General features: G+C 40.9%; 1 protein-coding gene across 1 annotated transcript; it reads left to right on the top strand.

Annotated features, from left to right (window-relative positions):
- The first annotated feature begins 48,078 nt into the window (after nucleotides 1-48,078).
- On the top strand, nucleotides 48,079-118,392 carry LOC135437465 (tetratricopeptide repeat protein 21B-like). Its single transcript, XM_064695393.1, has 2 exons — nucleotides 48,079-48,313; nucleotides 117,286-118,392. Exons 1-2 carry the CDS (start codon nucleotides 48,203-48,205, stop codon nucleotides 118,342-118,344), a joined length of 1,170 nt encoding a protein of 389 aa, XP_064551463.1. The 5' UTR covers nucleotides 48,079-48,202; the 3' UTR covers nucleotides 118,345-118,392.
- The last annotated feature ends 25,787 nt before the right edge of the window (nucleotides 118,393-144,179 follow it).

Raw genomic sequence — 144,179 nt, 5'->3', positions numbered from 1 at the left:
GCGAATGAGAGCTGCTAAGTATCACTAACCAAATAACATATAGACTGGACAAACCGTACATTTGGTGGTGACAATCGTTTTATTTGCAGCTGATCCAAAGTCGCCTTCGTTTTTTTTCGGGTTCGAGACATGCCCGCATGGTCTAACAGCAAGGGAGAAAGAATACATATGACCTGTGACGTAGAACGGCAACGCTGTCTTTTTACTCGCTCACTCTACATGAAACTGTTTTGGCTTACTCTCATCCATATGATTTGTGCGATAGAACGGCATCGCTGTTTTTTATCTCGCTCCCACTCAGTGCTCTTGAAATTTGTCTATGTACCGTTTAAATGTTTGTGTGTGTATGTGTCCTCACAGGCAAAAATTCCCACAAATTCAATTTTTGTCAAAAGTCGGTGGCATTTCTTCCCTTTTGAGGGGACGAGTAATATGAAATAATGAAAGGGTTTGCCACGTCGATGCGAAATTCTTTCATCTTAGCTCGTTCTTGTTGGAAAGGGTACCTAAGCGTTGGCATGTGTGCATTTAATAGTTTTTGGACTTGCTATTCACGCATACTTGCATATTTTGTATATGAATAGAAGCAATTATGCGCATGTGTGCCTGTTGGTCCCTGCCTGCCTGTCCGATGCAAATATGACAATATTTTGGGATTTCTGAATATCGAGCTCTACACACTGTGAGGCGGCCACTAAAGTAGCCACACCACAGTTCATAATTATAGTTCTGTTGTATTAGTTACAAGAATAGTTAAGGCAAGATGCCTAAGTATTGAAGTTAAGGGCAAGAAGCCCAATTTAAGTTAAGTTTGAATTTACCCGCCGGCCGCCGCAGCAACAGTGTGTTGTCGATCGGTTGCTTAACACCGTCTCCGAGAGCGCAACTTCAATTCGGCGGCGAAGAGCGAAAGCTCCGAGGCGAAGTTGCGAAAGCTCGCGGCGAAGTTAAGCGGCCGAGGCAAGCGCATGTCTGGCTGGCGAGCGTGCCGGCACTTTTGGAGCGACGAACAGTGTGAGTAAACGTGCATCGCGACTGAAAAAAACACAGAGTGTATAGCAGAGCGCTAGGGCTCTAAGCAGCGCGGCAAGGCCTTAAGTTAGCTTACAGAATAGGATAGCATTAAATAAATAAGTGAATAAAAGTGCATACATTGTGATTAATGAAGGAAATTTGCTAATTCTCTTATTCTCCACTAACCCTATCTGTTCTAACATCGTAATTAGCCGATGTTCACCCTAACTTAAAGTGGGAGCATGTGGCGCGGGACTATGGCCCGGGAGTGGGTATTCCGGGTTAGCTGTTAGGGAGTCTAGTCGGTACAAGGCCACGGCCCGCTAGTGTAGTTGGTACGAGGCCACGGCCCGATAGTGCAGTTGGTGCGAGGCCTCGGCCCGCTAGTGTAGTTGGTACGAGGCCACGGCCCGATAGTGCAGTTGGTGCGAGGCCACGGCCCGATAGTGTAGGTGGTGTAGAGGTTGAGCTAAGTATGGTTCGGTCGAAATACCCACTTCCCCTCCCCCTTAAACCCTCTTTCCCGGCGAATTTATAAATGTCTTGTAACTCTCAGGACCTGGTAAGACTGAGAGTCGTACCCCGGCCAGTAGCTTCATTACAAGTGGCGCCCGAGCAGGGACGTAGAGGCGTTTAGGGGGCGTGGCATGTCGACGGATTAAAGCCCCGCAAGCGTGCCCAAATAGGTATGTAAAAAAAAAAAGAGGTTGCATACCCTAGAGTGTAGGTTCCCTAGACGAGGATAAGAGAATAATAATATCGTATATGGGCGAAGTATAAAACTAGGGTATTAGGTAGTTGAGTATACCCTAGCGAACATTTTTATACCCTGTGTTAGGCAAAGGCAGAAAAATGAACACCTGCAACATTTTAGCGTTGTCGAACAAGCAACAAACAAATCAAATAAACGCGGTTTAAAAGTGAAAAGAACCTCAAGAGGATTATTTACTTTTTTTTATTATTTCTATTTTTTTGTGAAGAGGCCGAAGATAATTTAAATAAATAAATAAGTTAAATAAATAAAAATACAAATAAATAAATAAAAATGAAGTTAAATAAATTAAAATATAAATAATTAAATGAAAATAGAAACAATTAAAAAAAAGTGAGTAAATAAACATAAATGAAATGAATAAACAATTATAAATAGAGGAAATCAATAAGGTAAAGACCAAAGCGAGAAATGACATAAACTTAAAAGAACATTATGTGCATTTTGTGGGTTTTTTTTTTCCTCCATCTTGAGATTTCTTATTTTCTCTCGCTTTTTCTGTAATCGGGTTCTTTCCTTTAATGACCTTTTTTTTATTGTTTGTTCTGTGGAAGTGGTCCAAATAAGATAAAGGGAGAACGGATTAAGAAAAAAAAAATGGATTTGAACTAATAAGAAACAAACAAAAGTGGATGAACGAGATCGGCATAAAAGTGACAAGGACGCCAACTTAACAGAGAACAAATAAAGAGACGGACGGAACCCCTGAAGCAGGAAGAGCGGGAAACAGCGACGCCGACTACCGAGAAAGGTAGATAATATAAGATGGAGGCAGGTGAGTGCCAAAACCCGGGGGTAGGCGTACTTTGACTTCACGGCGGCGCAAAGAGGAGCTAGTGGCGATCGCCCAGGAGTTTGGGCTGGAAAAGGAGGGGCGCGTGGAGGAGCTGCGTAAGCGGCTGTCCACCTACGTTCAGGATGGCGGCCATTCATCTGAGATTCGGCTTGCCGAGCTAGAATCTCAGTACGCTAAAACTCTTGAGCCGCCATCCTGGGCGTACGGGCGTTTGCAGGCGCCCACCCCGATCTTATCCGTCTCGGGTATGGAGGAGGCTCCTGCTCTCGGGAAAAACGAAGACCGCCGAGCAACCGCGGTCAACGCAGAGGTCTGCTGCCGAACCGGGTAGTGGTCCCTACCATACTAGAGCGTACCCCAATCGGAGGCGAGGCCACTTCCTAATATTCTGAAAAAAGTTCGGAAGTGGGGCATGAGGCATTATGGCCGCTCCGACCCCCTTGGGTTCTTAGAGGAGCTCGAGGAGCGCGACATAACCTATGGCAGTGCCCTCGACCGAATGCCCAGGGCAATGAGCGGGGTGTTCTGCGACAGGACTGCTCGTTGGTTTTTGAGCAGTGGGCTATGGGATGTGCCGTGGTCTGTGTTTAGGAGGAGTTTCCTTGAGTTTTTCCTGCCTCCACGTTACTTCGAAAGGCTTGAGGATGAAATCCGGTCCCGTAGGCAGCGCGTAGGCGAAGAGTTCAAGGAGTACTTGATAGAGCTGAGGGCTCTTATGCATCACGCCAGATACGAGCCGGCGCAAGAGCTGCACCGGGTATACGAAAACGCCGCTCCCGAATACAGGCTTTATGTGCGACGGCAGGATTTCTCTACCTTATCCCAGCTAACTAAGCTGGCTGTGGAGTACGAGACAGTCGTGAGGCAGAGGGCGGAAAGCAAATCAATGAGTCAGGGGGTCTTGAGTTCGAATAGTGCAGAACGGGCGAGGGCAGCACAGTCCCCGGGGGGACATCTCAACCCCCTCCGGTCTACCCCAGCGGACCCGGAGCAACCGTTGTGGACAAGAGGGTCCCCGCCCCACCCGCCGTAGCCCATGCAGAGGTGGCCCATCAGATGATGAGCCAAGAGGCCGGGATCTGGTATGATCCGCGGCGAGCATGTGTAGGTGCCGTCAAGAGGGGCACTTTGCTAGGAAATGTCCCAATGCTGCGACATTGTTGGGTATGTGGAGGCCGGGGCAGAAGTAGCCAGGAGTGTTGTCGCCGCGCGGAGGCGGGAAACGGGCAACTGCTCGCCCGGGCCACGATCGGGTCGACGCCGATACATGCGGGACGCAGAAGTAGGACACCCACTGAAGGTGAAAGGTGGCCGGATCGTCGCTACGGTAGAGATTGCCGGGCAAACGATGCCTGCTACCATCGATACAGGGGCCACTCGCAGCTTTATGAGTGAAGATTGCGTACGCTAGTGGGTGATTCGGGAGAGAGTGGAGGACATACAGCCACGCTTTCGTCTGGCAGATGGGTCCTGGGTCCAACCTAGAGGTAGGGAAGGCCTTGAGATTAGACGTCGGCCTAGCGGAAAAGACGATCAGCATGGTGATGCTCATCATGCCCTCAATGTTAGACCACGTCATCCTAGGTGTGGATTTCCTGAGTGCAATGGGAACTACCATCTGCTGCGGCCAGGCGGAACTGATCCTAGAGACAGTGACGGCACCGGTCGTGGGGCCAGGAACGAGCGAGGAGCCGAGTGAAGGCCTCCCAGGTCGTGAGAGGGGAGCACCTGCTCGGCAGCAGAAAGAGGACTTGCCCGGCAACCGACGGAAGGGGTCATGAAAAAAGAAGTGAGGTCCGGCTCAGATCGAGAGCCTGAAGAGCCTAAGAGGCGGCGCATAGGGTTGCAAAGGCAGATCTACGCTGGTTACGGGAGCGGCACGGCGGAAACGTGCCAGGGAAGGGATAGAGTAGGAGCAATGGCCAGAATCCACACGGACACAGGGGGCCAGGAGCGACTGCCAGGGTCGACCGATCATGGAGCTCTATGTGGAGTCGGAGTGGTGCCTGGAGGGGGCGAGACGCAGGGTGAGAACAGCATCGAGGAGGTGGAGTGGCCAGCGGAACTGAGGGAGTTCCTGGAGTCAGAACTGGCACTCTTCGAGGGGCTGCAGGGAGTCTCGCACATCGCAGAGCACAAGATTCGGCTAAAGGACGACAAGCCGTTGAAGCAGAGATATTATCCAAAGAATCCGGCCATGCAGAGGGTGATTGATGAGCAAGTGGATGAGCTGATCCAGGCGAACGCCATCGAGCCTTCGCGTAGTCCGCACAGCGCCCCAATCGTCTTAGTCAAGAAGAAGACTGGCGAGTGGCGCATGTGCATCGACTACCGACAACTCAATGCACATTCCATTCCGGATGCTTATCCTGTAGCACGAATTAATCACATCCTGGAACGGCTGCACCACGCCCGGTTCATTTCCACTTTGGATTTAAAGCACGGGTACTGACAGATACCAATGGCCGCCGATAGTCGGAAATGTACGGCGTTCACGGTCCCTGGAAGAGGTCTTTTCCAATGGCGGGTGATGCCATTTGGCTTACATTAGGCGTGTGCGACATTTCAGCGAGCCTTGGACACGGTAATAGGCCCGGAGATGGAGCCTCATGCGTTCGCCTACCTAGACGACATCGTGGTAATAGGAGCACAGAAAGATCAGCATGTAGAGAATTTGAGGGAGGTATTCCGCCGGTTAAGGGCGGCCAATCTCAGGCTAAATAGAAAGAAGTGCAGCTTCTTCAGGGAGAGGTTAGTCTACCTAGGACATGTCATTTGCGGGGAAGGAATACTTACCGATCCAGAGAAAGTGGAAGCGATACGGAACCTGAGGGCCCCGACAAATTGTAAGGAACTGCGGCAGTGTCTCGGGATGGCGTCATGGTACTGGCGCTTCGTTCCTCACTTCGCGACTCAAGTACAGCCGCTCACAGCGCTCTTAAGGGTAGAAGGGTACCGGTTCGACGTGATAACAGACCATCTAGCACTCAAGTGGCTCAACTCGATCGAGAGCCCATCAGGAAGAATCGCGCGATGGGCATTGGAACTGCAACAGTTCCAATTTGACATCCATTATCGTCGAGGGAAGCTCAACGTCGTGGCCGATGCACTATCAAGGCATCCTCTACAGACCTGTCAGCAAGCAGTGGTGGCCGAGGCCCATTGCAAATGGGTCGCGAGTATGCGTACCAGGATCACCGAAGAGCCAGCCAAGCTCCCGGATTACACTGAAGAAATCGGACAGTTATATTGGCATTTGGGCCACCGGACGGACGACGAGGACTACATCCCCTGGAAACTATGTGTGGCCAGTAGTCAACGCTAGAGGGTACTGCGGGAATGCCATGATGCTCCCACGGCCGGGCAAGGTGTGAGGTGTGAGGAAAACTGTGTCGAGGCAAGCCCAGCGGTACTACTAGCCGGGTATGTTCCGTGACGCCGCCAAGTACGTGAGATGCTGCGAAAACTGCCAGAAGTTCAAGAGCGAGCAACTCAAACCGGCTGGTCGAATGCTGACGAGGCAGGTGGCAGAGCCGATGGCGGTACTCTGCGCGGATTTTGTCGGATCCCTTCCAAGGTCAAGGCATGGCAACACGATGCTACTAGTGTTCCATCGATTGAATGGGTGGAATTGATCCCTCTCAGGAGAGCCACAGCGGCACACCTGCAGACCGCATTCCGAGAGAGGATTCTAAGTAGATTCGGGCTACCCAGGAAGTTCGTGTGCGACAACGGGGTACAGTTTACGAGCCGGAGCTTCAAGTCGTTTTTGGGGTCCCTGGGTGTAGAGGTCCAGTATACCGCCCTGTACTGTCCATAAGAGAATCCCACTGAGAGGACCAACCGGACTGTAAAGACCATGATAGCGCAAGTTATCGAGGGCCATCAAAGTTCATGGGACGATTTTTTGCCCAAGATTTCGCTAGCGGTCAACACAAGCGTGGCGGACTCAACAGGATTCAGGCCAGCTTTTCTGATGCAGGGTAGGGAACCTCCGTTACCCGCAGCTCTGTACGATCAGGTAACTCCGGGGTTCGCAACTAGTGTGTTCGACCCTAGGACCAAGGCGGATATGTTAAAAGAAATCTCTTATATCGTCCACAGCAATCTCCTGCGCGCATCAAAGGACCAGTGTAGGCACTACAACTTTCGGAGACGAGAGTGGCGGCCTTTGTTGGACTCAATGGTCCTGTTGAGGCAGCACCAACTATCCAACGCCGCTGAAGGCTTCGCCGCGAAGCTGGCACCCAAGTTTGACGGCCCCTATAAGGTCGTCAAATTCATGTCCCCCAATATTGTGCGCTTGGTGAAACCAGGCGAACATAAGAAGAGGGTGGCCTACATCTCGCAGCTGAAACCATTCCACCAAAAGACGACTGATGATGAAGGGGAAGACCCAGGGCACATGGATGCCCACGAGTAGGCGAAGGGTAAGAACGACACCCGTCGCCCAACGCCGTCACCCATTGTACTAAAGTTTAGATTAGATTAACACTACCAGCGTAAATCAGAATAGGCTTAGTAAAATGTGAGCCGCACTGAGAGGATAGGGCATTAACAAATAAGTAACGAATAAGTTAACAAATAAGTTGAATTTACAGATGGAACCCGAAATCATCACAATCTCATCGGACGAAGACGCCAGCAGCGGAGACACTGAGCCTTTCCCCGGGCCTGGACCGGAGGCCGCCCGCGTGACCCCCGTCAGGCGGAGACGAAGCGGACGGCAAGAGGAGCCGCGTCACCAGTTCCGTCACACCGTGTGCTCGGAAGGGTAGGCCCTAGCGTAAAACGCCGACGCAACCGCCACCGCCACAGAGGGCCACCCGGAGTAAGCGCCGCCGGAGCGGGAGCCAACGCCGACGTCGGCCACGAAGAAGTTTCGTCCGGAGACCGAGACGTCTGGAGGTTCGCAGGTGCGCGTGCCGCGTTCGAACCGCGAGCGCCAGGAGGGTCCTTCCCAGCTCGGGAGGGACAACCGCAGTTGTGAGGCCATGGCCGCTCCTCGAGGAGGACATCCGGAGCCCTGGCTGGGACCAATTATAGTCTGCCAGATGGTCGTGGAAGAACGGCGATTCGGCGACGAGGACGCGACGAACTCACTCGTGCCCATGGCACGCGCTGAGACGCCCGACTCAACCTCTCGAGAAGAATTGGAGAATGCGTGGTTCGGCAACGAGGACGCGATGCCGGCACTCGTGCCCATAACACGCGCCGAGACGCCCGGCACTACCTCTCGAAGAGAGTTTGAGGACGCGTGGTTCGGCCAGGAAAGCGAGACACCGCTCCTAAAGGCATCTTTTGTCACTCGCCAGAGGGGCAGGGGTGAAGTGTGGTCCGAGAGCGAGAACACGATGGCAACGCCTTCGTCACCCAAGCCCTGTAGTACGACCTAGGATCCATCCCCAACGGTTCCGAAGACTCCCACAGAGAGCGAGTTGTGGGAGGACATTGTGGACCTCTTTGACGGTATCGACGGATGGGATACCAGCCTAGATTCTGTACTCGAAGAGGAACCTGACACCAATGCGGAGACGGTTGCCCGCAGTGCCGATCTTAAGGTCACGTCAGGGAGCCCCGCCAAGGAACCCGTGTCCGATTCCACCCCCTTGGGCTGGAAGGTGTTTCCCCGCGGAACACCGTTGTCTTCAGGCGTAGTAGAGCTAATCGCGACAGAGGCGCGAATCCGCCGGTTCCGATGCCGACGCACCCGTTTCCACCTGTCCGACGGGAAGGAAGACTACAGCGTTACGTTGAACGCAAGAGGCGACGTTACCGTCACTTCCTCAAAGTGAGGGGGGGTGTGAGGCGGCTATTGAGGTCAGCCACCCCACAGTTTTCCACGGCAAGGAGCCGTCGTCCTGAAGGCCAAATCATGGCAAGGAGCCGCTGGCGGGACAACTTATAAATTTTCTTTAGTTTATAAGTATTAATTGTATTAGTTTAAGATCATAGCGAAGTAAGAGGCAAGGAGCCATTAATATTATAATGATCCAATATCATAGAGTAAAGAGGCAAGAAGCCATCAATATTATAAGTGATTCGATATTATAGAGTAAAGAGGCAAGGAGCCGTTAATGTTATAATTAATTTAATTGAACAAGAATGAGTTTGAATTTAACTGCCGGCCGCCTCAGCAACCGTGCGTTGTCGATCGGTTGCCCAGCACCGTCTTCGAGAGCGCAACTTCAATTCGGCGGCGAAGAGCGAAAGCTCCGAGGCGAAGTGGCGAAAGCTCGCGGCGAAGTTGAGCGGCCGAGGCAAGCGCATGGCTCGCTGGCGAGCGTGCAGGCACTTTGTAAGGAACATTAAGGGTGACTAGAGGTGCGTCGCGAGCAAAAAAATCACAGAGTGCATAGCGGAGCGCTAGGGCTCCAAAACAGTGCGGCAGGGGCTTAGTTCATGAGGTACCATAGGATAATGTTAAACAATAAATGAATAAAAGTGCATATGCCGTGATTATCGAAAGAAAACTTGCTAGATCTTTATTCTCCGGTAACCCGGTTTGTTCTAACATCGTAATTAGCCGATGTTCAACCTAACCTAGAGCAGGAGCATGTGGTACGGGACTGTAGCCCAGGAGTGGGCATTACTGGTAAGCGTTTAGGTAGCGGAGTTGGCCCGATAGTGCCGTTGGTACGAGGCCACGGCCCGACAGTGTAATTGGTGCGAGGCCACGGCCCGCTAGTGTAGTTGGTGCGAGGCCACGGCCCGAAGGAATAGCTGGTGCGAGGCCACGGCCCGATAGTGTAGGCATGTAGAAGTAGAGCTAGGCATGGTTTAATCAAAATAACCGCTTCCCCTCCCCCTTAAACCATCTTTCCAAGCGAATTTATAAATATCTTGTAACTCGCTGGACTTGGTAAGACTGAGAGTCGTACCCCGGCCAGTAACTTCTTTACAGATTATTTATTTATTTTTTTCTTTTTTTTTTTTAGTAAAGTGGCCGAAAATAATAATAATAAATAAATAAATAGAAAAAATTAATGGAAATAAAAATAAATAAATGAAAATAAAAACAAATAAAAATTAAATAAATAAAAAAAAAATAAAATAAATAAAAATAAATGAAATAAATAAACAATAATAAATAGAGGAAAGCAATAAGGCAAAGACCAAAGTGAGGAATGACCCAAACTTAGAAGAACATTAAGTGCATTTTGTTGGTTTTTTTTTATTGTTTGTTTTGTGGAAGTGGTCAAAATAAGATTAAGAGAAAACGGTTTAAGGAAAAAAAAAAGAAGGGGAATGAACTTATAAGAAACAAACAAAAGTGGGTAAGCAATAGTAAACAAGATAAAAAGTGATAAAGACACCAACTTAAAGTAGAATAAAGAGGCCGACGGCACCCCGGAAGCAGGAAGGGCGAGAAACAGCGACGCCGACTTCCGAGAAAGGTAGATAATATAAGAAAACACAAGTCAAGATGGCGGCAGGTGAGTGCGAAAACCCGGGGGTAGGCGTACGTTGGATTCACCAGCGGCCACGTCAAAAGTCGTAGACCCACCTTAAGAGGCTCCTGCTTTCGGTAGAAACGAAGACCGCCGAGCAACCGAGGTCAACGCAGAGGTAGGGCGGTCTGCTACCGAACCGGGTAGTGGTCCCTACCATACTAGACCGTACCCTCAATCGGAGGCGAGGCCACTTCCTAATATTCTGAAAAAAGATCGGAAGTGGGGCATGAGGTATGATGGCCGCTCCGACCCCCTTGGGTTCTTAGAGGACCTCGAGGTGCGCGACATCACCTATGGCAGTGCCCTCGACCGAATGCCCAGGGCAATGAGCGGGGTGTTATGCGACAGGGCTGCTCGTTGGTTCTTGAGCAGTGGGCTAAGGGATGTGCTGTGGTCTGTGTTTAGGAGGGCTTTCCTAGTGTTTTTCCTACCTCCACGTTACTTCGAAAGGGTCGAGGACGAAATCCGGTCCCGTAGGCAGCGCGTAGGCGAAGAGTTCAAGGAGTACTTGATAGAGCTGAGGGCTCTCATGCATCACGCCAGATACGAGGCGGCGCAAGAGCTGCACCGGGTATATGAAAACGCCGCTCCCGAATAGAGGCTTTATGTGCGACGGCAGGATTTCTCTACCCTATCCCAGCTAACTCAGTTGGCTGTGGAGTACGAGACAGTCGTGAGGCAGAGGGCAGAATACTCGGGAAGCCAATCAATGAGTCAGGGGGTCTTGAGTTTGAATAGTGCAGAATGGGCGAGGGTGGCACAGTCCCCGGGTGGATATCTGTGTCATCGTCTTTCAGATTGTCTGTCAAATGGGTCCACCCTAGAGGTAGGGAAGGCCTTGAGATTAGACGTCGGCCTAGCGGGAAAGACGATCAGCATGGTGATGCTCATCATGCCCTCAATGTTAGACCACGTCATCCTAGGTATGGATTTCCTGAGTGGAATGGGAACTACCATCCGCTGCGGCCAGGCGGAACTGATCCTAGAGACAGTGACGGCACCGGTCGTGGGGCCAGGAACGAGCGAGGAGCCGAGTGAAGGCCTCCCAGATCATGGAAATTGAGCACTTGCTCGGCAACCGACGGAAGGCGTCATGAAAAAGGATCGAGAGCCTGAAGAGCCCAAGAGGCGGCGCGTAGAGTTGCAAAGCCAGATCTACGCTGGTTACGGGAGCGGCACGGCGGAAACGTGCCAGGGAAGGGATAGAGTAGGAGCAATGGCCAGAATCCACACGGACACAGGGGGCCAGGAGCGACTGCCAGGGTCGAGCGATCATGGAGCTCTATGTGGAGTCGAAGTGGTGCCTGGAGGGGGTGAGACGCAGGGTGAGAACAGCATCGAAGAGGCGGAGTGGCCAGCGGATCTAGATCCGGAACTGAGGGAGTTCCTGGAGTCAGAACTGGCACTCTTCGAGGGGCTGCAGGGAGTCCCGCACATCGCGGAGCACAAGATCCGGGTAAGGAACGACAAGCCGTTGAAGCAAAGATATTATCCGAAGAATCCGGCCATGCAGAGGGATGGCCGGGCGAACGCCATCGAGCCTTCGCGTAGTCCGCACAGCGCCCCAATCGTCTTCGTCAAGAAGAAGACTGGCGAGTGGCGCATGTGCATCGACTACCGACAACTCAATGCACATTCCATTCCGGATGCTTATCCTGTGCCACGAATTAATCACATCCTGGAACGGCTGCACCACGCCCGGTTCATTTCCACTTTGGATTTAAAGGACGAGTACTGGCAGATACCAATGGCAGCCGATAGTCGAGAATGTACGGCGTTCACGGTCCCTGGAAGAGGTCAATTCCAATGGCGGGTGATGCCATTTGGCTTACATTCGGCGTGTCACATTTCAGCGAGCTTTGGATACGGTAATAGCCCCGGAGATGGAGCCTCATGCGTTCGCCTACCTAGACGACATCGTGGTAATAAGAGCACCGAAAGAACAGCATGTAGAGAATTTGAGGGAAGTATTCCGCCGGTTAAGGGCGGCCAATCTCAGGCTAAATAGAAAGAAGTGCAGCTTCTTCAGGGAGAGGTTGGTCTACCTAGGACATGTCATTTGCGGGGAAGGAATACTTACCGATCCAGAGAAAGTGGAGGCGATACGGAACCTGAGGGCCCCGACAAATTGTAAGGAACTGCGGCAGTGTCTCGGGATGGCGTCATGGTACAGGCGCTTCGTTCCTCACTTCGCGACTCAAGTACAGCCGCTCACAGCGCTCTTAAGGGTAGAAGGGTACCGGTTCGACGTGATAACAGACCATCTAGCACTCAAGTGGCTCAACTCGATCGAGAGCCCATCAGGAAGAATCGCGCGATGGGCATTGGAACTGCAACAGTTCCAATTTGACGTCCATCATCGTCGAGGGAAGCTCAACGTCGTGGCCGATGCACTATCAAGGCATCCTCTACAGACCTGTCAGCAAGCAGTGGTGGCCGAGGCCCATTGCAAATGGGTCGCGAGTATGCGTACCAGGATCACCTAAGAGCCAGCCAAGCTCCCGGATTACACTGAAGAAATCGGACAGTTATATAGGCATTTGGGCCACCGGACGGACGACGAGGACTACATCCCCTGGAAACTATGCGTGGCCAGTAGTCAACGCCAGAGGGTACTGCGGGAATGCCATGATGCTCCCACGGCCGGGCATCAAGGCGTGAGGAAAACTGTGTCGAGACAAGACTGTGTCGGATCACTTCCACGGTCGAGGCATGGCAACACGATGCTACTAGTGTCCCATGACGCTTTCTCGAAGTGGGTGGAATTGGTCCCTCTCAGGAGGGCCACAGCGGCACACCTGCAGACCGCATTCCGATAGAGGATTCTAAGTAGGTTCGGGGAACCCAGGAAGTTCGTGTGCGGCAACGGGGTACAGTTTACGAGCCGGAGTTTCAAGTCGTTTTTGGGGTCCCTGGGTGTAGAGGTCCAGTATACCGCCACATACTGTCCACAAGAGAATCCCACTGAGAGGACCAACCAGACCGTAAAGACCATGATAGCGCAATTTATCGAGGGCCATTAGAGTTCATGGAACGAGCTTTTGGCCGAGACATCGCTAGCAATCAACGCAAGCGTGGCGGACTCATCAAAATTTAGTCCCGCTTTTCTGATGCAGGGTAGGGAGCCGCGGTTATCCGCCGCCCTGTACGATCAGCAATCTCCAGCGCGCATCAAAGGATCAGGGCAGGCACTACAACCTGCGAAGACGAGAGTAGGCCACCACTCGTTGGACTCGATGGTTCTATTGAGGCAGCACCAACTATCCAACGCCGCTGAGGGTCTCGCTGCGAAATTGACCCCCAAATTCGATGGCCCCTATCGGGTCACCAAGTTCATGTCGTCCAACATTGTGCGCCTAGTAAGGCCAGGCGAACGGAAGAAGGGGGTGGCCAATATCGCGCAGCTGAAACCGTTTCACCAAGAGATGACCGAAGACGGAGAGGTACCAGACCCGATTAACGTGAAAGAGGAGCACGCGCAGAAGAATTAGTTAAGGATAAGTTAAGAATAGATAGTAGATTTCATAGATTGTTAGCTGCACTGCTAGGGCAGCGAAAAACAAAAGCAACGGATAAGCAACAAGTTAGTTGAGGAACCCAGAAGTCGTCGCCATAAATGCCGCCGGGGAAGCGAAGGTATCGTCGTCGAAGTAAAGGGGGGGTGTGAGGCGGCCACTAAAGTAGCCACCCCACAGTTCATAATTATAGTTATAGTATATAAGCATTGTATTAGTTATAAGAATAGTTAAGGCAAGATGCCGAAGTATTGAAGTTTGTAAAGGGCAAGAAACTTAATTTAAGTTAAGTTTGAATTTACCCGCCGGCCGCCGCAGCAACCGTGCGTTGTCGCTCGGTTGCTTAACACCGTCTCCGAGAGCGCAACTTCAATTCAGCGGCGAAGAGCGAAAGCTCTGAGGCGAAGTTGCGAAAGCTCGCGGCAAATGTACGGTTTGTCCAGTCTATATTTTGTAATTAATGTAATCTATTAATTGTGGTTATATAATAAATTTAAAAAATAATAATTTATATAAAAATTGATATATTAATTAATATATGCTTTATATTATTAATAGAATTTGAAGATTAATTTTAAAAATTCGGCTTTAACCAGGTCAAATTATTTCATTAAGTTTTAATAATCAAATTTTAAATAATTAATTGGCATATTAGTATCTTACTGCACTTCAATGAACCTGACGTTTTAAAATATCTTTTAAATATATATTTAAAAATTCGTTTGAAGTCAACCGGACGGTAAGCAACAAAATATCACACATCCGAAATATCCCAATCCTAACTCGATTGCAACAGATCATCATATAAAAGTAAGTAGGTTTAAATGTTTCCACAAATATCTCAAACATTCATTATGCTCGCCGTCGCCTTGGGTCGCTGTTACACTTTGCATGTTAACCTGCGTGACATCTGCAAAAAATCAAATTGCAATTGAGAAAACTATCTGTTTTCGTAGATTAGCTGATTGATACTTACGGGTATCCCAGCGCAGAAGTGCATCATCTGATCGTGGAGGTTGCTATCATTTTAATCGAGATTTCTGGACATGTAAGTAATGTATGTCTGCCTTCGTCTCGATGCCTCCGGTTGCGGATAAGCGTAAGATGCTGGAGATGGTTAGTTTCTTCTGTGGTCCTGTCCAATAGGGTGGAACTGGATGGATACGAAGATTATGTTGAGAGGGTGACTGCCCTCCTATATTATTGGCCTTGTGGCTCAACAATGTAAAATTATAAGTATTACGGCTTGGCCGGAGTTATGCGAACGAGCCAAGTGCTCTTTATTAGAATCAATACATAACTGAATTATTACAAACAAAGAACCTAAGCTATACCAAAAAACGGTCGCTCCACCTACAAAGTCGCTGCTGCTTATTCAGCAAATACGTTATAAGGGCCCGATCACTGCATTGCGACATATGAGATGTTTACTTGAATCGAGGGCAGCTCCGCAAGTTGCTCACTACGTTCATGCCGTTGGTGGTTTAGGAGTGCGAGGGTAGCTTGGTGGATAAATGCGAGGGACTCTCCTTAACTTAAATATTCTCCCTCGGTGGGATTGCTTGGGGATATCCAACAGGGGATATCCTAAACAAAGCGCACGCATATATGTATGCACTTTTTTCATAATTTTTCTTTGAAAACTTAAAAAATTTTGTGAAGCCATTGATTGAATTTAATAGAGATGCTATTCGAGCTTTCTAGGAAACTAACCGAAATGATTTTTCATCTAATAAAATACTTACATCGTCATATGTGCCGTCCAGATCAATGTTTGCTCTGCCACAATGGGGATTGTAGATTCTTGCAATGGCTGTAAAAGCATGGTGGAATCTATCCATGTGGTTTGGATAGTGCGCTTTAAAACCGTAGGTTGCTAGGTATCCTGTTAAATGTTTTTTTATCGCCCATATTTCGGAATTTTATCCTTTATGTCCCTCCATTTTCTTTTAATATTTTGCGTATACGCTTTTGTAGTTGGGTCAACAGAGTTCATCGAATGATTCATTGTCAGGTACTCAAAACCTCCGTCGCTTAGACAGCGGTATGAAGACCAACATTCCGAAATGATGGTTGTGCCATCCGCGATATTTTCTTTTATAACACGAAGCAGCGTGGTTTTGGTGCGATTTTCGACAGGAACGATGTACAGCCTTTTGGTATCCCTCCGCCCACAATTATTTTTTCTTTTTGAAATAAGACTTTCGTCGTTTTCTTCGACCTTGCCCTCTCCTCCAAGCTTTCCAAGGCTTAACTCTGCAGCCTAATCCTGCGCGAAGTATGCGCAAATAATTGCGCCAATTGACTATTGTTTGATATGACATTGAGAATTCATTTTTTAAAAATGCAGTTATGGATTCAACTCCTGTGAGTTCGTAATATACAATAAGGCAAATTTTCCTGATAGTTAGACGCGATCCTGCGAAAGAGGTGTTCGCCCGCACACTTTCTAATATATGTAATTTTCTTGTTGTTTTTTTTTTCAAAAGTGTGCGTCAACCTGCAACGAAAAAAAAGTCGCCCTTTAATGGGACACACTTGTAGGGCTCGCCACAGGACAGTTCTTGCATTTTAAAATAAGTTCGTGGTCTCTTAACCAGGACATTAATTTTTCCTGATCATTTTTTAATTCTAAAAATGCAATTGCAGAAATTTTACATTCGTTGCATTTGTCCACTTTTCATTACCAAAATGTATTTTCCAGCTAGTAACATGCACTCGCGAATAGATTTCGATTAAAGAAACCTCAAATGTGCATACGCACACAAGCATACATACGTTTCTAAGAACTCGTAAGAGATGCAAAGCACAATCATATTGTGCTAGTGTAAATACTCATACATACGCAAGTTAGTCCGAAAGCAAGATCATTTCCAATTGGTGTATCCCATGTATGCATACATTCAAACCTTATTTGCAAAATAATGCACAAGTGTATGCGTACAAACTCTGTATGTGGGATATTAGGGAAAAGTGTGATCATATGTGCACGCATACATATTTGCGTGCGCATTGTTTAGGCACGCGCACGTAATTATTATTATAATTTTACAAGAATACAAATTTAGCTTGTTTCTTACATTATTTTCAACAATTAGATAAAGTGTCTGTTGGATATCCCCAAGCAATCCCAACGAGGGTGAAAATTCGATTTTTTTAATGATTCATCATCGATAGCAGCTCTCATTCGCTCATCTCAAAGAATTGACGATAGCTCAAAAATTATCGGAAATTCATCGTGAATCAGTATCGTTGCTGCACGACACTTGACAATCGTGCTACCACCGAGCTATCGGCATTTCTTAATTGCTTATATTTAATAAAATAAGCTATAAAGTTAAGTTCCGCCGCCGTAAATGGAATCTTGAGAAGAGACTACGTGGAATAGATACCATCCCCGACTTGTTTGTACATTCCTTATGTGTGGAGGCAACGCTGAAGCATCGCCGCCAATTGTGAACGGCTCTCATTCGTGACTTCCTTTGAGCATCTTCAGTCATTTGCTTTTGCGTTATGATTTTTATTTGTTTGGAGTCTTTTTGTTGTTGTTGCCGTTGTCGTTGTGTTGTTTCATTTTCCAAATTTTGATTTTTATACCCTGAACCCATTGAAAATGGGTAAAAAGGTATAATGTATATGTGCAAATGTATGTAACAGGCAGAAGGAAGCATCTCCGATCCCATAAAGTATATATATTCTTGATCAGCATCAATAGCTGAGTTGATTGATAGCACGGTCCGTCTGTCTGTCCGTCTGTCCGTCCGTCTGTCCGTATGTGTGAACGCAAGGATCTTAAAACCTATAAGAGCTAGAGACTTAAAATTGTAGCTTTAGGTCGTCCTAGTCCTTGCGCAGATCGTTTGTTTCCGACATTCGATAACTTGCCCCGTTACCAAGTAATCGATAAAAATCGATACTGAAATCCGGGTTTTTGAGCAATTTTGGTAAATAATAAGAGCTAGAGTCACCAAACTTGACATTTAGCTTCTAGAATAGTATCAAGTATCTTTCATTTTATAGCTATCGCCACCTCCCCGCTACCATCACAAAGCTATAAATCATCTAAGTAAACCAACTTGTATTGTATACCTTAATAAGCCACAATTTAAATGCAATTGTCATTTTGAGAATACACGAATATTTAATAGTATAATAAGATCTACTATTGAAAATTGCATCAAGATCTGTTAAGAAATACTTAAGGTTTCGTAGATTTACTGAATCTGGGATTATATATCCTTTAGTGGGTCACACAGAACTGTTTTTGTATTTAAAATACACTTGGACCTGGAACTCAATTGTTGTTTACCGGATTTGTATAAATAAATTAGGACCGTTATACAGATACATCAGCCACGCTCTTTGAAAATCTCGGATACGATTATCCTAAGGTGATTTCACTTGCTTACTACAGTTAAAATCAGCTGCGTCAACTAAATAGTCGCGTATTTAAAAAAGGAACGCACCCCCGAAGTACTTATAACAGATATATTCTGTTTGAATTCTAAAATATGACTCAATTATTAGAATGCGGCTGTCGTTTATCAAACCTTGGTTGAAAGCATTTCGGCAGCTTAAATAAAAACTCTTAGCATAAGCTCTCTCTGATCATAAGGTCTCGATGGGTTTGCGTTTTAATATTTGGACATATCGCCTTAACCTGCATTTGAGCTGTGTTAGCTAATTTTCTGACTGTGGAAAGATATCAGGCGAATGTTTATGTTTGGATTGCCAGAATTGTTAAACTTATTTATTTATTAATGGTTTTATTATTAATGGTTATTTAATACATAAAATAATGAAAATTAAATGCTAAAAGCCTCATTAGAATACACAATTTTCTAATAGCATTACCGACACGATGGTGGTGTTTGCTTTGCCCGTCCGGCCAGCTATGCCCCTTTTCACAGCTAATTTTTTCCGTGATGTTATTAGACCATACAGCTAAGATAGAAGGTGTTAGCCGAGAAAATTGTGCTCTTAAGTAAAAATTTAAAAAATCGTAATTTACTTTATTATTTAAGAAAATATAATAAGTTTCGAAATATAAGTTGTTAATAAAGTAAAGAAATGTATACTCGATTAAAGAGTGCTAAGTAGATAGGATTAAAAGATTGTGATTCGATATCGCCGACCCGGTGGGGGAAATTTATAGCCTGTCTGGCAAGCTGGGAATGGTCAGTGATTTTCCGAAGGTATCGTTGAAAGCCACGATTTTACTAGAGGGCGAGAAATTTCGGTGGAGAAATCGGAATTAAAACTAGTATCATTTTTACATTGTACATGAAAAGAATTTGTTGCTGACGTAGGTAGGAATAAGTGGCGATTGTTCCTGGTAGGACAAACTACTGCAGTCAGCTTGCATTTGAGAAAGGAAAGTATCATGAACCAAGGAAGTAAATTTAAGTAGGTTGGTCATAGTTTACCGATTCCTTACGAATCCATGTTGAACAGGGGAGACAACTGATTTGCAGAAATGCTGCGAAGTCCAAGTGATTATTTTTTTTATAAATTTAGGGATAGTGGACAGTTTTGCAATGCCCCTGTAATTTTTTATATCAGACTTTCCACCTTTTTTTCTTGGTGAGGAATGATATAAGATTCCTTCCAAAGTGATTAAAAGACAGACAGGGATAGAGTAAAAAGCTTTTGCAATGGACGAAGCAGCGAAGCACTATACTCTTTGGGTAGACAACTGGCAGGCCCAGGAAAGTAAGAAGACTAATGGCAGAAGGAGAGGAACGGGAAATAATAGGAGCCAGTATAGAATTAGAGGAAGTAATATTGTAAGGGTAAATATTATTATTAGGACAGACGGAAGATTAATTTGATTGGAAAAAATAAGTTATTATAATTATTATAATTAACTATAAAACTGCCGAGGATTTTTTGCAAATTGCCTTTTGCAAAGAGTAAGATAATTCTCATAGCACTGAGAATTCAGAAAAAAGAAGTTTGACTTGGCTTTGGAATATTCAGCCAAGTCAATACTCGAACCAGACTTAATCAACTTTTTAAAATATTAAGACTTAATATTGTTTAGGTTTGATAGTCTTGGAGTGAATACGAGCAGCTAAAGTATGGTTCAGGGTATTATAATAAAAAATTAATAGAAATACTCATAGCAACCTAGTCATATAAGAATGACCAGAAGGATGATATACATCCTCAGGAAGAAATAATGGAAGGGACCTGGACACATTAGCAATAAGGTAATTGTTGACAAATACAAGATCTAGTGTTTTATTCAATAGAATAGAAACAATCTATAAACTCTTGCTGTGCCGAGAGTATTAGATAATTTTCGGCAATCTTAGCGTCAGTAGGCGTAGTAGAACAGAAAGATTCTGACTGGCTTTCACGGCAATTAATGCCCAAAATGAAATCGTTCGAAAAAGCTTCAAAATCAGATATGGTTGAATTTAACCATGTAAGGCTTTTTTTGTTTAAACTCGTGAACAAACATGTGAGGAGCCCAAAATATTAGATCACAAATGATTGGGAACGAATCATGGGAGGCATTAAATCTAGTTATTGACACGCCAGCAGAAAATTTGCTAGTTATATATCACAATTGGTGTCGGACGAAAGCCGTGACACAAAACTTGCTTCCGAGATCAACTCCAGTCAAAATAAGAGCTAATGGGGCTTAGATAAAATTGGAGTTGGTGGGGCTAAAGAGACACCATGATTGTTTTTAACAATCTGGGCTAGATTGTGCTCATGTCTACCTTTGCGGCCAGAAGATGACGGTGCTGATGCAGTTTCTCCGACTAGGGCAGGTCCTAAAATAGGGTCTACTGGAAATACACCTTTGGATACCACAAGGGTAATATTCGGACAATCGCTTGAACCAGGCGATAATGACAGCATTGAGGATAAATCAAAGTTGCTAGGCACGGATAAAAGAAGCGTAAGTGATTGGAAAGATGGAGAGGGCAAATGCAAAAATTGGAAGTCTAACCGGCGATTGGGTGGAGACTCAAATTTATATTTGTAAGCAACTCAAAACTCGATTCACAGTTACTCGAGAGCTGCTTAGCCACATTGTTAAGTTTAAAAACTGGATTTCTCAAAGAATTATACACTCTGGAAAAGTTAAACTGATTGTCGTTGCATACTGAGCACGACCAACGCAAGCTGCCGCAACCCTTCTTGGGAACGACAGCGATCTTGTCGCAATCACGCCCAGTGAGACCTGCACATTGAGCATGCATCATATTCTCACACAGCCAGCAAAAAACAAATAACGGCTGTGCGGAATCTTCAGCCTGCTTGAACGTGCAAGGTTTCTTCGAGCACGACATATTTTCTACCAGCGTTAAAAATTATGCAGAAGTTGCGAGTGCGCAGAGCGAAACGAAATACGGTGCATGCAAACGCTCAAAAAAAATTATAACACACACAAATTATTGTTTGGAGCAAAAGTCAATATCAAATATTTGTTAGAGCACGATGCGCAAGCAGAAAAGTGCACGAACACATGCACAAACAAGTGTATGCACAGGGGAACACCCGGAACTGATTCCGCGTTCAATAAATGCAATAAATAATAGACATACGCTGCACTACAGATAGAACGATGAACAAGTTATAACAACTTTTTAAATAAAGCACAAAAATGCTGAATTTAGAAATAAAAAGCAGAATGGAAACGAAAAAAAAAAGTAAAAAACGTCAAACACTTTCAATTTAGAACTGTCTCTGTATATTATACACCTCAATCATTTTAATTTTGATCAACTAAATATGCCTTTCATGAACCGTTTAGGATCCTCTGTGATGATTATAACAAGCATTATAGCGTATTCTGATCGGAGTTTCTCTTCCTCTAATAAAGAATAATCATATAGATAGCCATAGTTTGTATTCGACTTATACTTCGCTACTCGTGTCGTACGATAAACGACTGCCACCGTCGGTTTGCTGGCGGGAGGTGGGATAGAACACATTGCATAGGGATTTGCGCGAAAATGTCAAATAAGTGGTTCAATTATATTGCACTGGCTTCTCAGCTAGGGTACACAAAAGGGTAATGCAGACTCAGACTAATGGTTCTGCACTTTTATTTTTGGAATACGTTTAAATTAGTTGCATGGTACATACATCTTACTCTTTAGTAACTTAGTACCTTCGTCAAAGAATTCTAATCATTAAAGTTATTTTGAATGTTAAACAATAATTGCGTTTTGGCCTGCAAACACGTGCAGCAGCAAGAGCAAATTCCAAAAATTTCTGTGAACACGTACACACACACATTCATGCGCGTCTGCTTTGAATTCCATCAACATCATTGCAATTGCGATTGTATTGTTTTCTGTGCTGCAATTTTCTTTCGTTTTTTTCTCATTGAGACTTAATTATTGGTGTGGCTATTGAGTAGAGGCGGCAGCAACTAATGCAGTAAGTGGCGAGTTCAAACCCTGTCAAGGTAATTTTTGATTTTTTAGCGAGCGTGTAGAGCGAGCTGCATTTGGGGTTGGAAATAAAGGGTTCAGGGTAACCCCTAGTCGGGAGCTCCCGACTAGAACCTCATACTTGTTACTGTTTAATTACTGCTCACTTGAAGAACACTTCCTGGTCTTTGCCCAATTTAGCTTAATTCGCAGGTTTATCCCATAATTGTAGGGATCTATATTCTTGAGCCATTAAAGGACACTATGTTCTATTGTTTATCATTATTACATTAGTTTTTATTCACTTCATACTTATTATTTAATGATACGTTTTTATTACGATACTTAACGAGATCGCAAGCACGCATCTTCACTTCAGAAGCTCGAAACCTACTCTATTCTCTATTATAGTATGCTTCTGTTACCATCCCTGTTGTTACATAACAAGCGTCTAACATTTGTCGGCGGCTACAGGCATTAATTGATATCTCTCTCAGTCTGAGTTTCAAGCCCTAGTTTTAAGTATGCATTCATATTAATTTTTTTTTTTTTGTGAGATCATTTAAGGTGCAGTTCATTTTTATACCCTGAACCCATTGAAAATGGATAAAAAGGGTATAATGTATTTGTGCAAATGTATGTAACAGGCAGAAGGAAGCATCTCCGACCCCATAAAGTATATAAATTCTTGATCAGCATCAACAGCCGAGTCGATTTAGCAATGTCCGTCTGTCTGTCCGTCCGTCCGTCCGCCTGTCCGTCCATCTGTCTGTATGTATGAACGCAAGGATCTCAGAACCTATAAGAGCTAGGTCCTCCTAGTCCATGCGCAGATCAAGTCTCCGGTAAAACTCGATATGGAAATCCTGTTTTTTGAACAATTTTGGTAAATAATAAGAGCTAGAGTGACCAAACTTGACATGTAGCTTCTAGAATAGTATATATATATCAAGTATCTTTCATTTTATAGCTTTCGCCACCTCCCCGCTACCACCACAAAACTATAAATCATGTTAGTAAACCCCTTGTATTGCCTACCTAAATAAGCCACAATATAAATGCAATTGTCATTTTGAGAACACACGAATTTTTTATAGTGCAATAAGATCTAATACTGAAAGAGAAATGTCGGGAAGACTCCGCCACAGGGGGATTTATATCTTTGGGAAGAGGGAAGGGAACCGCCGGGCTTACTCCGCTGCAGTTAGGTTAGGGTAGGTCAGAGTGATGTGTGCTGCTGGGATCACTCCACCTCAGAATAAAAAGCATATGCCGCCAACTTGTACAAAACAATGTGAACACCGACCAACTTCGTGTATTATAATTCGCACTTTATTTTTATTCGACTTTCCTTGCTGCACCGACACTTCTTATTTTTTCTAACCTCTCGTTTCCCCTAAGTCTTGTCGCCCGTCGTCGCACGCGCACGTCTCGTACTTACTTTCGCTGAATTCCAAGTGATCTTGCTAATCAGCTTCAGCAGCTCACGACCCTTTTTCGCCCTTTTTTCATACTGCGGCGAAAATTCTCTCTCTCTACAATTCGCTCTCTTCTACTCCTAATGACGTTAACAGTCAGAGTTGCAAGTGATTAGATTTCATTTGCAATCGGCCTCTCTTAATTTAATGCACGTACTCTTAAATGATAATTAATTTATATTCAGATTTTGTTATACTCCATTATTTGCTCTTAGCCTATGATTATTATGTGTTTCTATTTTATAATGTTGGTGTGTCTATTGTGACTCCGCGTCTCACCTCGTCACCTTGCGGCCGTCGGTGATGGTCACTCTAAAGAAGTGGTTGCCGTCCTTTACGCAGAATCGGTTCCGGCGTATCCGGGGAAGCCAACCCTCCATTTCGGCTCGGTCGCGTACATTTGGCGGTAGCTTAGCGTCCGCGGTGCGGACCGTCCAACCTGAAGGTGGGAAAACATCCTTCGGGATCACCGGTCGCCACTCGTCCACGTCGCTTTCGGATGACGCTAAGACATCCTTGAGGCCGGGCTCCCACCCCTCGACCCCCTCGAATGCGTCTTCCAGCGCCTCCTAAGACAGGTGAGGCTGGGGAGATGGGTCACGCCTCAAATCCGGGCTGACCCCTGCAATGGTGGTGGCTGGTCCCGCATGTCGCATGTCCAGGGCGGCGAGTCACGCCACTCCGGGTCGTCGGCTTTTAGGGATGGTGACGGCGACGAGTCGCGACACTCCGGGTCATCGGCTTTTGGGGATGGTGACGGCGACGAGTCTCCCAAATCGTAAAACTCATGTCGCTGTTCCGCTCCCACTTAAGTTAGAAACTAAGGTCGCGTTCCATTTTTACCTGTGGAGATACAAACTATTATAAGCCATCTACTTAACTCCTATACCATTCCGTTCCCCTTCCCCTAGTATCGACTTCGGCCTACATTACTTCAATACGTTCCTATGGTGAAGCTCACAACGACTCTTCTTATAAATAGTTAAACATAGGGGTTGTTACAAATTGTTCTTAATCTATTCTTCAATTAGGCGCTCGTCTCTCGGCCCTCCATCTTCGCTGGGGTCTTCTTGGCCTGGTCCGTGGTATATCTTTAGTTGGGCAACGAAGAATTTGACGACCCGGTAGGGGCCGTCAAACTTTGGCGCTAACTTCGCCGCGAATCCGTCGGCGGCCTTCGATAGCTGATGCTGCCATAGCCACACCTTGCTCATTGATCTTTGGTCGCCATTCTCTTCGACGCAGGTTGTTGTGCCTCCCCTGGTCCTGGAAAGGTCGCTGCAGGCTGTGACGAACGATGTTGAACACCTCTCTCAACCGACCAGACCCCCTAGCGTTTGCTGAGCAGTGGCGAATCCGGGCGTAACCTCGTCGTATAAGGGAGCGGGTAGACGAGCTTCGCGTCCTTGCATCAAGAAGGCGTTCACCGCCAACGCTATTTCGGGCAGCATGTCGTCCCACGAGCTCTGATGTTCTTCGATGAACTGAGCGACATTGTCTTGACCGACCGGTTCGTTCGCTCGGTGGGGTTTTCCTGAGGGCAATACGGTGCCGTGTATTGCATCTCGACAGGGGGAAAGCCTTAAATGTCCGACTTGTGAACTGCACTCCGTTGTCGCATACAATTTTCCGAAGGACTCCGAATCGACAGAGTATCCGTTCTCGGAACGCCGTCTGCAAGTGTTCCGCCGTCGCTCTCCTTAAAGGGACCAGTTCCACCCACTTGCTGAACGCATCGTGAGGGATAATTGTAGGGATCTATATTCTTGAGCCATTAAAGGACACTATGTTCTATTGTTTATCATTATTACATTAGTTTTTATTCACTTCATTCTTATTATTTAATGATACGTTTTTATTACGATACTTAACGAGATCGCAAGCACGCATCTTCACTTCAGAAGCTCGAAACCTACTCTATTCTCTATTATAGTATGCTTCTGTTACCATCCCTGTTGTTACATAACAAGCGTCTAACATTTGTCGGCGGCTACAGGCATTAATTGATATCTCTATCAGTCTGAGTTTCAAGCCCTAGTTTTAAGTATGCATTCATATTAATTTTTTTTTTTTGTGAGATCATTTAAGGTGCAGTTCATTTTTATACCCTGAACCCATTGAAAATGGATAAAAAGGGTATAATGTATTTGTGCAAATGTATGTAACAGGCAGAAGGAAGCATCTCCGACCCCATAAAGTATATAAATTCTTGATCAGCATCAACAGCCGAGTCGATTTAGCAATGTCCGTCTGTCTGTCCGTCCGCCCGTCCGCCTGTCTGTCCATCTGTCTGTATGTATGAGCACAAGGATCTCAGAACCTATAAGAGCTAGGTCCTCCTAGTCCATGCGCAGATCAAGTTTTTTTCCGATATCGAGTACTTGCCCCGTCTCCAGTAAAACTCGATATGGAAATCCTGTTTTTTGAAAAATTTTGGTAAATAATAAGAGCTAGAGTGACCAAACTTGACATGTAGCTTCTAGTATCAAGTATCTTTCATTTTATAGCTTTCGCCACCTCCCCGCTACCACCACAAAACTATAAATCATGTTAGTAAACCCCTTGTATTGCCTACCTAAATAAGCCACAATATAAATGCAATTGTCATTTTGAGAACACACGAATTTTTTATAGTGCAATAAGATCTAATACTGAAAGAGAAATGTCGGGAAGACTCCGCCACAGAGGGATTTATATCTTTGGGAGGAGGGAAGGGAACCGCCGGGGTCACTCCGCTGCAGTTAGGTTAGGGTAGGTCAGCGCGATGGGTGCTGCTAGGATCACTCCGCCGCAGAATAAAATGCCTGCAAATCACACACAATCGCTATACGGCCTATGCCGCCAACTTGTACAAAACAATGTGAACACCGAATAATTTCGTGTATTATAATTCACACTTTATTTTCATTCGACTTTCCCTGATGCACCGTCACTTCTTATTTTTTCCTAACTTCGCGGCTACCTCGCGTTTCCCCTAAGTCTTGTCGTCCGTCGTCGCACGCGCACGTCTCGTACTTACTTTCGCTGAATTCCAAGTGATCTTGCTAATCAGCTTTAGCAGCTCACGACCCTTTTTCGCCATTTTTTCATACTGCGGCGAAAATTCTCTCTCTACAATTCGCTCTCTTCTACTCCTAACGACGTTAACAGTCAGAGTTGCAAGTGATTCGATTTCATTTGCAATCGGCCTCTCTTAATTTAATGCACGCACTCTTAAGTCATAAGTAATTTTATTCAGATTTTGTTATACTCCATTAGTTGCTTTTAGCCTATGATTATTATGCGTTTCTATTTTATAATGTTGGTGGGTCTATTGTGACTCCGCGTCACACCCCCCTCTTTCGTGACGGCGTGTGATCGTCACCTTGCGGCCGTCGGTGATTGTCACTCTAAAGAACTAGTTGCCGTCCTTTACGCAGAATCGGCTACGGCGTATCCGGGGAAGCCAACCCTCCATTTCGACGACGACTCCGTCGCGTACATTGGGCGGTAGCTTACCCTCCGCGGTGCGGACCGTCCAACCTGAAGGTGGGCAAACATCCTTCGGGATCACCGGTCGCTACTCGTATAAGTCGCTTTCGGATGACGCTAAGACATCCTCGGTCCGGGCTCCCTCCCCTCGACCCCCTAGAATGCGTCTTCCAGCACTTCTCAGAACAAGTGAGGCTGGGGAGATGGGTATCGCCGCAAATCTTGGATGACCCTGGCGAGTCCCGCCACTCCAAGTTGCATGTCCTGGGTATAAGTGGCGGCGGCGAGTCGCACCACTCTGGATCGTCGGCTTTGGGGGGTGGTTCCACGGGTCGTCACTCTTGTCGCTGTTCCGTTCCCACTCAAGTTCGAAACTAAGGTAGCGTTCCATTTTTACCTGCGGAAATACGAATTATTATAAGCAATCTACTTAACTCCTCAACCATTCCGTTACCCTCCCCCTAATATCGACTTCGGCCTACATTACTCTAATACGTTCCTATGGTGCAGCTCACAATGATTTTTCTGATAAATAGTTAAACATAGGGCTTGTTACAAATTGTTCTTAATCTATTTTTCATTCAGCTGCTCGTCTCTCGGCCCTCCATCTTCGCTGGGGTCTTCTTGGCCTGGTCCGTGGTATATCTTTATCGGTAGGGCAACGTTGGCTACTCGCCTCTTCCGCTCGCCGTCACGCGCCAAGCGCACGATATTGGGCGAGACGAATTTTACGACCCGGTAGGGACCGTCAAACTTCGCCGCTAATTTCGCCGCAAATCCGTCGGCGGCCTTGGATAGCTGATGCTGACGTAGCCACACCTGCTCATTGATCTTTGGTCGCCATTCTCTACGACGCAAGTTGTAGTGCCTCCCCTGGTCCTGGGAAGCCCGCTGCAGGTTGTGACGAACGATGTTGAACCCCTCTTTCAACCGACCGGCCTTTTCCCCTGGCGTTTGCTGAACGGTGGCGGATACGGGCGTAACCTCGTCGTATAAGGCAGCGGAGAGACGAGGTTCGCGACCTTGCACCAAGAAGGCGGGTGAAAATCCGGTTGAGTCAGCCACGCTAGTGTTCACCGCCAACGCTATTTCGGGTAGCATCTCGTCCAGCGAGCTCGGATGTTCTTCGATGAACTGAGCGATCATTGTCTTGACCGTCCGGTTCGTTCGCTCGGTGGGGTTTTCCTGAGGGCAATACGGTGCCGTGTATTGCATCTCTACACCGATCGACATCAGGAAGGCCTTAAATGTCCGACTTGAAAACTGCACTCTGTTGTCGCCTACAAACTTCCGAGGGACTCCGAATCGACAGAGTATCCGTTCTCGGAACGCCCTCTGCAAGTGTTCCGCCGTTGCTCTCCTTAAGGGGACCAAATCCACCCACTTGCTGAACGCATCGTGAAATACCAGCAACATCGTGTTCCCATGCTTCGAGCGTGGTAGGGGGCCCACGAAGTCAGCGCATAGGATGGACCACGGTTCCGTCACCTGGCGCGTCAGCATTCGTCCTGCCGGTCTCACCTGTTCCACTTTGAATTTTTGGCACACCTCGCAGCACCTCACATGTCGTGCGGCGTCTTGGAACATTCCTGGCCAGTAGTACCTCTGCGCTAGTCGAGTTATCGTCTACCTCACACCTTGATGACCCGCCGTCGGGGCATTGTGGGACTCCTGCAAGACTCTCTGCCTCTGATTGCCGACGACACATAATTTCCACGGTACGAAGTCCTCGTCGTCGGCTCGGTGTCCTAGGTGGCGGTAGATTTAGGCGTTTTCGACAGCGTAGTCCGGGTACTTCTCTGGCTCCTTAGTGAGTTTTCCCAGCATGCGTTCGGTCCATCCGCAGGGGTGCTGCTCCTCCAGGGCCTGACAAAATGTCTCCAGTGGCTGTCTGGATAGTGCGTCGGCTACTACTTTCAACTTCCCTCGCAGATACTGCACGTCGAACTGGAACTGCTGTAATTCTAAGGCCCATCGAGCGATTCTTCCAGATCTCTCTCTATTGAATTGAGCCATTTGAGTGGCATGTGGTCTGTAATGACGTCGAACCTTTAACCCACCAAATAGCACCTCAACTTGCGGATAGACCAAACTATAGCCAGACATTCTTTCTCCGTGGCTGAATAGTTGATCTTCGCCGTTAGGAGCTTCCTACTGGCGTATGCAATGACTCGCTCCTCCCCGTCGATGGTTTGTGTAAGGACGGTGCCGAGGCCGTGATCGCTCGCGTCCGTTTGCAGCACGAATTTCTGACTGAAATCCGGGCAGGCGAGGATTGGCGCGGTTGTGAGCCGCTCCTTGAGTTGCTCCAATGCATCCTGTTGCTCTACGCCCCACGATCATGCCTTCCCCTTCTTCAAGAGAGTGGTCATCGGCTGCACCACCGACGCAAAATTAGAAACGAAGCGTCGATACCACGAGGCCATCCCCAGGCACTGTCGCAACTCCTTACAATTCGATGGGGCTGTCAGTCGTTGAATTGCGAGCACCTTTGAGGGGTCCGTGCGGATTCCTTCACCACTCACCACGTGCCCCAAATACACCAGCTCCTTCCGGAAGAATCGACATTTTTCTGTATTTAGTCTCAGGTTCGCTTCCCTCAGTCTTCGGAACACCTCTTCCAGATTAGCCACGTGCTGCTCATTGGTCGCACCTATGACGATGATGTCATCCAGATAGGCGAAGGCGTGGGGCTCCATTTTCGGCTCTATCACTGAATCCAATGCCCTCTGGAACGTGGCGCACGCGGAGTCCAGACCGAAGGACATCACCTCCCGCTGGTATAGCCCCCGGCCAGGGTCCGTAAACGCGATATACTGCCTGCTACCTTCTTCCATGGGTATCTGCCAATATCCTTGCTTCAGCTCCAGCGTCGATATGTAGCGCGCGTGCCGTAGGCGCTCTAAAATGTGATTTATCCGGGGTACAGGGTATGCGTCCGGGATCCAATGTGCATTCGCCATTCCCCTGTCTTCTTTTTAACCAGCACGATCGGCGCACTGTACGGGCTTCGCGACTGCTCGATGGCTCCCGTCCGGAGCAATTCCTCTAATTGCTTGTCGATGACTTGCTGCATCGCCGGGTTCCTTGGGTAGTACCTCTGCCAGATGGGCTCGTTGTCCTTCATTTCAATACGAATCGCGCCAACTCCGCCTCCAGAAGCACCTGTAGGCTGGGCTCTATGTCTGCTGGCCAGATGTCCTCGTTACTAGGACTGTCCTCTCCAGACCCTTCACCACTACTAGCCTCGTGACTAGTTCTCGCTGCCTAGTTTTCCCCCGCGACTAGCTCACCTGCTAGCACATCTCCGTCTGAAGTGTGAGGTTGATCCTCTTTCCCGTTGGATCCAGCCACCCTTCCCAGCTTCGCGCTTTTAGATGCTGATTCACGCATAGGCCCCGAATCCCCGCCTCTACTGACCTCCACCGTCACCTGCCCGTTCTCCCTAACCCTTGTGAAGTCATCCTAACGCTGTTTCCAATCCATTACCGGTACTCCAGACGCCCCGGGCTTTCTGACCACGCCTCTAACGGCACCCTGAACACCTTGCCGTCCGACCGCACCTTCACTGGCGCCCTGGACACTCTCTTATCGTCCGACCGCGCCTTAACTGGCAGCCTAGACACACCCTGATTGCTCTACCGCGCCTCCGGGATTCTCTCCGCAGGACGGACTGCTGCCCCCTGCCTAATCCCTAACCTTGCCGCCGGTATCAGCTCCGAAAGGCAACCTGTCGCCCCTTGCCTGATTCCCAGTCTGATTCTCAACGTCCTCCGCCACCTTCGCCGCGCAGGCCCCACTGATGAAGGACCGGGTAGCACCGGCGACCCCCCTAGACTCGCAAGATCTTTACTGGTTCCGGGCTCCGTTGATATCGCTGCCCATCCGCTCCCGGCCCTGATGGTGCCGCTGCCCGTTTCCTTGAGACAGTCGTCTACAGCATTCATGGCTGCTCACCCCTCTGGTTCCACATTCCATACAAAAGACCCGCCCTAGGTCGCTCAACCCGAACTCGCGAGTGATTGCCCTCAGCTCCTCCTTTCGTCGCAAGTGGACTCAGCGCAAGCCCTTCCCAGGATTCTGACACCCGTATCCATCCTTTCGTACGTAACCTCTTATCTTTGTTGATCTTGTGACAGAGTTCCGAGTTTCATTTTCTTATTTGGGTTGTACTTCTTTCTCCGTAAGCTAACCGGTCCTTATTGCTCGCCTGGTTCCAATTATTTTATTATTTATTATTTTTTTTTTTTATTTTGATTTTATTTCAATTATTTTTATTTTTAATTTCTTTTATTTGTAATTATTTATTTTGATTTTATTTAAATTATTTATTTTGATTTTATTTCAATTATTTTTATTTTTTATTATTTTATTTTCATTTCATTTCAATTATTTTTATTTTTGATTATTTTATTTTTATTTTTTTAATTATTTTTGTTTTAACTATCTTTTTTTTATTAATTTTATTTTTTTTTTTAATTTTATTTTTATTATTTTATTATACGAGCGCGTAGCGCGAGCTGCATTTAGTGTTGGAAGAAGAGAGTTCAGGGTATCCCCTAGTCGGGAGCTCTCGACTAGAACCTCTTACTTTTTTTTAATTAGTTTTATTTTTATTATTATACCCTTGCAGAGGTAATTATAATTTTGTCGTGAAATGTGTAACGCATAAAAGGAGACATCTCCGACCCCATAAAGTATATATATTCTTGATCAGTATCAACAGCCGAGTTGATATAGCCATGTCCGTCTGTCCGTCTGTCCGGCTGTCCGTCTGTCTGTCTGTCTGTTTCTATGCAAACTAGTCTCTCAGTTTTAAAGCTATCTTTATGAAACTTTGCAGAAGTCCCTCTTTGAAAAATATTTTTGTTTAGCAAGATGTCTTGATCAAACTCGGCATTTAGTTTTACTATGCTCCTCATGTATATGCAAAATCCTATTAAGATCGGACCTCTATATCACATAGCTGCCATAGGAACGATCGGTAAAATATTAAGTTGTTGTATAAAAATTTTTTTTGTTTTTAAATATATCTTGACCAAACTCGACATTAATCAGTTTTACTATGGCCCTTATATATCAGCAAAATCCTATCAACATCGGAACACTATATCATATAGCTGCCATAGCAACAATCGGTCGAAAATTCAGTTGTTGTATGGAAATCTTTTTGTTTTTCAAGATATTTTGACCAAACTCGGTATTTACTAGTTTTACTATACTCCCTCCACTTATGCAAAATCCTTTTTACATCGGACTACTTTATCATATAGCTGCCATAGGATCGATCGGTCGAAAATTAAGTTGTATCTAAACCTTTTTTGTTTTTCAAGATATCTTATCCATACTCGGCATTAACAATTTTCTCTGTGCTTATGAAAAGGTTGGGTCTGCAAGGGTATTAAATCTTCGGCGTGCCGAAGATAGCACTTCATTCTCGTTATACCGTTGCAGAGGGTATTATAATTTTGTCGTGAAATGTGTGACGCATAGATGGAGACATCTCCGACCCCATAAAGTATATATATTCTTGATCAGTATCAACAGCCGAGTTGATATCTGTTGCACGTAGTTCATATGTCAAAACCAGCTGGATCGGACCACTATATTATATAGCTGCCATAGGAACCATCGGTCGAAAAGTAGGTTCTTCTATGAAAAACATTTTTGTTTATAAAGATATCTTGATCAAATTCGGCATTAATTAGTTGTACCATGCTCCTCATATATATGCAAAATCCTATTAATATCGGACCACTATATTACATAACTGCCATGGGAACGATCGGCATTTATTATTTTTACTATGCTCCCCATAAAATACAAAATCCTATTAGGATCGGACCACTATATCATATAGCTGCCATAGGAACGATCGGTCGATATTAAGTTGTTATATGGAAAAATTATTTGTTTTTCAAGATATCTTGACCAAACTCGGCATTTATTAGTTTTACTATGCTCCCCATATATTTGCAAAATCCTATTAAGATCGGACCACTATATCATATAGCTGCCATAGGAACGGTCGGTCGAAAATTAAGTTATTGTATGAAACATTTTTTTGTTTATAAAGATATCTTGATATCTTTTGCTATGCTCCTCATATATATGCAAAATGCTATTAAGATCGGACAACTATAACATATAGCTGCCATAGGAACGATTGGTAGAAATTAAGTTATATGGAAAATTTTTTGTTTTTCAAGACATCTTAACCATACTCGGATAATTAACTGTCATTAAATATTTTCCCTGTGCTTCTTAGATACGGGCAAAGCACTATGAGCATTATGAAAAGGTTGGGTCTGCAAGGGTATTAAATTTTCGGCGTGCTGAAGATAGCCCTTCCTTCCCGTTTTTAATTGATTTTATTTCGTACCGAGCCTCAAAACAAAAGTCAGTTTGCTCTTAAGTTGAACACCCTAAAAAGTGACGCTGCGTACTAGTCTCACTCTATTGTACCTTTTCACTGCTCTCGTGTACTCTGTCACCATGGTACCATGTTCACTCTCATTGGCCTCTCTCACTTTGTCCCTTTTTTTTGAACACCAAAAAGAAACCCAAAAAAACTTTAGCGCACTTGTCTCGTCCCCGTTCAGTTGCGTTTCTACTTGATCACTTTTTTTATTTAAAAAAAAAAATTCCACTTATCATAAGGCAACGCTCAACGCTGCGCTCACTTACAGCGCAATATCGACGCGTACGCGCTCTGCCAACTCCCCAACGCGTGTGAGCGTGTATTAGTGTGTGAGCGAACACTCTAGCGCGCGAACGAATTCACTCGCTCAACGAAAAGTTTTATGCCCGTCCGTTAGTTTTCAGTGTCTCTTCTTTGCTATTTTCTCCCATGCCGTCACTTGCCTGCCTGCACGTGTGCGTTTGCTGCTGACACCCCAGTGGGACTTTTGATGTTCCCTTTTCTAGGCCGCGGGCAGCCAACTTCTCAGCTAACACTGCCTTTTTGACCCTGAATCCACTCTGGTGGCACTTACGGGGGCTTCTAGGCCACGTTAATGCCACGCCCCTTTACGCCTAGGGTTCCTGCTCGGGCGCCACTTGTAAAGTAGTAACTTGGCCGGGATGGTAAAATTCAATCTTACCAGGTTTACTCTACAAGAAATTTGTAGTTTGCCGAGGCGTAAAGCTGAAAAGAAGGGCTTAGAGAACTGTAGGGAAGACTTTGCCACAGAGGGATTTATATCTTTGGGAAGAGGGAACGGAACCGCCTGGCTCACTCCGCTGCAATTAGGTTAGGGTAGGTCAGCGTAATGGGTGCTGCTGGGATCACTCCGCCGCATAATAAAAAGCATACAAAACACACACAATCGCTACACGGCCTGTGCAGCAAACTTGTACAAAACAATGTGAACACCGACCAACTTCGTGTATTAGAATTCGCACTTTAACTTTATTCGACTTTCCCTGCTGCACCGTCACTTCTTATTTTATTCCTATCCTCGCGGCTACCTCGCGTTTCCCCTAAGTCTTGTCGTCCGTCGTCGCACGCGCACGTCTCGTACTTACTTTCGCTGAATTCCAAGTGATCTTGCTAATCAGCTTCAGCAGCTCACGACCCTTTTTCGCCCTTTTTTCATACTGCGGCGAAAATTCTCTCTCTCTAAAATTCGCTCTCTTCTACTCCTAACGACGTTAACAGTCAGAGTTGCAAGTGATTAGATTTCACTTGCAATCGGCCTCTCTTAATTTAATGCACGTACTCTTAAATGATAATTAATTTATATTCAGCCTATGATTATTATGTGTTTCTATTCTATAATGTTGGTGTGTCTATTGTGACTCCGCGTCACAACACACATTCATGTGCGTCTTATTTGAATTAATTCCACAGCATTGCTTGCGATTGTATCGTTTTTTGCGCTGCTACTTTAATTCGTTTTTTTCTCATTAAGACTTAATTATTGCTTTGGCTGTTGAGTAGAGGCGGCGGAAAGTAGCGCAGTCTGATACGAGTTCGAACCCTGCCGAGAAAACTATTTTTTTTTTTGGCTGGTGTGGCTGTTGCTTAGAACCACTTACTTGTTTTTAATGCATTTTCATTTATATTTGACAAGAATATTTAATTGATATCGAGTACAGTGAAATTAGTGGTAAATGTATGCACTGGAGGCAATCGTATATTTCGTGTATCAGACAGCAATGGAAAGGATTTTCAAAATTAACGTTTGAGTTGTGAATTATCGAACTAGAGTTTGCGACCGGAATTTTAACGAATCCTTTTTATTAAGAAAGATTAAAGAAGGTGCAATGCCCATACATGTTAATTAATATATTAACATACATTTATTTTACCCTCATGTGATTTAAGTTTGTCGCCAAGTTGGATATAAGTATTTACATTTGCTACATTTCCAGCAACTGCCAACCTAGCAGCAGGTTTTCTAACGTAATGCGTATTCACATACATAAGTAGAAGTGTTTGCGAATTACACTAGGGTTGAATACATATGTGTTATCGTTTTGTACAATGAAGATTTCATTCGACGACGAGAGAGGGGAGTAACTGAACTACGGCTTTTTGCGCACGATCTTCGAGCAACTCGAATATTCGTATGCGGACACTAAGTTGATTTTTGATCTACCCCAAGACTCTCCATGGTACGTGATCGTCGCTGATAGTCTGTGCAGTAGCTCCGCAAATTTTATGCCACGTGTAAGTTAATGAGTGAGCAACAAATGTAATTGTTTCATTGTGACAGAATGTGTGTTTTGTGACATCTGTTTCTGGGTTTCGTTTTTTATTTCTTTTTCATGTTGATTATGTGCTTATAGTCGGCCATTGCAAAAACACGAGTACGTGAAGTGTCTACCGGATTGCTTTTTTGCCTTCTTTCCCAACAAGCTGATTAACTTCTCAGATTATAGGGAAATTAAAAGAGATCTAGACAGTGACGAAGAGTGGGATACCCAGATGCAAAGTCAAAACAAAATAAAGGGCCCCGCTAGAGCGCTGTTAACATCGCACAACACGGTGTTAAGCTATGACGTTATAATAGCCAGGTTGCGCTGCACCTGTGCGGACAAAACATCGCTTCGGCTTCTGCGACAGGAGCTAGAAATAGTCCGGCATGGTGAAGCTTCCCTTTCTGAATACTATGGCGAGGTAGAACGAAAGTAGACCCTCGTCACAAATAAAATGTTCATGACATATGAGACATACAAAGCAACGATGCTCAGTGATTCTTGTGTCCGGCCTAAAGAAGCCGTTGAGATCGCAGCCAAAAGACTTACCATCTGCACTGGCAGATGCAAGCATGGAAAGGAGCGCTTTTGAGAGGAAAAAGCTCACAATCACAACAACAAAAACAAAAATCGCGAAAGGCAGGCAACTGAGTGGTTAGATAAAAACCCTCACTATGTTAGGAGACAGACCAAACAGCAACAATACAATCCTGGTTAGAACCAGAATAACCAGACAACGCACCACCAGTCGACAGAGCCTATGGACGTCGACCTTTACTCGTCAAGGTTCAGGCAGCAGACAAGGTTCAGGAAACACCGTACCGCTAGTGCACAGGCCGTAAGTAGGCAGGGCCAGAAAAGGCAAAGTTTGGCCGAACGAATGTCAGGCCAGAGACGCCAACCAAACAGTGCATCAAGCCGTTGCTTATCAAGACAACAGTATAATAGCGCCGCTGCAGCAGCGGTAACCGAGATTCAGAACGACTTGGAACCCCAATGTGACAATGACCTACTAAATTTTCAGGGAACGCTCCCGGCTACCGTTTATTGAACGACAGCTGGCTAGGAGAAAACTGAAAATTTTAATCGACACTGGGGCGGCCAAGAATTACATAAGACATAACGCCCGTCGATTCCCCTTTCTCAGTTAGTTCCATACCTGGTTCTGACAAAATCCACCAGATATGTGTCATGATCCTTTTTGGAACGTTGTCTTCATTTGACAGCATTATAGGATTCGACTTCCTAGCGCAGGTTGGAGCGACATCCAAGAGTAACCGGAGCCAAAAACACTGTTCGAGCTGAGGTCATTGTTAGGCTTAGCCAGTTACTACAGATGTTTCGTCAAAGATTTTGCTGCAGTTTTAACAAAGAACAAATCTGCTAAAAGGTGAAAACAACTGTAGAGAAAAAACTCAAGCACGTCAGTGCTGGTTTGGAATCATTTCAGAATGTTCTTTATTCGGAACTCTGTCTGCTTAAAAACCTAAGATATAGGTATTATTAAATGTATTGCTCTGTCGCAGCGGAGTATAATTAAAAGAGAGTGGGTGGTATGTGCATGCATTAGTGAGTACATATATGGTACTCTTGGGACATAAGCAAAGCGTGGGATATGCGCCGTCAGCTAAACGGCATGCTACAGTACTAGCGGTCGGCGCTGCGTAATAAGAGCCTGAGTCAATAAACTCAAGTGGCTTTGCGCTTTTGGCTTTATGTTTGTTATTGTGTGCAACAAAGTGTCGCATACTTATGTATTTAAATACAGGGTGTTACTTAATACATATACACAGTACACCTCCCCTTTTAGAAGAACAACGTAGTATAATGTAGATGTTCAATTAACTTATATATATATATAGTTTTGTATTGACAAACTTCATGTGGTGAATGATGACTAGGTTGATGTAGAAAAATAAAATGTTTTTTTGTTATATTCAAATTTTCCGTCCGTCTGTCCGTCTCTCTGTTTCTATGTGAACAAGTCTCTCAGTTTTAAAGCTATCGTTATGAAACTTTGCAGAAGTCCCTCTTTCTGTTGCACGCAGTTCATATGTCAAAGCCAGCTGGATCGGACCACTATATCATATAGCTGGCATAGGAACGATCGGTCGAAAAGTAAGTTCTTGTATGAAAAACATTTTTGTTTATAAAGATATCTTGATCAAACTCGGGATTTATTAGTTGTACCATGCTCCTCATATATGCAAAATCCTACAAAATCCTAGCTACATAGGAACGATCGGTCGAAAATTAAGTTGTTGTATGGAAAATTTTTTTGTTTTTCAAGATATCTTGACCAATCTCGGGATTTATTAGTTTTACTAAGCTTCCCATATATATGCAAAATACTATTAAGATCGGACAACTATATCATATAGCTGCCATAGGAACGATCGGTCGAAATTAAGTTATATGGAAAACTTTTTTTTTTTCAAGACATCTCAACCATACTTGGTTAATTAACTGTCATTACCTATTTTCCCTGTGCTTCTTAGATACGGGCAAAGCACTATGAGCATTATGAAAAGGTTGGGTCTGCAAGGGTATTAAATCTTCGGCGGGCCGAAGATAGCCGTTCCTTTTCGTTTTTTTATATTTTTGTAATTATATATTGATAGTTACTTTGTGGCTGATCAGGCCTAAAAATTTAATATATTCTATGCTCGAGCTAAACTAAGTTTTAAATAATTTTAACCTGTTCTTATTTACTACTTGGGGTTTCATTTTCCTACATCTATTTTTATGTTGTTTCTATCTTCTATATTATTATTATTATTTTATTATAACTTTATAAGGACCTAAATATTTACTTTCTAACCTATGAGCTGTATCGTTCTTTAGTAGAACTAAATTTCCTATCTCTAGTTCTATGTCATTTATTTTTTTATCGTATTCTATCTTTCGTTTTTCTTTTTCTAAATCTACTAGAGCGTTTGCTCTTTTACTAGCATGTTCTTACCTAAACTTAAATTCTTTTGCGTAGTCGTCTATGTTATATATAGGGTCTATTTTAGTTTGGTTATTAAATTCTAAGAACTGTCTTGGTAATCTACCATAAACAAGTTCGTATGGACAGTATTCATGTACTGTCGATGGTGTAGTGTTGAAACAATATGTGATATAATTCAACCATGTCTCCCAATCGTCTTTGTCAATCGAAATATATGAACGAATAAATGCGTTAAATGTTCGATAACTTTTTTCTACTGTTCCTAATGTCTGGTGATGATGTGCTGTTGATTGTATATTACTTATATTCATATACTTGCACAAGTCATTTTTTAGCGAATTTTTGTGTTCAGTACCCATGTCCGTTATGAACGTCTTCATAAGACAGTACTTTAGTACAAAAGATTCAAATATTGCTTTACCTACTGTTTTTGCACTTTTATCTTTTACTGGTATTGTAACAAGATATTTAGTGAGATCGCATATTACAGTAATTACGTACTCGCTGCCAATCTCTGTTCGAGGTAATGGACCGATAGTGTCTATTAAAACAGTGTCAAATGCAGTATTTAGAGTATTCGTTAATATCATTGGGGCTTTAGTATGTGTTGTGGTTTTTGCTAATTGGCATTTCACACAAGTTTTCACATACTTTGTAATGGTGTTAATCATTTGGGGCTAGTAAAAGTTTTTCTTAATTTTTGATGATATTTCGACAGTATTGCTTTTATTTGACTTTCGTCATTTTTGTCTATTTGTGTCACTTTTGCTAGTAGCACTACTTTTAATATATTTAAATATTTATTGCCCATATTTTAAAATTGATTTAATGATACAAATTCGAAAAATTGTTCATTTGGTGACAACTGTAAGTTAACAATTTTATGTATTCCGGCTTCTGAATTAAAACTTTGAAAAAATTGACCCAAGTCGAATTTTCCATTGGAGTACAAATCATGAACTGAAAATTGTGAAAATTTTAGTTTCACAAATTTCTTTACGTCGTTATTACTAACGACATTGGGTTCTTTTAGATTTTTTTGATCTTTTTGCAATTTTATTGTGTCATCGGCGCAGATCCTGTCTTTGTGATGATCTTGTTTGAACCATTTATATTTTCCTATTCATGTCAATTATTGTCTCTATGCTTATGCGGGATAATGCATCCGCTACATGGTTATCTCTGTAGTAGCTCTGTAGTTGATTTATTGCTTTCTCCCTGTGTGAAAGCTCGGGATGCGTATGCAATTGGCAATTGCACACCGTTCTACTCTTGGGATAGTACAGCACCATATGCATGTTTACTTGCATTTGTAGCTATGCAAAATTCTTTGCTGAAGTCAGGGTATTGCAATAATGTTGGTTTCATTTATTCCTTTTTTAAATATTTAAATGCATCATCGCATTCTTTTGTCCATTCGAATTGGACATTCCTTCTGCAAAATCTGGTCTAATGATTAGATGTCACTTGCAATCGGCCTCTCTTAATTTAATGCACGTACTCTTAAATGATAATTAATTTATATTCAGTTTTTGTTATACTCCATTATTTGCTCTTAGCCTATGATTATTATGTGTTTCTATTCTATAATGTTGGTGTGTCTATTGTGACTCCGCGTCACAACACACATTCATGTGCGTCTTATTTGAATTAATTCCACAGCATTGCTTGCGATTGTATCGTTTTTTGCGCTGCTACTTTAATTCGTTTTTTTCTCATTAAGACTTAATTATTGCTTTGGCTGTTGAGTAGAGGCGGCGGAAAGTAGCGCAGTCTGATACGAGTTCGAACCCTGCCGAGAAAACTATTTTTTTTTTTGGCTGGTGTGGCTGTTGCTTAGAACCACTTACTTGTTTTTAATGCATTTTCATTTATATTTGACAAGAATATTTAATTGATATCGAGTACAGTGAAATTAGTGGTAAATGTATGCACTGGAGGCAATCGTATATTTCGTGTATCAGACAGCAATGGAAAGGATTTTCAAAATTAACGTTTGAGTTGTGAATTATCGAACTAGAGTTTGCGACCGGAATTTTAACGAATCCTTTTTATTAAGAAAGATTAAAGAAGGTGCAATGCCCATACATGTTAATTAATATATTAACATACATTTATTTTACCCTCATGTGATTTAAGTTTGTCGCCAAGTTGGATATAAGTATTTACATTTGCTACATTTCCAGCAACTGCCAACCTAGCAGCAGGTTTTCTAACGTAATGCGTATTCACATACATAAGTAGAAGTGTTTGCGAATTACACTAGGGTTGAATACATATGTGTTATCGTTTTGTACAATGAAGATTTCATTCGACGACGAGAGAGGGGAGTAACTGAACTACGGCTTTTTGCGCACGATCTTCGAGCAACTCGAATATTCGTATGCGGACACTAAGTTGATTTTTGATCTACCCCAAGACTCTCCATGGTACGTGATCGTCGCTGATAGTCTGTGCAGTAGCTCCGCAAATTTTATGCCACGTGTAAGTTAATGAGTGAGCAACAAATGTAATTGTTTCATTGTGACAGAATGTGTGTTTTGTGACATCTGTTTCTGGGTTTCGTTTTTTATTTCTTTTTCATGTTGATATTGTAGTCTGTCCCAGAATTTAGTGAAACCCAAGACGACAACGTTTCGTGGAGGCAGTCTACTACAGACGCCTATGAGTTGTTCAAGCCGCACGCAGGCAGCTGCGCCCATTATCAGGCTGTAACAATAATTAGAAATAAAGTAAAGGGCCCCGCTAGAGCGCTGTCAACGTCGCACAACACGGTGTTGAACTATGACGCTATAATAGCCAGGTTGGACTGCACCTAAGCGGACAAAACATCGCTTCGCCTTTTGCGATATGAGCTAGAAATGGTCCGGCAACGTGAAGCCTTACTTTCTCAATACTATGACGAGGTCGAACGGAAGTTGACCATGACATATGAGACATACAAGGCAACGATGCTCAATGACGAAGTCAGAACAGATGCACTGCGTTTGTGTCCGGCGAAAAGAAGCCGTTCAGATCAGTTATGTTTCTATCATCGGTCGAGTAAAAACCCTCACTATGTTAGGAAACAGACCAAAAAACACAATCCTGGCCAGAACCAGAACAACCATACAACGCAGCACCAGTCGACAGAGCCTATGGACGTCGACCCTTCCTCGTCAACGTTCAGACAGCAGACCAGGTTCAGGAAAGACCAATCAGCTAGGCCGTAAATGGGCAGGGCCAGAAAAGGCAAAGTTCGTCCGAACGAATGTCAGGCCAGAGGCGCCAACGGGTGCACAAAACAGTGCATTAAGCTGTTAGTGATCAAGACCAACAATGTAATAGCGCCGATGCAGCAGTAGTAACCGAGATTCAGGACAAAATGCGACAATGAACTAATAAATTTTTAAGGGAACGCTCCAGGCTACCTTTGATTGAAGGACAGCTGGCTGGGGAAAAACTAAAAATTTTAATCGACACTGGGGCTGCCAAGAACTACATAAGACCCATAAAGGGGTTGAAGAATGTAAGGCCAGTCAATCCCCCTTTCTCAGTTAGTTCCATGTATGATTTTGACAAAATGCAACAAAAATGATCCATAAACGTTTTTGGAACCACTGCTACCTTTTTCTTACTAGACTCGTTAACTCCAATTGACGGCATTATAGGATTCGACTTACTAGCGCAGGTTGGAGCGACCCTAGATGCCGAGAGTGGTGCAATAAAGTATGGAACTGAATCCGAAAAGCTGGAGCAGCACTCTTGCAACAATCATCGTAGTACCAGTATCATTTAGAGAGGAATTTAGGAATATGATCATCAACAGGGCAAAGGTTTTTCGACATCTAACGAGGCATTGCCGTTTAATACTTCGGTTGTTGCACAAATTCAAACGATTGATAGCATCCCGGTATATTCCAAATTAGACCCGCACACCATGGGAGTAGCCGATTTCGTCGAAAAAGAAATCAATGATTTAGTACGAAATGACATCATCAGGCCCTCAAAGTCACCTTATAACAATCCGACCTGGGTTGTTGACAGAAAAGGACACGACGAAAACTGTAATAGAAATAAACTCCTCGTCATTGATTTTAGCAAGTTAAATGAGCGAACGGTCCCCGATAAATACCCGATACCAAACATTCCCATGATATTGCCAATCTGGGTAAGGCTAAATATTTCACAACGCTTGATCTAAGATCTGGATATCACAAAATTTATTTGGCCGAGCAGGAAAGAAAAAAACATCTTTCTCCGTAAATGGTGGAAAGTATGAATTCTGTCGATTACCGTTCGGATTAAAAAATTTGGGAAGCATTTTTCAAAGAGCGATCGACGACGTCCTGCGTGAACAAATTTGCGAAACATGCTATCTTTACGTCGATGACGTCATAATGAAAACGAGAAAGAGCACGTAGGTCATATAGACTGGGTTTTAAAAAGTCTCTGTGGGGCTAACATAAAAGTCGCCAAAGAGAAGACACATTTTTTAAAGGAGAGCGTTGAGTACCTTGGCTTCATAGTAGCCAGGGGCGATGCAAAAACTGCCCCTGAAAAGGTAAAAACCGTCCAAGAGTACTCGGAAACATTGTTCGAGCTGAGGTAATTTTTAGGCTTAGCCAGTTACTACAGCTGTTTTGTCAAAGATTTCGTTGCAGTTGCAAGGCCAATAACAAATTTGCTAAAAGCCAAAGACTATCATCGAGTTTGATGATGTGCAATGGGACGCATTCGAAAGGCTTAGAAATATTTTAGCTTCAGAAGACGTCATACTCAGTTATCCTGATTTGCGAAAACCATTCGATCTAACGACGAATGCTTCTGTATATGGTGTCGGTGCGGTACTGTCACAAGAAGGTAAGCCCATCACAATGACATCAAGAACTCTAAAAGGTAACGAAACGCATTTCGCAACAAAGGAAAGAAAACTTTTGGCCATATTATGGGCGTTGGGTAATCATCAGCCACTCAGCTTCGCTGTGTCGGATAGAAACCCAAACGACAAGATAAAAAGATGGAAAGCGTATATAGATGAACACAATGCAAACATTTTTTAAAAGCCAGGCAAAGAAAACCATGTAGCGGATGGGCTTTCGCGGCAAAACGTAAATGCTTTGCAAAATGAAATAGAATCCGATGTAGCCATTCATAATGAGCTATCACCTATACGATGGAAACCACAGACAAGCCGCTTAAATAATTCTAGAGAAGTCACAATTTCCGGTTAAACGGACATTTGTACTATTTCGAGAAAAAGTGCGGCACACCATCTATTTCTCAAACGATGACGAGGTCCTCCAGGTAATAAAAAAGGTGGTGCAACCAAGCCTCAAAAACGCGATTCAGTGCGGGCTGCACACCTTAGCACTCCTACAGAACGAACAAGTTATAGCTTTTCTGTTAACATAATTTTGGCACTGCAAAAATCTAGTGACAGATGTCACTAACAGAACCGAATGAAGAGAAATAGGAATAGCTGAACATAACCGCGCCCATAGATCGGCCCAAGAGAATGTAAAACAAATCCTTGGCGATGACTATTTCCGAAAAATATCAAAACTCTTAACGGAGGTAATTGCAAACTGTAAAGTCTGCACTCGCGCTAAATATGTGAGACATCCCAAAAAACAGGAACTAGGTATAACACCGATACCATTATATGCGGGAGAAATGCTCCATATTGACAAGTTTTCCAAGCTGGCTAGAACACATCCGATCATCTCAAGAACAATAGCAGATATCAAGGTCCCAATTATTCAACTTGTGAATAATTTCCCCAAAATCAGAACAATTCATTGCGACATCGAAGCCGCATTCAATTCAGAAACTATGATGTCGTCAATGCGCCGCCGCTGCATAGCACATCCAATGGGCAGGTGGAACGCTTCCCCAGCACGCTCCCAGAGATCGCTAGATGCCTCAAGATGGAAAAAAAATTTGACGGCACCATAGAACTAATAATGCACGCGAATATTAAATACAACCGGACGATTCGGGTTAAGAGTCAAAAGTGACAATAAGAAAAAACATAGTTAGTGCCCAGCAGACCCAACTAGAGAGAAACAATCCAAATCTCACCAAATAAGGTTTTCGCAGTAGAAAAAAAAGTATTTGCAAAATCAAATAGAGGGCTAGGGATCAAGCTAGCCCCTTTATTTACAGAGACCTGGGAACGGCTGTTTTTACTGAAGGGAGTGTGGTCCATAAGGACAACCTTAGGTAGCGTTAGTCTTCTTACTCCAAATAGGTTTCTTACTCCCAAAATATTTTTTAATTAGTTTTTTCCTGTAGGGTTATCGGCTTGATTATTGTCCTTCTAGCAGGAGCAAATGCTCGGATCACTGACTATGCTCACTCCAGGTACATACCGATAGTTGAAGGCGATGTACTAGTATGGGTGCAGAGAGGCTACGTTAGACATAGTAGTATTCTAACGGAGTTCGCCGCAATAAGAAACGAAACAGGCAAACTGTCCGAGACTTTTCCGCAATCCCACAAGCGTAAATTACTAGACGTGGATTTATACCATGTAATGAGCCGGTTGTCCGTCTTAAGGGTGCATCACAGAATCGCCAGGAGTTTAGATTTTCTAAGTACGGCACTGAAGTTTGTAGCCGGCACACCAGATGCCGCAGATTTAGATATGATTAAAGTTGATGATTATCCAAAAATTAAGTCCGTCTGTAGAAAAGTTACCATTTTGCCTGTGTTACATAGACACGAAGATCTTCAACTACAGGACGACATCGTAGGCGAGTGCAACAGCGAAATACTGGCAGTCACCAACTGTGATGCAACCACCTACGCATCAATCTGCAAATTGTCTCATCACGACACTTTCGCACGCGGCCTACATTCTGGGTGGACGGCACACTGTCGCACTCAGCCGAGCCACTTGAAACCAATCACTGTTATAGATGATGGTATCATAGTGGTAAATAAGAATCCCGCAAGGGTCAGTACAGATGAAGGGCCAGAAATATCAATAAACCAGTCTTATCTGATAACATTCGACCGTTCGGCCATGGTCAATAGCGTCAAGTACATCAACCAGCGCGAGGCCTTAAGTAAGATGCCGGGTATTGTGGCTTCCCGTTTACGCAACATAATAAACCACGAGCCGAACCTTAGTTTGCCACTTCTGCACAGGATGAATTTTGAAAACCCTAATACCATCCGAGGTTTGCGAGAAAGAATGGACGCCGTGGGATCGCCCAAGGCGTGGTGCGCTGCGGGACTTGGACTCAGCCTTGTGCTTAGTGCCTTCATCTTCTTCGTTCAACGGAGAAAGCGAGCTTCGAAGGAGATTCAGAAGGTCGTCGAGAGCTTTAAGATGGACGACGACGCCCATGTTTCAAAAGGGGGAGTAGTTAACGAATGCCCCTCGCGCGCAACAGTTTGACACTTTATTGTCAACCAGAACATTTACCAACAGTTGCGAGCATGATGCTGACACAACGGATTCTTGGTGGCCAGTGCTCTGACCGAAATGTACAGCGTCGGTAAACTGAGCCCTTGCCTGTGTCGCAAGAACAGCGTTATCGTTTGTGCTTAGTCGGCTTGCCGACTGCTGTTGCAAAAGCTACATTCTAATTATTGTTATGCACCAGCCGCTGTGGCTTCTAGTTCTTAAGTTCAAGTCTGTTCACACATTCAAAAAGAGCACTGCTTCTGAAATACATTATTCCTACATATATTATGAAAAAATATCAACCACAGCGACGTTGTGCATTGAGCGAGATACGGCTTGGTACTGATCATTCGGCTCTCGAGGCTCGGCGTTCGGCAGCCACTCTCAGCAGTGTTTCTCCCTCTGTGGCCATAACAAAATGGTCGCGAGCACTCATGGGGCTCACTCGCATTAGGAATTCTTGTCAGTAAGATCACAGTAAGATCTTAACAGTCAATAACAACATATAAATACTACTTGATGTATCTATGCATGCATAATTCACATATGCAAATATATGTTAGTAGTGGTACGCCATTGGATTAGACAAGGTTTTCTCTTTAGCATACACTGTGCAAAAATATAAGTCAACCTATTTGAAGTGGGCTATTGCATGACGATCGCCAAGCGTACGTACAAAGCTTATCAGCTTAGTTTACTTTAAAAACAAGTAAGAGGTTCTAGTCGGGAGCTCCCGGCTAGGGGATACCCTGAACCCTCTTATTCCAACACCAAATGTAGCTCGCGCTATGCGCTCGCTTGCTTAAGTCGTAATAAAGATAATACAAAAAAAAAAAGGTTCCCTTGGCAGGGTTCAAACTCGCAACTGACCGCAATACTTGCCGCCGCCTCTACTCAAGAGCCAAATCAAAAACAATACAATCGCAATTGCATTGCTGTTGATAGAAAGCAAAGCAGACGCGCATGAATGTGTGTGTGTTCATGAATACACAAATTCTTGGAATTTGTGCTAGCTGCTGCTAAAACGTGTGCACATAACTTTTGTGTTTCTTAACCGATCTTAATGAAGTTTTCGACAGTACACCTTATTGTAGAATAGAATATAGAATATTTGTGTATTCTCAAAAAGTAAATTGCATATAAATTGTGGCTTAAATTGATTGGCAATACTAGTTGGATTATTAACTTGATTTATAGCTTTCTGGTGGTAGCGGGGATGTGGCGTTAGGTATAAAATAAAAGATACTTGATATATATATATACTATTCTTGAAGCTACATGTCAAGATTGGTGACTCTAGCTCTTATTATTTACCGAAATTGCTCAAAAAACAGAATTTCGCTATCGATTTTTATCGATTACTTGGAAACGGGGAAAGTTATCGAATATCGGAAACAAACTTGACCTGCGCGGGCACTAGGAGGACCTACATACCAAATTTCAGTCTTTAGCTCTTATAGGTTCTGAGACCCTTGCGTTCATACATACGGACAGATATGCTGACATGGCTAGATCGACTCGGGAATTAATGCTTTTCAAAAATTTATGTATATACTTTATGGGGTCGGAAATGCTTCCTTCTGCCTGTTACATACATTTGCACAAATACATTTTGACCCATTTTTAATGGGTTCAGGGTATAATTAAACTATTCAGATCACTGCCGCCCAGGCTTACTGGAGGCAGGCGGAAATCTGTAAGAGTGTAGTTTTCACGTCAGTTACTTATAGCACTTCCTATCGATAGTAATACTGATCAGAGAGCAACCATTAAACATAATATGCATTCCTTTGTGCTCCGCCAAAACTGACTTTCATACCTATCCAATAAATTTGGGAAAGTCAATCATGCACTAACTGAGGTCAGTCCACATCTATGCTAATGAACCAAAACTTTGTGTGGATGTGTGATGTTTTAGCTTTTAATTTGCCGACCATTAAACAATTAGAATACTGCTCGCATATTACTTGTCCACCAAATTCCCGACTTTGAAAAGCTTAAAATTGAACGGTCCCACCTTAAGCCCTCTTATTAAACCCTTGAGATGAGAAAGGCCGGGTAATACCGGCTAATAATAAATAAAGTGTTAATATATTCAATTAATAGAGTAAACATTTATTTCAGGATATGTATTTTAATTGCCCAACAGTCAATTAAATTGAATAGCAGCGAACTAGCATTCAATCTTTTTGAGGATTGCATTAAATACACTCCAAATGATCTTGAGATTTTAGTCACTCTGGCAGAGCTCCAAATGGAATCAAAGAAAATGGACATGTGTCGTAACACTTGCCAGCAGATACTTAAAATTGATGGCAGCAACGAGTCAGCCTCAGTGTTGATGGCAGACTTGTCCTTTAGAAAGGTATGTAACCAAATTAAAAATATGGTTTGTTTACAATAATTGCAAGCCATTTAAATGCATAGAGTTTAAGAAACTGATGATTTAAAATATTCATATAATGTGAATGTGAATATTAAAATTTCTATTAGAAGTTATTTAAAACGACAGCCTCCTATCCCTGTACGTCATACATATATACATACATACAAAAATATAATATGAATAGTGCTGCATGCGGTAATATTTTTTTAAATCTTTATATTCACAATAAAGAATTCAATTCGATGCACAAATAAAACTATAATTTGTATTACAGCGATGTGCTCCTTTCAATACAATCTTGAGAACTACTTAAAGCGAAAGAAACTTGTTAGCATGAAGCCTCGGTCTTTTGCCAATGGCGTATGTAATATGATATAGAGTTTTTCTTAGTAGGCAAATTGTTCTGCAGCTGGTGATAGGGCTCGCCGGACCAACCATGCTTATGCTACGATGACAAAAATTAATGTTTATTTGATGGGCTTGCTGGATCAATTATAAATGTATTCTCTGCGCCATGCTCACATTGAGTAACCCTCGTGAGCGGGTACAAAGAGCAATTATATTTTGTAGCAGCTGAATTTGCTTTCGAGAACACCCTCGTTAATTTTGCCTATTTGTAGTCATAATTTTGTAAAATCTATTCTGGAGTTTAGATTTATTTTTGTCTACAATATAGATGACAATGAATATTATAAATATTGCTAACACCACTAACCAAAGAACATATAGATGGGACGTGCCGTACAAGAAATGTGGGCACTAAAAAACTGATTTGGCTTACTCTCTTCCATATGATTTGTGAGATAGAACGGCATCGCTGGTTATTTTTATCTCGCTCGCACTTACTCTCAGTGCTCTCAATGCCCTCTTTATGTCTAGATACCGTTCAGTATGAAGCCGCATCTCGCTCAGCGCACAACGCCGCTGCGGCTGATGCTATTTCTTAATATACATATAAAAGTTAGTTTTAAATCCTTACAGCCCAAATATGCGTATGCATGTGCAGAGTTTGCCTCGCTCCCACTTATTGCTTTGCGCGCTTGTGTGCGTCTCTTTCTCTCTGCATAGCTTCTCAAAAACCCCGAGATCTACGAACATACATATGTTTGTGTTGTGTAGATGTGCGCACAAGTAGATCACGGCGTTTGTCGCGAGCCAGAGATATTTTTTTCAATTGTGTGCCCTTTGTGCCTGTGGTAGCAAACGGCACACACATTCAAATGCTCTATCATATATTTATTGGTCCGGTCAGGCATAATGAGAAGAATCTGATCTATTTTCATTAAATAAAAACTTAAATGACCTAAATGAAATACTTATATTTTATATTCTAATTTTTTTGTTTACTGGGGGACCTATTTTGCTTAAAATAAAAAAATAACTAAGTCGTATTTCTGCAAGGGTAAATCGTCGTCGGCTTGTCGAAGAATTCTAAGAAAAGACCAAAAATTGAACAGTTTCAAATTTTGCGACTTGCTACCTGTGCATAATATTATAAAAGGGTTTAGCCTGTTCATATGCAAAATTGCTGTTTTCCATGCTTGTTGTTGGTAAGAGTACCTGAACGTAGTATGATAACTTTTTGGGCCGGCTAAGCATGAACACTTACACATTTTTCTATATGGATGGAAGCATTTGTGCGTTTGTGTGTCTGTTGGTTGCCTGCCTGTTCGATGCAAATTTGTAGATTTGAAGTTTTAGGCATTTCTGAACCAACAGACACACAAACGCACAAGCATGGAAAACAGCAATTTTGCATATGAACAGGCTAAACCCTTTTATAATATTATGCACAGGTAGCAAGTCGCAAAATTTGAAACTGTTCAATGTTTGGTCTTTTCTTAGAATTCTTCGACAAGCCGACGACGATTTACCCTTGCAGAAATACGACTTAGTTATTTTTTTATTTTAAGCAAAATAGGTCCCCCAGTAAACAAAAAAATTAGAATATAAAATATAAGTATTTCATTTAGGTCATTTAAGTTTTTATTTAATGAAAATAGATCAGATTCTTCTCATTATGCCTGACCGGACCAATAAATATATGATAGAGCATTTGAATGTGTGTGCCGTTTGCTACCACAGGCACAAAGGGCACACAATTGAAAAAAATATCTCTGGCTCGCGACAAACGCCGTGATCTACTTGTGCGCACATCTACACAACACAGACATATGTATGTTCGTAGATCTCGGGGTTTTTGAGAAGCTATGCATTAATTAATATCTAGTCGACAATCGTATATTTTTATACCCTGAACCCATTGAAAATCTCTATATATAAAACTGTTTGTCCTGACTGACTGACTGACTGACTGACTGACTGACTGACTGACTGACTGACTGACTGATTGGTGATCAACGCACAGCCCAAACCCTAAGAGCTAGGAAGCTGAAATTTTCACTGTAGCTACCTTATGTGATGTAGGTGCACGTTAAGACGGGGTTTCGGGAAATTCCACTCGCAAGTGTGGAAAAATCGCGAAAAACGTTTATATGTAACTTTTTTGTTTACCATCGGATTGGCCTCAAACTTATTTTCAAAGATCTTTGTTCAAATTCATTTGAGGGGTGTTTCACACTTTTAGGAAAATCCATTCCTCCTTGGTGGAAATGGAGGTCAAAGATTTGGTGGGTGACGTTTCGCGCTCAAATTCATTTCCAGTGATCTATATGAAAAATCATTTGAGACGTGTTTCTCACTTTTCGCAGAATTCAAACTTCTTCGGGGGGAATGCGATTTAAAGATTTTTTGGGCGGCGTTTTTAGTTGTGTCCGATTTGCTTCAAACTTATTTTTAAAGCTCTTTATAAGAACTTAATAAACACGTATTTCAGCGATTTGGAAAATTCCACCCGCAACAGTGGTAAATTGGCGGAAAACGGTTGTATGAAAGTTTTTTGTTTACCATCCGATCGGCCCCAAATTCATATTTAAAGATCTATTTTTAAATTCATTAAAGGGGTGTTTCACACTTTTTGAAAAATGCATTCCTCCTTGGTGGAAATAGAGGTCAAAGATTTGGTGGGTGACGTTTCGCACTCAAATTCATTTCCAGAGATCTATTAGAAAAATCATTTGATACGTGTTTCACACTTTTCGCAGAATTCAATCTTCTTCGGGGGGAATGCGATTTAAAGATTTTTTGGGCGGCGTTTTAAGTTGTGTCCGATTTGCTTCAAACTTATTTTTAAAGCTCTTTATAAGAACTTAATAAGTACGTATTTCAGCGATTTGGAAAATTCCACCCGCAACAGTGGTAAACTGGCGGAAAACGGTTGTATAAAAGTTTCTTGTTTACCATCCGATCGGCCCCAAACTTATTTTCAAAGATCTTTGTTTAAATCTTTGTTTAATTTAAGGGGTGTTTCACACTTTTCGAAAAATCCGGTCCTCCTTGGTGCAAATGGGGGTCGAAGATTTGGTGGATGACGTTTTGTGTTCAAATTTATTTCCAAAGATCTATACGAAAAATCATTTGAGACGTGTTTCACACTTTTTGCAAAATCTAAACTCCTTCGGTGGAAAATGCATTTCAAAGATTTTTTGGTGAATTTTAAGAGTTTTCCGATTTGCATAAAAGTTGTTTGATTCCCGTCCGATCAGTTTTAAAATCATTTTCAAAGCTTTTTTGATTTTATAACATACGTGCCACGGGCAAGGCCGGGTTATACCCGCCAGTAGGTAATAAGGGCATTATGTACTTGTGCAAATGTATGTAACAGGAAGAAGGAAGTATCTCCGACCCTATTAAGTATATATATTCTTGATCAGCATCACAAGTCGAGTCGATCAAGCCATGTCCGTCTGTCTGTCCGTCCTTCCGTTCGTCTGTCCTTGTGTATAAACAAGGATCTCAGAACCTATAAGAGCTAGAGACTGAAATTTTAGATGTTGCTCCTCTTAGTGCCCGCGCAGAACGAGTTTGTTTCCGTTATTCGATGACTTGCCCCGTTTCCAAGTAATCGATAAAAATCGATATCGAAATTCTGTTTTTTGAGCAAGTCTCTTATGTTTTAGGATCTAGAGTCAGCATTTTACATGTAGCTTCTTGAATAGTACGTAAGTTAACGAGTGCCCCTCGAACATTGCAGTTTAGTATTGTATAAACCACCCATGCATTAGCTTACTGTGGCGCGCATTGTGCTGATACAGCGATTGCTTCAGTTCAGCGCCCTGATGAATCGCAACGCTTAGCGGCGGTAACCTGATACCTTGCATGTGTCGCAAGAGCAGCGTTATTACTTATGCTGAGTCGGCCTGCCGGCTGTAGCTTTGTAGGTTAAGAATATTTGTGTCTCTTGCTTAGTTTATTCATTTTATTCCTGAGCCACAAGGCCAGCACTTTACAATGAGCAATCGAAATTTTATATCCATTGAGAGCCCTTCACTGGGAACCTAACAAGAAGGAAGTTTTAGACACCCTTAACTGGAGCATCGCGGACAAGAATTCTTAATTGGCGCCCAACAAGCCCAACCCTTTTGCCTACCGAATTTTATATAGAAAAAAATTTTAGATTTTAAAAATGAAATATAAACAAATCTCGAATTGAATTTGCCAGCGGCGAGTGCGTCGTAAACATTATTTAATTTTATTAGCTGAATTAATAATAATACAATTAAGACATTTCGCTGTTTACGCCGGTTGTGTTTACTCGGCTATAGTATTAGGAAATAAACACAAAGTTTATGCCTTATGCCGATTATTTAATATCGGCCATAACACAACAAACACGTATGTAAAATGTCAGATTTTTTTTGACTTTATGTTTGCGTTAATGCTGATGATTTGGTCAGGTATTTACAGAGAAGTAAAGGTAGAGTACGATAGTGACGACGAATGGGATATCGAACCAGGAAACACTACCGCGACGCGAGACATTACAACAGATATGGACGCTATCTAGATGCAACCTTTAGTAGGTGGCGCTATCTACCAAGCATTGGTCCAACTGGTGGCAAGGCTAAGGGAAGAGTTTAATACCCAGATCAATGCTATGAAAGATCAAATGAACAGCCTGCGTCTACAAACGCCGTCGGTAGAAGTTTATCAAAGAATATTGGTAGACCCAATTATAACGTGCGAAGTTCCGCTGGACATAATAAAATCAGTCCCTGAATTCAGATAGTCGGCTACCAATGCATACAAGCTTTTTAATCTGTACGAAAGCAGTAGCGCCTATTACCAAGCCGTGACCATCGTTAGCCACAAGATCACGGGGGCTGCTAGAGCCTTGTTGGTATAACATGACATGGTACACAGTACTACCAGAAGGTGAACAGACGTACGCTATGCCTAAACTGTGTTTAAGTAAGCGGCATGTATCGAGGAGTTGCGATAGCCAACGCTGTGCTTTATGCAACAAATTTCATCATGAATAGCTTCATCGTAATGTATCGGATAGCGTAGGTGACGGTGTGCAGTTCTTTACATAGTGCACTATTAACGAAGTCATCTGTAAGTCTCCTAGCGACCTCCGCGGTTTTGATGAAAGGTAACGATGGAAATTATCATAATTGTAGATGTTATTAGACTCTGGTAGTCGAATCAATTTTCTTACTTTTCAAATGTATTAAAAACATAAAGTCTTGTGTAAGTTTGTGTAAGGCTTAGCGCGGAGCAAGAGCGCAATAACGCTTTGTTACTCGCTCTGGGAGCGAATTCGTCTCGCTACGCCGCCGTAGCTAAATTTAGGCTTAAGAAGCTGATGTAATTGTGAGTTATCGAATAATAACTAACCGATCAGCACGCAGCGCATAAAATTCTCGTCTTTTAAAGCCACCAGTTTTTATTTAAATTTATATAAACTTATTAAAATTTTAATTAGTTTCGAGCTTGAATCTAAAAATGCGTGAATCAAGTATGCGACTTAGTGGGACCGGCAATGCAATATTTCAGATTATTGGTGAGGTGAATGCCACTTTCAAACCTAGAGTGACAAGGCTTGCAGCCACGGACAATTTTTGTGTGTTTACCGAAATTACGAAGTATTATCCGACAAGTTCCCTTCTAGGTTAGAATTGATAACCACCCAAAGGAGTAACACTTGGGGATCCGACATTTGACTCTTCTCCAAGAATGATTTTGCTATTGGGAATTTCTTTATTCTTCAAGCTGATTATTGCTGGTCAAATAAAACTAGGACAAAAATTGCCTTCCCTACAGAAATCGCTATTAAACTGGGTAGTAGTTGGCGAGCTTACGCACTAGCGTGTCTCTGCTAGCCAAGAAGAGGTTTAAAAATGTGCTGAGCTCTAACGAGCTGAAAGAGTTAGAGCAATGGTTTTGAAGATGCGAGGAAATACCGCAGCCTGTTGAGAAATTCACTGAAGAGGAAAAAAAATGCGAAAACAGCTTTGTTTGTAATGTTACATAATCTGAAGATGGCCATTTAACTGTAGCACTTCCATTTGAAAGTCCTAAGAAAGTTCTAGGTGATACTTACTAGATTGCCCTTAGATTGCCCTTATTAGATTTTAAAATTTAGAAAAGAAGTTGATTCGCAATCCTTTTCTACTGAAACAACATTCCGAATTTATTGAAGAATACACAAATCTGGGCTATTTGGAAAGAGTAGAGGCCGCACGGGTAAAGGACGTTTTGTACTATATGCCCCATCATCATGTGCTCAAGCCGATAAGTCTGGCGACAAAAGTGCGCGTCGTATTTGACGCTTTTGGCAAGTCCAGTAACGGCGTCACACTAAACGATACCAAGCTTGTGTGGCCAACCTTGCAACCCATCTTTATGAGACGATGACTAGATTTCGCTATTATAGGTTCGCCTATAATAGGCGATAATTTCATGGACGGAAAAAATAATTGAAAACGCCCTAATAAGAAAGAAGAATCTATGACGCCAACAATCAACTTATGTAGAAAAACAACACCGATTGTCCTGCGGTTGGTTAACGACGGAAGATCAAGAAGAAGAAGCCTGCTGGAGTAGGATGGCAACCGAAGATTGGGGTATCAATTTAAACCTCGTAAGGCAAAAAGCAGAAATTGCTTCTGAACAGATTTAATAAGATCTTGGCCATTGTTAAACTGCGAAGACCAGATGCAAGATTAGTCTTCAAGGATAGGGCGAAAAATAGATATGTATAGGAGTTTGGTTATGAAAGCGTCTTTAAACTTTTTAGACCAAAGTTAAATGAATCGAAGTACACCTTTGTCCTCATTAATGATGTTATCTATATGACGATTGAAGCAGAGTTTAGAATCAAAAAGAACGCCTAGCACCTTAACTGTTTGTATACGTTGCAATGGAGTATTGTCGATTGTAAAATTGACAAGATAAGGTGTTAAACATACACTTCGAACAATTAAGATGCAATTTATTAGTCAAACACCAAAGTTGCATAGCGTTCAAATCATCTTGAGACGAGAATGCTATACGGGATTAGTGTACGAAAGAATAAGTTTCACATCGTCCGCATACATAGGTACACGGTCATGTGAAATAACCGAGGAGAGATCATTTATAAAATTAACAACCTTGAGGAACACCAGAAGTAACGTGAACCTGTTTTGAGGTAGTCAGCCTCAGAATTACTTATTGGGTCCTTTAAAGAGTAAAAGATCATGGTGCACAGAGTCAAACGCCTTACTAAAATTAGTGTAAAAGACACTAGTCTCCATTTTAGAAAGGAAAGCATCATTTACCAAGGAAGTTAATTCAAGCAGGTTGGTCGTTGTTGACCGTTTCTTTAGGAATCCGCGTTGAACAGGGGCAGATATGCTGCAAATTAATTATTCAAATAGCTTAGGAATAGCAGACAGATTTGCAATGCCCCTGTAGTTTTTTGTATCAGACTTTCCACCTTTCTTGTGGAGAGAAATGATATGAGATTCTTTTCAAAGAGAAGGAAACCAGAAGAAAACAGGTCCAGGAGAGTAGGACGGTTTAAATGGAGAGAGGAATGGGAAATAAAGGAGCAAGAATAAAGTCATACTATGCTGAGGGTAAGATACTTTTCGGCAGTGAATAATGACCAAGAGATGTTCGTGTAATTGAAACTACCCAACACTATAAATAGGTCATTATTACGCATAAGTGTAGAAACTTCTTTAATATATGTTTCATATAAACTTAAAATTAAGTAGAAGGAGGAACATAGGAGCATGTAATATAAATATGGCGTGATGGAAAAGTCACCAAACTGAAAAAATCTCAGCGTCAGTAGGCGTACTAAAACAGAAAAGTTCTGACTGGAGAGTGGCTTTAACGGCAATTAATACCACACCACCCCGACTCGGCCGATCATTTCTATGCTAAGTACAATTATTCGAAAAAACCTCAAAATCAGATATGGTTGAATTTAACCATGTTTCTGAAAATGCGATTATATCCGAATCAAAGGAAGTGCTGGCCATGAAAAGATTTTTAAGTTTTGAAATGAAACCGCTAACATTCTGATAATGAATAGAGACTTGGTCAGAAGAAGAAGTTAGTTTTTTGGGGCAGAAATGGTACCCTGTATTGAAGGGACTGGAAGGGTGACAGGCTGGTTACGCATTTTTGGCTTGAACTCGTGAACAATCATGTGTGGAGGCCAAAATTTGGGATCACAAATGATTAGGCACATATCATGTGAAACATTTATTTTGAATGATGATATTTCACGAGAAGTGGAGAAATTAAATTTGGTAATTGACACGCTAGCAGAAGATTTGCTAGCAATATAGGCTGCCAATGACTCAGAGGTGGTGTCAGACGAAAGTCGAAACACAAAAACTTGCTTACGAGGGGCAACAACAGTTACCGTAGGAGCTGATGGGGCTGCAGGGAGAACAGGAATTGGTGGGGCCAAAGAGGCACCATGATTGTTTTTAACAATCTGGGCAAGATTGCGCGCAGGTATACTTTTGCGGCCAGGAGCTGAGGGGGCTGAGGCAGTTTGGCTAACTGGGACAGGTTCAGGTACGGGGTCTAATGGGACTATTATAGGGGATAAAAATGGGGTAATATTTGGGCAGTCGCACGGAGAAGGCGATAATGACAACTTTGGAGATAAATCCAAGTTGCTAGGCAGGGTGAACAGAGGCATAGGTGTCTGGACAGACGGAGAGGGCAACTGCAAAAATTGAGGCTCCAACCGGCGATTGGTTGGAGACTCGAATTTGTATTTGCTAAGCAACTCACAACTCGAATCAAAACTACTCGAGAGCTGCTTAGCCACGTTATTTAGTTTTAAGAATTGATTTCTCACAGAATTATACATTCTGGAGAAATCAATTTGCTTGTCGATGCATTGTGGGCACGACCAACGCAAGCCGCCACAGCCCTTCTTGGCAATTGCAGCGATCTTGTCGCAATCACGCCCAGTGAGACCTGCACATTTAGCATGCATTATATTCTCACATAGCCAGCAATTAACAAATTGTGGCAATGCAGAATCATCAGCCTGCTTCAACGTGCAAGGTTTCTTACAGCACGACATAATAACTACCAGAGATAAGCAGAAGTTGCGAGAGCGCAGACCATAACGAAACACGGTGCACAAAAATAGAGCAAGTAAAAGCTCAAAAAATAACTATTTGTACACAAACAAATTGTTTGGAGCGAAAAGCAACAGCAAAAATTTGCGAGAGCGCGATGCACAAGCAGAAATATGCAGCAGCGAACACACGCACAAACAAGTGTATGCACAGGGAAGCACCAAAGCAAAAGAAGCAAAACAGGCAATAACAACAATACGTAACTGACGCCGCGTTTAATAAATGCAATAATTAACAGACTTACGCTGCACAACAGATAACACTTTCCACAAGTTATAAAAGCTTTTTAAACAAAGCACCAATTTTTAGCAAAAAATAAAGCAAAATTTGGAAATAAAAAGCAGGATTTAAGCGCAAAAATATATAAAAATCATGGAGCACAAGTAAAAATCGTAATTCACTCTCAACTGAAAACTCTCTCGTCACCAACTCCCCGCTAGCACCGTAAAGCTATAAATCAAGTAAATAAACCAATTTACATATGCTGCCAACCAATAGAAGCCACAATTTAAATGCAATTGTGAAAATACACGAATATTTTAAAGTACAATAAGATCTACTGATGAAATTAATATCAAGATCGGGTAAGGAACACACAAGAAAATGTGTTTGGGCTGACCGCGTGTTATCGGCAGCTAGCGCAAATTGCAAGAACTTCTATAAACACACATTCATGAGCGTCTTCTTTGAATTCTATCAACAGCATTGCAATTGCGATTGTATTGTTTTCTGTGCTGCTATTTTAATTTGTTTTTTTTTTCTCATTAAGACTTAATTGTTGGAGTGGCTGTTGGGTAGAGGTGGCGGCAGGCAGTGCGGTCTGCTGCGAGTTCAAGAGCTACCGAGGGAATTTTTTTTCTGTTTTGGCTGGTGTGGCTGTTGAGTAGAGGCGGCGGCAAGTAATGCAGTTAGTTGCGAGTTCGAACCCTGCCAAGGAAAAGTTTTTTTTTTTTAATTAATTTGTATTACTACTTAAGCAAACGAGCGCGTACTTGTTTTGCTTAAACTCGTGAACAGTCATGTGAGGAGGCCAAAACGATTGGGAACAAATCATGTGAAACATAAATTTTAAATGATACTTTTTCACGAGGAGTGGAGAAATTTAATTTGGTTATTGACACACTGGCGGTAGATTTACTAGCAATATAGATTGCAAATGACTCACAAGTGGTGTCAGACGAAAGTCGAGACACAAAAAGTTGCCTACGACGGGCAAAAACAGTCAAAGTTGGAACAGGTAGGGCTGAAGCTGAAACAGGAGTTGGTGGGGCCAAAGAGGCAACAAGATTGCTTTTAACAATCTGGCCTAGATTTCGCGCAGGTCTACCTTTGCGGCCAGAAGCTGACGGTTCTGAAGCAGTTTCGCTGGCTGGGGCAGGTTGACCACACACCCAGCAATTAACGAATTCCTTGCTCCGTTTAGAGTTGCAAGGATCACTTTTAATGGCGAGACATATGGCAAAGGCTCTCACTTGAATTCATCTAAAGGTTACGCAGGCACGATATTTTACTGACTCAACAATTTTACTCAGCTGGTTGTCATCGCATGCAAGCCGATGGAAATCATTCGTAGCCAACCGGTTGGCTGAAATTGAAGTGTTAAGAAGTATACAGGATTGGTATAAAGTAGAGTCAAAATTAAACCAGGCAGATAGTGTACCCAGGGGATTGTATCCAACGTTCTTAATCAATCTAACCTTATAGTGGGTGGTCCCTGATTTTTTCAGGCATCCAATAGATGACATAGCAATACCTGTTGTACGTTTTCACTTGCAGTCAGTTTCCTTGGGACGAGGGAGACTTACGATGTTATCGGGGAATGTATATTGACGAACGAGTTTAGCTACGTTTATAGGTGGCGTAGAGCTAGAAACCGTCAAATTACAGGACATCATTAGTCTGATCTACCTGCAGACGAAATGGCTGGAGGCCCTCGCTATATTATTTACAATTTGCAAAATTTAAAACTGCGTGAGGAATTCATTAGGATAAAAGATAAAATAGTTTTTTTGTCTAAAAAAATTTAATACTTGAAACCCTTCATTCAAGAAGAGTAAAGAATTTCGATTAAAGGTGGGCGATTGCTAAAGGCTGATCTGCCAACTGACACAAAGCATCCTATTTAATACCAATAGACCGTATAGTCGTAAATGCACTAAATAATTACACTCATCGAACCAATTAACATGCCGGGGCTCAATCATTATGCGCCTTCTTGCGGCAGAAATATTGTATCATCAACTGCAGAAAATTGGCTCACAATACGGTACAATGTTGCATTATCTGCTTTCGGCGTCCACATTGGGCAATCAGGTAATGGGACTGCTACCAGAAGGCCAGGTGCGGGGTAGTAACCGAGGAGAGATCATTTATAAAAAGAGTGAAGAGTAAAGGTCCAAGATGACTACCTTGAGGAACACCAGAAGTAACGTGAACCTGTTTTGAGGTAGTCAGCCTCAGAACTACTTATTGGATCCTTTAAAGAGTATAAGATCATGGTGCACAGAGTCAATCGCCTTACTAAAATTAGTGTAAAAGACACTAGTTTGCATTTTAGAAAGGAAAGCACCATATACCAAGGAAGTTAATTCAAGCAGGTTGACCATTGTTGACCGTTTCTTTGAGAATCCGTGTTGAACAGGGGCAGAAATGCTGCAAATTCAAAGTGATTATTTATTCAAATAGTTTAGGAATAGCGGACAGATTTGCAATGCCCCTGTAGTTTTTTATATCAGACTTTACACCTTTCTTGTGGAGAGGAATTATATGAGATTCTTTTCAAAGAGAGGGAAAACAGAAGATTCAAGGGATAGGACTACACTCATTGAGTAAACAACTAGGAATATTTTCTGGCCCAGGAGAGTAAGAAGATTCAAAAGGAGAGAGGAATGGGAAATAAAGAAGCAAGAATAATGTCATGCTATGCTGAGGGTAAGATACTTTTCGGCAGTGAATAATGACCAAGAGATGTTCGGTTAATTGAAACTACCCAACACTATAAATAGGTCATTATTACGCATAAGTGTAGAAACTTCTTTAATACAAGTAATATGTTTCATATAAACTTAAACATCAGAAGAAGTAGGAACATAGGAGCATGTAATATAAATGTGGCGTGATGGAAAAGTCACCTCAACTGAGAAAATCTTAGCGTCAGTAGGCGTAGTAAAACAAAAAGGTGTTGACTGGAGAGTGGCTTTAACGGCAATTAGTACCACACTACCTCGAGTCGACCGATCATTTTTATGCACAATGAAATTGTTCGAAAAAAAACTTCAAAATCAAATATGGTTAAATTTAACTGAAAATTCAATTATATCCAAATCAAAAGAAGTTCTAGCCATACACAAAATTTTAAGCTTAGAAATGAGACCTGTGACGTTTTAATACTGAAGAGAAACTAGGTCGGAAGACGAAGTGAGTTTTTTGGGGGCAGTGACGGTACCTTGTATCGAGGGGACAGGACAGGTGACAGGAAAAGGCTGTGTTCGCTTTTTATCAACGACACGTGCAGGCTGCTGGCCAAGTGCGCAAACAGCATGGCACTCAACTATGAGGTAAGAGCAGTTACGCAGGTGGAAGCAGTGATGAATTCGAGGCCGCTGTATCCTATATCATCGGAACCGATGATAGAAGCACTAACTCCTGCCATTTTTTGGTTGGACGCCCACTCAATGCGCTAGTGGATCCGTTTGACTAAGCGCTAGTGGATCCGTTTGACTAAGCACTGGTCAAACTATCGCTGACCGACCATTGGAAGACGATTCTCGTAGTACACAATATGTTTTGACGCAGCTGGAAAACTGAGTACCTCACTTTGTTGCAGGAACGTTCAAAATGGAGGACAACTGCGAGTAACGTACAGATCGGAAGCTTATCTGCCCTTTGCCACTGGAGTCAACAATAGATGGTGTCCTGGAAGGAGCTTACAAGGCGGGGATCTAGTATTAAGTAACAATAACAGCGCTATTAAGTACATTCCTTAAACTCCACAAGTTAATGTATATAGTATGTAATAACGATGTCAACGCTATTTAGTATTTTTGCTTACCTTCCTTAAAATGTTAATTGAATTGAGTGACTATCGATATTGTCAATCGATTTATTGTACATTGAACTGTAATCAGTTTTTCTGATGAGTAAAAGAGTTGAAGTGGAGCTGATGTGCATTTTTGCTGGGAAAAGTATCGTCCGAATTAAAATTTTTAAGGCTCGTGGAGGACTTTAGCTGAAAAACAGATAATGTTCTAGATTTCAATTCACTGTTTTCTTTTTGCTCGAGCCATATTGCTTCCTTTGTTTTAATGTAAAATGCTAATTGTGGAAACGAAGTAAGATTATTTAAAAAAAAAAAAAATGAGTTATCGCAGGGTTGGCACCGAGACTCGAGTCGCGGCGCGTATTTGGCAGGGATTTCTGGCGTCGAAGGAAACAACTATTTCTTTTGGTTCGTTGTACGCTGTACGATTCGATTCAATTCGATGCGTACGATACGATACGATATGATATGCTGAAATCTATATTATCTTTCCATTATTTAACAACCTATATTTTATAAGTTTAGGAGACTTAGATTCGTGCTTCTGTTCTCTTTGACTTCTGCTCAGCTGCAAGCACGAAACGAAAAACAAAATGAACCTCAACGAAAAGGCAGATTGTGAAGCTGCGTGCGATCGACTTTGTATGTACAAACTAATTCTAACGGTGCGCTTCCAATGTATGAAGAGAGCGGTGCTTACAAAAAATGCGAGAGCCAGTAGGACTTAGTGACAACAGCTTAATATCAAGCTTAGCTAGCTTGACGGCGGGGCGAGTAATAATTCCATCGGCGGCTCGCCCCACGGCGCTTCGGACCTGGCCATCCTTTGAACGGTGCACGTCTACGACCATTCCTCTTGTCCAATAATTTCGCTTGGTACCGTCGTACACTATAATGACGATGTCGTCGACTGATATTGATTTGAGCGGCGGTTGAAACCACTTGGCACGTCTGGTGTGTAGGCAGATACTCGCGCAACCATCTCTTCCAAAATTGGTCAGAAAATTAACTGGTGACTCGGAAGCTTCGTGCCAAGCTAGCTCCGTCTTGCTCCCGTAAGCCTCTCTCACGCAATCCGCTTGAATTCCCCATAAGAAAATGATTTGGACCCAGGGCTTCGGAGCCAGATGTCTCCAAGGGAACATAAGTGAGCGACCTTGAGCTGAGCACTCTTTCTACGTTAGCTAATGCTGCTCGTAGCACCTCCTTTCGTAGCCCTGAGTGCGGCAGAATCTCCGACAGTATTGACTTTGTAGAGCGCACTATTCTTTCCCACGATCCTCCCATGTGGGGTAATCCCGGCGGGATAAAGGTGAACTCGAGTTCTTGGTACTGTCGCTCGATCAGCGCCGGCGATATACGTTCAATTTTATCTTTTAATATTCTGCTAGCGCCTCTGAAATTTGTGCCATTATCCGACAGCACGCAGCAGGGGCAGCCGCGTCTATAGCGACGTAGCTATATCAAGGTGAACGTCGCGCACCGTGGGGCATGTAAATAGCACGCCCCAGCGCTTCTCGCGACGCTGTCCAACAACAATGTCGTAGGGACCAAAGCAATCCACTCCAGTATATGTGAACGGTGGAGTATAGGGCGATAATCGTTCGATTGGCAGGTCGCCCATCTCTGGCGGCTTTGGGCGGGCCCGTCGAATCCGGCACGCTGGGCAGGTATTGGAAACTTCTCTCACCAAAGCTCGTAAGCCACAATCCCAGTACCGCTGACGCAGTTCATTTACGACGATTTCGTTGTGCAGGTGATGATATCTGCGGTGATAAAGCTCAACCAGCAGATACGTCAATCGATGTCGTCTTGGCAGAATTATCGGGCATTTTACGCAGACTTCAACTCCTTCTATATTGTCTATCCGTCCCTTAATACGAAGAATGCCCGAGTCATCTATATAAGGGCAGCACTTAAACAGCAGGCTTTTACGATCGGTTAAGCGGCGCCCCGACTTTAAGCAGGTAACATCACTATAAAACTCCTCTTCTTGGCATATCCAGATAAAAATCACATCCATATCTTTGCTTCGTTTAAGGAGCAGCACCTTGTGCAGATCCAATCCTCCGTCCAATCTGATCTTCTTAGTAATAGTCCGTAGGAAATCCAGTACGCATAGCTGTACGGCTCTCAATTTTTCTAGCTTGCTGAAACGCTGCAGATCCGGCAGGATGCATCTCCAAGACGACGTGTGATTGGGTTGTTCTTCTGCATGGTGCAACATGTTTATTGCAGCGCCTATTTCCGTGTGTGGCCACTGCGATTCTTCTAGATATAAAAATTGTGGTCCTTTGAATCACCTGGTTGAGCTATGAATTTCAGGCGTTTTGGTCCATTTCGTGCCATCGTCTGCCACGTTTCGAGCTGATGGTACCCAACGCCAGCTGTCCACTTCTTATTCTTCTAAAATCTCTCCGATCCGAAGCGCTACTAATTGCTGGAACTTTCGAACATGGGAACGGATCCAGTAGAGCACAATCTGTGAATCTGTCCAGAATGTTCGTCTATGTATGCGTACCGACATTTCCTTTTAGATACATTTGGCCAGTCTCAGACCTAAGACCGCGGCGATCAGTTCCTTGCGTGGTATGGACACGGGCTTCAAGGGTGCTACAAGCTCCGTTTAAAGGTGCAAGGATTACTTTTAATTGCGAGACATATGGCAAAGGTTCTCACTTGAATTCATCTAAAGGTTACGCAGGCACGATATTTGACTGACTCAACAATTTTACTCAGCTGGTTGTCATCGCATGCTAGCCGATGGAAATCATTCGTAGCCAACCGGTTGGCTGAAATAGAAGTGTTAAGAAGTATACAGGATTGGTATAAAGTAGAGTCAAAATTAAACCAGGCAGAAAGTGTACCCAGGGGATTGTATCCAACGGACTTAATCAATCTAACCTTTTAGTGGGTGGTCCCTGGTTTATATGTGGCGTAGAGCTAGAAACCGTCAAATTACAGGACATCATTAGTCTGATCTACCTGCAGACGAAATGGCTGGAGGCCCTCGCTATATTATTTACAATTTGCAAAATTTAAAACTGCGTGAGGAATTCATTAGGATAAAAGATAAAATAGTTTTTTTGTCTAAAAAAATTTAATACTTGAAACCCTTCATTCAAGAAGAGTAAAGAATTTCGATTAAAGGTGGGCGATTGCTAAAGGCTGATCTGCCAACTGACACAAAGCATCCTATTTAATACCAATAGACCGTATAGTCGTAAATGCACTAAATAATTACACTCATCGAACCAATTAACATGCCGGGGCTCAATCATTATGCGCCTTCTTGCGGCAGAAATATTGTATCATCAACTGCAGAAAATTGGCTCACAATAGGTACAATGTTGCATTATCTACTTTCGGCGTCCACATTGGGCAATCAGGTAATGGGACTGCTACCAGAAGGCCTGGTGCGGGGTAGTAACCGAGGAGAGATCATTTATAAAAAGAGTGAAGAGTAAAGGTCCAATATGACTACCTTGAGGAACACCAGAAGTAACGTGAACCTGTTTTGAGGTAGTCAGCCTCAGAACTACTTATTGGGTCCTTTAAAGAGTATAAGATCATGGTGCACAGAGTCAAACGCCTTACTAAAATTAGTGTAAAAGACACTTGTTTGCATTTTAGAAAGGAAAGCATCATATACCAAGGAAGTTAATTCAAGCAGGTTGACCATTGTTGACCGTTTCTTTGAGAATCCGTGTTGAACAGGGGCAGAAATGCTGTTAATTCAAAGTGATTATTTATTCAAATAGTTTAGGAATAGCGGTCAGATTTGGAATGCCCCTGTGGTTTTTTATATCAGACTTTACACCTTTCTTGTGGAGAGGAATTATATGAGATTATTTTCAAAGAGAGGGAAAACAGAAGATTCAAGGGATAGGACTACACTCATTGAGTAAACAACTAGGAATATTTTCTGGCCCAGGAGAGTAAGAAGATTCAAAAGGAGAGAGGAATGGGAAATAAAGGAGCAAGAATAATGTCATGCTATACTGAGGGTAAGATACTTTTCGGCAGTGAATAATGACCAAGAGATGTTCGGTTAATTGAAACTACCCAAAACTATAAATAGGTCATTATTACGCATAAGTGTAGAAACTTCTTTAATACAAGTAATATGTTTCATATAAACTTAAACATCAGAAGAAGGAGGAACATAGGAGCAATATAAATGTGGCGTGATGGAAAAGTCACCTCAACTGAGAAAATCTCAGCGTCAGTAGGCGTAGTAAAACAAAAAGGTGCTGACTGGAGAGTGGCTTTAACGGCAATTAGTACCACACTACCTCGAGTCGACCGATCATTTTTATGCACAATGAAATTGTTCGAAAAAAACTTCAAAATCAAATATGGTTAAATTTAACTGAAAATTCAATTATATCCAAATCAAAAGAAGTTCTAGCCATACACAAAATTTTAAGCTTAGAAATGAGACCTGTGACGTTTTAATACTGAAGAGAAACTAGGTCGGAAGACGAAGTGAGTTTTTTGGGGGCAGTGACGGTACCTTGTATCGAGGGGACAGGACAGGTGACAGGAAAAGGCTGTGTTCGCTTTTTATCAACGACACGTGCAGGCTGCTGGCCAAGTGCGCAAACAGCATGGCACTCAACTATGAGGTAAGAGCAGTTACGCAGGTGGAAGCAGTGATGAATTCGAGGCCGCTGTATCCTATATCATCGGAACCGATGATAGAAGCACTAACTCCTGCCATTTTTTGGTTGGACGCCCACTCAATGCGCTAGTGGATCCGTTTGACTAAGCGCTAGTGGATCCGTTTGACTAAGCACTGGTCAAACTATCGCTGACCGACCATTGGAAGACGATTCTCGTAGTACACAATATGTTTTGACGCAGCTGGAAAACTGAGTACCTCACTTTGTTGCAGGAACGTTCAAAATGGAGGACAACTGCGAGTAACGTACAGATCGGAAGCTTATCTGCCCTTTGCCACTGGAGTCAACAATAGATGGTGTCCTGGAAGGAGCTTACAAGGCGGGGATCTAGTATTAAGTAACAATAACAGCGCTATTAAGTACATTCCTTAAACTCCACAAGTTAATGTATATAGTATGTAATAACGATGTCAACGCTATTTAGTATTTTTGCTTACCTTCCTTAAAATGTTAATTGAATTGAGTGACTATCGATATTGTCAATCGATTTATTGTACATTGAACTGTAATCAGTTTTTCTGATGAGTAAAAGAGTTGAAGTGGAGCTGATGTGCATTTTTGCTGGGAAAAGTATCGTCCGAATTAAAATTTTTAAGGCTCGTGGAGGACTTTAGCTGAAAAACAGATAATGTTCTAGATTTCAATTCACTGTTTTCTTTTTGCTCGAGCCATATTGCTTCCTTTGTTTTAATGTAAAATGCTAATTGTGGAAACGAAGTAAGATTATTTAAAAAAAAAAAAAATGAGTTATCGCAGGGTTGGCACCGAGACTCGAGTCGCGGCGCGTATTTGGCAGGGATTTCTGGCGTCGAAGGAAACAACTATTTCTTTTGGTTCGTTGTACGCTGTACGATTCGATTCAATTCGATGCGTACGATACGATACGATATGATATGCTGAAATCTATATTATCTTTCCATTATTTAACAACCTATATTTTATAAGTTTAGGAGACTTAGATTCGTGCTTCTGTTCTCTTTGACTTCTGCTCAGCTGCAAGCACGAAACGAAAAACAAAATGAACCTCGACGAAAAGGCAGATTGTGAAGCTGCGTGCGATCGACTTTGTATGTACAAACTAATTCTAACGGTGCGCTTCCAATGTATGAAGAGAGCGGTGCTTACAAAAAATGCGAGAGCCAGTAGGACTTAGTGACAACAGCTTAATATCAAGCTTAGCTAGCTTGACGGCGGGGCGAGTAATAATTCCATCGGCGGCTCGCCCCACGGCGCTTCGGACCTGGCCATCCTTTGAACGGTGCACGTCTACGACCATTCCTCTTGTCCAATAATTTCGCTTGGTACCGTCGTACACTATAATGACGATGTCGTCGAGTTTTTGGTACTGTCGCTCGATCAGCGCCGGCGATATACGTTCAATTTTATCTTTTAATATTCTGCTAGCGCCTCTGAAATTTGTGCCATTATCCGACAGCACGCAGCAGGGGCAGCCGCGTCTATAGCGACGTAGCTATATCAAGGTGAACGTCGCGCACCGTGGGGCATGTAAATAGCACGCCCCAGCGCTTCTCGCGACGCTGTCCAACAACAATGTCGTAGGGACCAAAGCAATCCACTCCAGTATATGTGAACGGTGGAGTATAGGGAGATAATCGTTCGATTGGCAGGTCGCCCATCTCTGGCGGCTTTGGGCGGGCCCGTCGAATCCGGCACGCTGGGCAGGTATTGGAAACTTCTCTCACCAAAGCTCGTAAGCCACAATCCCAGTACCGCTGACGCAGTTCATTTACGACGATTTCGTTGTGCAGGTGATGATATCTGCGGTGATAAAGCTCAACCAGCAGATACGTCAATCGATGTCGTCTTGGCAGAATTATCGGGCATTTTACGCAGACTTCAACTCCTTCTATATTGTCTATCCGTCCCTTAATACGAAGAATGCCCGAGTCATCTATATAAGGGCAGCACTTAAACAGCAGGCTTTTACGATCACTATAAAACTCCTCTTCTTGGCATATCCGGATAAAAATCACATCCATATCTTTGCTTCGTTTAAGGAGCAGCACCTTCTGCAGATCCAATCCTCCGTCCAATCTGATCTTCTTAGTAATAGTCCGTAGAAAATCCAGTACGCATAGCTGTACGGCTCTCAATTTTTCTAGCTTGCTGAAAAGCTGCAGATCCGGCAGGATGTATCTCCAGGACGACGTGAAATTGGGTTGTTCTTCTGCATGGTGCAACATGTTTATTGCAGCGCCTATTTCCGTGTGTGGCCACTGCGATTCTTCTAGATATAAAAATTGTGGTCCTTTGAATCACCTGGTTGAGCTATGAATTTCAGGCGTTTTGGTCCATTTCGTGCCATCGTCTGCCACGTTTCGAGCTGATGGTACCCAACGCCAGCTGTCGACTTCTTATTCTTCTAAAATCTCTCCGATCCGAAGCGCTACGAATTGCTGCAACTTTCGAACAAGGGAACGGATCCAGTAGAGCACATCCTTTGAATCTGTCCAGAATGTTCGTCTATATATGCGTATCGACATTTCCTTTTAGATACATTTGGCCAGTCTCAGACCTAAGACCGAGGCGATCAGTTCCTTGCGAGGTATGGACACGGGCTTCAAGGGTGCTACTCTCGTTTTCGAGGCGGCCAAACTGCAATGTTCTTGGCCATCAACAACAGCCCGCACAAATACAACTGCAGGATTCATACTGGCGTCCAGTAATGTAGGCATCTGCACAGCCTGGGTTTGGCTTACCCACTTCATACACAGTGAATTGCGGACGGCATTCAACTTTGAAACTAGATCAGGCCAGTGTTGCCAATCGGCTTCATCTTCGTTGGTGAGATACAGAATTCTAGCAACCCTAGCGGGTCGAAAATAGACATGATCACACAAACACGTCTTTTAGTTGAGCGCTCCTTAGATGCCATCGCAAGCAAGTTCCATCGCAAGCAACCTTCACCACAAACGTCAACAGGGCTTGTCCATGTAGCCACCACAGGCCCAAGACCTTCTCTTGCGCTTCATTCTGAGCGGTGATACGCTTGTCCAATTCCTCACAGTCGTCTTCCAGCGCCTGTATAACTTGCTTCGAATTTGATGTCCAGCGGCGCATCTCGAAACCGCCACTAGCATGAATCCTCTTAACAGTCTCAGCTAACTGTATAATTTGGTATGCTGCATCCACCGACTGCTGCCAGTCGTCGTTGCATAAAGTACGTTTCGGGGAAGCGTGACGAATCTCCATCACACCAGAGAAACTTCTGTGCCGCTTGGTCTTCTCGTCGCACCTTGACCTGATGAAACATTTCCCTTATGTCACCGGATACGCTCTCTGAAGCGTATTAGCACGCCCATCAAAGATGCTAGCGTATCTGGACCTTTCAGCAAACAATCGTTCAGCGACATGCCACTAACTTTGGCAGCCGCATTCCATACCAGGCGCGTCTATTTCTTGTTCGGATTGGTGATTGTAAGGATAGGAATAAACCACGATGTCGTGTTAGCTACTAACTCACTCTCCATCTGATTGTAGTCCTGCATCGTGTTTATCATGAACTCTTTCAGTGGTGGGTCTTTTGACATCTCTGCCTCTAAACATTTAAGGCGCTTAACAGCCATCTGGTAAGAGTCTAGCAGATGCATGCGATCAAACCTCTATAGTAGGCAGCTTTGCCAGCGCTTTTCGTCTTCCAGATAGGTTGTTGTTGCCTCCATTATCTGCATCGAGCGTTCGTCCTCTTTTGATCTCAGCGGATGTGAGGAAACGCTCACACCTAGTGACACCCGTGAAAAATATTTCTTCAGAGCTTCATCCAGCCCTCGCGCCGCACTGCGGCCATATACGGTCAATCCTAGTATGCTTCGCGCTGCTATGACGTTCACCTTCTCTTATCTCCAGGGGTGCAGTTATTTTTATATTGTCTAAAGCAATGATAAGCTGAGCCTTTACGTTGTTATACGGCAGGATAGGAAGCGTAGATAAATGCTTCCGAGACTTAAGCATCTGTGGCCCGATACTTTGCTCTGGTAAGTCCAAGTTCGCTATAGATCGCACGTTTTTTAACGCATACTGTACTGCGTTATGTTCTGTTGCTGAAATGCTCACAGTCACAGACATCGACTCAGGTTCGTTCTTGGTTATGTCGCCTGTCGATTTAAGACACAGCTGGGTCTCAGGACCATCTAGTTCCAGCTCGTCTGCAAGCGCCCTTTCTATTGTAGCATGAGCAACATATATATAATACATATTCAACCAATGTAAGGGTATATGAGATCAAATAAACAATAACCCATTTAGCGACACTTTGTTGCTAAACATATCGCAACCCAAAGTGCATTCGAAATATGATCGACCACTCATAAGTTGTGTGACCATAGCGCAGAATATGCAACGTCTGCATATTCTGCCGAATACCATTCCTTTGTCATACGATATATATATGCTCAATGTATATACTTTAAGTGTATGCATATATACATGCTCCCGCTCTGCCGCCGTACTCAGCGACTGAGACTTATATACAAAACTCTAATGTTAGACTTAAGAACAAACATATAATTGAATGACACATCAGTCTAAGAAATATCATCAACGTCTTAGGACGTATGCCAATAAACGATCAATTAAAAAAAAACTGTTTGATTAATTTTACACTATTAACGTACACTCAGCTCTTTCATCGACTAATGCATATGTGCGCATTCTTTTTGATTTTCTATAGAGCGTGATTGGAACATATCGAAACAGTGTCTTACGTGCGGAGCTGCCGAGAAACATAACGGCAGACTCCTTGCCTAAATCCGGTTGTTGCTACCTTGGCCCGTGTGGTCGTCTTTACTACCACTCATGGTAGGCGTATGTAGCAGCACATTGACTCGCAACCATCTACATGACATTTCTTCTTTTTACACTGTTGTGCACAATGTCGCATAAAGCAGCAAAAATAGAGCCGCTTTTCCTTAACAAGTTCCCAGCGCTGATTTGATAGACGGTGGTTACCGGCGCACTTCACACATGAAATCCTCTCATTTTCCTGTTGATAACGTTGTTGCTGAGAACCCTCAGGGCTGTGAACCGTGCTGTGCACATAAATTCAATCTCTAGTGGTTTTCGAGGAGCTCTTCTTTTCGTTGTCCGTCCGTGGTGTCTCGTAGGCCGTGACCATAATGGCGCACATTGCCACATTAAACAGCCAGTTATCAAAGGTGGCCAAACTGTTACCATCATTTGACATTCGATGCCGGCCCTAGTCCGATTTCATTTTGCTGGGCATCTTAGCAACAAGGTCGTTTAGCAGCACGGGATCGTAAAGATACTCGTGCATACCAATGGCCGCTATCGTTGTACAATAGTTTTGGACAGCTAAGGCCAGTCGGATAACAGTGTTCAAGTTGTCCGATTTTATTGCTGGTTCCTCTCGTAGCTTTTGCTGCAGCGCAGCATGTACTATTTCAGAGCGGCCATACAACATTCGCAATGTGCCTATAGCATACGGCACTGTAGCTGGGATCATAAGTTTTCCACGCACCGCATCCAGGGCTTGTCCTCTGAGGCACTTCTGAAGACTGATGATATTTTCCTCGTTGCTGGATCCACGTCTCTCTGTGGATCGCTCATAACTGCTGATAAAGATCAACCATTCCTCTGGTTTGTCTCTAAAAATTGGTAAATCTTTGCTGATGACATGTCGCGCACTGATTTGCGCAGATGTCAGCGATCCATTCCACTGCGTCGCATTATTACAATGCACATTGTCGAATTGCTGCAGAGCGCTCCCAGACCTGTGTGGCCCATGTACGCGGCAGTACTGGGCTAAGAAGCCTGGTTAAACACCGCCGTATTTACTTGATATGGCAAACTGGGGTGTACACTCCAATTAGCCGCAACCTGTTTCTGCTTGCAGATCACGTTCTGATGTCCCAAAGGGTCCAAGAGTCCAAGCTCCCACTTTCTCAGTTCTTTGTTGCATCGGTGTTGAACTTTCCCTTGGGCCGGTAGCTGCAGACGACGTAGACGGACAGCCGCTATAAGTTTCTATGTTTGCTGCCCCGCTTCCTTTTTCTACACCGGCGACTTTATCTTGTACTCCAGCAGGAACAGGCGATCCTTTACCCTATCCCGTTGACCATGCCGTTACAAGCGTTGCAGTTGCACCGGGTTGAATACTACTTGTCGTCCTTCTCGAACTTGCATCTTCTTCATCACCGTCAGCCATCTCGCCCCACCAATACTATGAAATACGCTCTGAGGGTATGGCAGCTATGTGTGAGTCTAACACTTGTACCACGTGTCTCTCTATAGGCAACTCAGGTTGTGACTTTGCAAGTCGCTTGCTTCGCAGAAATCTCTGACGTAGCAGAGAATCCCTCAGACACTCTCTGCTGCAGAGAATATTTCAGAATGTTGGCACCGAGACCCGTGCGGGGCGCGTAATATGAGTTTTGATACTAATGTTTCATTAATTTCTAGTCGACAGTCGTATATTTTTATACCCTGAACCCATTGAAAATGGGTAATAAGGGCATAATGTATTTGTGCAAATGTATGTAGCAGGCGCATTTTTGACCCCATAAAGTATATATATTCTTGATCAGCATCACAAGTTGAGTGGATCTAGCCATGTCCGTCTGTCTGTGCGTCTATCCGTCCGTCTGTTCGTCTGTATGAACAAGGATCTCAAAACCTATAAGAGCTAGACACTGAAATTTTAGCTGTAGGTCCTCCTAATGCCCGCGCAGATCGAGTTTGTTTCCGTTATTCGATTACTTGACCCGTTTCCAAGTAACCGATACAAATCGATATCGAATTCCTGTTTTTTGAGCAATTTTTCTAAATAATAAGAGCAAGAGTCACGAAACTTTTCATATAGCTGCTAGAATAGTATATGCATATCAAGTATATAAGTTAACACAAGTTAACGTGACCGAGTTTGACTCCAGCAGAGATGCTGAATCAGCTTTGGGCCGGATGTCTTTGCATAGCTAAGTGGCGCAAGCTAAGTGTTTCTGCCGCCGCTATCACTTTTTGTAAGCCTTGCGACACCACGTCCAAGCATAATAACTCATTCATAATCTGAGCGATTCAGTTATGTCTAAATAAAAATCAATAATACAAAACAAAATATAAAGAATAACTAACGTTTTTTAATTGGCGCCCATTTTTAGCACTTTTATTCTATGCAACCGAAAAAAAATCTTTGCGGTATTTACAGCCATCGACGTAACGTGAACTTGTGTTGTGATACCAACAGTGCTCACATTAAAACCTGCGCCAAACGCTACATTCAATTCAGTTTACCTGACCCTCGTCAACTTAGTCAGCTGAAGCTGCTGGAGCTCTTCGGGCAGCGGTGTGTCACCAGTATAGCAGGCAAGCTAATCTGGACAGCGTTAAAAAACGTTTTGTTCCCGACTGCAGCGAGGGAGACAGCATTGCGTGCGGATATTGAACTAATAAAAGATTAGGAACACCCCTTAACCCCATAAAAATCATGAAAGTAAGCTATTCATTCATAACAGGTTTGAAGTACTGCGTGAAGAAACCAAAAATTAAATAATTTACTATACTGTATTGTGCTATATATTCTGTCGGTCATTTTGTTCTGCAAAAAAAATTTTTGTTTATCTTTTCTAAATGGTGCAAATCTGATTCTGTGACTAGTTGTCATTTCCTATAACAACCTATGAATAGGGCGTTCGAAAAACATAGGGACCCCAGCTCGAGATATTTTGACTCAGAGGGCTCAGATAGCGACGACTTTAGGGTAGCCGATATGAAAGCAGCTCTCGCCATTGCCAGGCAGTAATAATTATCAGAAGGGGTTCGGCCGAAGCGGTCTTGTCTTCGTTTGCCACAATAATAAATTTTGATGCCAACTCACCTTGCCTCAATATTATGACGAAGTTGAGAAAAAAACTCACTTTACTCATAAACAAAGTCAAGACGTATGACGGAGCACTAGCAAAAGGCATGTGCAAGAAGTTTAGAGGTGATGCCTTGCGCATATTTATTTCTGGCCTTAGGCGCAGTTTATCCGATTTTCTATTTGTGGCACATCCGCTCGATCTTCCCTCTGCTTTACCACTCGCACAGGAAATCGATGCTAATCACGACAGGTACGCTTTTGCAACCAACTATGCCAGAAGCATTGATGATAGGGCTCGGAAACCCGACCAAAAGCCTCAATCCCAGCAACGAAAAAAGGGCCCAGATGCAGTCCCTGCCCTGCGAAAACCCCACATTACACACGGCAACCAAAGCCCAAACAGCCCCAACAACCCAAACAGACCGACTAGCGTAGTGGTAGGCAAAGCAACGGCAGCAATGATCAGCAACTAATGGATGTTGACCCTTCAATGTCTACAGTTCTGATGCCATCCCAGGCGCCAGCGTACGTCAACTCGGTTAACCCACATGCTTACAAGAAAACGAAAACCTCTGACCGAGCAACGCGTCAGAGACGCCAAAGGGTAAATCAAACAACTCAGAACCAAGAATGTGGATCTGAGGGGCATGCAGCGGCAGCAAAAAATGCTGATGCTGACGATTCGGACGGGGACTCTGACGTTCTCATTTTTTTAGGGGTGGGTCCCTGCTGCCCTTCATCAGGCGGGAAGTAGCGGGGACTCAGATGAAGTTCCTCATCGACACGGGTGCGGCAAAAAAATTGCATTCGTCCGCCTGGAAGGAGTCCGCCCAGTCAATAATCTATTTTCCGCCCACTCCATTCATAGCACTACCACGATTTCAGAAATATGATATGTATCAATGTTTAAAAAAAGTCTGTTTTTTTCCTTCTCTTAGAACTTTCAACCTTTAATGGGATTATAGGCCTCGACCTGTTAACACAAGTCGGGGCAGAGCTTTTCATTAGCTCCAGCCAACTCAAGTTTGGCGAAGGTGAAGGATGTCAATTTCACTGACGTAGTTTGCGCAGACGCACCTCCCCTGATAAGAGAAATATTTTTAAAAATGATAAAAGGTAGGAAAAATACGTTTGCAGACACTAACGAAGAGCTGCCATACAAAACTTCAGTAGTAGCCAATATTAGAACTGTTGACGAACAACCTATCTATGCTAAACTGTACCCATATCCTATAGGCGCAGCTGAGTTTGTCAGTAAAGAGATTCAAAATCTTTTGAAAAATGGTGTAATTCAAAAACCGTTTCTCCTTAATACACTTCCATTTGGGTGACAAAAAGGGCATGGATGAAATGGGTAACCGAAACATGCGTCTTGTGATGGATTTTCGGAAACTTAATAAAAGAACCACAGCGGCCAGATACCCCATGCCCAATATCTCTATGATTCTGGGAAATTTAGGCAAAGCCAAGTACTTTTCGACGCTGGATCTTAAGTCTGGCTATCATCAAATCACGCTCGCAGAGCGCAACCGACAGAAAACTTATTTTCCGGTGAACGGAAGGAAGTATGAATTCTGTCGACTTCCTTTCGGCCTGAAAAACGCCGCCAGCATTTTCCAAAGGGCAATTCGCAAGTCACGTTACGTCTATGTCGATGACGTCATCGTTTTCTCGAAAGATGAAGAATCCTATGTCAGACATGTCGACTGGGTGTTGAAAAGCTTGTATGAAGCAAATATGAGGGTGTCTGAGGAAAAATCTCGCTTTTTTAAGAAGAGTGTACATTTCACTGGATTTGTTATCACCAGTAACGGTGCCACAACGGACCCGGACAAGGTTAAGGCCATTCAGGACTTCCCAGAACCCAAGACAGTTTTTGAAGTCAGCCAAGAACGCTTGGGACTCGCAAGTTATTATAGATGCTTTATTAAAGATTTTCCATCAATAGCGAAACCCATTTCCGACATCCTAAAGGGTGAAAATGGGTCAGTCAGCAAACATAGATCACGAAAAATTCCAGTCGTATTTTCTGATCACCAGCGCAGTGCTTTTCAGACACTGCGGAACATATTGGCATCCGAGGATGTCATGCTTCGATACCCTGCCTTTAAGAAGCCGTTTGATCTAACGACCGACGCTTCGGGATATGGTATTGGACGGGCGACCCATCATAATGATCTCTAGGACGTTAAAAAGCCCAGAAGTTAACTACGCCACGAAGGAAAGAGAGCTTCTAACCATCGTTCGGATCCTTGGCAAGTTGCGTCACTACATATACGGTGTAAAAGACATCAACATATTCACAGACCCCCAGCCACTGGCCTTCGCCGTGCATCGCCACAGCTCATAGCGAGCTCTCCTTGACTTACACCATTGAGTCTACAGATAAGCCCTTGAACTGTTTCCAGAAGCAGATAATTCGTGAAGAGGCACGTTTCCCACTAAAGCGTTGCTTTATCCTGTTTGGAAACAGGGGGCGACACTCCCTGAACTCCCTCCTCCTGAAACTCCTGGTAAATGCGCTACACTGCGATTTACACAGTTTGGCGCTGGTACAGGACAATTTAGTGCGGAATTTTCCAATTACCAAGTTCTGGCACTGTAAAAATCGTGTTGTGGACATTTTCAGTCTTAGTGAGAGAAGAGAAATTCTCATCACAGAACACAACAGAGCCCACAGGGCAGCTCAATAGAATATAAAACAGGTCCTCACAGAGTACTATCTCCCAAAAATGGCTAATATAGCCAACGAAATTGAACAAATCTGCACGACCTGCGCTAGAGCTAAGTACGACAGACACCCTAAGAAATAAGAAATTGGTGAGACACTAATTCCTTCACATGCAGGGGAAATGTTACATGTGGATATCTACTCAACTGACAAAATATTTTTTCTGACTTGTATTGACAAGTTTTCGAAATTTGCCATATTTCAACCAATCCCATCTAGAACAATAGAGGACCTGAAAGTACCCTTATTACAGCTCATTAATTTCTTCCCCGGAGTCAAAACAATCTACTGCGACAATGAGCCAGCTTTACACTCCCAGACTATCAGCTCGCTGCTGATGGATAGCTATGGAGTCAGCATTTTACATGCGTTTCCAACGTGCAGGTCGAGCGTTTTCATGGTACCCTAGTGGAACTCGCTAATTGATGAAAAATCGACAAAAATATTAGCGACCTGTAGAGCTAATCTAGTTGTCTACAGTGGAGTACAACAAGACAATGAATTTGGTCACTAATAAACGGCCAGTTGACATCGTCCGTTCACTCCCAGGCGAATCACAGACGGAGACACACTCAGAGCTAGAAAGAATGACTTCCGGCGAAACAGGGTCTTTGAGTTTGGCGAGAAAGTTTTGGTAAAATCCAATCGCAAGCTCGGAAGCAAACTCACACCTTTGTGTGAAGAAAGAGCCGTGGAAGCTGACTTGGGAACCAGAGCTCTCATTAAGGGGAGGGTGGTCCACAAGGACAACCTTAGGTAGTGTTTCCCATTTGACTTTTTATTTTATTGTGTCATTTGGCATTGTTTTATACCCTGAACCCATTAAAAACGGGTAAAAGGGGTATAATATATTTGTGCAAATGTATGTAACATTCAGAAGGAAGCGACCTAAAGAATATATTCTTGATCAGGATCAATAGCCGAGTCGATTTAGCCATGTTCGTCTGTCTGTCCGTCCTTCTGTCCGTCTGTCCATCCGTCCGTCTGTCCGTCTGTCCGTCTATTCGTATGTATGAGCTCAAGGATCTCAGAACCTATAAGAGCTAGAGACTTGAGAATCGATATCGAAATCCTGTATTTTTAGCAAATCTCTTATGTTTTAGGATCTAGAGTCGGCATTTTGCGAGTGCCCCTCGCATTTTGCAGTTTAGTATTGTATAAACCACCCATGCATTAGCTAACAATGGCGCGCATTGTGCTGATGCAGCGATTGCTTCAGTTCAGCGCCCTGATGGATCGCAACGCTTGCGCCCTGTGTCGCAAGAGCAGCGTTATTACTTATGCTGAGTCGGCCTGCCGGCTGTAGCTTTGTAGGTTAAGAATATTTGGGACTTTTGCTTAATTTACTCATTTTATTGCTGAGCCACAAGGCTCCATTGAGAGCCTATCACTGGGAACCTTGTAAGAAGAAAGTTTTTGGACACCCATAACTGGAGCATCTCGGACAGGAATACTAAATTGGCGCCCAACAAGCCCAACCCTTCGGCCTACCGAATTTTATTTAGAAAAAAATTGAAAAATAAAATAAAATCGGCGAATGTGTCTTAAACTTTATTTCGTTTTTTTAGTTGAATTAATAATAATACAATTAATTCATTTTGCTGTTTACGCCGATTGTGTTTACTCGGCTATCGTATTAGGAAATAAACACAAAGTTTATGCCTTATGCCGATTATTTAATATCGGCTATAACACAACAAACACGTATGTAAAATGTCAGATTTTTTGACTTTATTTTTGCGTTAATGCTGATGAGTTGGTCAGAGAAGTAAAAATAGAGTACGACAGTGACGACGGGGGATATAGAACCAGGTATCGCTACCACGACGCGAGACATGGACGCTACCCAGACGCAAGCTTTAGTAGCTGGCGCTATCTACCAAGCCTTGGTCCAACCGGAGACAAAGCTTAGGGAAGAGTTCAATACCCAGAACAATGCTATGAAAGATCAAATGAACAGCCTGCGTCTACAAACGCCGTCGGTAGAAGTTTATCAAAGAATATTGGTAGACCCAATTATAACGTGCGAAGTTCCGCTGGACATAATAAAATCAGTCCCTGAATTCAGTGGTGCTCAAGACGAATACGTAGCCTGGAGATAGTCGGCTACCAATGCATACGAGCTTTTTAATCCGTACGAAGGCAGTAGCGCCAATTACCAAGCCGTGACCATCGTTAGATACAAGAGCACAAGGGCAGCTAGAGCATTGTTGGTATCGCATAACACGGTACTCAACTTAAACGCTATAATATATAGGATGGACGTCACTTATGCCGACAAGACATCGCTACGACTCCTGCCAAAGGCAGGCTGACTCAAGCCTTATGCATTATTATGATTGAACGGAGGTTGACTCTCGCCACAAATATGCTAGTTATGACGCATGAGCCTGACAGGGCTTTGGCTAGGGAGGCGGAAGCAAGCTTCGAACGCAGCCACTTACGCCACGGCCATTGAGGAAAAAAATCAAGCAAGTAAGCAAATCAGGAACCAAATTCGTACACAGGACAGACAGGGAAAAAATAACGGGTCCGAGCGTGGCCAAGAAACAAATCCTAATTTTTTTAGACGGCAGCAAGACAATGGCAGTCAAAAGCTGAATACCCAAGAGGATCAAGGTCAACCGCCAGAACCCATTGACGGTGACCCCTCAATGTTGCAAATCAGGCAGCACACTAATTTGTTGAAAGGTCAGGCAGCTTATACGCAGGTCGAGAATATTTGTGTCATGTAACGCTTGCGTAGCTTATGCCTTCTTGTGTGTTGATTGAAAACACTCATTTATTTATTTAAGGTTTTTATTAAAGACGTCTTCTGACGTTGCTGGGTATCCATCGACTGACTGTCTTTGGATTATAAACTTATGCTTAAGTCTTACAGTAGGCTTTTTGTATATATGTCTCTGTCGCTGAGTACAGCGGCACAGCGGGAGTATGTAGTGATCGCTTACATACATATATGCATTTACTTAAGGCATATACATTGAACATACATATATATAACGCTAGGCAAAGGCATGGTATGTGGCAGAATAGGCCAATCATCATTTATGATCATATTTCGAACGTACTTTGAGTTGTTGTTATGTTATAGCAACAAAGTGGCACTATATGTATTATTGTTTGCAATACCCTTACATTGGTTGAATATTGATGTTGCTCATACTACACCTACCTTTATAGAGAAATAACGTAATATATATAGTTATTTAAATTTATGGTTATTTCTAAAAAATTTGTAAATATAATTTTTAATTATCATAATTGATTAATGAATATAAAATTTGAATAAATGAATTTACAAAAAATTTTTTTTTTTAAGGTATAATTTTAAAATTGAAATTATAATAATCGAATAGGTGATTAAAGACTACATAATTTTGATTAATGAATCTTAAATTAAAATAAACATTGTTTTTTTGTTTTTGTTGATGGTGGCTAACCATTCTTTCATGAAAGATTTTATTTTTTAGTTTTACGTATTAAACAATATTAACCTATCCTTATGTACTCTTTGTTTTATATTCATCTTATTATTTATATCTATGTTATTGTTGGGTTCTACTTCTATGACCTCAAATGGTCCTATGTTTACTGGATCTAACTTATGATCTGTTTCATTTCTTAATAATACGTTACCTCCTATGTTTAATTCTATATCGTTTACTTTGCTGTTATATATAAGTTTATTTTTCTGCTTGTTTTGTTCAAGCATTATTCTAACTCTTTTATATGCTACTTCTAATCTATATTTTGACTCCTTAGCGTTATCATCTGCATTATATGGGCTTAATGTGTTCATTTACACTATTAAATGTCTTATAAATGTTTGGGTTTTTACTAAAAATTAGTTCGTATGGACAGTAGTTATGCGTTGTGGAGGGGGTTGTATTAAAACAATATACGAAGTATTGTAGCCAAATATCCCAATCATTTTTATCAACTGATATATAAGTAGGAATGAATGAATTCGTTGAATGTTATATGGCTATCGCTCTACTGTCCCTAAAGCCTGGTGGTGGTGTGCTGTTGAAGTTATGTTTTTGATACCAAGCTATTTACATAAATCTTCTATAACTGAATTTTTATATTCTGTTCCCATGACCGTAATGAACGTCTTCATTGGACCATATTTCAGAATAAAATCTTCAAATATAGCGTTAGCTACAGCTTTTGCACTTTTGTTTAGCACAGGTATGGCTACAAGGTATTTTGTTAAGTCACATATTAGTGTAACTGCGTATTCATTACCTTGCTCTGATTTTGGTAGTGGACCGATCGTGTCTACTATTACTCTATCAAAGGCCATTAGTGGTGTCTCTGTCAGTGTTAGAGGAGTTCGAGTGTGCGTTGACACTTGATATTTGCCATTCCGGTATTTTTTTATATAATTTGTGATATCACGCGTTATATTTTCCAATAATAATAGTGTTTTACTTTAGCAATGGTTTTCGTTGTTCCTGTATTTCCTTGAATTGAATTATCATGGTATGTAAACAGTATTTCTTCAATTTCTTTATTATTTTTTAATGTGGTCACCGGCTGGAGTAGCGCTACTCTTAGATGTTTTCAATGTTTTATTGCCCATTTCTTTAACGAGATCTATTGAAACGTATTCAAAGATTTCTTCGTACGGTGCCATTTTAAGTTGATTGATACTATATATACCAGCTTCTTTTTGAAGCCTTTGGAAAAATTGATCGTGATCACAGGTTTAAATAAAGGTACTGAGGTTTAGATTGACAGTGTGTACTTTGGTGTATCTTTGTGAATATCTTAAGGGGTCTACTCATCATTGAAACATCATTGAAAGTGACGAAGTTTCCTGCTTCTAAGATAATAAGAACTCTTATCATGTTCTCAATTTTTGGTCATAGCAGAAATTGATTCTTTGGTTGAGAATTTTTCTGCGCTGTCAGGGCCAGGCCATTATCAATATATGCTGCCTCGAGATGCTTTCGCAAGTTGTCAATTTCAACAGTATATTGTGAAGCTGTTCTTCCTTTTTTTTTATGTTAAACAGTTTCGCCTTTAGTACGTCAGGGGATTACCCTTCAATTTCTAGATTAAAGCAGAAATTGTTAAAAAACTGTATTGTTTACTGTTTTGAACCGTCAAATTCAGGGGTTAAAGATGAAACTTGTTTCACATATTCCCTGCCCAAGGCTACCTGTTGTGCCATGATTGTGTCAGCATTGGGTGATTCCTCCAGTGTCTCAAGTTTACTGTCAGATTCTGTGTCGATTATTGGCTTTGATTCATTCAATTTTTCAAGCTCATTAAACTCAGCACGAAGTTTTAAATCATCGTGAATGTTTATCTCAATGTTTCTGATGCCAATATTTTTCAATCTTGTATTTAGGGACCTGAACAATTGTTGCTAACCCTAGTATTGGATTGTCTTCGCTAATAACCTTATCATTTTATTTTTTTTTGATTTTTTAAACTTGATCTTGATTATTCGCACGACTTTTGTAACGTTTCCTCAATGTTCGCTTGTATATATGATACGCTTTTAACAACAAATTCAAAGCTGTAAGAGCTACTAGTAAATACAAAAGTAGTTTCTGTATTTCTAAGTGAGGCACATTTGCAGTGTTATCCTTAACTTTTGAAGTCTTATCATTGTTCTAGTTGGAGTTTGAGTATTTGTGAGTGAAAAATATATAAAGTGTATATAAAAATTTCATGAAAAGTATAATATTCCTACTTAACGGTTAACAATCAGTTATAAGCAAATCTTTCTTCTTCTTTTATTTTTATTGTAATAAAAAAATTTGTTTGATCAATTATTATTAATTTTCGTATTTTTTGTTTTAAATTTCTTTTTTAACAAATTTCTACCTAATGTTTGTGTGGCTTTGCGGGCTGCACTCTAACCGGGCAACGCAATTATTGCTCATTTTTACGATATTTTTAACATTAATCGTAAAATAGTAATTAAAGTAATTATAATAGACCATCGGCTGGATAGGCGGCTTTTTTAGACCCTCATCGATGCATCAGCTGGGCGTCGCCGGATGTGGCACGCTGATGCTCCTTCGTTGGCGCAAGGGGCGGCATGCCTCTCGCACTTGTTGCTGTTTCCGCTGCAGTCTTCGTACAGGCTTTTGATTGATTGTTGCTGCTCCTCTGACAGGTGTATAGGCAGTGTACACTATCTAGCGGACCTTCACAGTCTGCTGGGCACTCCTTCTTTAACTTTGGGATTTGGTGCTTATTGGGAGGAAATTGTACTATTTTTATACTGAGATTTCTTATTTTCAAGCAAGAGGTTGCAGAGTGTGTAAGATTTTGTTTTTGTTTTTAAATGTTCGAGTTTGGCCGCTAATTTGTTTGCTCTCGGTTGCGTATAGCTAGTGGACTATTTTTTTCTTTCTTTTATTCTCTGAACTCCTTGCAGCGTCTTGCCTTCTTTTTTTTGTGTTGCACACTCATAACCTCTACTCACTCAGTATAAAAAGATTCCTCATTCATTCCCAGTTGTTGATCTTGTAGTTGTCATTGTTGCTGTTGCCTTTTATTTTGCAGTTTTCCAATTTGTTGTTGTATGCACTTGTTGCAGTTGTCTTCGTGACAACTGTCACGGTCGCCATGTTGAGTTGATTGAAAACACTCATTTATTAATTTAAGGCTTTTATTTAAGACGTCTTCTGACGTTGCTGGGTTTCCATCGACAGAATGTCTTTGGATTATAAATTTATGCTTAAGTCTTTATGTAGTGATCGTTTACATATATGCATATACTTAAGGCATAAACATATACAAGGCAAAGGCATGGTATGTGGCAGAATATGCAGACGTTGCATATCCCACGCTATGTGGGCGTGCGAGTGTCAAATTTCGTTTGCAACTCTGTTGTAACGGCATCCGTCCCAATTGCGTTATCAGCTCTTTTTGTCTCGCGCGTGAAACCCGCTCAGATGCTCTCTGAAGAGGGTGATGTTAGCCACAGCCGACGTGGACACGGCAGGTTTTTTCCTTAGGGTGCCCTTGTGTTTCACATACCGGATGCCGTTCAGGAAGACGTGTTCGTCGTAAGTAGCCAGGCAGGTTCCTGTGACTATTTGACTGTTCCCAGTGCTGTCCACATTAACTGTTGCGCTGTTGATAATTAAGACGCACTCGTCGATTGTTGTTAGGGGCTCTAGATGCCTTCTGTAATGTTTTGCAGATAGTGAAGGTCCGCAATCGGCCACCATATTACCTTATAATATTATTATGTTGAACGGGAAAAATATGGTTTTAAGATTGCATTAAGTGCCTTTGAAACTTCGTTAAGTCTTGTTTGGCATTTGTTGTTGATCTCGATTTGTCTATTTTCTGAATCTATTCACTGACCCTGTTTGAACTGTAGCTGCTCCCAGTCATTAAAATCTGTGGTTCCTGCAATTACCATAGGGGCACTTTCTATCATGTTTATACTACGTGCTTGCCTATGATGAACATTCAGAGTGGCTATTAGGCTGGCTATGTGTTGAATGTCCATTTTCTGTACCTGTTTCATGTGGTCTTTAGGTAGTTTGTCTATCACTTTCTATGTCTCGTCCATGTAGGTTTCAAACGATGTCAAGTTTGTCGTGTGTCCAATGTATCTGTACTTGTCCCAGATTGTTACGTCTCCGTCGACTATAGGTATGTAGTCCGCGTGTGAATAGTCGTTGAGTCTCAATGTCGCTTCGGTCAAGGTCATAGTTGCCATTGTTACAGCTAGAAAATATCCCAACCTAAGGTAAAGATAAAATGTACTGATTAAAAAATACTCATAAAATTTTTATATATTTATTTTTATTAAATGTGAATAAGGGCGAAAGTTTATTACCCAGTCTCTTATTGTATTTTACCCATACGTTCTCACCCGCTTCATATGTTTTTTGTTGTGTTCTTTTTTTGTTCTTCAGCGATTTTCTCTGCGCTGATGAGATTTTTTCTTTTATCTACGTTGCAATATCTAAAGGGATAGGGTGAATAATTTCTGTTGGTTTTTATTTGTAACCGAATGAATCGACCTATTGTATATTATTGTTGCAAGAAGGGTATTGGAAGCTTGCAATATATTGCGTTAGTTACCTAGGAGTATACAACTTCTTGCAGAGTTTGCATCAGTGTACTCCGATGGGAAAACTGTATGAAATGTCGGGTTTTCGTCTTGAACAAGATATAAGTCTTGTGCTAAGGGATAGGGCTTTCTTGCAGTATGATCTGGTTTCGGAAGCAGTCGACTAGCTTATCTGTCGTCTCAATTGTTTAAGTTAGAGACTCTTCGCTGTGGATTGTAGCAGCATCAGAGTCTGCCGAATTCTCCAAAGCGTTGATATTTAGCCGAGAGAGGGCGTCGCCCACATTGTTTTCTTTGCCTGGTTTATAAATTATATTTGCGTTATGCTTATCAATAAAGGCTTTCCAGCGTTTTACCTTATCGTTCGGATTTTTATCCGATACGGCAAATTTTAACGGCTGGTAATCTGTATAGATGTTCTCACTCATTTGTGGCGAAGTTGATCTCATTGTCTCGCAGTGTGCGCGAGATCATTGTTATAGGGCGACCACCATTGGGACAGCACAGCTTCGAGCCCTTGACCTGACGCGTCTGCCTCCACATCCTCGGAGGCCAGCAACTCTTCTAAAAGCCATCTAACTGGTCTGGGGTTAATTCGAGTTTTACTTTTCTCGAGTGGTTGGCGCTTATTATTCCATTTTCACCATTCAACATCTCCGTTAAGGGTCTTGCGATGCTGGCGAATCCCGCTATAAAGCATTTATAATAACTTGCTAACGCAAAAATGATCTAAGGCCAAATAATGTTTTTGGTGGTGGGAAATCCTTTATGGCCTGAATTTTTTCGGCTGATTGGTGGACTCCGCCTCTACATACAGTAAATCCCAAATATTCCACACTCTTTTTGAAGAATTTTGACTTTTCTTGGAAAACTCTCATACCTACCTAAGGCTTTTCAACACCCACGTTTTTGAACCCAAATGGAAGCCTTCAAAATTCATACTTCCCATTGTTTACCGAGAATGCGGTATTTTCTCTGTCCCTTTGCGCCAAGTCTATTTGGTGAAAGCCCGATTTGAGGACCAGTGTTGTGAAATACTTGGCCTCACCCGTGTTTGACAACATGGTCGAAATTACTGGGATAGGGTATTTATCGTCGGTTGTCTTTTGATTTAACTTTCGAAAATCAATTACCAGACGCTTCTTCTTGTGGCCTGACTCGACAACAGTTTTTTTTTATCGACGACCCATATTGGGTTGTTATAGGGTGACTTTGAGGGTCTAATTATGCCATTCGCTAGTAGTTGTTTAACTTCTGCGTTGACAAATTCAGACATGCCCATTGGGTATGGGTATAGCTTGGAATATACCGGTTCGCCGTCCGTTCGAATTGTGGCGATAGTGTTTATGTTATAGGGCAGGGACTCGTTAATGTTTGCAAAGGCGTTAGCCATTCTGTCAATCATTTGATTGAAATTGGGTCTGACCGCGGCGGGAACATCCGCGTCACTAATTTGGAAATGGACCACTTGTTTGCATGTTGTTAAATCAATTTTTTCTGTCACCCGGTCATTTATTATAATGTTGTTAGTCAAAACTATTTGGGCGTTAATCTGCTTTAACAGATCAAGGCCAATTATGCCATAGAAATCTTCTAATGATTCTAGCATGAAAAAGTATGATTTTACTTTAAAGAGGTCAACGAGACATTTCTGCTCAACTGTTGTATGTCCGTGAATATATTTGACTAGGAATGGGTTATTGCCTGGCTTCCAATACGACAGCTCGGAAAAGAGTTTTATATAATTTTTAGATGCTCCTGTGTCTACCAGGAATCTAATTGTTCGCCTTGCAACCGTACGTCTTCATCCCGAGACAAAAGTATGGAGAGCATCATTCCTGAATTTTTCGTTTAGGACAGCCACTGCGGCGGGGTCTTGTTCATCAGTAATGTAAGTTTTTTCTCGACTTCGTCGTAGTATTTTAACAATGGTAGGTCACCTTGCTTAAGCGTGCTTAGTTGTTGTTGGATCACATGCACTGGGGTTTTATCGGCAAACGTAAAATCTAATTTGGCAATGATCGCCTTAAAGTTCAACACTGTATTAAATGAAGCAAGCTCTGCATCCGCTGAACCCCTTACTTTATTGCGAATTATGCCCACGGCCTGATAGTGTCTCGAGCTGCCATTATATGGCACTTTGTAGGCGGCGCAGGCGGCCTGTCTCCATGAGACATAGTTTTCCTGTTTTCCGTTAAACTCTGGAATAGACTTTATGTCAATTATGATGTCTAAGGGCTCGTCGCATTTGATCCCTGACACTATTTTTATTTCTTGGTACACTTCTATTTGCGAGGTTGCTCCCTTAAGTTTGTTAAACAGCACTGTGATACTGGCTATCTTTTGTTCAAACCTTTGCGCTTATTGCTTAAGGGCTAGGCGCATTTGCAATTCTGGCTGTGCTGATCTTTATTCTAAATAGGACCTTCGCCCGACCTTCAAACGCTCCGCATTCGCTTGGACTGTGAAATCGAGATCACCTTGGAGCAAAAACATTGTTGCTTTTGTTGGAAAATTCGATATTTACTCAAAAAGCCTTGCAATGAAGCAGAATGTTTGATTTACAAGTAAAAAAAAAAGGTATTTATTTTGTTTGAATTTTACTTTTTCTACATTCTGTCAAATAAGTACCCGGAAATTTGAAATAAAACACAAACAACTTATCAATCATCTAAATTTATTATATCCCCTTCAAAATAGGCCCCTTCTGAGGCAATACACTTCTTCCAACGAACAATCCAATCATCGAAACACTTTATAAAGCTATTTTCCGGGATGGCCTTCCGTTCTCGTTGCGAATTAGTTTTGATGTCTTCAGTGCTCTCAAAACGGGTTCCACGAAGTGGTAATTTGAGTTTTGGAAACAGGAAAAAGTCACACGGGGCCATATCTGGAGAGTACGGTGGTTGTTCGAAGATATTTGTTGAATTTTTGATCAAAAACTCGTTCACAATGATCGCTTTGTGCGCTGGTGCATTATCGTGGCGCAAAATCCAACTGTTGTTCCGCCACAAATCTGGTCTTTTGCGACGAACATTCTCTCTCAAACGCCTCATAACGCCAAGATAATATTCTTTATTGACGGGCTATCTCTCGCAAACTATAATGACGATTTTCGAGCACCATTTCCTTTATTTTGTCGACGTTTTCTGCAGTTGAAGAGGTCGAAGGCCGTCCTGAACGTGGCAAATCGTTCACTTCTTCTCGCCCCTCTTTGATCGATTTATACCAATCGTAAACTTGAGTTTTCGACATGGTTGAATCACTAAATGTTTTTTTCAACATTTCCAACGTTTTGGCACAAGAAATTTCGTTTGAAACACAAAATTTCACACAAACTCTTTGTTCGATATTTTTATCCATAGTAAAAATCGCAACGCACACAAAAGGTTGACTTGTTCCTAATGACGCCGTAACCAAACTAAATGACACATAGCAATAAAAATTCACAGAATAGTGGCTAACAGTTGTGCAAACCTAGGAAAAAACATTTTTTGAAATATTCTCAGAAGGAAAATTTGAAACAAGAATTTCCTGGTACTTATTTGACAGAATGTATATTTTCTTTTGATATGCTAATCTTATCTTAGACAGCTCTGTAATAATTGTTTTTTAAAAAAATCTTATTTTTTTTCTTTATTGCTTTGTGAAAGAAAAATAAACACCTTACTTACATTTTTGTTTAAAGTAGCTGGGCCCTCAAAATGTGGTTGACGATGCAGTTGCGCAGCAGTTTTGTTTTGATGTTGATTAACTCGCTCAGCAATTGCAGGGGTTTTAATTTTTTTTATTGGTGTTTGTCTTTTCACTCGCTCAGCTATTGCTGGGGTTTTATATTTTTTTTATGTTGTTTAGAATTCTTTGCTAATGATTTAATCACTATTTTTAAGTATGAAACTCTCAGCTAAATACGTTAAGCGATGATCTTTTCTTTGGAAAAGTTATTAAGAACAACTTTCGGCCGATTTGGTTGCAGTTCGTTTGAACTGGAAAACTAAAACTTAAAGTAAATGAATGCGCGAAGCCGCCGCTGCAGGCAAGCCGACAAAATGCTGAGTCGGTGTCTCTTGCGAGCAATCAGGCCACTTGGGCGTACGAGTGTCAAATTGGCAACGGCATCCGGCCCAATTGCGATATCAGCTCTTTTTGTCTCGCGCGTGTTAACTTATATATCAAGTATATTTTATTTTATAGCTATCGCCACCCCTCCGCCATCACCCCGAAGCTATAAATAAAATAAATAAATCAAACCTTTGGAACTACCCACCAATTCGAGACAAAATTACTGCTGTTTTCTCTTTTGAATATACGAATATTCTATAGCAAATAGATCTGCTGCTGAAAATTACGTCAATATTTGCTAAGAAACACAGATGTAATTAAAGATAATGTTTGATTATATATATTTATATGTATAGGCAACGTGCCAGCGGCAGCTTGCGCAAAGCACACATATACACACATGTATACCACAAAAATAATTTCAATTGCGATTGCATGGTATACTGTGCTCTGTGCTATTTTAGAACAGTTTTTTTTTCTTGGGGTACGAACTCTGGGTATGGCTTCATGGTATCACTTACCATAGAACATATAAACTGGACAACTAGAGTAAAAGTATGGGATCATGCATATTTTTGTCGACTGGTCCAAACTCGACTTCGTTTTTGTTCGGGTCCGAGACACGCTCACATGCTCAGACAGCAAGAGAGTAAGAAATACATATGACTTGTGTGGTAGAATGGCATCGCTGTCTTTCATCTCGCTCCCACTACAGGAAACTGGTTTGGCTTACTCTCATCTATATGATTTGTGCGATAGAACGGCATCGCTGTTTATTATATCGCTTTCACTACAGGAAACTCCTTTAAATGTATTTGTGTGTATGTGCGCAAGCAACAATGCGCACAAATTCAATTTTCTCTCAAATGTCGAAGGCATTTCTTCCCTTTTCAAGGGACGAGTAATATGAAATAATGAAAGGGTTTTCCACGTCGATGCGAAATTCATGCATTTTAGCTCGTTATCGTTGATAAGGGTACCTGAGCGTTGGCATGTATGCATTTAAAATATTTTGCCATGCACGCAAACTTGCACAATTTTTATATGGATGGAAGCATTTTTGCGTTTATGTGGCTGTTGGTTGCCTGCCTGTCCGATGCAAATGTAACAAGATTTGAAGTTATTGCGATTTCTTATTTTCGAGCTCTACACACACATATAAATGTGTGTGAATATGCAGATCATGGGCGCAAAAGAAAATTTCATAATTGTCACGCGTTTGGCGCGCTCTTCTTTTTTAAGCAGGACACTGCGAAGGGCGATCTTCTGCAGCACCTCAATAGGAAGCCGGAGCACACCGCAAACGAGCTACAAGAAGCTGTGGGAAAGGCCTTGGGCGACCGGGCAATTGTGAGAACGCTGATTGAGACGTCTCAGATTGAGATCAGAGACCTGGATGAGCTGGCAGCGAATGAAGAAGTGCTCGAAGCGGTTAGAGATGGTCTAAAATATGTCTCCCTGTCGAGGTCAGTGATCAAATCGCTGCGACCAGCATTTTGCGTCCAACAAAGGGCATTAATGACTCTCCCAGCGTCGAAAGCCAAGACGCTAGTCGAGATGGCTTGGTCGGGTGGTATGCCGAATTCGTGCAATCGACCAACCAAAGCGATGCTATAACTGCCAGGGTTTCGGGCACATTGCGGCGAACTGTACCATCGAAAATAACCAGAAGGCGCAAGCTTCAGATGCGCGGATACAGGCCGCGACCAAAATGTATCCATTGCAAACGAAAAGGCGAAAAATCAACAGGCCACGCTACAGGCAGCTTAAAGTAACCGGCGTACCGCGAGGCAGTACGCAAAATAAAGTATTAAGGTTACATCAACTAAACCTTAACCACTGCATAGCTGCTCAAGCCCTCTCAGAGCAGACTGTTGCTGACGATCGTCAGAAGCCTAAAGCCCAGTAAGGCGCCGGCTCCGGATGGAATTCGCAACCCAATGGCTGAAACTAGCCATGTGCTTGCAGCCTGCGCAGTTCGTGGAGCTTTTTAACATGTGTCTAATGGAGAGAACTTTCCCCTCCATATGGAAACTCCAAACGCTAGTCCTGTTACCGAAGCCAGGTAACCCGCCAGATGACCCATCGTCATACAGGCCGGTTTACCTCCTGGACACGTTGGGCAAAGTGCTGGAGAAGCTAATCTGAACCCGGCTAGAAGCAGCTGTCGTAAAGCAAACGAGCGCGTAGTGCGAGCTGCATTTGGGGTTGGAATAAGAGGGTTCAGGGTGTCCCTAGTAGGGAGCTCCCGACTAGAACCTCTTACTTGTTTACTCTCTTGGTGTCTGAGCAAGTGAGCGTGTCTCGGAATTGTCTCATCTATATGCTGTGTGGGTAGTATCTATATTTAAAGCTAAACAAAAATTGGAGTGTCCCCTTGCAAGGGGACAGCAGTTTATGCTGGCATTTCTATTGGTCAGTTTTTGTTTATTAATAATTGTTGACATTATTTGGGCTCGGCTGCAGAAGGCATTGTGCTCTTATAGTTGTTGCTGCTTTAGCATTATTTGAGCTTTGCTGCAGAAGGCATGTTATTGTTATTGTGACCAACAGTGACCAAGTTAGCTTTTGTTACTTTTAAGACATTAGTCTTGATACTGAAATGCTTAAATCATTTAGCCTTACTCTTGGTGCAGCCTCTAAACAAACAAGTTGACGCGCTCAGTAATCCAAATAAAAAATATCAAAACGAACATAAAATAAAACTAAGTGTTATTATTTAATTGTGTGTGATTGGAAGGCAATATTCCAATAGTTATGATTATGAATAACAGTGGTGCAAAATTGTGCTGTTGTGCATAAGTCACAATATATATATATACTTGAATAAGTCAAAACGCGTTGTTCAAAAAAAATATAATTTCATTAAACGGTGCGTAAGCGGAATTTACAGGAATAATATACTCAACTTGACGGTTTGGATGCGTCGGATAAACTCGCACTCCAAACTGTTGTCAACGCTTGGCAAACTTCGGCTGCGATTTCAAGATTATGAGCTTTCATTATTTCATTATTAAGAGCCTTAATTTGCGCTGCGTTGGCAATTTGGGCATTTGGTGGGAATAACGATTGTGGCGGATGTTTATGTCTAGTGACACCAAGAATTTATAATTTTGGGCCCCTAAGGTTTATTGTTACAAATTACAATTGGTGTGTATCGTATTACAATATGTAAGTAGTGTGCTTAGTTGCTAGGGCTTATGTATAAGGGGTTGGAATTGAGGGATGTGGAAATATGTTATTTGCTATATGAGTGAATGTGCAAGTGTAGTATATGTTGTGGGTGTGGTACATATGTCATTATATATATATTTTATAAAGTAATAATAAGAATAATAGTAATAAAGATAAATTAAAAAAAATTTCCCTTAGCAGGGTTCGAACTTGCAACTAACCGCACTACTTGCCGCATCCTCCCCTCAACAGACACAACAGTCAAAAAAAAAAAAAAATAGAATCCCCGGTTGGGTTTGAACTTGTAACAGACCGCACCACTTGCCGGCGCCTCTACACAACAGCCAAACCATATAGCAGCACAGGCAACAATTCAAACGCACTTGCAATTCTGTTGATAGAACTCAAAGAAAAAGCGCATGAATATGTGTACATGTATACAGAAATTCTTGCAATTTGCGTTAGCTGCCAAAAATACGTGGACAGCCAAAACACATTTTCTTTTGTGTTTCTTAACCGATATTGATGAAATTTATAGCATTTTATTGTACTATAAGATATTCGTGTGTTCTCAAAATGACAATTGCATTTAAATTGTGTCTTATATTGGTGTGCACCATAAATTGGTTTATTTACTTGATTTTTAGCTATGAGGTAGTAGCGGGGAGGTTGTGATAGCTATAAATTGAAAGATACTTGATGTATATATATACTATTCTAGAAGTTACATGTCAAGTTTGCTTACTCTTAGCTCTCTTATTATTTACCAAAATTGTTAAAAAAAACAGGATTTCGATATCGGTAGCTGGTGAATATGAAATAAGAGGATTGAAATTTAACATTGCAACCTCTAAAGTTGGTTTAATATATATCGTCAAGAAAAGATTAAGGAGGGGACCTGGACACATTACACATTATTATTAAGGTATTCGTACAAACACAAGATCAGGTGTTCTATTCAAATAATTAGAAATTAAATTGATTTGATGCAACTATCATGCAATCTTTAAAGTCATGCTGTGCCGAGGGTACAAGATAATATTTGGCGGTGAATAATTACCAAGAGATATTCGGTAAATTAAATAAATAAATAAATAGGTCATTATCACGCACATGTGTAGAAACTTCTTTAAAACAATCAGAAGAAGTTGGAAGATATAGCCATGCGATATAATATTTGCATGAGAAAGAATAGAAACTAGGTCGGAAGACGAAGTTGGTTTTTTGTAGCAGTAACGGTAGAACTTTATATTCAAATGACCTGAGGGGTCTTTATATTTTGCGAAACAAATGAACGCGGCTTGTGAGTTTTTAAGCCCGAAAGGCGCTTTATTAAACTTGATAAGGCCTTCTTTAGGTACGAATTTTCTGTAGGACTTCCTGTGCTCTTCAAGGAGTATATAAAGAAAACCCATTTTCAAGGTCCATTATGGTAAACCACTTAGCCGCTGCAGCTGCAGCAACTCCAATATCTCATCTCATCTTTCATCGGCACAGGGAAACAATCTACCAACATTTGCTGCTGCTTGAGTTTCTGTAGTCTGTACAAACTCGTAATGAACTATCTTTCTTTTTTACAACGACGATTTTACATCTTTGCTGGACCTATTCCTCGATCTGTTTCTTGACAGCTTTGGAATCGTCTGCTGCTGATCGACTCGGTGAGTGATGAAACGGCTTTATCACTCCGTCGGGGACTATCTTCAACTAAATTGGGCTCTGCTTAGCAGTTTCTGTTGGCGTGTGGTAACTGGTGTCAGTTAAATGTTCAAAGCCCTTGCGATATTGCATCAGGGATAAGAAGGCCGTGACATTATATATAAAAGCAGACTCATCTATCGGTTTCGGACCTGCGTCCAGCGTTTTAAATGTATATTTTGCATGTCGGTGACCAAACGAAACATTTTGATAAAATCATGCCCCAACAGAGATTCGCAATTGCTTTGATTGGGGGCGACTAAAAACTTCTGGTCCGTCTGCACCTTGTCAACCCAAACCTCTGCAATACAACATCCAATTCGCCAATTGGATGTGCTTTTGAAATTTTCCTCGTTTTTTATGAACAGCATTCCTTTGATTAAGGCCACATCTGACCCTGTATCCGCGAGGCATTCAACTTCAATGTCATTTATGCAAATGTTTTTAATTAGACTTCGATTAATAATGACGATAGCTTTATCAATTTTATTGGCAATAATCGACAGTTACGTGGAATGTGATCGTACAATCTTTGGGCTTGTGTTTACTTGAACCACACTTAAGGCAATATTCTTTTTACCCCCTTGCGGACTTTGCTGATTTCTACTTGTTTTTCATTTACATTCTTTAACAATATGACGCTTTCCGATGCATGAAAAAGTTTAGGTGCATCGGTATTCTTTTCCGTAGCATGCATATATTCTTTCTTATCTCTAAGGTCATAAGCGTCTGCATTTTTTAAAAAATCTCAATCAACTTTCTTTCTAGCACATACTTGCTATCACAATCATATATTACTTTAACAAAATTATCCGTAACGATTTTCGTTTGGATATCACGTTGTTCATCAGAAAGCTCTTTAAGGCTTGACAGCTGTAGCATTTCTTCTATTTTAACATCAACACTGTTTCTTTCACTGCCCTCCTTAGCATTGCCATCTCTCTTTTTCACTTGAACATGTCATTTCATGCTCGACTTCTACTGTTGACTGTTGCGATCAGGGCACTGAACTGAATAATTCGATTGGTCAACACCATAAATGCAATTGTTAGCCAATGCGGAGGTTGCTTATAAATTACTAAATTACTTAATTACTTAATTACTACGTGCGAGGGTCACCCGTTAACTTATATATATTTACTTATTATATCCCAGCCTTGCCCGTGGCACGTCTAAAGTAAATGTCCGCAAAAAGCTTTGAAAATGATTTTGAAACTGATCGGATGGTCAACAAACAACTTTCATACACCCGTTCTCCGCCAATTTACCACTGTTGCGGGTGGAATTTCCCAAATCGCTGAAACACGTTTTCATTAAATTCTTATGCAGAGCTTTGAAAATAAGCTTGAAGCTAATTTGGGAAAAAATTAAAGCTTCACAAATAAAATCTTTGAATTGCACTTTCCACCGAAGAAGTTTGGATTTTGCCAAAAATGTGAAGCACGTCTCAAATGAATTTTCATATAGATGTTTGGAAATGAATTTGAGGGCGAAACGTCACACACCAAATTTTTGTTTTTCTCGATTTCTTCACCCTTGCGGTTGGAATTTTCCAAAACCTTCATCACATTAGGTAACTACAGTGAAAAGTTCAGCTTCCTAGCTCTTACGCTTTGGGCTGTGCGATGATCACCAATCAGTCAGTTAGTATATAGAGATATATGTAACAATATCCAATAACCTTATATACCTACGATTTATCGATAAGCTAAGCGATGTACACACGCACCCCCAAAATTAAAAGGGACAGTAGACTGTTGTCGGTGTTTGTCAGCAGCAGCGTTAAGTTGAAATCCTATACATAGATGTTAATACTACTATTACTTTAGATGCATCTCATCAATGAAGTAGACATTATAATATTATAATATATATTATATATTACGACCGTGTCAACTACATAATTCAAGGTGAGTGATCGAATAAAAGGGAACAAATGAGCTTATTACTCAGCTCAGATATAGATTTTCATAAGCTAAACGAATAGACTATTCCAGACAACTATCCGATGCCAGGTATTTCTATGATTTTTGCCAATCTATGGAAATCCAGATGTTCCACAACACTAGACACAACATAACACTTCACAACTAGGTCTAGAGAAAACCAAACAAGAAAAAACAGAGTATTCGATGTAGAAGATAAGGTAAACACAACCAATACACTTGGGAATAAGCCTTATGCATGAACAAAAAGTCGAGGCAGACTTGAGGACCACAGTCTTAACTAAGGGTAGGGTTGTCCACAAGGACAACTATAAATAGCGGATGTGACAAAAGTTTAGTGATTCTAATAATTAAAGAACTTAAATTTTCTTTTTTAATATTCCATGCTTATACACGTGGTACTTCCCTTCTCTCTCGCAGTGACTATCGCTCGGATTACTGACTATTCACACTCCGATTTCATTCCAATAGTAGATGGTGACGTATGCGAAAGCTCTTAGCCATATATATCGAACACATGAGAATCTTTATGTCCGCGTAAAAAGGGCACACCATGGCGAGAAGTTCAAACTTTTGGGCAGTGTTAAAGATCGTTGTAGGCACTATTGATGCCTCCGATTTTTAAAAATTATGTGAGCTGAGTCACAACTGTTGAGTCAAATGACAGGCAGGTGGTGATTAACACCAAAACACAGGTTCAGATAATCCGCATGACTGACACTATAAACTCAGTCTCAAAGGTAAAAAGAAGGATCAAATGGACACCGGTCATCTTTACGAAACAGAAAAAGAATTCTATCTATCGAAATTCAGAACCTGATGCTCCCGATAACTCTTGCTAAGGCAAAGATAATAATTCCAACCATCTTAAATCACATTAACTTGAAGTCTATTCTAAATTAGCAACTCACAGATATCTCTGTAACTAGATTAGAAGTATCTAATATTAGGATTTTACGATCCGATAGCATCATCTACTGCATTATTATTGAATACCCTAGAGTTAAGCAATATATGCAATCAAATCCAAATATTTCACGTAGAACATGGTTATACAGTCCTGCAAATCTCAGATGGCATATTATCAGAAAGTGATGGAGGTAATAGTTCAGCAGTCACAAATTGCGTTCCAACGACCTATTCGACGTTTTGCGAACTTGCGACACGTGAAACATGCGCTCGTGGTTTACAAGCAGGAAGCGTCGCCCACTGCTAATCTCAGTCCAGACACCAGGCACCCATTAAGATTGTCGAAGACGGGGTGACCATCATCAAAGACAATATAAACACTAAGATGAGTAACGCCCATAAATTTGAATGCGACGCAAAGTTTGCAGCCTGGCTTTTTATCGGTGTTTTTGCACAGTGTATGCAATATTAGATTAAAAAAAAAAGCGTTCACAGTCCCGAGCTGGAATTTATACCGATTATACATCAGTAGCTAATTCGAGCGACAACTTTGTACTTAATAATTCGAATAAAAGATAATTTAAGCAAAAAAATAAACAATTTTTAAAAATTATCTCTAAAAATAAAATACATTCACTATTTGTATACCCATTGAAAATGGGTAAAAAGGGTATAATGTTTTTGTGCAAATGTATGTAACAGGCAATTTTACTGCAATTCTTATTTTCATAATACACGAATATTCGCTTTTGCGGCAGCTAGCGCAAATTGCAAGAGTTTCTGTATACATGTACACACACTCATTTATGCGCGTCTTCTTTAAATTATATCAACAGCATTGCAATTGCGATTGTATTGTTTTCTGTGCTGCTATTTTAATTGTTTTTTTTTTCTCTTTAAGACTCAATTCTTGGTGTGGCTGTTGAGTAGAGGCGTTTGTAAATAATGCGGTCTGATACGAGTTCGCTCCCTATCGAGGAAAGCCATTTTCTTTGTTTTATTTTTATTGCTGAAACTTATTGAAACTGAATTTGGTGTTGGTAGAATAGGGTTCAGGCAAAGACAATATAAACACTAAGATGAGTAACGCCATACAACAAAATGCTACTATGAAGCTTGATTTTTTGAAAATTGAGAACGAAAACGAAATCTGTAGCATTGCGCTCTCACAGCCGAGAGAACGAAAAAGCTAAAAATAGAATGTGCTCTCAGCTTCGGCTCTATGAGGGCCGCGCAAGCAATTATGTTTGTATGCGTGTGAATATACATACATAACAGCATATTTGAACGTGTTGTTATCCACTGCTCTGGCAAAGTCTTTGGCTGGCAAAGAAACAATTTCTTAGTTTTTTAGCGCAGATCACGACCTATCCCAAATTTGTGTTGATATATGAATGCATTTTGTGTACTGAGGTTGGCTCTGTACAAAATATGTATTTTTAAGTCGATGCAAATATTTATGTAAAAAAACCGGCACCCGAAATTTGCGCCAAAAGTATTTCTGCTTTGGAATTTTGCAATTTTGGCACACACTAAACACTAAATTTTAATTGCACACTAATTTTCCGTTAAGTCACTGACACGAATGTTAACTTTTAAGTATTCAAAATGCGATCAAATAATAATTTTTCGCAAAATGGAAAAAGTCGGCAGCTCGATGCAATCGTAAGCTATCGATTACATTTTGTGCTCCATATTCTTAAAGCTTGGCGCCCTTTTTGGCATAGAGTTGCAAGTGCATTATCTAAATTGAATTAATAAAATATCTAACTAAATATTGAATCAAAAGTCATATTTATTTATACAAATAAATATGTAATTGTATTTTTTAGCCATCTTTTGTTTCTTAATTAGAGAATATAAATAATATTAATTAAATTTAAAGAAATTATGTAAATATTTGCATCGACTTAGAAATACATATTTTCTGCGGAGCCAACCTCAGTACACAAAATGCATTCATATATCAACACAAATTTGGGATAGGTCATGATCTGCGCTAGAAAACTAACAAAATTAATTTCTTGCCAGCTAAAGCCAGAGCAGTGAATAACAACACATACATACATACTTTATAGTTCTTATCACTAACCAAAAAACATATAGACTGGACATGCCGTGTACAATAGGTGGTCTCCAAAAATTGGTTTGCATCTGGTCCAACGAGCGAGTAAGATATACATATGACATCTTTTGATCGCTCACACTACAGAAAACTCCTTTGGCTTACTCTCTTCCATATGATTTGTGCGATAAAACGGCATCGCTGTTTTTTATCTCACTCCCACTACAGGAAACTGCTTTGGCTTACTCTCTTCCATATGATTTGTGCGATAGAACGGCATCGCTGTTTATTTTTATCTCGCTCGCACTCACTCTCAGTGCTCTCAATGCTCTCTTCATGTCTAGGTACCGTTTAAATGTTTGTGTGTGCATGTGGCCGCACAAGCAAAAATGCCCACAAATTCAATTTTTGTCAAAAGTCGGTGGCATTTCTTCCCTTTTGAGGGGACGAGTAATATGAAATCATGAAAGGGTTTGCCAAGTCGATGCGAAATTCTTTCATTTTAGCTCGGTATTGCTGGAAAGGGTACCTAAGCGTTGGCATGTGTGCATTTAAAAGTTTTTGGACTTGCTATTCACGCATACTTGCATATTTTGTATATGAATAGAAGCATTTATGCGCATGTGTGCCTGTTGGTCCCTGCCTGCCTGTCCGATGCAAATTTGGCAATATTTTTGGACTTCTGAATTTCGAGCTCTGCGCACACACACACAGAGACACAAATGTGTGTGAATGGGCTGATCATGGGCGCAAAATTTAAAAATATCATTTTTGGCACGCGTCTGACGCGCGCCCTTCTTTTTTATGATTTTGGGTTTGAATTGATGAATGAATGTTGACCCCTTATTACCTGCAGCAGCCCGTTGCGCCGAAAGGGTTAACTTTTGGCAAGCACCTGCACTTGCATATGTACATACATAGGTCAAGTGACTGATCACTTAAATAATTTTATGAACAGCGAATATTTGTGCAAAAATTAAAATCTTCAATTATGTATATACATATGTATATATTTATTGCATTATTAATTTTATTGACTTATCATATTCAAGCTATTCAATTCAAATCCTAAATCATAAAAAGAAGGGCGCGCGTCAGACGCGTGCCAAAAATTATATTTTTAAATTTTGCGCCCATGATCAGCCCATTCACACACATTTGTGTCTCTGTGTGTGTGTGCGCAGAGCTCGAAATTCAGAAGTCCAAAAATATTGTCAAATTTGCATCGGACAGGCAGGCAGGGACCAGCAGGCACACATGCGCATAAATGCTTCTATTCATATACAAAATATGCAAGTATGCGTGAATAGCAAGTCCAAAAACTTTTAAATGCACACATGCCAACGCTTAGGTACCCTTTCCAGCAATACCGAGCTAAAATGAAAGAATTTCGCATCGACTTGGCAAACCCTTTCATGATTTCATATTACTCGTCCCCTCAAAAGGGAAGAAATGCCACCGACTTTTGACAAAAATTGAATTTGTGGGCATTTTTGCTTGTGCGCGGCCACATGCACACACAAACATTTAAACGGTACCTAGACATGAAGAGAGCATTGAGAGCACTGAGAGTAAGTGCGAGCGAGATAAAAATAAACAGCGATGCCGTTCTATCGCACAAATCATATGGAAGAGAGTAAGCCAAAGCAGTTTCCTGTAGTGGGAGCGAGATAAAAAACAGCGATGCCGTTCTATCGCACAAATCATATGGAAGAGAGTAAGCCAAAGGAGTTTTCTGTAGTGTGAGCGATCAAAAGATGTCATATGTATATCTTACTCGCTCGTTGGACCAGATGCAAACCAATTTTTGGAGACCACCTATTGTACACGGCATGTCCAGTCTATATGTTTTTTGGTTAGTGTTCTTATGCATGTGTCATTCACGCATACAACGAAAGGTGCACGCACGCTATTGGCTGAGACAAGAACTTTTCTCGAGCATACACTGTCCAAAAAGAAGACTGAAATCAATCTATGTGTGCTATTTTCTTAACATAGTTATTGCGCAAGAAGCGCCTTGTGTAAAAATTATAAAAGTTCTTCAATTTTCCTGTAAAATTATTTGTTAATATCTAGGGTAATATATCATTTAAATAAAGCATGCATTTCATGGATAAAGTACAATCACTTTGCGTCGATCGTAAGCTCTAAACTTTTTCGCTCAATGTACTTCGAAAACGAAGCGACGCAAAGCAGCATCGACCAGCTTTGCTGAAGGCAGGCTGGCGACTAACTTCGTAGCTCGTGTCAGCATCAGCAAGCCGCGACTTCGGCATTCGTTCGTCTGGTCTTTGGAGAACGAACAACCAGTCGGCAGGCATGCCGTACGAAGCCTCAAAGGCCAGATGAAAGGCCAGGCTAGAAATTTTGCGTCGCATTCAAATGTATGCGCGTTACTCATCTTAGTGTTTATATTGTCTTTGGTTCAGGGTATTCCCTATTCGGGATCTCCCGAATAGAGCCTCATGCTAGTTTTCTCTTAATTCCGGGAGAAAAAAAATAATTTATTCAATAATTTGTACACACATGAACACTTGACGCCGAGTCTCACTTAGACCCTTAGTAAAATTATCCCACACCTTAGAGTATAACTGCAGCCAGCAGCAGAAAAATAGATAACGCAAATGTGGTAAGAATAATAAGTAGCAAAGGTGAAAAAATACCCTTATTAAAAACAATAGTTTATGGCCGCTGCTGCCGATAATGCATTGACAGCAGGCCTAAAATAAAACACTGTTACTATATAAGACCTAGGATTTTTAAGAATGAACCAGTTGAACACACAATCGTTAATTTTGTCCTTCTAGCCGGAGCAGCCAAGTGCAGCACGCCGAACCACTAGACTTTCGAGCGGTACAGCAAAGTGCAGCAGGCCGAACAGCAAGATCTTCGAGCGGTGCAGCCAAGTGCAGCACGCCGAACAGCAAGATCTTCGAGCAGTGCAGGAACAATAGGGTGATATTCTGCGCCCAGACATACAAATCGCTTCACCGCCTGAAAGAAAAGAAAGACAACGGCGAGCATAAGGAAAAGGTGCCCGAGCAGCCGGAAAGGCCGAGGAGGAAAAGCTGGTGCCAAGGCCCCAATAAGCCGAGCGCTCCAGAAGATCAGACTGCAAAAGGAGATTGGCAGAGCCATACTGAAGGTGATCAAGGCCCATCCAGAGGGCAAACTTCAAGAAGTACTCCTCCCACTTCCCACACCGTCACGCTTCTAAATGTGAGGCCCAAGCAAAAACTACATGTTATGGATTTTTAATTACAAATAATTTTGTAAAGCACATAAACAATAAAAAGAGAGTGCGACCTTTGGCGCACCCATGCGAAAACGGCGGCAAGATTGCCTCGCAATAACTAATAAATAGATAAATAATATATCTATTACAAATTTTTATACCCTGAACCCATTAAAAATGGGTAAAAGGGAGATAATGTATTTGTGCAAATGTATGTAACAGGCAGAAGGAAGCATCTCAGACCCCATAAAATATATATTCTTGATCAGCATCAATAGCCGAGTCGATCTAGTCGTCTGTCTGTCTGTCCGTCAGTCCGTATGTATGAACGCAAGGATCTCAGAACCTATAAGAGCTAGAGAAAATTGAAATTTTAGCTGTAGGTCCTCCTAGTGACCGCGCAGATCGAGTTTGTTTCCGATATTCGATAACTTGCCCCGTTTCCAAGTAATCGATAAAAATCGATATCGAAATCCTTTATTTTTTTTTAGCAATTTCGGCAAATAATATGAGCTAGAGTCACCAAACTTGGCATGTAGCTTCAAGAATAGTATATATATATATATTAAGTACCTTTCATTTTATACCTATCGCCTGTTGGAAGAAGAAGGTTCAGGGTATCCCCTAGTCGAGAGCTCCCGACTAGAACCTCCTTCTTGCTTATATATATACATATATATATATATATATACAGTCTATTTAAGAAAAAATTAAAATTAAAAATAACTTTTTATTTACGAAAAGAAAAAATATTTTGTTAACATATGATGTCAGACAAAACTATAGAATAATTGACGAAGCAGTCACAATTAGTGGGAAGGTTTAGAGAGATAGAGGGTGGTCAAGCGGGCGAGTTAGAAGAAATAGGAGAACTGCAAAGGTAGTTTCAGGCCGATCACATTGTATTGTGCAAAATTGGAGTAGTCAGTAATGACAGTTATAGGCAAAATGAAAGAAAAACTGTCAGGCAGCTTAAAAAGCAAAACGCCACAAGAGAGGGCGAAATTAGTTCGCTAAAATAGGACAATGCCTAAATCAGAGGCAATGGAGAAGAGGGCCAATGACTTGGACAGGCAGGACGATGTATTGAACAAATATTTAGATGAAACGCAGGTGGATATTAGGAAAAACAACAGTAAAGTGTTTGGATTGAGGAAAAGATATATAGTATTTCTTTGGGAAGAAATATAAAAAGAAATACAATTCTTTAAAGAAAAGTTTGACAGCAACGTTACGTTTGGTGAGGAAATTAAAACGCTAGGATTCGACGTACAGAACACGGTAAAAGAACTAGCAGAACAGATTCAAGAAAGTGATCAAACAAAAATTGGGGGTTACCAATTAAAAACGGAGGAGCTACAAATGCTCCAGAAAATGCAGGTACCCACCTTTAAAGGGGATTCCAAAAAGTGGGATCTCTTTGCCGAGTTATTTACAGAGTTGGTTCAATCAAGAGAGGATTTGAGTCCAGCTCTTAAATTTAACTATTTAGGAACGGCATTAAAAGGAGAAACAAGATGCATTGTGTCGCATTTGCTAATAGGCACCGGGAAAAATTTCAACGCGACTTGGGAATTATTAACCAAGCGTTATAAAAATAACGGAAAATAATTTCCGAACAATTAAATCGGGTTATAGAGTTGCCAGTACTGAACAGAGATTCTGCAGAGCACATTAAAGCATTTATTGATTCACTAAATGAATATTGATTTAATAAATGTAGAAGAAAAATGCCGCTTTCAAAGTAAAACACACGATTTATCTTGATACGTCTTCTTTATTCGACTGTTTGATCGCGACTGCCTTCGCGTTCGTTTCATGCTTACAGACTAAAGGAGAATTGACAATAAGTGTGCAAGCGAGACGAGGCGTGATTCGACTTGTCGAGCTCTTCTTACAAGAATTAGAGTGCATGCGGAATATTAGCGCTTAAAACAAACGGGAGATTGTTGCCTAAATGGCCTTGAGAATGTGTCTATCTGTATGTGTATGTACCTGCATGTATTTGTCCTACTACAACTCGGCCATCCTGCGATCAAGATCCCCTGATCTCAGTTACTTTTTGTTTGAATATGATTAATTATAAGATTGTGCTTGTAATTGGTTTTCCTTGGCCGCTGGCACGCAAAACAGTAACCTGCCATAGTTCGTTTTCCTATATATAGTTTTCTAAGGATATTTTCATTTCACATTTAACGATTGGATCATTTGGCTTTTTTGCGTTTCCTCAAACATTTTTATGAACCGACATTTTATTCCATAGCTTAAATTTACCCACAGTTGTAATCCGGAAATTGATCATCTACTACATATATGCAAAACATACCTTTGTCAAAATTCCCTTTCATAACATCATCTAAAATATGGTCGTTCTTAGCTTTTCTTCTAAAGTTGTCATTAAAATATTCTCGTTCGTCGGTCGCATTATTTGATGATTTATTTGAAGAACCCATTTCGTTGTGCATGGTTTTCTTCATAATTTTCTGATCGTCTAACAGTCGCTCACTAACAGCTGCAGTTTGATCACTTAACAGTTGCTCATTAACAGTCTGGTCTCTTAACAGTTGCTCACTAACAGTCTGGTCTCTTAACAATTGCTCACTAACAGTCTGGTCTTTTAACAGTTTCTATTTATTGCCCCCTTCCTGTATTTCATCATTTATGTCTTCGGTTTCCTTAGCCTCAATCAAGCTTAGGGTGTCTAGAATTATGCTCAGACCACATGCATTCATGAAATCCCTGGGTTACCCGCTCTTGCCTTCGAAGAACTATGTTGGCAAACGCATGATGCATCTGCTCAGGATTAGCGAAACATTGAATCCGGGCTTGGTCGCGCAACGTCTCGGAGGGAACTCCCTCGATGATTTGTTCTAAGAGTTCGTCTTCGTCCATTTTGATGGTATCGGCAAGCATCATTTTGTCTTCAAAATACATCGCAAATTTTTCGTGTATTTGCCACTTGCGTTGTTCGAACTTGCGTCGCATGTCTGATTTTGAAATTTTTTCTTCGAAAGCCGCGATCAGCTGGTTGCTCAATGTTCCTATTGGCTCCAGAATGCGCGTTGAATTGGAATGCAACCAGTGTTGCGCTTTTCCTTTCAGCTTTGTCGTAAACAGCATGCGCAAGTAATTGTCGTCTAAATCATAGATTTGTGCAATGTTTTTAATATGATTGACCCACATGCGTGCGCTACCGCTTCCATCGAATTCTAACGTCGCCTCTTTCGCGATTGTGATTGTTGCAGCTGATCCGCGGTTCGATGTAGTTATATCTCTTTCACGAGTTTGTAGAGTTTCTGCAGCTGTTTCAATGCCAGCGCTTCCGTCTCTGTCTCGACATTCGTTGTTGGCAACGCCGTTATCGTTGTGTCTGCTTTGGCTTTCGCTGCTGGCGCCGCCGCTATCGCCACCGCTGCCGTTTGCCGTTACATTTTGCTGCTGAATTTGCTGTAGCGCAATTTTGCTCGCATTTGCTTCACTTTGTAATTGCCTAATTACTTCCATTAGTTCGCCTATGTGTAAATTATTTTGGGCTTCTGCTTGTTGCTGCGTTGTCAATGCTCCAATCTGGCTGCTTTCCATATTCTGCTGCTGCACGACATCTATGCTGTTGCTCCTTGGTCGTGCCTGTCTGTTCCCCAAGCTAGCTGATTCCAGCATGTTCACATCGTCAGAGTCTAAACCCGGGGCACTGCCGCGTACCCTCGGTGCGAATGTGTTTAGACGAGCAATCAATTCCGCCTTGCTTCCTGTCGTCGGTGCTCCTAAGCCAGATAGCCAATTTTTCAATTGGATGACCGTGAAAATGTTCAAATCCATTTTTTGCTAGGTTGGACCACTTCTGAATTTGTAGAAGACAAATGCCGCTTTCAAAGTAAAACACACGATTTATCTTGATACGTCTTCTTTATTCGACTGTTTGATCGCGACTGCCTTCGCGTTCGTTTCATGCTTACAGACTAAAGGAGAATTGACAATAAGTTTATGTGTGTGCAAGCGAGACGAGGCGTGATTCGACTTGTCGAGCTCTTCTTACAAGAATTAGAGTGCATGCGGAATGTTAGCGCTTAAAACAAACGGGAGATTGTTGCCTAAATGGCCTTGAGAATGTGTCTATCTGTATGTGTATGAACATGCATGTATTTGTCCTACTACATAAAATTGAAAACGGTCTTAACAGAAGACGTTGATGTAATTTTTGCACACATGGTTATTTGTTTTTTTTTTTTTTTTTGGTTTGTTTATTGTATTGAATCAAAAATAGCATGCATTTTTATTACAACACAGACGTCAAAGGCGGCTTTTTTGAGTAAGGCTGCATCGTCACGTAGGTAGTCGGGGGACTCTGGGGCGTCTCCTATGTCGTGGTTGGAGGAGCTCCTTGAACGATCTTCTCTTGAGCCTCCTGACTACACACCTCCCAGCGAGGTCTCTTGCTACCCGGTTGCAGTGTCGCTGCAAGCGTTCGTTGTACCGGCTGTCAATGGTCTCCATTTTAAGATCTCTGTGCAAGGTAGAATTTCTGACGTACCAGTCAGCTCCAAGTTGGTGCCACCACGACGTTGTAAACTGCCCGTTTGCAGCGAAGTGGCAATGGGCTGTTGGGGTTTAGTAGCCAGTTGGCCTTGGCCATCTTATAGCAGCACTGCTTAAGAAGGCCGTCGATTACTTGCAAGTTTAATAGAGAAACTTTGCAATCATTAAAATCATGTGAAAAGAACAAAAGAAGTTCAAAAATTGTCCGACGTAATGGAGTACTTAGAGCAAAGGTTGAGTGCACTATGCTCACTGAAGGAAGAGGAGAAAAAACCGAAAGTCAATAACGACTTTTCGGAAAATGGCCCAGCTTGCAAGGAAGCAGGGCATTATAAAGATTTGGAGAGAATTTGGGAGATAGGAGAGGAGGTTAAAGAAGTTGCAGAATTATAATTTTGCGAGAAAATTGTTATTGAATCAGAAAAAGAACAAGATGGAATGTATACATTCCGTTTAAGGAAGAAAAAGAGATAAAAGAATTAACACCGCAGGCACGGTTTTTAAACTCAGATAGTAAATGCAGAAGAAATACACAGCTTAACGAAAGTTATAGAAATTTCTTAAGAGAGTATGTGGGCCTAGGAAATAACGTCAAGACCAACGAAAATGAAACTAATTTCGTAAGTGCGTCAAGGAAGCTAGATTAAGATTTCCTAAAAAGCGACAAAAACTTAACATTGATTAATAAAATAAGAATCCCACGGGTAGTATATGATAGAGGAAAGGACAATAAAATCAGGGTAGTAAAGATAAAATTACTGGATGGAATTTCTACAAGACCAGTTACCAAAGTGTGCCCGCTTATTGGCATACATGCAGATGACAAACAAGTAAGAGGTTCTAGTCGGGAGCTCCCGAATAGGGGATACCCTGAACCTTCTTCTTCCAACACCATTTAGGTTCTGAGATACTTGAAGAGATCAAGAATTTATATACTTTATGGGTTCGGAGATGCTTCCTTCTGCCTGTTACATACATTTGCACTAAAACATTATACCCTTATTACCCATTTTCAATAGGTTCAGGGTATAAAAACATCAGGTAGAAAATACTGAGGAAAAGAGAGTTAAATGAAAAAATCGAGTGGTATTTTATCCGGCAGGATCTCACTTCGGAGGTATTTGGGAGGCCGGAGTCAAAGCAGTAAAATATCATCTAAAAACAAAAAAAAAAAAAATAAAAACGAGAGATGTTCTGGTCAGGAGCTCCCGACGAGGGGATTCCCTGAACCCTATTCTTCCAATACCGAATGCAGCTCGAGCTACGCGCTCTTTTGCTTGAGTAGTATTAAAAAAAAAATTAAAAAAAAAGTGGTCCCTTGGCAGGGTTCGAACTCGCTACAAACTGCACTATTTGCCGCCGCCTCAACTCAACGGCCACACCATTAATTGAGTCTCAGTGAGAAAAAAACCAATTAAAATAGCAGCACAGAAAACAATACAATCGAAATTGCAATGCTGTTGATAGCATTCAAAGCCGACGCGCATGAATGTGTGTGTGTGTAAATGTATACAGAAATTCTTGGAATTTGCGCTCAAAAAGTAAATTGCATATAAATTGTGGCTTAAATTGATGGGCAATACAAGTTGGATAGTTAACTTGATTTATAGCTTTGTGCTGGTAGCGGGGAAGTGGCGATAGGTATAAAATGAAGGATACTTGATATATATATATACTATTCTAGAAGATACATGTCAAGTTTGGTGACTTTAGCTCATATTATTAGCCGAAATTGCTAAAAAAAAGGATTTCGATATCGATTTTTATCGATTACTTGGAAACGGGGCAAGTTATCGAATATCGGAAACCCATTTTCAATGGGTTGAGGGTATAAAAAGTTATGGGCAACTTAGATAGATGGAAACTGATTCAATGAATGAAGAAAGAGTTTTGGTCAAAATGGAAAGAAGATTATTTGTATGCCCTTCAACAACGAAGTAAGTAGAAAGAAGAAACATTGGGACTACAGTGGGAACCTCTGAATGACGAATTGAAATTTAAGGTCAATTGTGAGGGCTCAGAAAACATAAACAAAAGACAAGTATTATACACGCTTGCAAAGATTTATGGTCCATTAGCTTGGCTATCCCCAGTTACAGTTGTAGGAAAATTGTTCATGCAAAAATGATGGCTGATAAATAAAGATTGAGATGACAAACTAAGCATGGAAAAAACAAAGTAAAGGAACTCAGAAAATCAAATATAATGTTACACAAGTAAGAACAGACAAATCAATTTATCACAGAAATAAATTGCTTACGTTAGAAAAAAGAAACTGTTTTAGTTTGTAAGAGTAAAATACTAAGACTAAACTCATTTTTAGATCAAAATGGGATATTAAGAGTCGGAGGTAGACATTAAAATTCAAATACAGAAATTAAGGAGATTTACACACTGCTAAGGGCAAATAGAATTTTTATACAGAAAAAACTCATAACAAATGCGAAAATACCATTGTTCGGTCGGCACCCATCCCAGCTATTTAGAATTATACCATAAACTCACCATAAGATGCAATCAGAAAGACAAGAAACCATTTTTTTTTTTTTTTTTTAATAACACCTCCCGCCCAACCGACCGAGGGGCGCAGTTGTGTAACGTACGACACGAAATGCAAAGTACATATGAAAAAAAATATTAAAAAAAAAATCGATACAAACTACGAGTATGTGTACAAATACAATTACAAATAAAAATAAGACTATCTACTTGCTAAATAGTTTAGAATAGAAGACTTTATACGAGGAAGAGAAGCTTCCGAGCAGAATACTCTGTAATGCTTGTTATAGTCATCAAAGAGAACCCTGAACGGTTCATGCAAGGCATAATTAGTTGAGCAAAATTCAAGCGATAAAGGTACAAAATTACGTGTTAGTCTAGTAGGGATAGAGAAATTTAATTGCTTAGTCAACACAGAAGATTCTATTTCACCAGTAATTAATTTATGAATAAATATTACACCCAGCATGGTTCTACGATTAATTAAAGAAGGAAGGTTAATCATCAAAAGTCTACTGGAGTATGACGGTAACCGCACACGAGGATCCCAATTTAAACCACTAAGGGCAAACAACAAGAATTGTTTCTGAACGGATTCAATTCTGTCCTGATGGGTAGCATATTGTGGTGACCAGATACATGAGGCATACTCAAGAATAGGTCGTACCAAAGATATATAAAGTGTTTTTGTCGTGTACGGATCGTCAAACTCCTTCGACCATCGCTTGATGAAACACATAACTATTCTGGCCTTATTGACCACGGTATTAACATGAGAGTCGAATTTAAGTTTATGATCAAGTTTGACACCTATATCATTAACTTGATTAGAAGTACTATTAACACGCTCGAGCGGTATGATATCAAGGATGTAAGAAACCAATTGAGGAGGGCTTCTATAGAAGGTCATTACCTTACATTTAGAGCAGTTTAAGTTTAACAGGTTGGCTAGACACCACGCCTGAAACGCATCAATGTCCGCTTGTAAGAGATAACATAATGCCATATCCTTATATGCAAGGCATAATTTTACATCATCAGCATACATTAATACTCGAGAGTGAGACAGTATCGAGGGAAGGTCATTGATGAAAAGAGTAAAGAGTAGCGGGCCAAGATGACTACCTTGAGGAACACCAGAATACGTTTAGAAAATGAATTTCTGAAAAGAACCTTTTGGGTTCTGTCACGCAAATACTCTGAAAACCAGTTCAAAAGATTGACTGGGAAGCCGAGAAGGCTTAATTTATGAAGCAGCAAGGAATGGTTGACAGGGTCGAAAGCCTTACTGAAATCAGTATAGATGACGTCAGTCTGCTTTCTTTTCTTAAACCCTTCAATTACAAACGAAGTAAACTCAAGAAGGTTAGTGGTTGTAGATCTGCGCTTCACGAACTCATGCTGGGAAGGTGAAATAATAGAACTACATAAATGCTGCAGTTGAGATGTTATAATTCTCTCAAAAGCTTAAGGTATAGCGGATAATTTGGAAATACCTCTATAGTTTTCGACATCGGACTTACTCCCTTTCTTATGGAGAGGGATGAAGTACCAAATACAACTCTTACAGCCACCAACTCAATCTCTGAGATGGGAAGATCAATGCGTTCCGACGAAAGAGCAGACTCGACAGCTATAAGTACTCCTCCTCCGATACGGGAAGCTCGATCGCATCTGTAAGTGGTGTATTGGAGGTAAAAATTGAAGAGTCTGAGATGTCCGGCTTCAGCCAGGTCTCAGTAAAAGCGATAATTTGAAAATTAAAAGCAAGAGAGTCTCAATACAGTTTAGCAAGTTTAGATTTAAGACCTCTAACATTCTGGTAGGCAAGCTCGAAAGATGGAATTAGTTTTTTGACGCAGCAACTAAAGTTGATGCGCCATTAGAAATAGGTGGTAATAAAATCGGAGTCCGATTTTTCTTTTTGGCCTTATATTCTTTTACAATTAAGTGTTCCAAAACTCTTTACAACAAATATCAGTAAATATTTCTTGCGGAACACTTATTTTAAAGGACGCAATATCCCTTTCATAAGCGAACTTAAATTTCTCCACCAGTATACCTGGGGCTTGAATTTTTGCCTGTATAAAGGCTTTTACATCATCTGATGAAAAGTGAGGGGCAAGCCTAGAAACAAAAATAAGTCTCTTCGGTGGAACACCGACTAGAGGCTTAGGTGCCACAGGTAGGACAGTGGGAACACTATTAACTATGGTACCTAAAACAGCCGGTAGTCCGGACGAGCCTTCTAGCGGCTGTTGTAAATTTAATTGTTGCTGTCGCCCTTTCGGAACACCCACGACAGCGGACGACACGGATAATTCGACTGGTTTTTCTCGTGCCGATGTCACACTTTGCGGGACAGAATCAGTGTCCACAGCAGACCTCACAGCTACCGGAGTAACAAACGAGATGAGCTGCTGTGTAATCGGTGTAGTAGGCTGCTGAATAGCAGTCGGAGGCTGAAGGGTATTAGGCAACGGCAGATCACAAGGAGTAGGCTTTTTAGGCCCCGGAGACTCATCTAACAGTTTAAGGCTATTAAATTGGGTGTCCAGGGCTGTGAGCTGATCGTTAAGTTTACGAAAACCAACAATCAGACCCCTAAAGCCCCGGTGTTTTATTAAATCAAAAACAAAACGGAGAGCACAAAAAAACACGTCTGTTCGCTTCAAGTGGAGAACGAGATATTCCTCTCACATAGGAGATGGCATAATGCCGTTGAAAATGGGTAAAAAAGGTATAATGTTTTTATGCAAATGTATGTAACAGGCAGAAGGAAGCATCACCAACCCCATAAAGTATATATACTCTTGATCAGCATCAACAGCCGAGTCGATCTAGCCTTGTCCGTCTGTCTGTCCGTCTAGCCGTCCGTCCGTCCGTCCCTCCGTATGTATGAACGCAAGGATCTCAGAACCTATAAGAGCTAAAGACTTGAAATTTTAGCTGTAGGTCCTCCTAGTGACCGCGTAGATCGAGTTTGTTTCCGATATTCGATAACTTTCCGTTGCCAAGTAATTGATAAAAATCGATATCGAAATCCAATTTTTTACGCACCTTTATTAAATAATAAGAGCTAGAGTCACCATACTTGACATGTAGCTTTTAGAACAGTATATATATATCAAGTATCTTTCATTTTATAGCTATCGCCACCTCCCGCTACCACCACAGAATACACAAATATTCTATGGTACAATAAGATGTACTGTCGATAATTTCATTAAGATCGGTTAAGAAACATAAAAGTTATGTGTTTTGGTTGCGCACGTGTTAGCAGCAGCTAGCGATATTGCAAGAATTTCTGTATACATGTACACACACACACATTCCTGCGCAATGTTCCTGCGCAATTGAGATTGTATTCTTTCTGTGCTGCAATTTTAATCCGTTTTTTCTCACTGAGACTCAATTCTTGGTGTGGCTGTTGAGTAGGGGTGGTGGCAAGAAGTGTGTTTTGTCGCGTGTTAGAGTCCTTTTGAGGGATCTATTTTTTGTATACCCTGAACCCATAAAATATGGATAAAAGCCACTATTTAGCAATAAATCAAATACATTAGAACTGCCCACTAACTTAAACTACATTTTCAAATCAATTGTCTTTTTAAGAATATACAAATATTCTATAGCACAATAAGATCTACTGGAAATTTCATCAAGATTAGTTAAGAAACAATGAAAACGTGTTTTGGATGGCCTCGTGTTCGCGACAGCTAGGGAAAATTTCAAGAATTTCTATATACATGTACACACACACATTCATACGCGTCTTTATTGAATTCTATCAACAGCATTCCAATTGCGGTTGAATTGTTTTCTATGCTGCTATTTTAATTGGTGTGGCTGTTGAGTAGAGGCGGAGGCAAGTAGTGTGGTCTGTCACGAGTTCGACACCTATCGAGGAAACAGTTTTTTTTTTAAATGAATTTGTTGTACTGCTGAAGTAAACGAGCGCGTAGCTCGAGCTGCATTTGGTGTTGGTAGAAGAGGGTCCAAGGTATTCCCTAGTCGGGAGCTCCCGGCTAGAGCCTCTTACTTGATATTACTTCATTTTCTAAAATCAATTATTAACCACTTTCTTATTTGTGGTCAAGGCCATTTTTGTCAAAAAATCAGTTATGATTGTTGTATGGTGATCTGGACGGTTTCTACCTCGGACAAATCGTCTTGTTCTCCCACGACTTCTGCTTGGACTACAGTTTCATAACTCTCACTTGTCCCTTCCTTACCCAGGGTCGTATGGTTAATTCTCTGCGTGGATTGCCCTGATGTTTTTTTTTTCTTTTTTATTAGCTAGTTTATTGATACTATTCTTGAGCATCTGAACCTAGCTTTACAATAATTGGATTAACTTACTTAACAAAACCTATTAAGTTTTAAATTATTCGATTTATGTTTCCCTTATCTAAGTACCCGGTTTGGGAGGTCGTTGTGGTGGATCCTGTGAAGTCTCCGTCGTTTCTTCTATAAAGCCTTCTTGCCAATATGTTACGGTGGACAGAAAGACGGGCCATGTAGCTGGTGGACTGCTGTCTTAAAAGGTCACCCACTAAGGGAACCTTTAGGTCTCTCGGTAAGGCCTGGTTGCGGATGTACCAGGGGGCCCCAGTACTTAGTCTCAGCATCTTGGATTGGAAGACACTAATTCTCCTCCAATGGGCTTTTGCTGCAGTGCCGAAGATTCGACTTGCATAGCGCCAAGCTGGGGCCAGTAGGGTTTTATACAGCAGCACCTTGTTGCTCAGAGAAAGATTGCTGTTTTCCTTAAAGAGCCATGCCATACTTTTTAATTTTTGTCGTAAACTCTGACATGATGTTGTTATATGTTTGCTGCAAGTGAGCCTGCGATCAAAGTGGACGCCAAGGTAGCGGTGAACGTCTTTATACTGAAGGAGATCGCCTTGGAGGAACACTCCTGGCGACGTGTCTCTGCGGATCGTGAATGTGCAGCATTCCGACTTTTGCCTGTTGATGGCAATTAGCCACTTAGATGCCCACGTCTCAAATTCGTGCAGGTATTCTTGCAGTTGGTCAGTGGCTTGGAATGCACAGCTGGCTTTGGAGACGATTGCTGGGTCGTCAGGGAACGTAGCGGGGTTGAGGCTATCGGGAAGCTCCAGTGTCGTCGGGTCCACCGTCGGCATGTCGGCTGTGTGAATGGTGTAGAGCCACGGAGCAAGAACTCTGCCCTGGGGGACTCCAGCTTAGATTTCCTTGACTCCAGATAACGTGCCGTCCACTACCACAACAAATCTTCTATTTTTGAGGAAGCTGAGGAATATATAAAACAGAGAGGGGAGAAGCAAACTTTTGAGTTTGAACAGGAGTCCTTCGTGCCACCCTCGGTCAAACGATTGTTTGATGTCAACAAATGCTGCGACGCAATACTCGAAGTTTTCGAAGCTCGAAAATCAACCACTCGGTGAAGCTGCTCCGGTGTCCCATGACGTCTTCGAAATCCGAACTGATGCCTTGGTATGATGCGCTTAACGCAGTCCAGCTCCGAAACTCTAGCCATTAATGTTCTTTCGAATATTTTGGAGCGGGTCCCTGATGCTGGTGTTCTAAAAAATTGTGTCGGCTGTCTTTAGCACGATGACGTGTCTAGTTTCATGGACTCAGGGCTTTGGTTATTATTATTTTCTGATAAACGGCGTTGCTTTGAGCTAACTGCTTGTTTATACTGGCTATTGGCTGAATTGTTACCATTGCCCCTTGTTAAAGTGTGGGTTTTTGTCCTGGTAATTATGATTATCAGTAAATTGTTGGCGGTCATTCTAACGCCATCTATGGGGCCGTTGGTTCCCGGGCTTTTGAGTTTTTGCTCGTTGCGGTTACAAAACGCCTTACCTCGATGCGTATAATCAATGCTGTCTAATAACGTTTAGAGCTGCCATTGTATGGCTTGCTTTTCATTACTGCCTGTCGCCATGAGGCATAGTCTTCATGTTTACTGTCACATTCTGGGATATCTTTATTTATTTTTTTTGTATCGCACTTGATTCCCTCAATAACTTGAACCCTTTGATAAACCTTTACATGGAGAGTATTGGCTATTACTGATTTTATGTAATCTGCAAATGTTTTTAATTCTTCTTTAACCGTTGTTACTTGTTGTGTAATAGTTCATCTTCAAAGAGTATTGATTGATGTGTAAGGGCGGAGTTGACCGCCGCATCTATTAGGGTATTAACATCTTGTGTGTTCATTTTGCCTTGCAATAGGTTTTATGCATTCGTCATTGCTATCGTTATCACTTGGCAGTCGTTTGCACGAAGCAGTGGCTTTTTATTTATTAATTTTTTTTGATTGTTTGAATCTACTTTAACATTTGTAAATGTGGGCTTGTATTCCTCCCCGCAGTTTCTGTAAATCAGCTACTCTGCTCTGCAGCCAATCTTTTTGATGTTGTTTTTTTTTAAAATTTGACTTTCTCAGCGGTACAGGGGTTGAAATTGATGTTGGGGTCTTAAAATTGTTGTTGCTGTTTTTATAACTCGCTCAGTACTCTGGCACTGGAATTTTTTTTTTATTTTGTTGTTGTTGTTTTTGTTACTTGCTCAGTGTTCTGGCTCTGGGTTTTTTTAAATTTGTTCTTGAATATAATTTATATGTTTCAGGCGTTAGCAGTGTTCATCTCTATATATAAATCTGTTTGTCCTGACTGACTGACTGATTGGTGATCAACGCACAGTCCAAAACGTAAGAGCCAGGAAGCTGACTGTAGTTACCTTATGTAATGAAGGTGCACGTTAAGACGAGGTTTCGGAGAACTCCACCCGAATTTGTGGAAAAATCGCGAAAAACCTTTGTATGAAAAACTCATTTTCAAAGATCGTTGTTCAAATTAATTTTGGGGGTGCATTCCTCCTTGGTGGAAATTCGAATCTATTTCCATAGTTCTATCCGTAAAATCATTTGAGACGTATTTTACACTTTTCGCAGAATCCAAGCTTTCGCTGTGGAAAAATTTATGATCAAACAAAATTGCTGAATTTCGCTTCCTGCGCGAAGTCTGGTTACCGGCCGTCTGCAAGCATGTTGAAACTTTGTTTGACAGCATAATTTCTGCTGACGATTACGCAAGACAGGCGCTCTATTCATTTAGATTGGATTAACTTATACTACATACCAAAAAATAAATATTGCGTGAAGTGGATTTTTTGTATGGATTATCTTTTTATGTTCTTCAACGGAAAATGAGTAGCGCTAAATTAAATACTATATGCATTTTAAACTTTATTAAAATGTTAAATCGAAATCTGTCCAAATTCTTTTATTTTTTTTTGCCAAACACTATATTAACCACTTTTTTACAAATCTGGCGGCGAACACAAAAAGTTATGTGATAGGCAGAGTCATATGTACGTATTCCCCGGTCTTGCCCAGTGCAAGTATTTTGGTTTAAGCTTGATGTCAAAAAATAAATTTTTGTTTATATAACAATTCACCCGCATTAATGCAAGAGGGCTGGATTTTAAAAACGCGTAAAGCATGTATCGAATTAATTTTATCGGAAGTTAAGCAAACCAGTTGCATTCCACCGTTTTCCATTAATTAACCACAGTTGCTGCAGGTATTTTCCAAGTGTGCACATATTTATCACATTTATCACATAAAGTAACTACAGTTAAAATTTCAGATTCGTATGTCTTATGGCTTGGGCTGTACGTTGATCACCAATCAAGTCAGTCAGTCTGGACTAACAGTTTCAAATAATGAGATAAATATGCAGAAGCCAATTACACATGGGAACAGGAACATGCCATGTCTGCTTTTAAAGTGCAAATAACTTTGTTGGATATATTGCTTATTTCTTTCTTTCGGTTTTCTCTTTTGGTTTGGGCAGGGCGTGTTAATGCCCCATTCAGGCAGCCAGTTGAGACAAATACTTTTATTTATATGGGTAGATATATTTAATAAAACCTTATTTATTAATAGTGTAATATATTTTTATTCATGTTTTTTTATTTCAGATGGAATTTAAAAAAGCAGCGTACCATTTTTCCCAGCTGCTATTATCTCAGCCTTGCAATTGGACAGCTTTAGCCCGTCTAATTGAGGTTAAGAGGCGTTCTGGTACATTGTCTGAAAGTGTTCCCTTTTTAGAACGTGCTGAACATGCGTCTTTACCATCTAAAAATGCATCAGGGTTTACCTATTGCAAAGGTTTATTCGAATGGTATGCTGGAAATCTGACCTGCGCTTTGCGATACTTCAATCTATCTCGCAAGGATCATGTGTGGGGTCAATTAGCTAAGCTCAATATGATTGAAATATGCATTAATCCAGATGGTGAAATACCCAATGCATATGATCTTTTTGAAGACGGAGACATTGGCGAGTTTAGTGAATCCCGTCTAATTGCTTTGCGAACAGCCGAACGTTTGCTTAAAGAAATGTGTCCTGGACCTGGGGAAATCTTTGAAAGCACCTTGAGCTGTCGAATTTTTCGGAACTTTTTACAAATTGCTTCGAAGCAAAAGCATCAAGTTGAATTAGCACTAAAGGATCTAACTGAACTTTTACAAAAAGAACAAAATTCATTCATGGTTACTATTTTGTATGCTATTGCTTTGGCTTTAGTTCAGCTTAAGCAAATTCAACGGGCAAAAAATCATCTTAAGAAAACAGCTCGATTAAGTTGGAATTATGAGGAGGCCGAATACTTGGAGCGAAGCTGGTTGTTGTTAGCCGATATTTATATTCATGGCAATAAACTGGATGTTGCCGAGACATTTGTGGACCGGGTTTTGGAATTTAATAAATCAAGCACAAGGGCTTATGAACTAGCCGGATACATTGCAGAAAAGTTGCAATCTTATAGTGATGCTGCCAAGCATTACCAAAAAGCCTGGGACAGTTGTGGCCATTCTAGGCCACACATTGGATACAAATTAGCATTTAATAATATGAAGAAAAGACAATTTGCTAACGCTGTTAATGTTTGTCAACAAGTCTTAAAACTACACCCAGATTACAATATCATTCGCAAAGATATCCTTGAAAAATGTCGCAGTAACTTAAGATCTTAAATACGCAAAGAATAATTTAATAGCTGATCGAACAAAAATAAATAAAATAAATCTTTCTTTAACCCGAATTGCGACTGCATTAAGTCGCAAAGCGTTCAAGGTCACTCCATAGATGTTCTCATTTGTGTGTTACCGCGAGTGCCAGAGCCAAACGTCAATTATCAGTGCAGATTGCTTGCACAAAAGCGTTTCGTTATTACCATGTGTTTTAATTTATTTTGGCACGCCGAAGATTTAATACCCTTGCGGACCTTATCTTTTTATAATGTTCATAGTGGTTTGCCCGTATCTAAGAAGCACAGGAAAAGCTATTAATGCCGAGTATGGTCAACATATCTTGAAAAACCAAAAAATTATCCATACAACTTAATTTTCGACCGATCGTTCCTATGGCAGCTATATAATATAGTGGTCCGATGTAAACAAGATTTTGCATAAATGGAGGGAGCATAGTAAAACTAATAAATGCCGAGTTTGGTCAAGATATCTTGATAAACAAAATATTTTCCATGCAACAACTTAATTTTTGACTGATCTTTCCTATAGCAGCTGTATGATATAGTGGTCCGATCCAGCTGGTTTTTACATATGTACTGCGTGCAACAGAAAGAGGCACTTTTGCAAAGTTTCATAAAGATAGCCTTTAAACTGAGAGACTAGTTAGCATAGAAACAGACAGACGGACTGACGGACAGCCGGACAGACGGACATGGCTATATCGACTCGGCTGTTGATACTGATCATGTATATATATACTTCATGGGGTCGGAGATGTCTCCTTCTATGCGTTACAGATTTCACGACAAAATTGTAATATCCTCTGCAAGGGTATAAAAACTTATATATTTTTCATGATATCTTTATGAAAATTGGCATTTACTTGCATTATTATGCTTCTTACATATGTTCAAAAGCATAACAAATCAATCTATAAAATATAGTATATCTCTATATATATCTTTATATATAAAACTGTTTGTCCTGACTGACTGATTGGTGATCAACGCACAGCCCAAACCGTAATAGCTAGGAAGCTGAACTTTTCACTGTAGTTACCTTATGTGATGGAAGTGCACGTTAAGACGGGGTTTTGGAAAATTCCAACCGCAAGTTAAAAAATTGCGAAAAACGGTTGTATGCAACTTCTTTGTTTACCGTCCGATCGGCCTTAAATTCAATTTCAAAGATCTTTGTTCAAACTCATTTGAGGGGTGTTTCGCACTTTTTCATAAATCTATACCTCCTTGGTGGACGGCGTTTCGCACTCAAATTCATTTTCAAGGATCTATATGAAAATCATTTAAGACGTGTATCACATTTTTCGCAGAATCAAAGCATCCTCGTTAAAAACTGCGACTCTAAGAATTTTTTGGTGAAGTTTTCAGTTTTGTCCGATTTGCTTCAAACTTATTTTCAGAGCTCTACATAAGAACTTATATATGTATACGTGCTTCAGCGATTTAGGAAATTCCAACAACAGTGGATAATTTGCGAAAAATGTTTGTATGAAACTTTTTTGTTTACCATCAGATCGGCCTCAAACTCATTTTCAAAGAAATTAGTTCAAATTCATTTGGGTATGATTCGGACTTTTTGCAAAATCCATTCCTCCTTGGTGAAATGGGGGGTCAAAGATTTGGTGGGTAACGTTTCGTGCTCAAATTTATTTCCAAAGATCTAAACGAAGAATCATTTAAGACGTGTCTAACACTTTTCGCAGAATCCAAGCTTCTTCGGTAGGAATGTGATTCAAAAATTTGTTGGGAGAAGTTTTAAGTTTCGTTCGATTTGCATCAAACTTATTTTCAAAGTTCTATATATAAACTTAATAAATACGTGTTTCAGCGATTTAGAAAATTCCACCGCAACTGTGGAAATTTAACGAAAAAACTTAACTTAACTTTTTGGCTTATTATCGGTTCCAAACTTATTTTCAAAAATCTTTATCGGAACTTATTTTACACGTAATTGGATGGTAAATGCGGGTCAAACATTTAATAAACGCTAATTTTTTATTCGACCGCAAGATTCTTACCACAAGACCAACAAGGGTGGAAACATCTGATTTCAACATTTTGTTCTTTATTCGATGCACTTTAAACATATTTTTAAATAGAAGTGGAGATCAAGATGGGAGATTTCAATTTTCCACGGGCGTATACTTACTGGGAAGGTAATATTTAAAATTTGTAGCACAAAACTTTCCACGGGCAAGGCCGGACAATACCCGCTAGTCATAACATATGACTCTCATAGAAACAATAGGTAGGAAATAAAACCGAACAGAATATTCCGTCCGTTGCCCCCGACTGCAAGATTCCTTACTACTCATGAAACTAACTGGGCTTTTAATTATCAACTATACCAACATTTATAGATCCCAAACTTTTTTGGGGGAAGTATCATCGCTAGCTCACACTGCATACGTCCACGCTAGTTTTACAAATGCTTAAACTTAATAAAACTTGCAGCTTTTGGATATACATATAGGTTTGGTAATAAACAACCATTGATCTAGAATTAATAAAATGATAAGCTTTTAAAGTAATTGTTATACCCTCTACCTATTGAAAACTTTAGCTGCCTCTGTAGAAATATCCGAACCGCTGCCTTTTTTATACCCTGAACCCATTGAAAATGGGTAAAAGGGGTATAATGTATTTGTGCAAATGTGTGTAACAGGCAGAAGGAAGCATCCCCGACCCTATAAAGTATATATATTCTTGATCAGCATCAATAGCCGAGTCGATTTAGCCATGTCCGTCTGTCCGTCCGTATGTATGAACGCAAGGATCTCAGAACCTTTAAGAGCTAGAGACTTGAAATTTTAGCTGTATGACCTCCTAGTCCATGCGCAGATCGGGTTTGTTTCCGATATTCGATAACTTGTTTCCAAGTAATCGATAAAAAGCGATATCGAAATCCTGTTTTTTAACAAATTTTGGTAAATAATAAGAGCTAGAGTTACCAAACTTGACATGTAGCTTCTAGAATAGTATATATATATTAAGTATCTTTCCTTTTTTAGCTATCGCCTGTTGGAAGAAGAGGATTCAGGGTATCTCCTATTCGGGAGCTCCCGAATACCACCTCTTACGTGCTTATTTCTTGATTTTGTATTAATATACAGGCTTCTTTTGTGCTTATCTTAATTTTCCTTATGACTTGGGATCTTGCTGGTAGAAATAATGAATTGTTACCAGAACTGTATGTTATTGGAACATAAATTGGAAAATTTAAATGTTTGGGTCTTAGTATAAACCAATCTTCAGTTGGTTTGAAGTCTAGCTGGCAATTGTTATCACATCACATGTTATTGTGAAATTTGAATCTACTATATGAAAATCGTGTGGAATTATGTATATAGTTGTCTGTTTGTAGCTTTATCGATGTAAGACCTTGGGACTTTATTACTCACTGGAATATGCCTTGGATACTTATTATTGTATCATTTTGGATGTCTTGATAAGTGTCTTTGAGAAGTGAAATATCCTGTGTCTACAAGGAATGTTAATTTTTTTTTGGTTAGTGCATTCTGAAATGACACATAAATATTGAGACTAAAATTGATTGAATGAACCATTATACTTAGGTCTCGTTGCTTAAAGGGAGATTCCTGACGTGCTTTGTGTAACTCGGACATTATTGTTGTGTCCTCTGTTTGAGTTACCGCGGCCTCTAGAGTTTCCTCTATATCGGCCTCGTCCTCTATCATTGATATTGTATTGGCGATAACCATTATTGTGGTTATTACCTCTTCCGCGGTAATTTCCACAGTAACGCTTTTTATGTTGTTGCTGGTAGAACAGGACAGTGTTCGAATGTCCGGTTGCCTCTGTGCAACCATTGACAAATTTGAATATGGCATCATTCATGTTATTGAATATGCCTGCCTGCATGATAAGTTTTACCTTATCTATAGCGCAGTTCCTAGTCATGGCCTTTACTGCTTGGACTGTACTGTATTTATTGGCTAATTCTGGCGTTAAGCCATCGTTTATAAAAGCTCCTTCTAAAGCTTTTGTTAACTGCTCAACCTCTTGAGTGTACTGGTGGGCAGTTTTGCTTTTTTGTGGCAAGTTAAGTAGTTTGGTTGACAATACTTCGACTTATTCGCCTTTTACTGTGCTTGATAATTTTGCAATGATTTGAGCGATTGTTTGCTCATTGCTTATCAAGATTCTTGCATAGCCTTTTAGTTTTGTCTTTATAAGACTGACAGCTGTTGCTTCATTATCATCTTTTAGTGAGTTTATAAGACTCAAAGCATCTTTGAAGTTTTGTAAGTTTTCTGCCTTTCCATCAAACTCTGGTAAGAGCGATGAGGCTAGTTTGTGAAAACTTATAGCTGTTTGCGCCATTGTGTTGTCAATTGATTGGGTTTTTATTTTAGTATCTGATGGTTTAGTATCAGCTGGAAATGAAAGGAGTTTCTCGTCGAATGACGCTGAAGTGTTAAGAGAAGTTGGCAGTAATATTGATATATTATGCCTATCCAATATTCGTTTAATGTTTTCTCTTAACGTGCTTATAAGATCAACTGTCTGTGTTAAATGCAAATCTTTTATTTTGTTGAATTGTCACATAATAGTTGTCAGCTGGTATTGTAGGAATCTACATGAATTTTAACGTGTTTTAACTTTGTATCGTTTGAAACAGGTGCGCTTTTGTTAAGGCACTTGAAAGATTTATTAAACTCCTCACGTTGTTCACTAAGAATGGTAACGAATTGCGACCATTCCATTTATGGGAATTTGTTTGATGAATAATTTTATTCATTATATTGTTGGTTTTTTTGAATACTACGAAGTCTAGTGTTCTTCCTAGTATTGGATGCTCCTTAATGATCGAGCTAACTTGTATACCCGGAAGGGTTGTTAATACTATTGTTTTTTGTGTTTTTGTACAATGTATTAACGGTAAAAAATCTAAATGAAATGTATTCATATATAAAGTTTCTAATTCATATATGCTTACCGGGGTCGTTGAGACCAATTGTTGAATTCTTTCTTTAAAACGGGCATCTCTAACATAGACTTCTCTTATTGCTTCTATTGTGTCCATTTTCAAGAACATTCTTATCGTTTTACAATTTTATATATTTTATTTTTCAGTTTAATTTCATTGTTTTATTTCTCCTTTTCATATCTTTATAAACATTTGTTGTGCAGTTTGTAAATTTTATAAAACATATTTAAGCACATTATAATTACTATTATTATTAACAATGTTACAATCAGCTGCTGATCTGGAGTCTCGACTTCAACTTTATTTATTACATTAGCAGTAGGGCCCACTGTCTTGGTATCTACTAAACCCATTTTGGGTCTGTTTTCAAAGTTTATTGAGGATCTTATGCCATATATATATGGCTTATTTTGAGTGTCAAATTGGGGTTTTACTTATTTTATTATCCTCATACATAGGATAATTACTGTTTTTACAGAATCCTACCTGACGTTTCGCATAGATTTACGGGCTATGCTTCTAATCATCTATCATCAATGCGATTTGTCAACTTTAAGCTGGGGGTTCCTTAGCCTTTATTTGCAAAAGTCTATAACACTTCGTTTTGGCCTAATCTCGTATTGCTTTTTCGTGAGAGCATGCTTTACCCTGCTTCGTCATTTGCTGTGCCGAATGGATTGCTAACCTGCTGCGTGCTGCAGCTACTCTTCACACACTCTCTTTATCAGAGCGCTGCCCTTATCTTCGAGTTGCGCTCTCTTCACCGGACTGCGTTTTGACAATCGGCAAGAGGCTTTACGATTATCTTATAAGGCCATCCATTCCCTTGAGTTGGCCACTCTCCTCGCTTGGATTATTTGGAGCTCTGGAGTGCTTTGCTTGGGCTACGATTTGTTGTTCTTTATCGGCGCCAGTGCGGCAACTAGCTAGTCGCTCTTCTGATACCCTTCACGTCTTGGGAAATAATTCCTTTATATCATCACACCATTCAATTGTGCCTGCGTTAATGCTGGATTCAGATAAAGCTACTGCTAGTCGCAAGATATATTGTCAGAACATATCTGGAATGCGAACCAAATCTCAAGTGCTTCACATGGCAACATCAAAATGTGATTTTGATGTCATAGTACAAGTTGAGACATGGCTCAACTCGGACTTTTATGACGCTGAATTTTTTGATACCAGAACCTTTCGTGTCTTTCGTAAAGACAGAGACGCTGTGAAAGTACAGCGCTCGAGAGGGGGTGGTGTTATAATAGCTGTGCGACACACATTGCGATGTGAAATGTTACGGCTAAATTATGAATATTCTACACTGGACCAGTTGGCCGTACTTGTGGTCGGCGGCACTTACACTATTTGTATATGTGTCTCATATATAACGCCTAATAGCCCTTTCGAGCTATATAAAGCGCACGTAGACAACATTCGCAATATTCACCGAAGTCTGGACACCCGATGGTCGCTATCCGTTATGGAAGATTTATACTTTGGAAAACTGGCATGGTCGTCGTTTCCTAATTCCACATCCTATCTGCCATCCAATGTTCATCATCCACACGAAATTGTTATTATTGTTATTATTTTGACTCTAAGTTCTTATTCATTAAGCATATAAACTATATTATGCCTAAGGCGTATGCGATGTTTCGGTTTTCGGTAAAGACCCGTTCACAAGATTATCTCTATATTCGGCCTTTGTTTGGTCAATATTAGAGTATGATTCTTATATCTGGAGCCCATCCGCAATTGTGCACACAAACAGGATTGAAAGGCTGCAAAAACAGTTTTTAAAATTTAATTTACATTTCCTTAACTTTGCTGACCCCTTACCGCCATACAGAGCTAGGTGTCGACTACTACATTTGTCATCTCTGAAAGATAGGAGAATGATTTCAGCACTGTTTTTTCTAAACAACTTAATTGTAGGAATAAATGATTGCTCTTCCCTTCTTGCTCGCGTTAATTTTCTTTAAGCTTCATATTTTCTGTTTAGTTAATTAGTTATTTAAGATAATATTTTGTAAATTATTATAACCTGAAAGCTACCAGCAATGGTTAATAAATAAATAAATAAATAAATAATCGGGCAGAAATAATTCTGCTCAATTTTACAAAAATGATATATTTATAATTTAAAATAATAAGTGTATATATGCTGCATCTGCTGCTCGTCCGCTGCATCAGCTGGGCGTCGCCGGATGTTTCACGCTAATGCTCCCTCGTTGACACAAGTGGCAGTGTGCCTCTCGATGGCACAGTTTGTTGCGTTGGCAGTACCGGTGCTGGTCTTCGCACAGGTTGTTGTTTGCCAGCTTTACTGGCTAGCGGGGCCGTTGCTGGTCTCTTTCAGTTGCCAAGTATACTTGCAATGTATGGTGTAGAGTGGTCCCTCGCTGTCTGCTGGGCCTGTTTGTTTCATCTTTGGGATCTGAGACGGTGGTGGTGGTATTATTACTTGTTGCTTAAATATGTTACTGATGGAGTGGTGAGTTGCGTCAATGGAGTTCTTTTTTATCAGGCAAGATTTAAAAAAATTTAATTCTGCCTGTAACTTTTGAGCTGTTGCCCAAGCAGGTGGTGGTGATTTTGTGTATAATAGCCACTTAATGTGTGCTATTCTTTTATTTATTTTAGTTTTTTTAACCACCCCTGTGTTTTCCCATTGTAAGTAATTTGTAGTTTTTCGATCCACGATCCTCGTCATCTGCCTCCAGGCAGGGATTTGTTTATCCTCTTGTCTTTGTGTTCTACTGCCTCCAGGCAGGGCCTTATCTAACCTCTTGTTTTTTTATTCTACTGCCTCCAGGCAGGGAATCGTGACCATGTCACAGTCGCCATGTAAATAATTAAGTCTTCCAAATATATAGTATTGTAAGTGTTCCACTTATAAATGTTTTTTGAACTGATAGATAAAAGCACGTCAGTGCTGTTTTGCATGGTTCATAAGAATGATTTTATTCAAAGTCAATATAATGCACTTAGCCTATGGATAAATATATATACTTATACTGTTATTGGTTAATAGCTACAAAGAGAGGGAGAGTGAGTAGCTTGCATATGCCTGTGTAAGTGAGCATATATATTTTGCTCATGAAAAGCGCTCAGACGGAGCGTGGGATATGCAGCGTAAGCATAAACGGTCAGCTAGAGAGGCTAGTGAACCGCGCTGCGTAATATGAGCCAGAGCCAATATATAAAGTGGCTCTGGGCTTGTTTAATGTATAATTGTTATTGTATGAAACAAAGTGTCACATACCTTATATTTGTATATACACTAGTCGGCATATATATATTTTGACATAGCGATGCATCAGTTTCTTTTTCAATTCTGTCCAATTTTAAGAGACAACAATTATTGATTTTTTTTTATTATAGGTAGCTATAATGTTTAAAACTTTAATTATAAAAATTTTTCGTTGACAACATTATTTTTTATTTTATTTTTTTCATTTAAAGCTAAAAATAAAGAAATTCCATAGGTGGCATAAGTATTTTGACAAAATGTTGTTTATCAACTAAATATAATATTATGTTAAATAAGTTCAATTTAAACTTAAAATTAATGATAAATATATCCGCCTTTGGTATCTAGGACCTTTTGGAGGCGGTTCGGAACGGAATCCACCAAGGTATGGAGGTACTTTAATTCAATACTTTTCCACTTCTTTGTGACCTCAGTATTCGTTTCGTCCCTTGTCCTAGTCAGATCTGCGGTTCTATTTCGTTTTATTAGCGACCACACATTTTCAATAATATTCAAATCTGGACTTTGGGGTGGCCAATCTAGTGTTTCCACCCCAACATCTCTTAAAAATGCGGTTATAATTTTTGCCTTGTGGCAAGGAGCGTTGTCCTCCTAGAGAATAAATTCTTCCCCGATCAATCTGTGGTTAGATATTTCTGCTGGTTCATTAAACCGCCAATGGCAATCAAGTCTCCCACACCATTATAGGCAACGGATCCCCAGAACATTACGCTCCCACCTCCTTGGCTTACTTTTTGACAAACAGGTGCATTTTTTTTACGAAAATCTTTGTTTGATCGTACAAAAACTTTCTTTTGAGATGAGTGGAACTCAAAATAAACTCTCATCCGTCCACAGGACATTGCGCCAAAATGAAACAGGCTTGATAATGTACCTTTTCGCGAATTCCAAACGCTTTAGTCTATTTTTAGGGGTGATAAAAGGTATGGGTTTTGCTATGTATGTTTTGATATCTGCCTCAATTAAACGCATGCGTATGGTCCTTTCACTTATGGGATTGGATGCAGTCTTATTCCACTCTACGGCCACAGCATTTGGTGTTTTGATTGGGTCTCTCTTGAACTGGCGCACGATCAGACGAGCTGTCTTTCGATTTCTTCCTGTTCGGCGTACATTGGTTATTTGATTTAAGTTTTTGCATTTATTTATTTGATAATATATAGTTTGACGTGACAAATTATATTCCTTAGCGATATTTATTACGGAAATACCCAAGTTATATTTTGTCACAATTTCTGTTCTAATCAATGTACTCAGTTCTGATATTTTAACCATTTTTAATGTTAAAATCACGGGTTTATTAAAAGATAAGGAAGATTTTTCAAAAACTTCTTTAATAACACTTTGAACTCGCCAAAAAAACAACGAAATCACTCGATGTCAAAATACTTATGCCGCTGCAAAAGTCGTTGTCTGGTGGCATTCTTTTCAGCAGAAAGAAATGACAATAGAAAATAGAAAAAATATTTTGCGGATTTACAGTTATGAATGTGCACTTCACTTTGATCATCATTTTCGCCCCGTTGAATAGAACGGTACTTAGCAAAAGAGACTAGTAGTTAAATATAAGCTATGTCAAAATATATATGCCGAATAGTGTAGGGTGTTCTTTTAAGGCATATACACACTATACCACAATTTAAATGCAATTGTCATTTTGAGAATACACGAATATTTTAAAGAAAATAAGATATTGTACTGAAAATTTTATCAAGATCAGTTAAGAAACACGATAGAAAATGTGTTTTAGCCTGCAGCAGCAATCGCAAATTCCAAGAATTTCTGTACACACACACATTCATGCGCGTCTTCTTTGAATTCTATCAACATCATTGGAACAGCGGTTCTATTGTTTTCTGTGCTGCTATTTTAATTCGCTTTTTTCTTATTAAGACTTAATTATTGGTGTGGCTATTGAGTAGAGAAAGTAGCGCGGTCAGTTATTAATTCGAACCCTGCCGACGAAACAATTTTTTTTTTGTGCTGTTGTGGATGTTGCGTAGAGGCGTCAGCAAGTAATGCGGTCAGTTGCGAGTTCAAACCCTGCTGGCTTTTTTTTTTAAATTATCTTTATTCATACTAAAGCAAACGAGCGCGTAGCGCGAGATTCATTTGGTGTATATAAATATAAGAGGGTTCAGGGTATCCCATAGTCGGGAGCTCCCGACTAGAACCTCTTAATTGTTATACCCTGAACCCATTGAAAATGGGTAAAAATGATATAATGTATTTGTAAAAATATATGTAACAGGCAGAAGGAGGCATCTCCGACCTCGTAAAGTATATATATTGTTGATCAGCATCAATAGCCGAGTCGATCTAGCCATGTCCGTTTGTCTGTCCGTCCGTCCGTCATAAGCAAAAATTGAAACTCTATTGACTTGGTTGCGCTAATGAAGCCGACGCTTTCAATTCTTGTCACATATTTATGTAAAGTAGTTGAGCATAATTGAAATTTGCATGCACTAAGTAAACAATTAAATTTCTTTTAGTCGTTGTCGATTCAGCCTTCTTGCCTTCACTCGCAACCACTATAAATTATACATATGCTCGAGACCAAACGCTTGTATACAAGCGCAGTACACGCATACAAACACACGTACATAGCAAGCCAGCTGCAGTACGCTCATTTTAGTTCTGCCCTGTGCTAAGCGGTGGCTGTGCAATTGTTGTTATACGCACTTTCGTTGGCGTGTTTCGGTCCAGAGATGCTCGCTCTCCTACTCTTTATTAATCAGGCACATCACGTTTTGAAGTCGTTTGTCACATAGACCGTGCACGTATAAAATAAATTTGACATAGTTGCTACAAATAGAAATTTCGATTTTTAATTTGGCAACTAAAGAAAGTTTCGACGATTCAAAAGAGAAACGCAATATTTCTATTAAAAGCATAACGCGTTTAAATATTTAGATAATAAAGAGTAAATTAAACCTAGAATCTAAAAAGTTACAATATTAATTAGAAATGCTGGCCTCACATATAGAGACAGCGATAAAATATCAGACTCGAGTATAAACGTTTGACCCGTGCCGAGCTAGAAGACGTTTGTATAAGACAGATCGTTTAAAGGCCGTTATATATAGCATATCTAAGTTTAACAATTTTATTCGAAACAAACATCCGACTCAAACATCTGATCTCATGTCTCTCTGGTGAAACTTTAGGCACTGTTAGAGCGTTTTAAGTCACCGGGGACAACTATTTCAAAGCATTAGACAGCCTAAAGAAAGTATACGACTATGTATGTTTAATATTCAATGAAAATATTTCGGCTCTCTATAGTCTGTAGAAAATAATGCAACCTTCTGCTGCATCATTGAAATCTCTGATTGAACCTGTTTCCGCCATCTATGTCTCCTTCCTGTAAATAGATGAGGACAAAAAGATGTCTAATGCGATTATCATTCACCTCGTTATAAACAAAGTTTACCCAATGACCAAAAGAAAATGGGAGGATCAACTCGATTACGCAATCATTCCATTATGGAGTGGTTGCGAAATAGCTTTGAATCGTAGGTATCACTCCTTTCTGCTAAAGAATTAGTCAACGTTTCGTCCGATGGCTCCAAATCAGAGTTAAAGTCTGTTTCCAAACATCATTTCCGTCCGATAGCTCCAAATCAGAGTAAAATGCTGTGTCTTAAAATAATACTCCATGTTCGCTTTCGTGTTCTGTGGCTAGTGTAAAAAACGATCAGGTGACCCCCAAATGTTTATATTGCGGTTCCCAAGGCCATTCGATACTGAATTGCTCAGCATATACCGCATTATCAATACTGCAGCGGTTTGAGTTCGGTAAGGCGGTTCCTTCAAGCATCAATTGCCTTTGGAAGGAAAACACTAAAGCAAACAAGCGCAGAATAAACAGTTGCTCGCACCACACATTGTTGCATAGATACTGTGCCGTTTTGAACACTCGAGCGTTACCACCACCCCTTGAAGTGGCGAATTTGTTTTGGCTAGAATCTTTAATCGATTCAGCTTAACAAATTAATTTTGTAACAGACGAGCTAGCACAACGATTGAAGCTACGAAGAGAAGAGACTAGTATCAGCTTACTTGGGATTGCTCAATGCAACACTCAAGTTAAAAAGAAGATTCATTCAGTGGTGAAGTCACGAGTAAATTTCAGTGAGTTCTCGTTAGATCTGTGGATCTTGAAGACCATTTAGGGCTACCAGCCTAACCATACCGTTAACGTCAGTGGTCCCTGAGAATTGGATCAATTGGCTGATCTATATTTTCACAAACCACAGAAGATCGACATGTTCATCGGAGACGTTCTTTGAACTTCTGTCCGTCGGTCAGATTAAACAAGGTCTGAATTGTCCGATTCTGCAAAAGACTCTTGATGGCTGGATTGTCTCAGGGCGTTACACACCGACAAATCGTTAAAAGACTCATGCTGCCAATTTAAGTTGTCAGTAAGAGTCTCATATCTCGATTGACGTTGCAGAAATTTTGGTCATTGCAAAAGTTGCCTTCAGACAGAAAACTCCTATCAGATGAACAGCAGTTACGTTAGAGCCACTTTCTAGTCAATTTTGAAATATTGCCGTCAGGTCGATTTAAAGAAAGACTGCCATTTAAATCAGATTCCAATCAGCTTGGGAACTCTAACTGGTAAGGAGTTATATTCGACTCTGCTTTGATTTAAGCTCCACAAATAGCATTGTCAGGTCATGTAACTTACTGTAACTTACGGCACTGCGCCTGCCCCGTTTTTGACAATACGATGTTCAACAAAGCTTAGTGAGATGAGCTAGTCATCAACCCTTAAGCTGCTGATGTTATCGGGCACGACATTTATGTCGATGATTTGCTGCCTGGTGCTTCATGCGTAGAGAACCTTCAGACGATTAAGTGTGAAGTTTCCCTAATACTATAAAGCGCAGGTTTAGAACTAACCAAATGATTCTCGAATTCTCTTGAGTTCTCCGCAACAAACGCAGCCAAACCGATAATGATCTCAGAGTCTGACACAAAAAAAATACTTGGCATTATGTGGTTGCCGAATGCAAATGCTTTTCAATTCAAGGAAACGCTTCATTCATGAGTCTCAGAGCGACAAAACGGAACATTCTCTCGGTGACATCGCGGCTTTTTGACCCGCTTGGCCTGTTAAGCCCTCTGATAATTAGGGCAAAAATCCTACTCCCAGAGCTCTGGCTTCACATGTTAGACTGGAATGAATATATGGCTCAGAATTTGGATAATTCATGGCAACAACTGAAATCAACTTTGATTCAGTTGCAACGAATAAAGATACCACGATATGTGTTTACACTAACTTCAACGATCGAGATACATGGTTTCGACGTCGTCGTGAGAAAGCTGGTGGTTGTCACAGAGGACAATCTGTCGCCCCGGTAATAAATGATTGGCTGAGTGACGGCGTTGCACGCAGGAGCAGCGTCGTTAGGGTGGCAGAACTAAGCTGAACAGAGATTTAAAAGTTGGCAAGGCTACCTGTCAAATAAAGCTCCTAAGCGCTTCATGGTGGCCGGTGTTGGCGCAGATCTGCGCACTGAATTATATAATTGGCATTTTGGCACTCGCTCTAGGAGCGAATTCCCCTCGCTTTGCCGCCGTAGCTTTATTTGGCCTTAGGAAGTTTATAGAGTCAGTTGTCAAATAATACAAAACCGAACTTCACTACGAAACGCACACAGATTCGTTTACTTTTAAAGCAACCACAATTTTCATTCATAATTAAATAAAAACTTTATAGTATTTCAGATTTGTCGTTTGATTTTGAAGTTTAAGAGCAAGCCCAGGAGTAACCAAAGCTATGGTACTGCTAGAGGGATGTGGTAAAAAGAAACGGCATTTGATTTATTGGGCTTCTATTCTCTTACTATTTAGTGTCTAGCACTTCTAACAACAGATGCATTTAAGTGAATATAAACATTTTATTGGCGCACTTATTATTAAGTAAAAAATATCCAATAGGCGTCACTATCCACGGAAAAGCGAACCATTATGGCAAAATCATAGACAAAAGGTGAAAAAAACATAACGAATAGAAGAGATCCATTACTGCTGGAAAGGTCCTGAATTGCAGCATCTCCAAAATAATTTAGTGCATTCCGTAGTATTCCATCGTTAAAAAATAATCGAAAACAGGTAAGAGGCTCTATTCGGGAGTACCCGACTAGGATATCCCCTGGACCCTCTTCTACCAACACCAAATGCAGCTCGCGCTATGAGCTCGTTTACCTTATCAGTAAAAAAAAATAAATTTAAAAAAAAAAAGGACTCGAGCTCGACTCGAGCTACTTGCAACCGCCTCTACTCATCAGGCACACCAACAATTGAGTCTTAGTGAGAAAAACGGATTAAAAAAGCAGCACAGAAAACAATTCAATCTCAATTGCAATGCTGTTAATAGAATTTAAAGAACACGCGCATGAATGTGTGTGTGTACATGTGCACAGAATTTTTGGCAAATTGCGCTGCCCCAAGCTCGTGCCCAGCCAAAACATGTTAAATTCTGTGTTTTTAACCGATCTTGACGAAATGATTAACAGTAGATTTTATTATAATATAGAGTATTTGTATATTCTCAAAAAGTCAGTTGCATTACAAGTGTTACTTAAATTGGTGGGCAATACCAGTTGGTTTATTATCTTGATTTATAGCTATGTGGTCGTAGCGGGAAGGTAGCTAAAAAATGAAAGATACTTGATATATTCTATTCTAAAAGCTACATGTCAAGTTTGGTGACTCTACCTTTTATTTATTTACCAAAATTGCTCAAAAATTTCGATATCGATTTGTATCGATTACCTGCAAAAGGTAGAAGTTATTGATTAGGACCTACGTACAAAATTTCAAGCCTCTAGCTCTTATAGGTTCTGATATCCTTGCGTTCATACATACGGATTGACAGACGGACAGACAGACAGACGGACATGGCTAGATCAGCTCGGCTATTGATGCTGATCAAGAATATATATAATTTATGGGGTCGGAGATGCTTCCTTCTGCGTGTTACACACATTTGCACAAAAACATTGTACCCTTTTGAAACATTTTCAATGGGTTCAGGGTATAAAAAGATACTGTACTTTCATTTTTTAACAAACAATGATGTGTTTGAAAATACTAACATTGACCAGTAGAATCTGATGAATAGTGAACTGTACCTTTCAGATGTGAATGGCTCTATAGCTTGCTGATACAACTCTCAACGCTACGTTTCAAGGGAAAACGAACCGAATTTCCCATTTCCGCAGTCAATCTCCGGATTCGTGGACTTGATGACAGATTGTGAAAGCATGCACTTTCCAAAAGCGGAAACCATTTTATCAATTTTTGATTTGGCCAACGCAGAGAAGATCACCGTAAATATGTTCACTTGGACGAACTTGTAGAAGATAAAATCAGTTAAATTAATGTTCAACATAATCTCCCATGAATGGTGTCGACTGAGTAAGTTTCAATTATAGTGGGAGCAACACATGCTAAAATAGTTATGGAAAAGATTGACGCCTGTCATTCCAGATGAATACCCGTAGAGTATACATCGGAGCTGATCTGCGACTCGTCAAGACCCGACATTCGACTCGTCTGCAACCTTTGACTTATTTTTCAGGATATGAATTGCTATGCGGGCAGCAATTTGTGATTGGCATTGACTGTATCAGATAGCGACCAGAGTTTTGAAATAGACGACTGCTCTTTTTTATTGCAATCCTATAGTCTCAGTGGCTTGTGGAAGATGAAACGTTATTTATTAAATCATTTTATAGGCAAATCTAATGCGATGGAATAACTAGCATAGTGGAATTCCAAAGTTTAATTTTATCTAAATCTGGTCTTCATAAACATAATCTTAGTTGCAGAAGTTCCTTCACGTTCGTGAGGTCGGGATCCTTATCGATGATGAAGGAGAACATTGACGAAAAAGTGGCATACTTTGTGTAGCCGTCATTGAAATGGGCTAGCCTCAACTCCTTTTCCGATTTGGCCAATTCGCATGGTTGAGCACGGGTCATGGTGGAATATTATTCCGCCTCATAATGATTTGACTACGACTATGCAATCCTTATACTGATTTCTGAAGGCAGTTATGCAGATCGGGCCTTTCTGAGGCATTATTAATCTCACTGAACGAAGCACTTCACATTGAATAACTCTTTGAAACCGATTGAAACCCATTGAAAATCGATCAATTTTTTTACCATAAAATTCTCATCAATCTTCAAATGATGATGGTCGAAATATTCTATTCAAAGAAGTCTGGAATAGGGCTATGAACAACGAATATTTGTTGTTTGTGGTTTGCTTCAGAGACAACAATATGGACAATGTGAAAATGGACCTGTATACAAACTTCTGGACATTTTTTGGAAACCGCAGCGACAGCAGTATTTGCGAGATACGCCCTCAATATTTCTTCCAAATTGCAACATGTAGAAGACTCTTAGGGATGTCTTGTCTTGGATAAGAAAACCCCGGACCTCGAGCCAGCCAAACAGACAATTATAAAAGGTCGCCAAATACAACATTAAATACCAACGGAAGGCACGCCGAAAGAACGAAGTACAAAGACTCCAGAAAAACAATTAACAAATTTCAAATTGCATTGGTAAAGTTAGTTAAAATTTAATCTAGCTTAAAGTTCCTTTAAAAATGCAGGAAATCAAACCTTATACCTAATTTTATTAAGAACTTGACAAACCACTATTGCCCATACTGACTACTGACAACAAAATCCACCTTAACATAACTAAGGCATTAACTAGACACACACACTTTTTCCATACCTTACTTATAAAACACAAACACAACTTATTACAAAAACAAACCAAACATATGGAAACAGCAAAAACAAACATAGAACATCTGATGACCACAGATGACTCCAGAGCATTTTTGAGAGCGAGAAGAACATAGAAAACAAAATAACAACAACACTGAAAAAAAGCAAGAAACGAAACACGACAAACTACGAAATAAACGATACCTCGATTTAGCGGACAACAAGACTCAAAGAGAATGGTTTGTAAACAAAACGAAAACAGCATTCCCGCCTAACGTAGAAACGCTTCTTGCAAAAGGGCCAAAATTCGCTCTCCCGATTAATGAGATAGAATTCCCTCTTTTAATACATTGCGGACATAGAAGAGCTGGTACAGACGATAAACGAAATTCTCTTTGTTAGTAAAAGAATACAAAACAAAGAACAACAAAAGCACAAGGGATCGAGCAATACTAGATACAGTGGAACAGACACGTAAATTCTTACAAGAAAATAACAATATCAAAATATTATCTTCTGACAAGGGTAACAAAACAGTAGCAATGTATAGCGACGACTACAATAATTAAATGGCAATTATTTTAGATGACTTATGCACGTATAGAACATTAAGACGGGACACGACATCAAGATTACAGACAAAGAATAACTGCCTTGTGACACAATTATTTAAGATGGGACTTATTTCACAGGGCGAAAGAAATAAGATGATTATTACCACAGCGGTACCCCCAAGAATATATGGACTACCGAAAATTCACAAGGATACCTCTGAGACCAATATGCTCCTCTATCGGTTCCCCATCATATGGACTATGCAAATACATTATAAAAAATTGACAACGGACTCTAAATATAGCATTAAGAATTCGTTAGAGTTCAAAGACAGAGTAAACAACGCCACTATCAGGGAAGACGAAATATTAGTATCTTTTGACGTAGTATCCCTGTTTCCCAGCATACCAATAGAATTGGTACTGGACACAATAAGACGAAAATGGAATAAATTGGAGGAACACACAACTGTACCTAAACAATTATTTATGGACATAGTAAAATTCTGTATTCAAGAGAATAGATATTTTAAATGTGACGACAAAATATACATACAGTTGAAAGGAATGCCAATGGGATCACCGGCCTCCCCAGTAATAGCGGACATAATAATGGAAGAACTGTTGGACAATATTACTGATAAATTAACAAAAAAAAAACCAAAACTTCTGACAAAATATGTAGATGACCTTTTTGCTGTAACGGAAAAAACAGAATTACAAAACATTCTATAAGAATAAAATTCGTTTCACAAACACATCAAATTCACAGTGGAACCAAGTCGATCAAGACGGGAAGCTACCATTCTTAGACACTTTGGTAAACAGAGTGGACAACTCACTCAAAATTAAGTGGTATACGAAACTCATAGCATCTGGACGAATACTAAACTTTAACTCTAATCACCCAAAAAGTATGATTATAAATACAGCATTAATCTGAATGCGAAGAATGACAAACATATCGGACGCAATATAACATAAAGAAATTGAACACGAAATAAAAAACTATTGACTATAAATGACTTCCCGAAGAATATAAATAGAACATAATTTAAAAGACAACATATCAGAACACAAAAGTCAACAGAATCTACAAAAATATATAAATCTCTTACCACGATTATCGGAACGGCTCATAAACTCAGACTGCTATAACAGACAAGAAATAAAAGTTACCCATAAGCCCACAAATACGTTACAAAAATGATTTAATAATACCACTAACCAAAAAACATATAGATGGGACATGCAGTGGAAAAGTTTTGGTCACCAAAAAAAATATGCATCTGGTCCAACGAGCGAGTAAGATATACATATGACATCTTTTGATCGCTCACACTACAGGAAACTCCTTTGGCTTACTCTCTTCCATATGATTTGTGGGATAGAACGGCATCGCTGTTTTTTATCTCGCTCCCACTACAGGAAACTGCTTTGGCTTACTCTCTTCCATATGATTTGTGCGATAGAACGGCATCGCTGTTTATTTTTATCTCGCTCGCACTTACTCTCAGTGCTCTCAATGCTCTCTTTATGTCTAGGTACCGTTTAAATGTTTGTGTGTGCATGTGTCCGCAAAAGCAAAAATGCCCACAAATTCAATTTTTGTCAAAAGTCGGTGGCATCTCTTCCCTTTTGAGGGGACGAGTAATATGAAATAATGAAAGGGTTTGCCAAGTCGATGCGAAATTCTTTCATTTTAGCTCGGTCTTGTTGGAAAGGGTACCTAAGCGTTGGAATGTGTGCATTTCAAAGTTTTTGGACTTGCTATTCACGCATACTTGCATATTTTGTATATGAATAGAAGCAAACAGACGACTAAACTACAAAGCAGACACCGAAAACTGCGCTCACTTATACAGACATCTATTGAATTGTCGAATAGTTTCAATCTCCACTCAAAGAGTGCAGTCGTGTAAAACAATGTATGTTTTTAAATTGCTTAAGTAATTGTTTTCATTTTATTTAATGTACATATCTTAATGTTAATTGTTTTTTGTTTTTGTGTTAGTGCCCTGAAGACAGTTGCCGAAGTGCAGCCGAAATAATGGTTAAATTCAAACAAATTGCGTTTTTACATTTTTTCTTGGATAAAAAAACCCCGGACCTCGAACAGACAATTAGATTATACATATACATATGTATATTCAAGTTTAAAAAATCTCTTAAGGCACATAACAATTCATATAACAAGTCCATTGTTTCGATTTCTATTATATTAATAAATACTGCCACATTCTATTGTATGAATAAATACTGTCACATCATTATTATTTATATTAATAAATATACACCCCTCAGAAATATAGGCTAGACGTTTTTTTATTTTAATGCCCAACAGAATTAATAGCGTTAAGATGGTTTCAGTAAATATACATGAAAGATAGGGGGAGAATATAGGAAATTGATATAAAGACAAAGGAACCAAGTGCAATTTTTACAGCCTCAAGCTCGATTTTCTAGATGGGAAGTTCAATGAGTCCCGACGAAAGAATAAACGCAATCTCCTCCGATACGGGAAGCTCGATCACAACTATAGTGGTGTATTTGGAAGAAAATATTGAAGAATCTGAGATGTCTGGTTTTAGCCAAGTCCCAGTGAAACTATATACATCAAAATCGAAAGCAATAGAATCACATAAAGGTTAGGAAATTTAACGTAAGACCTCATAAGTTTTGATAGGCAAGCACAAGAGACGAATTTAATTTTTGATGCAGAAACTAAAGTTGAGAATGGAGGTGGTATTACAATCGGAGACCGATTTCGGGTTGGTATTCTTTAAATGCAGATGTCTGTAACTAATTTAGGTAGAACATTTATTTTAAAGGATGAAATATATTTTGAATAAGCAAACTTAAATTTTTTCACCGGTTTATTTATTTGGGGCTTGAGAAATGAGGGCAAGCTGAGAAATAAAAATATGTTTTTTATGCTAGAGTACCCACTAAAGGCTTAGTCCTCGCAGGTGTGACAGTGGGGCACTATTAGCTATGGTCTCTGAAACAGCCGGTAGTCCGAACAACGAACAGTCGCTGAAAATTTAATTGTTGCTATCGCCCTGTAGAAACTACAATGATTCCGAACGACTCAGATGAAAAGATTGGGTTTTCTGTACTGATGTCCCACATTGCGGAACTAAACTTGTATCCACAGCAGACCTCACAGCTACCGGAGTAACAAAAGAGATGAGTTACTGTATGAGCGGAGTAATAGGCTGCTGGCAGTCGGAGGCTGAAGGGTATTTGCATCGGTAGGTCAGGAGAAGCCGACTTTTGAGGCTCTGGAAACTCACCACGCAGTGTTAGGCTATTGACATGAGTATTCAAAGCCGTGAGCTGATCTTTTAGTTTGCGAAAACTAATTATCAGATTACTAAAGCCAGTACTGATATGCGCATAAGCGCCCGCACTTCACCATCAATCTCCCTAAACGAGTACGAACTATAGTGTAAACCGTTGCCTGGAATGCTCAACGCTGTCACATATCCAACATAATATGCAAAATTGATTATTTGTTGAGCCAGACAATTTTAATATAGCAAACACAGAAATAAAAACGCACAAAATACAAATTAACAACAAATTTGACAAATTAATGTGTTTAAGACACAGGCCACAAAAATGCAATAGCGATAAAACAAAAATACTCGGGAAGGCAAATAGATTTAGAAAATTAGAATTAGATGAATTAGATATTATAAACGCCGGTGTCTCAATAAAATTCACAAACTAACACAAAAAAAGAAGAGTTGTTCATTATTTACACATCTAGCGGATATTAGCTGGCCTTATCCGTGGCAATTTTTGCGCTTAACCTGGTAGATATTACTTTTCCGCCCAGTTTCGACACCATCGCCAGACTTTATGAACTGTTGAAGGAAGCGTTAACCGATTCGGACAAAAGAAATTTCTCAAAAGTTAATAGGACTGTTACTGACATCTGTGACAAATTACATATCAATCTCATCATTAGGATATGCTTGGTTTTGTGAACAGAGAAACGTGAATTGTGTTGAGCGAAGAAGTGCTATTAAATTTCGATTTGAAAGAATAAATAAAAATTTATAATTTTAGAACAAAATTCACCTTACTTTTTGAACACAGTAGTACGTTCCTAAGATATCAGTTGATAAAACAGATTGGGACGTATGGCTTCAATATTTTGTTTATTGTTACAATCAGAGGTCGCAAATGACAGTCAACAGTCTCGAATACTTCTTTTTTTTTTTTTTTTTTTATTAGCTAATTTATTGATACTATACATGAGCACGGTCTCGAATAAACCAAAAAAAAAAAAAAAAAAAAAAAAACGAAGCAAATTCGGCTTTGCTCTCCATCGAACACTTTATTTCCTAGCAAGTGTGTATTCTGTTTGGACATTTCCTTGAGCAATGCCGCTGTTATTTCTAACAGTAAGATCTTAACAGGACACATTCGGTCGGTCGCACAGAAATGTGTGTTATTTTAAGAGCAAAACGAACAAAGTGGAAGCGAAAAGTGTCTTTTCTTGTTGTTGTCGTGTGACGATATCAATGAAAGCTTGAGAGAGAGAGAGAGAGTGAAATAGAGGGCATGACATAATACAGTTATGCATGTAGGCAAGCTATTTTATATGTACATGTAGGTGTACATGAATATATTCAAAGCTATAAGAAAACACCCATTAAATAATTTTTAGTTTGTTTATACATATATGTTTATGTGCATGGGTATTTTTATTAAATATTAAGCTTAACAATTAAAAATGCATGCAATTTTATTAGACACACACAAGCGAAAAAGACACATTGGCAGCAATTTCTTCTGTTCGGTGTTCGTGGAATAACATGTCCTAAAAAATACGAAGAAAAGTGTCTTTGCTCGTGCCTAGAGCCTTCTACATAGAAACAGAACTATGTGTGTTTTCTTGCAACCTTATTCATTCTGTCTGACAATAACTGTTGTTTTACAGACAACCCGAAAATGTGACTGTTATTTGCGAACTCTGGTTACAATACAACCCCAACCATTGCAAATGCTTATTGTCAAGTTGAACTAGTGTTTAGCGAAAACACAAACTTACCAAAGCATTCGAATACCTACATATCATAAATAAAATAAATCACTTTAAAATATAGAAGATTACGCAAGGGAATTTAAATATAGAGTAGAACAGCCCTATAAGAGAGCTAGAATAATGTTAGAAAATAAAAAGAAAAAACAACAAGACTATTATGATAGAAAAGTGTCCGATATTAAATTAGAAAGAAGATAGATATCTCGGACCCTTTTAAATTATAAAAATAGAATCCAATGATAATATTATCACAAAAGATTTTAAAAATAAAAAACAAAATATACATAAGACTAGATTAAAATAGTTGCACACATAACATTATATGTAAATTTCTCTAGATAATGGACTGATCAGCATTAAAAAAAAATGTTTACAAATAAAATAGACTAGTGGGAATTTCGAAAACAAATTTGAGAAACAATAACAAGAATGTTAAAACTATACGCAACACACCTTTAAAAAAAAGCGGGAACACAAAACAATTTTGTTTGTACTAATATTAAATAATATAATAATCCATCAAAACACATACATAAATAAATACACACAAATTAATACAACAAAAGAAAGTAAGAGGTTCTAGTCGGAAGCCCCCGACTAGGGAATACCCTGAACTCTCTTATTCCAACACCAAATGCAGCTTGCGCTACGCCCTCGTTTGCTTTTGTAGTAATAAAGATAAATTAAAAAAACAAAAAGTTCCCTTAGCAGGCTTCGAATTGTGTTGCATTTGACGTTATCGGCAGAATCGATAGTTTGCCTAGTTGGGTGGGTTTTTTATTATCGGCTACGCCGATATCTTTTCTCATAGGGTCAGAGTATCGGGGGTGAAGCCAGGAACACAGCGGCGATCAATTTATTGAAAATCCACTGCGCTAAAAGGGGCGATTGCTATTGGCCGCCCAAATCGCTCCTAAAGAGATTATTGGGAGAGCGGATCGCCTGCCCTTGGATATGCCCTTGGCCTTCATTTGGGCCGTTGACCGCAAAAATGCAGCTGTGCAGATGAGCAGCAACGGTGCCCGCCTCGGACAGGCCAAGAAGCGGCCACGGGCGAGACCACGCCCATAGTACCGAGTGAGTCCGTTCCAAGAGCGTTTAACCACCCCCAGCCTAGAAGCAGGGCCCCGGGAACCCGAGGGGCAGTCCAACTCTGGGTCCCATTTGAATTGCTCTAAAATAAGAATGTGAAATATTTACATAGTTAAGATTTGTTTACCTTCTCTGTAGTCTAAAATTTAACTTAAAAGAAAAAACGGGAATACATACATTGCCGAGGTTGCATCGAAAGAGACGACCCAAAGGTGACCGGGGAATCTGAAAAGGAAAAGTTTAGTTTTTTATTCCACGCCATCCGTACATATTTATATATATAATCATTTACTTACGTCGCCCTTAACAACCCAGAGAGCTCTTTAGGTGGGTTAAGAGTAATTAAGCGATTTAATTCATATAAATATTTTATATATAAAAAATTTTACTACATACTATTTTTTTCAGCGTGGTTGTACATGCGTATAAATTATGTCATAGAATGATGATGACATCCCAGTTTTCCTGGTAATTAAGTAATCTTCGTAAGGTGATGATGATATTCCAGATTCCTTGGTAATTATGTAATCCCTGTGGAATGATGATGACCCAGATCCCCTGGTGGTAGTATCCCGGTGCTGTTGCCCGAAGATTATGTTGGGAAGGCTTTATCCTTCCTTTAGTTACCGGCCTTGTGGCTCAGTAGTAAAAGTATAAGGTATTGTGTAACGGACAAGTGTCGGAGTATGTTATATTTAGCGTTTGCTTTCTTCGAGAGACAATATAAAACTAAAGTACACAAATGATATCAAATTATATGAATACCCTAAGCGTCATTACATCACGCCATAAAGTCATGGTCAGCAAGCCGACTCAGCATTCCATACAGCGCAGCGCAGCACTTCGAATAGGAAGTGTCAGCTTACCACTGCTGGCCGTTCTTAGCATTGTTTATGCAAGGCTACTTAGTTACTAGGGCAATACATTGTGTATGATTATACTTAGTTGTTAACTTATATACGGCATGAATGTGTTGGGGGAGCCAATCGCTCAATTACGTTTTATAAATTTGTTCTCCAACATTGTTCCCGGCGGCAATTGGCCATATCTTTCGGTGACGTCTTTCTCTCTTTGTGTTGTTCGGCTAAAAAAGAATTGTAATTTTTGAAATTAATACATATTGTCCATCATTATAAGAATATACAAACAATTATACGCACCTGGTGAAGAAATGTCCACGTTCACGAGAACGTAAATAACTGAGCGGAGATAACCTGCAATGGAAGCAATATTAATTGTCAGTAATAAGAATACCCGAATAATTATACGCACCATTAAAGTTGAGAGAAATGTCCACTTGTATGAAATTTTAAATGGCTGCAAAGATAAATGCAGTACGAAATTATATTAACTGTTATTAATTTTAAGAAAATCCAACCAATTATACGCACATATTGAAGGAAAAGAATGTCAGGCTAAGTTTACATTGATGTGGAGTGGGGGCTTGACAGCCGACACAGACTGATGAAGGCCATTTAGAACCTAAATGAGGGATACGAGATCAGGGGATCATCTCAGGTAGGGCGGGTCCGGAACCGGGACCCGATCTGGAAGAGTAAAGTGGATAAATAGTGTTTTTGTGCTAATTTATATTGAGCGTCTCACCTTTGTTGTTTACATTTCCTTGTTGTTACAGTTGTTAGTGTTGTTCATTTGTTAATGTCATCGATTATGTGGTTCATTTTAAATACTGTTGCGTAGGTCTGTTTTGCTACCGACGTTGTAGCGTTGTTAGTATCGATTGTGCGGACTGCGGGCCAGGGATGGCGCGGCCTACCGAGAAACAAGCAGTTCCGTAATAACTGACGGCATTACTTGCTGCCGACTCTACTCAACAGCCACACCAGTCAAAAATAAAAACATTTTCCTCGCCAGGGTTCGAGCTCGTAACTGACCGCGCTACTTTCCGCCACCTCTACCCAACAGCAACAACATTCATTAAGTCTTAATGAGAAAAAAACGAATTAAAATAGCAGCAGATACAATACAATCGCAATTGCAATGCTGTTGATAGAATTCAAAGCAGACGCGCATTAATGTGTGTGAGTACATGTATACAGAAATTCTTGGAATTTACGCTTGCTGCCCCAAGCTTGAAGGCAGCAATACCATGGTTTATTAAAT

This window comes from Drosophila montana, unplaced genomic scaffold (genome assembly GCF_035044405.1).
Source record: "Drosophila montana isolate Dmon_TW-CO22-7 unplaced genomic scaffold, ASM3504440v1 contig_3814_1, whole genome shotgun sequence".
Classification (NCBI taxonomy): Eukaryota; Metazoa; Arthropoda; class Insecta; order Diptera; family Drosophilidae; genus Drosophila; species Drosophila montana.
This window is presented reverse-complemented; position numbering and strand designations above follow the sequence as displayed.

Excerpts from the sequence above, each read along its gene's own strand:
- LOC135437465 (XM_064695393.1), top strand. The coding sequence starts at position 48,203 with ATGGAATCAAAGAAAATGGACATGTGTCGTAACACTTGCCAGCAGATA. Across the intron at positions 48,314-117,285 it reads CAGACTTGTCCTTTAGAAAG|ATGGAATTTAAAAAAGCAGC; the intron begins GTATGTAACCAA and ends TTTTTATTTCAG.